At 38.5% G+C, this 144,179-nt stretch overlaps 1 protein-coding gene across 1 annotated transcript; it reads right to left on the bottom strand.

Moving 5' to 3' along the window:
- Window positions 1-63,548: 63,548 nt before the first annotated feature.
- Window positions 63,549-140,405, bottom strand: CAAP1 (caspase activity and apoptosis inhibitor 1). Its single transcript, XM_052645181.1, has 6 exons — window positions 140,098-140,405; window positions 136,384-136,584; window positions 134,921-135,005; window positions 133,683-133,758; window positions 113,249-113,322; window positions 63,549-64,750 (listed from the first exon to the last, which is right to left on the bottom strand). The coding sequence occupies exons 1-6, from the start codon at window positions 140,401-140,403 to the stop codon at window positions 64,404-64,406; spliced, it is 1,089 nt and encodes a 362-aa protein (XP_052501141.1). The 5' UTR covers window positions 140,404-140,405; the 3' UTR covers window positions 63,549-64,403.
- Window positions 140,406-144,179: the final 3,774 nt, after the last annotated feature.

Below are 144,179 nucleotides of genomic sequence, written 5' to 3'. Positions count from 1 at the left end.
TATAAAGTACCTAGCTTGTTATTTTACATTATCAGAAACTTTATTGTTGTTTTTCCCGGAGTTTGTTCAGTTCATCACCTCTTACATATAAAAGCCCCAATGTGTTGGGCTTAATAATGGCCCCTCATGGAAAGATCTCCATATACAGCAAAAAGAACTTTGCAGAGATGATTAAAACCTTGAGATGGGAGATTGTGCTGGATTATTCAGTTATATCTGTAATTACAAGGGTCCTTGCAGGACAACAAAGGAAGAGACTGGTGTGATGTGCTTTGAAAGTGAAGGAAGGATTTGCTTCACTTAGTGTGATAACCTCTAGGTCCATCCATGTTGCTGCAAATGGCATTGCTTCATTCTCTTGTGTGAAGCAGTAAAGAACCCACCTGCCAGTGCAGGAGACATAAGAGATGCAGATTTGATACCTGGGTCAGGAAGATCCCCTGGAGGGGGGCATGCCACCTACTCCAGTATTCTTGCCTAGAGAATCCCAGGGACAGAGGAGCCTGGCAGGCTACAGTCTATAGGATCATAAAGAGTTAGACATGACCAAAGCAACTTAGCACACATGCATGCAATGTTTCATTATATATATAGCAGACAAAGACAAATATCATATCACTTATATGTGGAATCTAAAAAAAAATGATAAATATGTCGTAATCACAGAGGTTGAAAACAAACATGATTACCAAAGGAAAAGGTGAGGGAAGGGATAAATTCGGAGTTTGGAATTAACATATACATTTCTCAGTGGCTCAAGAAGTAAAGAATCTGCCCGCAATGCAGGAGAAATAGGAGACACAAGTTCAATTACTGGTTCAGGAAGATTCCTGGAGACAAAGAAATGGCAACCCACTTCAGTATTCTTACCTGGAAAATCCCATGGACGGAGGAGCCTGGCAAGCTACAGTCCGTAGGGTCACAAAGAGTCAGACACAACTGAGCGACCGAGTATGCATGCGTATATAAAACAGATAATCAACAAGGACCACTGCGCAGCACAGGGAACTCTACTCAACGCTCTCTAATGACCTATGTGGGAAAAGAATCTGGAAAAGAATGGATATATGCATATGTATAACTGAAGCACTGTGCTGTACACCTGAAATTAATGCAATACTGTAAATCAACTATAATACAAATTAAAAATTAAATTAAAAAATAGAATAAGTAAAAAATAAAAATACTTTACTACTTTTAAAATAAGTGGAAGGAGGAGCCACAAAGCAAGGAATCTGGGCAGCACCAGAAGCTGAGAAAGGCAAAGAAACAAATTCCACCTTCACGGCCCTAAAAGAGCCAGCCTTGCCCACATCCCGATTTCAGACCTGTAAGATTCACTGCAGATTCCCGACCTCCAAGGCTGCCAGAGAATAAATTTGTGTTGTTTAAGCCACTAAGTATGCAGTAATTTGTTACAGGAGCAACTGGAAACCAGTACATACTACATCTGCTTTCCTTTCAAAAGAACAAGAGAGGGTAGATTTTAGGGAGCAGAGGAAAAGAAAATAGGGATCCAATAGATATTATTATAATCCCTGTGATCTTGAACAAAAGAAGATGTGCTTTTGTAAATCATAATTTTCCTATTGAAATATAATGGGTTGGGAGGGGAGTTTGAGAGAGAATGGATACATGTATATGTAGGGATAAGTCCCTTCAGCTGTTCACCTGAAACTATCACCACACTGCTTGTTAATCAGCTCTATTCCGATACAAAATAAAAAGTTAAAAAAGAATACTGATTTGTGACACAGGGAACTGTGTTCAACATTCTGTGATAAGTCATAATGAAAAAGTATATATATATACACACACACACATACGTGAATCACTTTTTATACAGAAGAAAATAACACATTGTAAATCAAATAAACTTGAACAAAATACATTTTAAAAAGATAAAATGTTTGCCTATATAGAAAGTTGAAAGCTTCAGCACAAAGAAAGAAAAATAAACAGCCATTCTGAACATTCTACTTTTTCCTCCTAGTCTCTTTTATACATTTATTTTCACATACTTGAGCTTATACTATCAGAGTATTGGAAATAATCATGGAAAACAGGTCTTTGTTGCCCGTTTTTGCAGATAAGGAAACTGAGGGCCTGGGACATGAAAGTCATTTTGCCCAGTCATTCTACTCATAGAGGACAGAGCCTGCATTCCAACCCAGACCTCTCTTAACAGCAAACAAAGTCCAGAGATGGAGATAAAACTATGGAGGGTAAGGTCCACCCATTTTGACGGAGGCTAAGTTCCACTCTTACTCAAGGAAGTCCCAACTTTCCTGAAAGTTTGAGAATGAGGTGCTGATGTGATTCTCCAGTAGCACTGTCTCCCTTTATCCTAAACTGACTCTCCTAACAGGCTAATGAGACCAGGAAGACGTTAGGTAGATGTAATTGATATTGAGAATGAGATGCATAAATTAAAATCCCCTTTCAAACCAGCATCTAAACTGCTCTATCCATAGAGCTGAAGGGAGATTTTTTAAAAAATTTTTGCATCTTGGAATCCTCCAGAAAAAAAAGGCTTTCACAACCATGGATTCTGTTCATTGTGCTATCAATAACTACACGACTCTATTTTCTTCCACTTATGTGTATTTGCTTTGTCTTTTCAAAGAAAACTTAGAAAAGGAGAAAGAAACTGAAGAAAGGGAGGGAAGCAGAGGAAGGAAGGGAGAGAGGGAGGAAGAGAGACAGACAAAGAAAGCCAAGCGCTTTGCAATGTGAAAAGCTGATTAACATGTTCTCACAATTTTACATTTTGGTTGCATCCATAGGCTCATTTTTAAAAATTATTATTCACTAAACATTTCTGTTTGTGTCAAACAATTGGGAATTGCTTGCATTGAACAGTTTAATGTCTCATGCAGTCAGTGATGTAGAGAAATTAATGTAAATGAAAATAAATTGGGTATTATGCCCAGTAGGAAAGCACCCCAGCCTGTATCCCTCATCTAATTCACTGCCTGAGCCAGAGTGCAGAACCTCTAAAGCAGTGTAATTTCCTCATTCGAAAGGTGCAAAATACAGCCTCCACTAATGGTCAGTTTGAAAGATGTTTCATCTGGGGAGAGTGTCCGCACCTCAGGAAGTACTGGGGAAGCTGCTGTCCTCTATATGGGTTCTGGCTGGGACATTCATCCTGAAGGCAATTTGAAGAAAGAGACAATAGGCAATAAAGCTAAATCATTCCAGAGACATCAGAGGGCTGTCCTCTGCGCCTGGGCGGTGGAGCTGGGCTGTAGCCCAGGCTTTTCTATCTACTCAGAGTACAATTCCCCCTCCTTCAAGGTCAGTACCCGTCATAAAAGGGAAAGGGAAACGGGGTTGGAACTGAGATGAGATCTCTGACCCCCTTTACAGAGAAAGTCTGCAGCCACTGTGCTGCTCACATTTCTCTCTATGCATCTACCTGTTCTTCCCAGACCCAGGGCCTGATTGCTCCCGGTCATCTGGCTACCTGGTTACTATGCATGAGGATTCACTGTTGCTTATGTTAGGACCCAAGAAGATGACGATGGTGGTGATGATGACATGATGACAAGGATAGAAGCCAGACTTGGTTTATCACTTACCATGCCCCATTTTAAAAGCCACATATATATATATATATATATATATATATATATACACACACACATTCTTATTTAATACTCCAATCAATCCTAGGAGGCAGGCACTATCGCCATCACCACCCTCTACATGAAGAAGCTGAGACAGAGAGGCTAAGGAACTTACCTGACAGCCGCAGCTGGTAAGCGGAGGAACTAGAAACCTAGCTGACTGTCTCCAGAGCCTTCAGCCACTACCTCTGGTGCCTCTTTCACATTTATAGTTGTTAACCCTCCCAGCAACCCCTAGGACAGATAACGTTATCTGTGGTTTATAGATGAGGAAACTTGGCTCCGCCCAACTCACTCAGCTTCTCACATTTATTTATAATTCCATAGGGCACTGGTTCACAAACATTTTTCTTCTGCTGAAGTCTTCCAAGAAGGGAAGATGTATGGGAGGCTCAAAGCCAAACAAAATGTTTCAGTTTGGAGTGAGCAGTCACTCCACATTCCCACTTGCAGCAGGGGAACAAAATCATCTTTGTTCCTTACATACTACTTACCATAATTCCCGATCATCTGATGGCATCGTCTGATACTTATTCATTGTCTATCCACATAACTAGTCTGTAAGTTCTATGAGGTCAGGAACTTAGCCTAGCTTACTCACCTTTGTGCGTCTGCTGCTGCTGCTGCTGCTGCTAAGTCACTTCAGTTGTGTCTGACTCTGTGCGACTCCATAGACGGCAGCCCACCAGGCTCCCTCATCCCTGGGATTCTCCAGGCAAGAATACTGGAGTGGGTTGCCATTTCCTTCTCCAATGCATGAAAGTGAAGAGTGAAAGTGAAGTCGTTCAGTCGTGTCCGACTCTTCGCGACCCCGTGGACTGCAGCCTACCAGGCTCCTGCGTCCATGGGATTTTCCAGGCAAGAGTACTGGAGTGGGGTGCCGTTGCCTTCTCCATTTGTATGTCTAGCACCTAGCAATGCTCCAGACATAAAGTAAGCTATTAGCAGCTATTTGTTGAAATGTGCAAGTTATGAATACTTTTCCCTCAATCCCATTATGTAGCAAATCAAGATAAAACAGAACTTTCAAAAACTAGAGAGTGGAGGGAAATGTTAAATGAGGTTCTCAATTGATTGAGATTTTCATTCACTTCTGTTGCTATAAATCACTTTGCAGGGCGTGATTGCCGCTGAGAGCTTCCTGGGTGGCTCAGATGGTAAAGGTAAAGAATCCAATGCAGGAGATATAGGTTCGATCACTGAGTCAGAAAGATTCCCCTGGAGAAGTAAATGGCCTTCCACTCCAGTATTCTTGCCTGGAGAATTCCATGGACAGGGAAGCCTGGTGGGGCTGCAGTCCATGGGGTCACAAAAATTCGGACATGACTGAGCACGCTTGCATGCATGCTGCCACTGTGGGGAAGGAATGGTGACTCAGGCCACAGACACGGGCTCCAGTCACTCAGCACGGTGGTGCAGGAGAAAGGAGGAGAGGATGAACCCAGCAAGCATCTTGGAAGGCAAGCAACCACACTGATGCACAGAGAGGCTATCTTCTTTAATTCTGAAAAGTGTTCCAGAGCATACTGGTAAATTCCCAAGAGAGACTGAAGTAGAATGTATGAAACATGCGATGTTTCCAAGGTTTCTATCAGGAAGGTCTGCTAAAAAAAATTAAAGAAATCATGAAAGTAATGTCAGTAAATTTGGCTGGATCAAGTAAATACATAAAGCAGTCATAAATAAAGTTAAAAGGACTTTAGAAAAGTCCTATTTTTAGCAAGTAGGACCAACACTATCAAAAGGTCACCCAAATTAACAGGAAAAACTCTCAGTAGACAATTCTGCAATGGGATTAAACACAGTTCTCTAGAAAATTCCAGTGAAACTAATTCTCCGTTAAATGACTAATAAATATAAAGCTGTTTAATTTCACTGGAAAGTAAAAGAATTGTGACTTAAAAAAAATCAGGCAATGCCAATTTTTAAAAGTTAGATTTACTGAAGTATAATTTACATATAGTAAAATTCATCATTTTCAAGATTATAGTTCAGTGAGTTTTGACAAATATACACAGTCATGAAACCATGATCAAAATCAAATGATAGAACATTTCCATCATCCCTAAAAAGTTCCCTTGGACCCCTTTCCCATCAATCCCTTCCCTTATCTTCAGACACTGATCTAATTTTTTCCCTGTAGTTGTTTTCATTTAATTTACATCATATAAATAGAATAATGAAGTTAAGTAGCCTTGAGAGCCTGGTTTAATGTCTTTTTTAGTCTATCAAATCCGTAAAGATGTAACAGGTAATATTAATGTTTGTGAGTGTGCTCCAACATAGCTAGTATGTGAATTAACTGCTATTAGCTTTCTCAGGTACAAGCTAGCAAGAGCTTGTACTAAGAGTACTAAGAGTCTAAAAATACTAATACACTTTGACCAATAATTCAATTTGTACCAATGCCTATACCAAAGTTATTGTCAAAGATGTGCACAGAAACTTATATATGCCCAAAGTTGTTCATTACAGTGTTTTTTACTATGGTAAAAAAAATTATAAACATCCTAAATTTTCAATATGAAAGGAATGTGTAAGTAAATTTATATACCAAATATATTTATCTATACATCTATTAAAACTAAATTTATGTTTGTGATGATACTGGAATAGTATAATATGATAATAATATTTATTATTAATTAATAATAACATGACACTGGAATAGTATAAAAGCAACATACAAAATTGTATATATATTATGATATCAGAGAAAAATGTACAAAGAGACAAGAAGGAAAATTATTGTCTCCAAGTGATATATGACTGTAAAAAGTATATATTCTTTTGTGTTATCCTAATTTTCTTCAACATACTTCTATTATTTTTATAATTAGACAAATACCTTATAAAGACCTCTTTTCTATCTAATCTGAATCACTTTTGCTCTACTCTAAACTCTTAGGAAGATTCAAATCAACTGGTCAATTACACCTTTCACCAAGATTTATTAAGCACCTTCCCAGGTAGCTCAGTGGTAGAGAACCCGTCTGCCAGTGCAGGAGTCGCAAGAGACATGGGTTTGTTCCCTGGGTCAGGAAGAGGCCCTGGAGGAGGAAATGGCAACCCACTCCAATATTCTTGCCTGGAAAATCCCATGGACAGAGGAGCCTGATGGGCTACAGTCATGGGGTCACAAAAAGCTGGACACGCCTGGGTGACTGAGCACACACACAGGCCCCAAGTAGTCTGTTAGGTGCTCAGACTACAAACAAGTACACTCTCCCCTTATCTCAAAGGAACACTAGGTCAGTATGCAAACACGTAATATTGATTAATTCTAATAATTTATTTTGCATGTTTTTTTATGCTAGATACGAACCACTTTTCATACATTACCTCATTTCTCCATCTGTAACATGGAGATGATACTCAGGTGGTTATGAAGAGTCACCATTAAAGCGCATAGCCAATTCCTGACATAAAGTAAGTCAACAGATGTTTGTTCTCCTCTAAAAGGTGTTATGACAGAGGCAAGAACCAAATAAACTAAGAGCCAATAATATACTAGGAGCACAATTCGACAGAGGAAAGAGTGGTCAAAGATACTTGTGCTTTGCTTGACAATGATCGGGATTTTGCAGGTGGTCAAGCAAAGGAAGGGTCATTCTAGGCAGAGAGGCCAGTGTAAATCCTCATCTCTTTGAAGATGACTTTTCTAGCACTTCTGTAAGAAAACAGTTTCCTGTGTGATATATTCACAGGAGTCCCTTAAAAGAAGTCTTGTATGCTTGCATGAGACTGCCACCGATGTTATGATACCCCTGATAAATCTCAAGATTCCTTTTACAACTCAATTCTATAAGAAAGAGAGAGAACTTCATCCCATGCATTGGAACCTGCCCTTTTATCAGCCTTTCTACACAGAGCAGAACCTTGATAGAAGCTCACCAGGAAGCCCACAAGCTACTAGGTAAATGGAACCATCACACAAACAGCAGCAAAACAGTCATGTCAATTTTGCCAACAAGGAGGAGTTTTCTCACTATCTTTTCTTCTTTAACTCTTTCCCTTGTCCTTCGCACTATCTACGAGGAGCTCTGCAAGTGCACAAACTACACATAACTTGTAGCCATCTCACCGATCTTCTGAAACAGGACAAAAACAGGGAGAAATTTTTCTTTTAGGTAAAATTGTCCTTGTTTTGCTTTACAAAGATTAGTCATTAGTTGCGTGGTGAGACTGAGTACATTGCTGGCTTGAGCAGCATAAACTGAACACATAAGTTTAATGTAGACAGGTAGCAAATATCCATGTTAGTTATCAACCACACCAAAGAGAGAGCTGAAAAGAAATGCCATGTCAGGGAAAAACAGGCACAGTGCACGTCACCATCACGCAGTTAGAAACTAGGCCCATGTCACTGCTTTTGGCGGGATGTGGAAATTTCAATACATGTATTCAATATTAGGTAACCCTCAAGGTTTCTGAACTTTCCCTCAAGAATCCCAGTTATTTCAGCAATAATTTCCAAACACAACTGCTTCTGCTAACACTTTGGCCCCAATTTAAGGAAACACTCCTGTTTGGCTTAGATCCTAACTCCTGCTCATCTTAACATTTTTCTCTACTTGCTTATTTAAAACCTGTATGTTGTCACCCTGCTTATGTAACTTATATGCAGAGTACATCATGCAAAACGCTGGGCTGGATGAAACACAAGCTGGAATCAAGATTGCCAGGAGAAATATCAATAACCTCAGATATACAGATGACACCACCCTTATGGCAGAAAGCGAAGAAAAACTAAAGAGCCTCTTGATGAAAGTGAAAGAGGAGAGTGAAAAAGTTGACTTAAAGCTCAACATTCAGAAAACCAAGATCATGGCGTCTGGTCCCATCACTTCATGGGAAATAGATGGAGAACCAATGGAAAGAGTGAGAGACTTTATTTTGGGGGCTCCAAAATCACTGCAGATGGTGACTGAAGCCATGAAACTAAAAGACACTTGCTCCTTGGATGGAAAGCTGTGATCAACCTAGACAGCATATTAAAAAGCAGAGACATTACTTTGCCAACAAAAGTCCATCTAGTCAAAGCTGTTGTTTTTCCAGCGGTCATGTATGGATGTGAGAGTTGGACTATAAAGAAAGATGAGTGCCCAAGAATTGATGCTTTTGAACTGTGGTGTTGGAGAAGATTCTTGAGACTCTTGAGACTCTTGCACTACAAGAAGATCCAATCAGTCTATCCAAAGGAAATCAGTTCTGAATATTCACTGGAAGGAAGCTGAAACTCCAATACTTTGGCCACCTGATGTGAAGAACTGACTCACTAGAAAAGCCCCTGATGCTGGGAAAGATTGAAGGCGGGAGGAGAAGGGGATGACAGAGGATGAGATGGTTGGATGGCATCACTGACTCAATGGACATGAGTTTGAGTAAGCTCCAGGAGTTGGTGATGGACAGGGAAGCCTGGCATGCTGCAGTCCATGGTGTTACAAAGAGCTGGACATGACTGAGCAGCTGAACTGATCTGAACTGACAGAAATTTAAAGGAATGAAACAGAAACTCAAGGTCAAGGAGTGCTTTCAAGGCAGACCATGCATGGTCACTAAGATCTTTTTCCAAGATGCCTCCACAGAATGATATTCACTATCTTGAAAGTGGACCATGGCTCCTAGTAAGACAGTGACAAAAAGTAAATTTTGTCAGGATCCTGAGAATGAATCCATATATTAAACAAGCTTAAGAAACTACTGTGTAAAACCAGAATACAAGTGTATTTTTTCATAAAGAGAAATTAGTATCAAAGGGAATACACAGAGTCTGTTTAACTGTTGTCTGATTCTGTTCACAGATCTCTATGAGAAGCCATTAGAATGTACTTAAAAACAAGCAATAGAAATCCATCTCAAATTGGGTTAAACAATGAAGAGAATTTATTCACTCATATAAACCAAAAGGTCTGAGGTTGGAATTATTTCAGGTAAGGCTTGATCCAACAAGGTTATCACCAAGAATTAAACTTTTTTCAATATATAGGCTCTATTTCCAATCATATTGGCACCTTCCTAGGACTTCTCCTTCCCATGGCTCTCAGCAGCATTAAGATGATATACATTTTTCTAGTCAACTTCAGTAAAAGAATGATGGCGTCATTTTGCCCAACCATCAAATAAAGGTCCTAAACTTTACTTCGATTTGAATAAATTGGACAAGTACCTGTCCATGAACTAGTCACCATAGGTAGAGCATTGGTTTAGGCCTAGATCAGTTTTTGTCCCCAAGTCAATTGCTATGGCAAAGAATGTGGCTTTATGAAAATAGGTTTACAGTCAACCTCTAGAGCTAAGAGATGGCCAATCTACAGTTCAGTCTACACAGTGTTAACAGGGTGGGCTAAATGTTTGGGAGACAGCTTCATGACACCACTGTAGAAAGACATATTCCAATCAGATGGTTGTTTTGTAAACCTGGGGTCAGAAGAAATTCAGCTATACACATGCTTAATCAGTTCAGTTCAGCCACTCAGTTGTGTCTGACTCTTTGTGACCGCATGGACTGCAGCATGCCAGGCTTCCCTGTCCATCAGCAACTCCGGGAGGTTGCTCAAACTCATGTCCATTGAGTTGGTGATGCCATCCAACCATCTCATCCTCTGTTCTTTTTCAAGGAGTCAGTCCTTTGTATCAGATGGCCAAAGTATTGGAGTTTCAGCTTCAGAATCAGTCCTTCCAATGGATATTTAGAACTGATTTCCTTTGGATAGACTGATTGGATCTTCTTGCAGTCCAAGGGACTCTCAAGAGTCTTCTCCAACACCACAGTTCAGAAGCATTAATTCTTTGGCACTCAGCTTTCTTTATAGTCCAACTCTCACAACCATACATGACTACTGGAAAAACCATAGCCTTGACTAGATGGACCTTAGTCGGCAAAGTAACGTGTCTGCTTTTGACACATGTTCTCTAGGTTGGTCATAACTTTTCTTCCAATGAGTAAGCATCTTTTAGTTTCATGGCTGCAGTCACCATCTGCAGTGATTTTGGAGCCCCCAAAATAAAGTCTCTCACTCTTTCCATTGGTTCTCCATCTCTTTGCCATGAAGTGATGGGACCGGATGCCATGATCTTCATTTTCTGAATGTTGAGCTTTAAGCCAACTTTTACACTCTCCTCTTTCACTTTCATCAAGAGGCTTTTTAGTTCCTCTTCGCTTTCTGCCATAAGGGTGGTGTCATCTGCATATCTGAGGTTATTGATATTTCTCCTGGCAATCTTGATTCCAGCTTGTGCTTCATCCAGCCAAGCATTTTGCATGATGTACTCTGCATATAAGTTACATAAGCAGGCTGACAATATACAACCTTGACGTACTCCTTTCCCTATTTGGAACCAGTTTGTTGTTCTATGTCCAGTTCCAACTATTGCTTCTTGATCTGCATACAGATTTCTCAGGAGGCAGATAAGGTGGTCTGGTAGTCCCATCTCTTGAAGAATTTTCAGTCTGTTGTGATCCACACAGTCAAAAGCTTTGGTGTAGTCAATAAAGCAGAAGTAGATGTTTTTCTGGAACTCCCTTGGTTTTCGATGATCCAGCGGATGTTGGCAATTTGATCTCTAGTTCCTCTGCCTTTTCTAAACCCAGCTTGAACATCCAGAAGTTCAGGATTCACGTACTGTTGAAGCCTGGCTTGGAGAATTTTGAGCATTACTTAGCTAGCGTGTGAGATGAGTGTAATTGTGTGGTAGTTTTAACATTTTTTGGCATTGCCTTTCTTTGGGATTGCTTAATATCATTAAGATATACAATGGGATTTACCCAGTCCCAAGAATTTCCTTGCCAAAGGTTCTAGATAGTGACTGGGTAACCTCTATGAAAGCACCTTCAGAATGAACAAGGGAAAAGGCCAAATACCATGTGATTTCACTTGTATGAGGTGCCTAGAGTTAGTCAAATTCAAAGATACACAAAGTAGAATCAGGGGCTGCAAGTGTGGTGTGGGTCATGTGGAATTACTATTTAAAGGGTAAAGAATTTCAGTTTTGCATGATGAAGAGAATTCTGGAGATGGATGATGGTAATGGTTGTACAGTATGAATATACTTAATACCCTGGAACCGCACACTCAAAAATAGTAAAAATGTAAAGTTTTACGTTCTGTGTATTTTACCATAATTTTTAAAAGGGAATAAAATGATTAAATAGGTGAGTTATGGTCATATCTTACAGGCCTCGGAGTTGAATTTCAGTATCTTCTCTTTTGAGTGTTACATGCTTGTGTTTAAATCAACTTATTTTAAAAAAAAGTATTATTATTCTGTTGCAAAAGATCTAGGGTCAAACACTACGGTGACATACAGAGGAAACTGTCAGCATTTGGGTTCAAGAAGCTAGTGTCCCACCATCACATGGCTTAAGCTGTCTCTCCTGTGTAAGTGGACACAACTGGAGATGATTTAAACTGCACTCCCGGAGAGACAGAAAACCCCTGGTACCCAGCCACCTCATACATTTACAGCTGGGAGGTGACAAAGATCACCCAGCCTTGTTGCTCTGAACACGAGGCACAGCCTTGCCAGTGTGAGAAAACATTCTTTTCTCTATGTCCATCCTCTGGGAAGTTTGCAATTCAGCACTGGCGCTAACCAGTACAACTTCTGGCTCTCTCTGCCAGGCCAGCTCATTACTGGACAACCTGAGAGAAAGTTGCTGGAGGCATCCAGAGAGAAACTGGCTTGTCTCTCCTCATCATCTTACATCCAAGTGCTTAGAGGAAGCTTCACGGTAGTCCCCAAGTACTAACTGAAAACATCGATTGTATTTAAAAAAAAAAAAAAAAATCAGTAGGACAGAGGAAAGCACTTCATTGGTAGCTAAAGTAGCATGTCCAGGGGCTGGAAAAAGCACTGGTGGAGTTAGGGCTAGTAAAGGATGAAGGAACGAGTGTGCATGCCTGATAAAGTTTTTAAGCCACACAGAACTGAAGCTGGGCTTTGGTTATCTTAGCATGGGTAACAGTGTGGCATACAGCTCTTGATTACATTTTCTTTGATTTCTTTATGCCATGTGACCCCTGTATATCTTATAATTGAACTCTAAAAACTCCACGCAGACACTCTGCCTAGTATCCAAGAGCAGCCATAGATAAGCCCTCCAAAAACTCTGTCTAACACTGATGACTAAGAGAAAAGTATTTCACTGACTTCTTAAGAATCCTCATAGAATTAAGGCTCCTTATAGAATTAATGTAATCATCTGGTGGTGGATTAGCATTTTCTAAATAAAGGAGCAAGTCCCTGCAGGGATGCAAGACGTGAGGTAGTGCTGAATTAGTGTTTCATTTGGGCTTTGCAGTGAGTGAGAAGCTTAACACACCTGTTCTTAGTGTGCTTGTGCGTTATTATTGTGATACGGTAACAGTGTTTTGAGAATTATTAATTGCAGGATATTGTGGGAACCTATGTATACCAGCTCCTCTAATCCTTAAAACATCATCAGGTCCGTATCATTCCTAGTTCATAAATGAAGAAATCAAACTCAACATGTTTAATAAATTGTCCAGGATCACATTGTTAAGAAATACCAGATCTGTGACTCAAACTCACATTTCTCTGACCCAGAAAACTCAGTGTTAATCATCATGGTTCAGCAAGCCTATGTCTTTGTTGGATTGATGAAGTTTTGATGGGCATGCCATTCTTTGACTACTTCTCTCAAGAGGCGTGTAGACAAAGCTGGATGTTGGGAATGTGTAAATTTTATCCTTCAGGCAGAACAGATGCCCAAACTTGACGTTCCATAACATCCGCTGACCACAACAGGCTGTCTCATCAGGAGAAGAAATGGAAACTTGGTAAGAAGTGAGTTCCCCCGTTTCCAACCTTGACTTTTGAAGTCTTCTTCAAAGGACTATTGTTTGAATTGCATCAGCTTTAAGCAGGGATTAGCATATCTGGGTTCAAATTCTAATTCCACCACTGGTTAACTTGGTCAAGTTGCATAATTCCCTGAGTCTCGGTTTTCTTATCTACAAAATGGATATCACACTAATGTAAAAGTTAAGCTCCTTTCTAACATTTGCCATTTAAATAAGCATGTCTGTATGGTTTCAGTTTTTATTTCTCTAACCACTAATTTCTCCAAGAACTATATCTTCTTTGGCAAATCGTCTGTCAAAAATTTTTACACATTTTTTAAAAACTTGGGTTGTTGGTTGTCTTAGCATTAATTCTTGAGAATTTTCTTTAAAATAAATTCTGGACCAAGAGTAGGTGAGAACACAAAATATCTGGAACTCTCATGCATTGCTGGTAAGAATGCAAAATGGTAGAACCACTTTGGAAAATTGCTGGGCAATTTCTAGAAAAGTTAAATATGCACCTACCATATGACCCAGCCTTTCCACAAAGAGGGTTTTACCCAAGAGAAATGAAAACCTGTGTCTAATGATTTCTGTGTGAATTTTCATAGCACCCTTATCGGTAACAGGCCAAAACTAAGAACAACCCAAATGTCCATAAGCAAGTAAATGGATAAACAAACTGTGGCATAGCCATACGATGGAACATTGTCAAAAAGGAAAGAAGTACTGATACTGGCTTACGATACGCCAAAGCTCAAAATAATTATGCTGAGTGAAAGAAATCAGACAAGAAAGAATGTGTGTTGTATGATCCTGGGCACGCTAAGTCACTTCAGTCATGTCCAACTCTGCAACCCTAAGGACCATAGCCCGCCAGGCTCCTCTGTCCATGTGATTCTCCAGGCAAGAATACTGGAGTGTGTTGCCATTTCCTTCTCCAGGGGATCTTCCCGACCTGTGCTTCTTATGTATCCTGTATTAGCAGCATGTTCTTGACCACTAGCACCACCTGGGAAGCCCTGTATGATCCCACATACAGGACTTACATATTGCATTTCTACAAAGTGCAAATTAATCTGTAGTGACAGAGGCAAACAAGTGATTGCCTTGGGCCAGGGAGAAAGCCTTGGGGGGAGAATGGAGGGGAGGAACACAAAGAAAAAAGGAAATGTTCCAGGATGATGGACATATTCATTATTTTCCTCATGGTGATCATTTCCTTGATAGAGAAAATGTATCAATTTGGGCACTCTAAATATGTGTAGTTTACTAGTCCCTAACCCTGAGAATTGCCCCCGCTACAGAGGAGGAGCCCCTTGTAGTCATGCCTGGACCACGTAACTCTGCCTTCCTGGCTAGAGTTGGTCCATCCGATGGCAGGTCACTAAAGACAAGAATTACAGACATCAGTATGCTAGAAAAAAGATCCATAATTTCCTGCTTCTTAGGTCACTGACATTGCCTGGCTCCAACCCATCCCAAGATAGCTTGTCTTAACTTCAGATTTCAGAACCTGAGTGTCCTGTCAATAAATTCCTTCTATGGTAACAGGTGTATGTTATCTTCCACCCTCGGAAAGAAATGAATTTGACATTTAACTCATTGCACTGATATTTCTTGGACTTCCCTGGTGGCTCAGATGGTAAAGAATCTGCCTGCAATGCAGGAGATCCAGGTTCAATTCTGGCCACAAAGATCCCCTGGAGAAGGGAATGGCTACCGACTCCAGAATTCTTGCCTGGAGACTTCCATGGACAGAGGAGCCTAGCAGGCTTAAAGTCCTTGGGATCACAAAGAGTCGGACATGACTGAGTGACTAACACTTCCACTAATATTTCTTACGCTTTCTATCACAAATGGCCACATCCCTATTTTAAAAACAGGGCATTCAGCTGGCTCTGTGAATGCTTCATCCATCCCTTCATTTAACACACTTTGGCACAAGTGATGGCATGCTGTAGGCCAGGCACTGTGCCAGAGATTTTCACATCTGAATCAAATCCTACAACTGCCTGTGCAGCCATCTGATGCTTGCAGCTGAGAAAGCTCAGGTTCAGAGTAGTTCACTTACTTGCTTAAAGCAGGAGTCCCTAATAGGGGTTGAGTCCTACCTACTAGGATTTGAGCCCAGTCCTGACTAGCTTCACTTTTTCCATTATCCATGCTCTGTTCCCTGGCAGTAGTAAGACCCAATATGAACTGAGCTCCAAGTGACTAGCCAAGCCACTGTAGCTGGTGGCTTCAGGAGCCGGGGGTCCCAAAATGTTTCCTGGATGCTCTCAAGGCCAAAACAGCCATCTCAGGAGTTTGTCCCTACAAGACTTAGTGTCCTGGGAAGAGATAAATTTTCTGTTCCTGAGGGCAAGGACAACCAGAGGATCTTTTCCCCCAATGTTGATGTCTGTTGCTTTGTAATGAATCTGACTCCTCAGTGACAAAAAAGTAGCAAAATCCTAAAATTAAAAACAGTTAACCGTAAGAACAGGAAATGCCCAACCAATGCCACTCTTGGCCACAAATCAAAGATAATGGGGCTGTAATAGTCTTCCTGTGAACTCACTGGAACCCTGACCACTTATGAAAAGCTGAGGATTGAAGCTGCATTTTTACGTGGTTTCTGGAAATACCGCTAATAATTTCAGTGACATGGGCTTGGGTTAAAGCCAGAGACCTCGTGATACTTTCTTTTCCTCAGGGAAGTAAGTCTACTAGAGCAGAGGGGGATTTCATCTTCAACTCAGAGATTTCAGTTCTTGAATTTAAAAACATAATAAAAGGGGAAATTCCACAGATTTTCACTTTATATATTCTTCCTCATAATCAGCCTGCAGAAATATAAAAACTGCCTAGAACTCAAGTGCACTGGAAATCATCACAGTGTCATTTGTAAGAGGAAAAGTGGAAGCAAGCATTTGATCATCTGGTAGTGATATAATGTTACATCCCAACTTTCTTCTATTTAAAAAAATTTAAATAATTTGGTAATGTTAACAAACTATACCCATATAATTGGTTTCTTAGGTGGTCCTAGTGGTAAAGAATCTGCATGCCAATGCAGGACACGGGAGACACGGGTTTGATCCCTGGGTCAGAAAGATCCCCTGGAGTAGGAAGTGACAACCCACTCTACTATTTTTTCCTGCAGAATCCCATGGACAGAGGAGCCTGGTGGGCACTGTCCATGGGGCCTCAAAGAGTGGGACACAACTAAGCAATTGTGTACACATTCATGTGATAAAAACTATGTACACATCAAACATATTTCAAATACTAATTTAATAAAATAGACTAATCTTTATGATTTGTTAAATGGTAAAAACAGGGTACAAAAATAGGTGTGCAACCTGATCCTAAAATGGATGTGGTGTGTGTTTATGCAGGCATGTCAGGAAAAGGATATATCAAAATATTAACAGCAGTGATATCTGAATATGGGTAAAATACTTTCCCTCTTGCTTTTATATCTTACCCATTATTAAAATACATTATGCTAAATGAAATATGGTATCTCAGCAGATTGGATCCTGGAACATAAAAGGGATACAAATGGAAAAAACATGGAATCTGAATAAAGTCCTTTGTTTACTTCATAAATAGTAAGATATCAAAAGTGGTCCCAATTAAAAAATCACATTGTTGTATCTTGATTACTTGTGAGAGGTATAGCAAGTCATTCACCATTATTTTTTTTAAAACTCCAGAATTATCACTGATTTATCGTTTGCTCCTTAACAACTTTAGAGCAGATTCAAGATAATCCTTCTAATAGCCTTATATTCACACTCAGTCACTCCCAATGTGGTTTCTCAAGTGGAGAAGAAAGACATGCATGAACAGTTGGGGCTCTGGAAACGACACACAACTGGGTGTGTCCACATCACATGTGTCAACAGCAACAGCCTGTGCACAGCTGCACACAGAGGGAAGGTGACAACCTCTGACCGAAAGACTCAGCAGCTGGTGTGTGCTGTGCTGTGCTCGATCGTGTCCAAGTCTTCGTGGCTGCACGGACTGTAGCCCACCAGGATCCTCTGTCCATAGGATTGTTCCGGCAAGAATACTGGAGTCGGTTGCAAGTCCCTTCTCCAGGGGAATCTTCCCCACCCAGGGATAGAACCAGAGTCTCTCGAGTCTCCTGCATTGTCAGGTGGGTTCTTTACCACTGAGCCACCTGGGAAGCCCTAGCAAGAGCTTATGTGTTCTGAATTCAGAGCCCAAGAATCTGTTTAAATATTTAACCAGTTGGTGATGGACCGGGAGGCCTGGAGTGCTGCGATTCATGGGGTCGTGAAGAGTCGGACACGACTGAGCAACTGAACTGAACTGAACTGAACTGAGGGAGGCCTGGCGTGCTGCGATTCATGGGGTCACAAAGAGTCGGACGTGACTGAGAGACTGAACTGAACTGAAGATGTTGACTTGAAAGGTATATGCAACTTGACATCTGTAAAGCTATCTCTTGGGCTTATGGTCACAATCATTCAAAACAATGCTTTTCAAACTATCTTTTTAAAATCATGAAATGCTTTTTTATAAGCAACCTTATATTTGTACAAATATTATTCCTGAGTGCCTGCTGTGTGCCAGGAAGCACTGTACCACTGTAATTAATAAAATAGATGAGGTCCCTACACACAAGAAATTAACTGTGGAGACAAACAAAAAGTCAGGCAAACACTAAATAAAGAATTATAAAGGGTACAAAGTATCATGAAATAAATGAACAGGCCCAAGATGAATGGGAACTCACTTTGGTAGAAAGATCAGGAAAGATTCTCTGAGGCAGTTACATTGAAGGTGAGACCTTAAGAATTGGAAGCAGACAGCCATACAAAGAACATAGTCACTAAATCATATTCAACTCGTAGCAACTCCATGTAGCTAAGCCCACCAGGCTCCTCTATTATTGGGATTTCACAGACAAGAATACTGGAGTGGGTTGCCATTTTCTTTCCCAGGGAATCTTCCCAACCCAGGGATCAAACCCACTTCTCCTGCATCGGCAGGCAGATTCTTTACCACTAAGCCAACAGGGAAGTCCAAACAAAGAGATGGTGCATGAGAAAAACAAATGTTGGGAAATAAAAATGTGTACTTGAGCCAATTTGCCAACCCATGTGATTTCTCTCTAGCGATGCTTAATAGCCCAGATATAGGATACAGAAGACATCTTTTGAATTGTCACAGAATTGGGAATTGCCAGTGAGAGTCATAAAAGGTCTAAAAGGTGACAGAAACGGAGGAGAAATATGCAAATCTTAACATTCTGTAAGCAATCAGACAGATTCAATATTTACCTATGCAGAATCTTTTTTAACGCTGCTGTGCCATCCTTCTCAGAGATCTGAATGTTTCTGATTCATCATAGAGACACAGAGGCATTCAGAACTGTCGAGCAGATTTCACTAAAACCTGGAGGTGTCTAGAATAAAAGTGAAAGTTCACGGCGTCAAGTTTATATCATTTCTTAGAAGACAGCCATCTTCTATATATCAACAGACGGAGCCCAAGGCAGCACTTTCTTCACGACTTTTCTGTGATTCCATCCCCCGACTACAGGAATATTGCAAAGTCTGTGATAACTTGGCATGTCTTGAATATGATCCACCATTAACATAAATCAAGGTTTCGTGTTGGTAATTTATGTTTCAGCACTTAGAGAATACCTTGCTAGTTATTTTAAATAGATAAATCAAATCAAAATTTTGTTAATAAAATATTAGAAATGTCATAAGACCTCTGATTTATTTAAAGATGTCTAACATTTCTTGATCTCCATTTATTTCAAGTTTTAGGAAGAAAAATGGTTAGCTGGATCATCCTGCTCTTATTTTTATTCCTTCATTTAGGAGATTACATCTCAGCTCCAAAACCATTTTTAATAATAAGATATGCAATTTTTAACTGTTGATATTTTTTAAAGAATAAACACGGTTAAGATTAATTCATGCTGTCTCAGATATACTCAAATAATGGATTAGTCTGTACAGCATATTTGATTCATGTCTGATAGTTAAGATTCTTTTCATTTTAGCTTCATCCATATATATAGACATTTACTCCTTAATTTGCTTAAAAGTCAGAACTACTTATGCAATAGAAGGAAATGAATGTAGAGCCATCATTGCTAGGTAACACATACATGCCTAGGATACGGCAAATTAACACTAGAAAACAGAAAGCAAATGGTGTCCATGGATTGCAGAAAGATCCTTTTCAAATGTAGTGTCAGGAGATAAGAATTAAATATATCTTTAAAAAGGCAAAGAGAGCAGCAGAAAATTTTTGGAGGTGATGGTAGGTTTAAAGCACAGATCATAGTGATGGTTTCACACGTATATACTCATTTCCAGACTCATCAAGTTATATACATTAAATGTGTGTAGCTTCTTGTATGTCAATACCTCAATAGTGGTTTGAAAAACAAACAAAAGAATTAAATAAATGGAAGACACTTAAAGGAAAAGACAAAATTCAGATAACTGCAGAGAGGAGGAATGGAAGGAATACTTTCCTTTGCTAGCAAAGAATTAAATTCACACCAGGTCTCACGTCAGAAACTGACTCTCCATTTTAGGTGCGGCCTTATTTACATTTTCCCTCTGGGAGCTTCAGGGGTGAAAGATTGGTCATTGACTTTGGAAATGATTAACAACATTCTTAATTTGCTACTTGACTCATTTTTGTCCTCCCTCCATTGGTGAACATATATATTTTAGACGCTTATGAACACTCAGGGAAAACAGCATGATGGAGTTAGTCACTGATTTTACAGTTTTAGAGTGGTCACATAAGGATTCGTAGTTGGCATCGTAATTTGTCCAGTATTTCCCAAAGAATAATAAGTTACAATGTTGAACATCAAAGTAACATTTAGTGTAAAAATGAGAAATAATTCATAATAGAAAGGCTTAAAAAATGCAAAAGAAAGGTAATAGTTCTTAAGGTCATTCCTACTCCAGTGTTGACTAAACAAAGCATCACAATTGCGGGAAAAACTTAACTAGGTTCACAACTAAGTAACCAGGTGATCCAAGAAAAACTCAAGAGCTTCAGTTACAAGGGAAGAGAATGAAACAGTAGGATTTCTTAGGTTCTCCTTTAGCTATAAAGTTCTAAGGTTGATCCTTAGCCATGATACTGTTGCCTTCCACTCAGTGCAGAATCTCATACATTAGTTCCTGACTTCTGAGTATGCTGAACTAATTACTGGCTGCTGTTGTTCAATCACTCAGTCATGTCCGACTCTTTGTGACCCCATGGACTGCAGCACACTAGACTCCTCTGTCCATGGGATTATCCAGGCAAGAATACTGGAGTAGGTTGCATTCCCTTCTCCAGAGGATCTTCCTGATCCAGGGATCAAACCTGGGTCTCCCGCATTGCAGGCAGATTTTTTATCAGCTGAGCCACCAGGGAAGCCCAATTACTGGCTAACCTTGTAAAATACAACACCTACTAGTTTAGGTCTTACTACTCTTAGAAATACTAGGTCATAATATTGACAGAAACCTTTCTTAAGATTTTTTTTAATGTGGACCATTTTAAAGTCTTTATTGAATTTGTTACAATATTGTTTCTGTGTTATGTTTCGGTTTTTTGGTCATGAGGCCTGTGGGATCTTAGCTCTCCTGCATTGGAAGGCGAAGTCTTAACCACTGGACCGCCAGGGAAGTCCCTGAAAGAGATCTTTTAAATTAGTTATTTGTATAAACGACAGCCTGAAGCAACATCCTCCTTTCAATTTCATTTCTATTCCTTACACGACTTATTCAAAACCAAAAGAAGTCAGACACTGATCTTTCGTCTCATTTATGGGAGTTCAATATTCAATTGCATACACATTACTCATATTCACACAATGTCCTGCACATATATTACCTGTATACTTGCTGCACACACAGTATAGGATTATCAAAAGAGTAATGAGTCATATGATCAAAGAACAAATGAGGCAAATAGTTCAGTTTGCCCCAGGGGCAATTTAAAAGCCTCTAAATATCAGAAGGTTTAAATAAGAAAAAGAAAAAACTGCTTACTGTGGCCAAAGATGCATCAGTTCAGTTCAGTTCAGTCATTCAGTCCTGTCTGACTCTTTGTGACCCCATGAATTGCAGCACGCCAGGCCTCCCTGTCCATCACCGTCTCCCGGAGTTCACTCAGACTCGCGTCCATCGAGTCAGTGATGCCATTCAGCATCTCATCCTCTGTCGTCCCCTTCTCCTCCTGCCCCCAATTCCTCCCAGCATCAGAGTCTTCTCCAATGAGTCAACTCTTCCCATGAGGTGGCCAAAGTATTGGAGTTTCAGCTTCAGCATCAGTCCTTCCAATGAACACCCAGGACTGATCTCCTTCAGAATGGACTGGTTGGATCTCCTTGCAGTCCAAGGGACTCTCAGGAGTCTTCTCCAACACCACAGTTCCAAAGCATCAATTCTTCGGCACTCAGCCTTCTTCACAGCATGACCACAGGAAAAACCATAGCCTTGACTAGATGGCCGCATACATGGGGACAATTATGAAAAAAAAAAGCAAAACAGAAGAGTAACGAGGCTTCTCAGTAACACACACCAAAACCATTTCTTAAGATATATAAAGAGGAAAAATGTTTAACACTTTAAGTTTAAACTGGGAAAAGACCAAGTTGCTGAATATAATTTTAAACAGAGATATATAGGATGAAACACTCTAATGTTGAGTCTTTTTTAATTTTTTCTCCATTTTCAGAGTTGCAATTTCTGACTCCTTCCAGTGAGGTTGCCAATACCACCCAATGGTAATAAAGAAAACAAATGAGCACCTAGAAGCTGAAAGAATGAGGAAAGTTATAGTTCAAAGTTAAAATACCAAGTCACCATTCCGTAACCTGTCCTGTAAGATTAAAAAAATTCAGATACTTGAATTTAGTCCCCAAAGAAAAGTCACCCTGTTAAATAAAATGCTTCACAGTCCTCCTCTCGCTGAAGCTATTGTCATGAGCTTTTCCACCCGTGTTCCCATTAACACAAGAGCATAACTGCCTCTGGCACACGTGTGAAAAATGTAATGGCACCGGAACCTCGCCTTTTCAGTTGTGGGTGATCCAGCAGAGAAGGCCGCAGTGGGAACGCGTGTCTTCTTGCCCAGGAACGCTGGGTTTCACCTAGGGTGTGTGAGTGTGCAGAGTGTGGAGAGGAAGTGGGTTGGAGCAGCCAGGAAAACCGGGGTGTGGGAGATCTGACTTTGCCCCGCGACCTGAAGGGAAAGCCGCATGCGTGCTGCGGGTTGCTGGGACCAGAGAGGAAGGAGAATTGCTTTTCTTCTCCCAATTCCTGGACGTCCCTTTTCTCTCTTTGGTGGGACAGTAGGTATCACGTGGCCCTGAGGCGCTGCCTCAAAGCCCAGATCTAAACTGCTATTGCGAGACAGGGGCGTGCCGCACTCCGCCGCTCTAGCCATGGCGGCCTCATTGCACCCAGGGATTCAGGATACCGGAACTAGACTCGGAAGAACTTACTATTTTATGATGACATTCAACAGTCACACTCTAAAGGAAAGAAAATTCGTTTAAACCACCTAAGCTCAGAGCATAGAAGCAGAAAAACAGGTGTGTGTCTAAGGCCTTGTCTAACCTGCAAAGGCATCATTACGATGGCCTTGCCCAATCTCCTTGAACTTAACCTGTGAATGGAACATTCGTTGTCAAACACTGAACCATCCTTCGTCATTTCTTAATTGGACAGGTGCGTGCCCAGTCGTGTCTGACTCTTTGTGACCCCATGGACTGTAGCCCACCAGGCTTGTCTGTCCATGGGATTTCCCAGGCCAGAAGCCTGGAACAGGTGGCCATTGCCTTCTCCAGGGGATCTTCACAAGCCAGGGATCAAACTTGTGTCTCTTGCACTGCAGGCAGATTCTTCACCACTGAGCCATCTCTCAACTACTCCTCTTTCAAATCCAGGTTTTTCTTCGGCTTCTAACAACTTTCAAAACTATTTCACGTAACTCCTAGTTTTCTACCAAGGTTGAAGGGGCTAAAATGAAATTGGTTAATGCTAACACTGGATCCAATACCCAGGGCAGAATAAGCTAAGATTAGCAGGGCTCTAGTTCCCTGCAGGTGATATAAAAGGTGCATTTCACTTCAACAAACTGCCTGTACAAGAGGCTTTCTAACACAAGATAGAAAAGAAGCTTATGATCCAACAAAATGTTCTGAGAAGTATGCTAAGTTTGACCTCAAATTGAAAAGGACCTTATTTGCAAAGTAGTCTTTCTTAAAGATTGAGTCAGTCTTATTAGGCTCTCAACATCTAAATACCAGTTCAAAACAGTATACTGTCGGCCCTCCAAATCTGCACGCTCCCCATCTGTGGATTTTAGCAATTGCTGATGGAAAAACATTTTTTCCAGGTAATTCCAAGAAATAAAACCAAAATTTTCCATGGCTGGAAACTATTTATATAGCATTGACATTGTATTAGGTATGACAAGTAACCTAGAGAAAACTTAAAGTGTATGAGAGGGTATGCATAGGTTATATGCAAATATTATGCCTTTTTATATAAGGGACTAGAACATTCATGGGTGCTGATATCTGTGTGGAGGGCTGGAACCAATAACTTTTGGATACCAAGAGACTTCGGTAGTAGATACAGAAACAAATTAAACGAACCATAAGAACATCTCAACCTCAGAATGTGTGACATTCTATAGGACTTCTCACATGGTTTCTCAAATAAATTGATACCAGTAAAAAATATGTGTATACTATTTAGAATGAATAAAAACTGTAAAGATGCAATAACCAGTTGCAACTTGTAGACCATATTTGGCTCCTAATTTACACAAACCAAATATTAAAATTCACTTGTGATAACCAGGGAAGTTTAAACTAGACTGAGTATTAGATGACATTAGGGAAAAGTCTATATCGGTTATAAATCTATCCTGAAGTATTTACAAGTGGTAAGCTTACACATGAAATTTTCTTTAATGTTCTCAAGAAAAAGTAGGGGAGTAGATTAAACAAGATGGGCAAAATGTTGATTACTGCTGAAGCTAGTGGTTGGTAGATGTAGGTCCTTTCTGGTCTCTTTTGAATATTTCACAGTTTTTCATGACAAAAAAAGGTTTTAAAAGTCAATGCATTATCACTGATCAAAAAAGTACTTAAGTATCATTACAACATAGTTCAGTGCAGTACAAAATAGGAATAATCTAAATGTTCTATCGGAGGAAAAAAAAAGTTTAATCTATGATAAACCAATCTGATGAAAATTAGGCAGCCATTAGGATGACAATACAGAAGCGAGCAACAAAGAAAATGGTTATGGAATTATTATTTTTAGAATAAGGACTACATCCACATTACAATCACAACTCTTTCAAATATGTGTGAATATAAACAAAGAATAGACAAGTGTAAAAGAAAAACAAAATATCAAGTTGATATGTCATAAAGTGATGAAATGTTTTTCTTTTCGGTGATATAATATTGTTTCTGAAACAAAAAACTGACATGAACCAAAGAACAAAAAAACGGACATGGAGCTGCATATGCTGAAATGGAACCTGCTGCAGCGGAGACAGCACTGGCTTTGGAGTTAGACAATATGGACAGTTCGGATTATCTGAGAATCAGTTTTCTCATCGCTGAAACTGATATGGAATAACTGCCCTTTACTAAATCCCAGGTGGCGCGAGTGATAATGAATCCGCCTGCCAAGGCAGGAGAAACAGATGTGGGTTCAATCCCTGGGTCAGGAAGGTCCTCTGGAGAAGGGTGTCGCAACCCACTCCAGTATTCTTGCCTGGAGAATCCCATGGACAGAGGAGCCTGGCAGGGGATATAGCCCAGGAGGTTGCAAAGAGGTGGACATGACTGAGCACACACACACACACGCGCGCACGCACACGCACACATGCACACACACACACACCCTTCCCTTTAGGGATGCTACAAGGATTAGAGATGCAAGCAAGTATCTACCATAATACCTGGCACATAGTAAACATGCTATAAACAATATTTACTACTGTTGTTTAGAAAACATTCTGTAAATAATGCTTACTACTACTGTCATAATAAAATCATGCCAGAGTTTTTGACATTTGGAGGAGAGGTCTGTAAACAAACAGGAGAAAGGGAAGGGGGCTGAGGATGCATGGCCACAGATTTTCATGGTGGTGTGGCTTTTACACAAAAAATGAAGACAGGGACTCGCCTGGAAGCACAGTGATGAACACTCGGCACCTCCACTGCCAGGGGTGCGGCTTCAAGCCCTTGTTGGAGAACCAAGAACCTGCATGACGAGGTATGACAAAAAAAGTCATTAAAACAAATTTCTTTTTAATGAAGGTAGGGCAAAATTCAAGGAGGTTTTAAAATTTTATCTGGACCAGTTGGAGGTAAGGGTGAGCTGGAGGGGGGCCAAAGCTTGTCTGAGGGGCTAGTATAATGAGGCAAAGGAGGCCATGAGAGGTAAGAAAGTCTACCTACAGGAACAACAGGAGAAACATGTAACAGCACATTCAGACTACCCTGCAGCTTCCAGGCCAACCTGTAGTTCTAGAGGAAGGAGAAGGAAAGGAGGGAATAAAGAAAAAGTACCTAGAGGACCCCAAGTCTGAATAAGGTGCAAGAAATGTTTAACTGCCTCTATATGGGGCTAGAGAGATGGGACTTCCTGGCACTAACAAGCAATCCCTAACTGTGATTATGATGATAGATTACAGAGTTTCAGAGCTTAAATGACCTGGAATTCTTAGAAAATTGCCTCATCCTATCTCTCCACTATACAAGATGAGAAAACTACGTCCAGGAAAGGGAAGCCTCGGGAGACAATGGCAAGATTCTCTGGCAAAGCTATGGCTAGGATGCTGGCTTATGAACCCGAGACCAGTGCCCTTGTTGTACCTCATCAGGCCAGTCTCCAGGATGGTTTGTACCATAACCTCACCAAGTCAATCTTCTTTCCCATATTTATTAAACATACATAGCTTTCCATGTCTTCAACAAACAATAAAATACAAGCACTTATTCTCTTCATTAATATCCTACATGTCAAAAACTTCCTGCTAACTTCAGATTATTTTGTTGCATGAAACCAAAGAGACTGTATTGAATGTTTGTTCAGCAAAATTTCCATCAGCACCTACTAGGTAGCAGGCATATAAGAATGAATGGCACAGACCTTGTCACCAAGGAGCTGACAGTCCAGTGAAGAAGGCAAGCATGCATGCATAGAAGCATAATCCTGCAGGGCCAGGTTGTAATGCTCACTGTGCTGTGGAAACAAGGAAAGCAGAGGTCATTAGACCTGAGAAGGGAGAGAAGGAAGAGAAAACTTCATTGCAGGTGTTGCTGGAGGAGGCCCTGAGCATGAATGAATGAAGTCAAAAGGCAGGGACAAGGGATTTCCCTGGTGGTCCAGTAGCTAAGACTCTGAATTCCAAGTGCAGGGGGCTTGGGTTTGATCCCTGGTCAGAGAACTAGATTCCACATGCCTCAACTAAAGATCATACATGCCACAGCTAAGACCCAGAGCTGCCAAATAATTTTTTTTAAAAAGGCAAGGACAAAGAAGGTGGCCTGGCACAGTAACTTAGTGAAAGGAGATAAGGACCAAAACTGTGAAAATGACCAGAAAATACAGTAAGCATATGTAGGAGTCAGAGTTGGGTAGTGAGAAAAATCAGTCAGGCAAACTGGCAGCAGAATCAGGACCAAAGTAAAAGCCAACCTCTTTTTAAGTTGTAAGGAAATATAAAAGAAAGGGAGAGAGAAGAACGCATTTCTTGTCTCTGAGCCGTAAGTATAATCAGGTGATTCAAAGTGAGTCATGGCCAGCTGAAGTATAAGAAGACTCCAAAAACAGATTTAATTCTGGTCTTGGACAGATTTCAGCAGCTGCCACCAAACCTATATCTCGGGGTGTGAGTCCTTGGGTGCACAGACAGATTTTGGCTTCCTGGCAAAAACTTCTCTATTCTCTTTTTTTTCTGGAATCTGGCCCCTTTTCTTCTGGCTTCCCTCCACCCTCACCTTTACTCTCCCCTTTGAGATCCATTGCAGTATTTAGAATAGAAATTCCAACTGAGAAATATTTGGTTTCTCCTTTGTGGACTTGTACGACTTTCAACGAATGATGCTTCAAAACCATCCAGTGTTGATAACCCTCAATAGGTAGACCCTCCTTCTCTAAAGAACGACATCAATGGGCATCAAATTATGCAGACATATGATTACAAGGGGGAACTTTCAATATAGCCTATAATCCAAAGTCTGCTCCAAGGAAAATTTTATGAGAGTTGCAAAATACAATGCAGGCCACACAGGAAGGTGAAGCGAAAGTTCCTGGGGAAATGGACCACTTAGAAGCAAAAAAGAGCAGAAAACCAACACTGCGAAATGTGTGCTTCCTTTGTGCTGGGCACCACCATGGGTACTTTACACTTATTATTCAATAACTTATTTTAAAATATACTTATTAAGGAGGAAGGAAAGAAAAGATACTTCTTGTTTCATTCAATTTTATTCTTTCAAGTATCTCTCAATAGTTTATCACATTTTATCATTTCTACTAAAGATGAATTTGGAGATGATGAGAACAAGGAGATTTCTAGTGCTAGAATCAGAGAAAACCTATTTCTTCAAACCTTTGTATGTATATTCTTTGTAAGAGTTCACCGAGTTTACAGATGACAGAGCATGTAAGGATGCATACTGACATGATCAGTATTTCTTAAAATACATTGTGGGCAAAAGGATTGCTAAATATTCTGCGGGTTTTGCCTTGTACTAACACATCCTTCTGTTCAAAATGAGCACATTTTCTGAAACCAGGTCCTGAGATGAGAATGAACCTAGAGAGAAGTCAAGAAAGCTTTATGAGGACTTAGCTCTCCTACCTGGCAGACTCTCGAGGTTGCCCGGCAACCCTGACCACAGATTTGCATTCTTCTCTGCTTTGTCTGGACCTATTAGGCTATTAAAATATTAATAGGGTCTTGGTATCTGTCATTATTAATTTTAGAGAGTAACAAGGACATGCTGAGCCACAGTATTGATAGATTTGTAGAATATGTTAATCAGAACACTCATTACTCAGCTGTTACCATTTTTTTCAGATGGTTTTTCTCCACTAGTCATTTTCGATATTTAACAATTTGTCATATCCAACTATCCACACTTGTTCCTTATAAATCTATTTATATATGTGTTTTGTAATGTCTTGATAGCAACAATTTATTAAACAATTTTTGTGCCCCCATCATAGAAGGAAAGAAAGTCTTCTGAAAAATACCTGCAGAATTTAGCTAAGAAATGAGTCGATTATGAAATGTGGCATAAAAATAATATGTTTCTGCTCTTGAAATGAGAAAGCTGAAGCATAAAGCTAAATGAGTTCCTAGAATTAACAAGCATGAAGATCTAATCTTTTCTATTCAGTAACTGTTGAAATGTACCAAGCTTAGATTTGGGATGTGCACTTAAAAAAGAGAAACTCAAGTGTCTCTCCTGGTCAGAGTAGACAACTCAAATATAATTGAAAACCTAAATAAGAAGTCATTTTTCGTTACCTACAGTACAAATTATCTCTGCAAGTAATGATTCTTCTCCTTTTTTCGTGGGTGAATGCCACCATAACCATGTCTCTCCAGTCTTTTTATTCTCCTCAACCTATTCCCACCATCACTTCTAAAAGATTAGTCCTTTATCTGCCTCCAAAAGGGATGGTGGTAGCAAAATGTATAAGCCACAGTCTTAGTCAGAAAGATTCCTGCTTTATTCTCAATTACATATAGCACAACAACATCAAAACACCCAGGATGGATCCAAGCTCATACCATACTTCAGACAACTATGTTACTTATTGCAGTAACCTGGCTCTCCAGGACCATGGCTCTGATGAAAGGGTGAGGAACACAGTTGGAACCAGAGAAGAATTTGCCTGGTTGCAATATCACCATCACTATTTACAAAATATCCCTTAATATGGCTGCAAGCAGAAACAGAAAGGTTTTCGATTCAGAGGATGAAATAGCCTCAGCTGGGCTTTGTCTAAGGTTGTCTCTATCACAAATCAGGTAGTGGTATGTCTCTTTTTTGACATGGCCGTGGCTCTTCATGGTCCAGACTCATTAAATGACAAGTTAAAAGAACAACAGAATGCTTTGCTTGTCCGCTCGAGCCACAACTAAAATACAAAACAACCAACCAACTGTTGAAGGAGGTGTTTTCCATCTTCAATACTGTACAGTTCATGTTTAAATTGACAACCCAGGTCTCTTCTCATCACCCTGAAGAAGCTCACAGTTTTTCAATCGTAAAATGTAAATCTCAGCCCACCTCCCCAAAGCACTGAATAATGAATTATGAGAAAGAAAACATTATATAGACTTGGATGTTCTGAAAATAGGGTGTTAAAATCAACCCATGATTCTTCACAAACTCCTTTTTCCTTTCTACTCCTGTCATTAGACATCTGAAAAATTAGTTCTTGCTCCATCCTCCACATGCAGAATGTAACTGAACACTCTCGGGTGAGTGAGGCTCCTGAATGGGTTCATTTATCATTCTGAAATCAGTGATCAGTCCATATTACTGCAAGGGTAAAAAGTGTGATGGACAAGGCAAGAGAATGTTGGCACCATAAATATCCTGAAGCTGTGGCTTTCCCATTTCATTCCTGACACGTGCACTTTCTCTTTCACCAGAGTCAAAAGTGGGTGTGGCAGGAATGAGTGAGTGTGGGCATGGGTGTATGTGAAAGAACAGATAAAGAATACTGTCATCAAGGGCCCCACTTCATTGACATTTTGCTCCATCGAGGACTGAACTGCTCACACCCTTCATGCCAGCCTTGTTGGCCACACAATGGCTCTCTATGTCTCAACCTTAGTGAATTTGCCACAGCGATACAATTGGATGATGCTATGATCTGGGGTACACCAGGTTCATGTGTGGATGCCCTAACCCCTAAAGATGGGTCCTTTGAGAAGGAAACAGGTTTAGACGAAGTCATGAGGGTAGGGCCCTCAGGACGGGATTAGTGTCATCATAAAAAGAGACATTGGAGAGCCCACGCTTTCTCTCCCTGTGGGTGTTTAGAGAAGAGGTCGAGTGAGCACACGTGAAGAGGGCCACGGTGTGCAAGCCAAGAAGGGAGCCCTCACCAGAAGTCAACCATGCCAACAGCCTTATCAGACTCACGGCCTCTGGAGCTGTACAAGAATCCATTTCTGTGCCCATGTTATCACAGCCCAAGCTGACTAAACCAGGTAAAGAGACAGAGACATTTTGGAAAGAGTGATTTCCATAAAAAATGGTTGTTCTAAATGCAACAATGATTTCATCTCCTTTGTACTCATATTTTATGAAATTTCATTGCAATAGACATCTCTTGGCCCAGTGCCCAGGGCTCTCACTCTGAGAACAACAATCAAAAGCATAAGAACTGAGGAACAAGAGGCTGAATTCAGCCCTTCTCAAATGATGGGGCAGTTGATGCCATTTCCTACATTCAACATCTAGTCAAATTGCAGCAGGCATGACCAAACACAGGCTCCCCAGGTAGCGCTAGTGGTAAGGAATCCACCTCTCAATGCAGGAGACCTAAGAGATACGGGTTCAATTCTTGGGGAAAATTCCCTGGAGGAAAGCATGTCAACCCACTTCAGTATATTTGCCTGGAGAATCCCGTGGACAGAGGAGCCTGCCAGTCTACAGTCCACGGGGTTGCAAACAGTCATACATGACTGAAGCGACTTAGCATGCGTGCACACATGACCAAAGGCGCTTCCTGATCCTCCCACTAGAGAGCCACCCCTCAGGCTAACGTAGGCTAAAGAGCCCTCTCTTTACAGCAGTAACTAACACAGGTTGCAAGTCAGCTAAGCTATGTCTGACTCTTTGCAACCCTATGAACTGTAGCATTCCAGGCTCCCCTGTCCTTCACTATCTCCCTATACTTCATTTAAAAAACATTTTTTTTTAAAGGAGAAGTAAACTGCTAAATTCTCCTATACCAACCAGGTTTGTTCAGCTTTCTGACTTCTACAAATCTGAAGCTTTCTATTTGACTCCTTATGGCTCCGTTACATTAAGACTCCTGCAAGGTCAAAAGAGACTTTGGTTTACTAGGTCTAGGGCTAGGTTTACTAGCTGCCAAGGATCAAAACTGCAGAAGTTCTCAGAGACAAGTAAGTTTCTAATAAACTAAGTTTTCACTTGCTTAAAAAAAAAATGAATAAAATGTCAACACCGTGCAGGCAAGTACAGAGATGGAAATAAAAGCTTTGCCTATCACCGCAAGCTTTATTTTTTTTTAATAAAACCGATTTGGATCAATTTGAGATAACTGCTGGGAGATGCCAGGTTTTATTTTAGCTACATCGTTTGTTTTTGTTTCTGATCTGGCTTCTGAGAGGAATGCTGCCAGTGTTTTTCCAGTAGCACAATACAGTTCTAGAAGAGTTAAAATAAGAAACCCTACCTGCTTAATCTGCCAGAAAACACAGGAGAGGAGCAATCAGCCCTGGGAAGAGGTGCTCTGAATGAGGTATGCCTGGCTGCTTTAGGCCATGCTGTCTGTCAGTCTTTCAAAATTCAAGTCATTACCAGATGCTGATCGACTATAATATTGTGATATTTTATCTGATTACACTTACCTGATTGTGCCTTATCTGCTATTTGCCTTCCCATTCTTCCATGTATATTAAATGCAGGTGCTTTTATTATTCTGAGAGCTAGAAAGTGTTGACTGCTCTGAATATAAATGGGGATATTATATCATTAACTTGCTCCAAAAGCAGGGCCATTCACTGTGTAAATCACATGCAAGGCACCTAGTGGAGACACAATAAACCATAATGTCTTGAGAAAGAAAGCCAGGGAATGGATAAGGAGATAAAAATTTAAGGCATTGTTAAAGAAGGGTAATCTTCGAAATCCTATTTGATTCTTTCAAACTAGCATTTGTTGATAATACAACCTTTACATTAGAAACTTTTTTAACTTCATAAAAAAAGCTTTGGGGGAGGCAGCATCATATGGAATGCTATCACTAATAGGATTGCATAGAAACACAATCTCTAACCTTCTATGGCTTGTCTAGGTTAGAAGAGCGTTTCAGAAGGGCTAATCTTTCAGCAATGTCTATTCTATTTGCTTTGGCAGATACAGTCTTACCCAACCCGGGTGTACAGCTTAAACAAGATGAACAAATGACCAAATGCGCTCAGCATTTCCAGATGTTGAAAGGTGAATAGTTCAGAATCTGGTTGCAAATTTCAAAGGAAGTAATCAGCAGCAAATTAAGGCAGAACTGTGACCACATGTGGCTGCCCAACCATCTGGGGTTACATGCTCGCTTAGTTCCCACTAGGTTGGCCTCACTGAAAGTTAATCCACAGCTATTTAAGAAAAATCTATTTTCAGAGCAAACGTTATGTGAGAGTTTCAGTGAGCCACTGCCCTCTGTTGGAAAGAATATCCGATGGCCTGTTCATTTATCAGAGTGTCAGATTCCTCCACCATGTAACAGCTGGGAGCCAGGCCTTGTAAAGGAACACGGGTGACACACTGCCTGAAGCAGGGTGGCCAGAGTCATCACCTGACTCTCAGGGATGAGTGTGTGAGACAGAAAAGAGCCTGTCGTGAGGACAGCTGAGAACAGAAGGAGTAAGCTCCTCTCTGCTGTGTCATCAAGGAGGATGTGCTTTCTGCTCCCACTTTCCTCCCAAATTCCGTGTGAGCCAACAAAGCCTAGAGTGTGAGTGCTATTTCTATCTCCCCCTACCCTCAACCTTCCCCCACATGTCCCCAGCTGTTACTTATAAACGCATGCCTGCATGCAGGCTAAGTCACTTGAGTCGTGTCCAACTCTGTGCGACCCTATGGATTGTAACCCACCAGGTTCCTCTTTCCATGGGATTTTCCAGGCAAGAGTACTGGAATGGGTTGTCATGGCCTCCTCCAGGGAATCTTCTCCACCCGTGGATCAAAGCCTGGCTCTGGAGAATGTCACTGAGTCTCCTGCAGCTCCTGTATTGTGGGCAAATTACTGCTGAGCGCCTGGGAAAGCCCTTATAAATGCGTAAACAGTCTGTTTTCTCTTAACTGAACAATCATATGTTTAAAACACCTCTATTGTTTTTTACTTTCATACCTGATTTCATTATTCAAAAAATGAAACAATAACCAAATCACTATAATAATCTTTACAAATAAACTTTTTCAAGCCCCTCCATAATGGACCACCTACCTCAGCCATCATTTTTTTGATTATTATTTTTTATTGGAATATAATTGCTTTAGAAACTAGCATAACATTGTAAAATACCTCTTTAGGTCTAGGTTGCTCTTTACTTAGAGAATCCTCTATTCTTCTTAAATGATAATGCTTGAAAGCAAAGCACATATATGGAGGATAGTCTGATCTTTTCAATGATCCCATATTTACATGTTTTCTCTAGAAAGACATTGTAATAGGTTTCTTGGAACATGATGGTGGGGCTGAGGGTGGGCCACCCCAAAATATGCTACAATGGCATATTAATTATTTTGAATTGAAGCTGCTTGAGAAGCAGTGAACCCAAGAAGAAAATTCTGACCCTCTTCTATCTCCTTGAAAAGCAGGAAATAAATCTCTCATGTGAAAAGTGCACTCCCAGGGACTTCCCTGGTGGCCTGGTGGTTAAGAATCCACCTTCTGATGCAGGGGACGTGGGTTCAATCCCTGCTCGGGGAACTAAGATCCCATGTGCCACATGGCAACTAAGCCTGCATGCTACAACTAGGGAGCTTGCATGCCGCAATGAAAATCCAGCACAGCCCGAAAAAGTGCATTTCCTGCATCCAAAAGTAAGACAGCCTTACAGTGGAGACAGAGAATTACAGCCGAGAAGTCTCCTGTTACTTTTTTTACTACCCCAAACCCAAACTCTGTTTAGATTCTTTACAAATTACACATACCAAATCTAATTTTCTTTATCCTGTCAATTCCTCATTAATTGTTTCTTTGACAGCTCATACAACTCAATGTCAAAAAAAAATCAAAAAGTGGGCAGAAGAACTAAATAGACATTTGTACAAAGAAGACATACAGATGGCCAACAGACACCTGCAAGGTGCTTACCATCAGGAATTATTAGAGAAATGCAAACCAAAACAATAATGAAACATCACCTCACATGGGTCAGAATGGCCATCATCAAAAATCTACAAGTAATAAATGCTAGAGAGGGTGTGAAGAAAAGAGAACCCTCCTGTTCTGATGAAGGGAATGTAAATTGGAGCTGCTACTATGGAAAACAGTACAGAGGTTCCTTAAAAACATTGAAAATAGACTTGTCATATGATCCAGTGATCCCACTCCTGGGCACTAATTCAAAAAGATACATGCACCTCAAGCAGCACTACATACAATAACCAAGACATGGAAGCAACCTAAGTGTCCATCAATCAATGAAAGGATAAAGAAGATGAGGTATATTTGTAAAATGTAATATTACTCAGCCATACAAAAGAATGAAATATTGTCACTGGCAGTAACATGGATGGACCTGGAGAATGTCATACCAAGTGAAGTAAATCAGACAGAAAAACGCAACTATTATACAGCATCACTTATATATGAAATATAAAGAGATAATACAAATGAATTTATTTATAAAACAGAATAGACTCACAGACATAGAAAACAAACTTAAAGTTACCAAAAGGGAAAGGGAGTGGGGAAGGATAAATGAGAAGTGTGGATTAAAAGATACACACTATTATACATAAAACAGATAAGCAACAAAGATTTACCATGTAGCACAGGGACGTATATGCAATATCTTGTAATAACCTATGATAGAAACTAATCTGACAAAATATATGTAACTAAATCACTTTGCTGTGTGCCTGAAACTAACACAACATTATAAATCAACTATATGTCAATTAAAAATATATTTTTTTTTCTTTGTTGTCAGTTCTTAGGTCCATTTCTATAAGATCTCTGTGGGCATGAGTCAAAATTTATTCCTCCTACGAATCTGTCTTGTGTCATTTTTATTATTAGTCCAGCCAGAAGAACTCAAGGGGCAGAAGAGCAAATTTCCCCTTCCTTGACACTGAATAAATTTCATTTATTTGTTTATATATAAAAGAAAGTTTAACTGGATATTATTTTAGACAGTTTAGGAGGTCCATTCTTAAAAATTGTGAAAATTAGTGAAAAGGTGAAATAAAGACCCTAAAACATAAGAGCTAAAATTATAAAGCTTTTACAAAAGAGTATTGGAGAATATGTTCATGACTCATGAGTCAAGATTTCTTAGTTCATACAAAGCAATAACTGTAAAAGAAGACAAAAACAGACTTCATCAAAATGAAAAACTTTTGCTCATCAAAAGACACCATTAAGAAAATGAACATGCAGTCCATGGACTTGGAGGAAACACTGGCAAAACGTATACCTGACAAAGGATTATTATCCAGGGTATGCAAAGAACTATGGCACTTCAACAGTAGAAGACAACCAATTAAAAATGGGCAAAAGATTTGAAGAATCAAAAGTATATATGCCTGAATGGCCAATAAGCACAATGAGAGAAATGCTCAACATCACTTGTTATCCAAAAATGCAAATTAAAACCACAAGGAGACAAAACTACACACCCACCGGAGTGGCTATAGTCAAAGAAACTGACCCCAGCCATCAATGGAAGTGGGGATGGGGCACCTGAAACAACGCTGTCCATGGAAGGGTAACTGACGCAACTGCGCTGGGAACCAGTCGGGCAGTTTCTTCTAAAACGAAGCATATGTGCACCCTATGACCAGCACTTCCACTGAGGTATTTATCCAATATAAATGAAAATATTGACACGTTCACAAAAAATACTTGTGAAGTTTACAGTGGCTTTACTCATATAGCCAACAACTAGAAAGGTTCACAGTGCCCATCAACAGAAAAACAGATGCTTACATGGTGGTAAGCAATGAAATTAGCAACACAAAAGAACAAATGACTGATACATGAAAGAATATGGATAACTCTCACAAATACTGTGCACAGTGAAAGAAGTCTAGTACACCAAAGAGCATACATCACATGATCTCATTGACATGATGCCATAATATACAAAACTAATCTACAGTGGAAAAAATTCAGAACAGGGGTTACCACTGGGCCTTGGAGGAGAGATTCACTAAGAATAGGAGTGATAGAACTTTCTGTGTTTTGTATCTTGATAGCTTATACGTGTATATATGTTTGTCAAAATGCATGAACATACTCTTAATATGGTACATTTCCTTGCAGATTTTAAATGCCAATATTAATAATATGTCTCTAAAGTATTTAGGGGAAGTATACTGATGTCTTTGATTTACTTTGAAGTAATCACAAATAATAAGATGGGTTAATGCCTTGATAACTATGTAATAAAGCAAGTCCAGTAATGCTAATAGTAGAATCTAGGAGCTGGGTATGTGGGTGTCCCACAGCAAAATTCTTACAGTGTTGCTACTTGCTTGAAAATTTTCACATCAAAATGCTAGAAAACATGAAAAAATAAATATGAACTACAATACACACAACAGTAACTTATTTGGTCATTTATTATGTTTCAAATTATAATTATAGAAAAAGGCTTATTTGTTCAGGTCTTAAAGACACATGCTGGCAAAGTAATGCTCAAAATTCTACAAGTAAGGCTTCTACAGTACGTGAACCATGAACTTTCAGATGTTCAAGCTGGATTTAGAAAAGGAAAAGGAACCAGAGATCAAATTACCAACATCCGTTGGATCATTGAAAAAGCAGGAAAGTTTCAGAAAAACATCTACTTCTGTTTTATTGACTACACCAAAGCTTTTGACTGTGTGAATCACAACAAACTATGAAAAATTCTTCAAGAGATGGGAATACCAGACCACCTGACCTCTCTCCTGAGAAATCTGTATTCAGGTCAAGAAGCAACAGTTAGAACTGGACATGGAACAACATACTGGTTCCAAATCGGGAAAGGAGTACATCAAAGCTGTATATTGTCACCCTGCTTATTTAACTTATATGCAGAGTACATCATGAGAAACGCTGGGCTGGAAGAAACACAAGCTGGAATCAAGATTGCCGGGAAAAATATCAATAACCTCAGATATGCAGATGACACCACCCTTATGACAGAAAGTGAAGAAGAACTAAAGGGTCTCTTGATGAAAATGAAAGAGGAGAGTGAAAAAGTTGCTTAAAACTCAACATTCAGAAAACTAAGATCATGGCATCCGGTCCCATCACTTCATGGCAAATTGATGGGGAACAATGGAAACTGTGAGAGATTTTATTTTCTTGGGCTCCAAAATCACTGCAGATGGTGACTGCAGCCATGAAATTAAAGGATGCTTGCTCCTTGGAAAAAAAGCTATGACCAACCTAGACAGCATATTAAGGAGCAGAGACATTACTTTGCCTACAAGTTTCATCTAGCCGAAGTTATGATTTTTCCAGTAGTCATGTATGGATGTGAGTTGGACTATAAAGAAAGCTGAGCACCAAAGAATTGATGACTTTGAACTGTGGTGTTGGAGAAGACTCTTGAGAGTTCCTTGAAGTGCATGGAGATCCAGTCAGTCAATCCGAAAGGAAATCAGTCCTGAATATTCATTGGAAGGACTGATGCTGAAGCTGAAACTTCAATACTTTGGCCACCTGATGCGAAGAAGTGACTCCTTGGAAAAGACCCTGATGCTGAGAAAGATTGAAGGCAGGAGAAGAAGGGGACAACAGAAGATGAGATGGTTGGATGGCATTACTGACTCAATGGACATGATTCTGAGCAAACTCTGGGAGTTGGTGATGGACAGGGAAGCCTGGCTTGCTGCAGTCCATGGGTCGCAAGGAGTAGGACACGACTGAGCAACTGAACTGAATTAAAGGCACACACAAACAAGCTTAACTTTATTAAGCTCCACAAAGCAGGGCACTTTGCCTGTTTAACTATTAGAAGTACCTAGTCTGGCTGGCATATGAAAGAAAGAGTTAGTGGCTTAGTTGTGTCCAACTCTTTGCAACTCCATGGACTGTAGCCCACCAGGCTCCTCTGTCCATCAGATTCTCCAGGCAAGAATACTGGAGTGGGGATCCATTTCCTTTCCAGGTGATCTTCCCAACCCAGGGATCAAACCCTGGTCTCCTATATTGCAGGCGGATTCTTTACCATCAGAGCCACCAGGGAAGTCCTCAGTCTAACATATAGCAGGTGCTAAATAAATATTTGTGGATGGACTTTTTCACATATAATTCTTTTTTTAAAAAAATTACTTATTTGGCTGAACTGGCTCTTACTTATGGCATGTGATTCTTCGATCTTGGCTGCAGCATGTGGGATCTAGTTCCCTGACTAGGGATCGAACCTGGGCCCCCATGCATTGGGAGCATGGAGTCTTAGCTACTGGATCACCAGGGAAGTCCCTCACATATAATTCCTAACCAGACAAGCAATTCAAGTGTCTTCTAAAATGCAGCCCATGATCAGAAGTATTCCTAAACTCAGTTTAGACAGTTCTAACACTGGTTAATATTAGTTGCCTAATTAAATTGATTTTTAAATGATTATGGGAGGGAATAAAATACAAATATTTTCAAGAGTTCATGTAGTTCATCGATCTAAAGCTGAATTTGGCATCAGAATTACCTGAGAGTTTTAGAAAAATTATAGTTTTCTAGGCTACATTCAGAAAACAAAGATCTGGTCCCATCACTTCATGGGAAATAGATGGGGGAACACTGGAAACAGTGTCAGATTTTATCTTTTTGGGCTCCAAAATCACCGCAGATGGTGACTGCAGCCATGAAATTAAAAGTCGCTTACTCCTTGGAAGAAAAGTTATGACCAACCTAGACAGCATATTCAAAAGCAGAGACATTACTTTGCTGACAAAGGTCCGTCTAGTCAAGGCTATGGTTTTTCCTGTGGTCATGTATGGATGTGAGAGTTGGACTGTGAAGAAGGCTGAGCGCCAAAGAATTGATGCTTTGGAACTGTGGTGTTGGAGAAGACTCTTGAGAGTCCCTTGGACTGCAAGGAGATCCAACCAGTCCATTCTGAAGCAGATCAGCACTGGGATTTCTCTGGAGGGACTGATGCTGAAGCTGAAGCTCCAGTACTTTGGCCACCTCATGTGAAGAGTTGACTCATTGGAAAAGACTCTGATGCTGGGAGGGGTTGGGGGCAGGAGGAGAAGGGGACAACAGAGGATGAGATGGCTGGATGGCATCACTGACTTGATGGACACCAGTCTGAGTGAACTCCGGGAGTTGGTGATGGACAGGGAGGCCTGGCGTGCTGCGATTCATGGGGTCGCAAAGAGCTGGACACGACTGAGCGACTGAACTGAACTGAGGCTACAATTTGGAGATTCAGATTCAATGTTAAGTAGTTTTTTTAAGTCCTCATGTAATTTTAGAGCATATGTAGGCTTGCCAATCAATTATCTTGTTCATTTCAACTACTTCAAATATATCTTCCAAAATGATGGCAAGAGAAGTAACTTTTATTTGGCTGCTTCCACATCAGCTAGTAAAGAATCTGCTTTCAACACAGGAGACCCTGATTTGATTTCTGGGTTGGGAGGATCCCCTGGAGAAGGGAACGGCTACCCACTGCAGTATTCTGGCCTGGAGAATTCCATGGACTGCATAGTCCATGGGGGCACAAAGATCTGGACACGACTGAATGATTTTCACTTTCATTTTCTTACATACTAGTCACTGTGTTCTGTTATCTCATTTTGATCACATAGCAACCCCTCCAGGTGAGTATTATTAACTCCACTTTACAGTTTGGAAAATTGAGACTAGGCGAAGATCCGTCTCAGGGTCATTGGAAAAGATGCTGATGCTGGGAAAGATTGATGGCAAAAGGAGAAAAGGGTGGCAGAGGATGAGATAGTTGGGTGGTATCACCAACTTAATGAACATGAATCTGAGCAAACTCCAGGAGATTGTAAAGGACAGTGAAGCCCGGCATGCTGAACCCCTTGGGGTTGCAAAGAGTCAGACATGACTTAGCAACTGAAAAACAATAACAACAATGTTAAGTAACTTTGTCTTAGTTCGTTATAGCTAACCATAGAGGAGACTTCCTTGGTGGCTCCACAGTAAACAATCTCCCACCAATGCAGGAAACAACATTTGATCCCTGGGTCAGGAAGATCTGCTGGAAAAGGAAATGACAACCCACTCCTGGAAAATCCCAGGGACAGAGGAGCCTGGCGGGCTAGAGTCCATGGGGTTGTAAAAGAGTCAGACACAACGTGGTGACTAATCAACAACAAACTATAGAGGACACAGGATTTGAAGCCAGATGTGTCTACAAAGCTGTCACACTAGAGCAAGTTTTTCATAACAGATGAGAAAAGTTAAAGTTAAAATTTCTCATCTGGCATTAGTAACTGCGATGCTATGCAGCAAATTCTTAATTTATTACTTAAATGCCCATTGGTATAATCTTGGCCTCTGTCTCGTTTCAGTATCAATGGAAAAGAGCAGCCGATGTGATCCCTTATATACAGCTTCCAGAAGATCTTTGGAGGGAGTGAGAGTGAGTTCTAGATTTGTATTCTTCACTTCTTTCTAAACCTAGATTGCTCCACATCAGATCCTCAGTGTTCTCCAAGTAATGTCCCAAATTAAATACTGCGTTTTCCTCTGTCTCATGCACAAAAACAATAGCCTTTAGCTCTTCACCATTTGAACATATCCTAGGCAAACTCTCATCTACCTTACTGCTAGAATAAGAAATTCTTGGCCAAGGTCTAAAGTAAATTGCTATTAATATCTCCCTCTTGGGTTGTTGAAGTGACGGTTTGGGCTTTAGCTCTCTCTCTCTGATGCTGTTTCTAGGTTCTAAAAAAATTTATATATATTAACTAATTTAAACTAACAATTCTTTGAGGTTAATACTATTATTTTGCCCCCATCTTATCGATGAGGACAACTGAAGCCCAGAGAAATTTGAGGCCAGAGGTGCCACAACCAGGATTAGAACCAAGAAGGCTGACACCAGAGCAGAATGTTTAGTTTTATTCTGAGAAAACTACCCAATACTTGAGGGTCTTTTTTGGAATATATTTTATTGCTCTAAGAAGAGGTGGTAAACTCATGACTCACTACACATTCCTGAGTCTTTGACAGACTTCATTGGTAGATGGTGGCCTCCAGGTGGGTTCTCAGAACCCTTTGTACTGTAGAACTCAGAGCAGACCTTACTGTCATTTGGAGTTGATATGTGAGAAACATACTACCCCTCAAACATAAAATAGTTGCGCATGCATGTTCAGTTGCTCAGTCATATCCGACACTTTGCGACACCATGGACTGCAGCTCACCAGGCTCCTCTGTCCATGGGATTTCCCAGGGAAGAATACTGGAGTGGGTTGCCATTTTCTCCTCCAGGGGATCTTCCCAACCCAGGGATTGAGCCTACATCTCCTGCATTGACAGGAGGATTCTTTACCCCTAAGCCACCTGGCAAGTCCCACATAAAATAGACCACTGACTAAAAATAGAGATGTATCTACAGCTACCAATTGTCTGCCCTTACTTTTCCCATTAAATGAAAATGCCCATTTGGCACTCTCTTCATGCACCATCTATAATCAGTCACTTCTATGCTGTTGGAACATAGCTTGAAAATGTAAAATGCCTCTATCAATGATTAATGACGCTCTTACCCATTGCGTGCAACTACTCAAGTGAGGAGATGCTGCTTCGCCTGACATTCAGAGAAGGGCACCAGCGGCATTTAGGAACAAACAGGGGCAAAGTAGTTGATGGTTCGTGGGTACTGCAATTTCCCAGGATGGTATCCGATAATCAGACAAAACCTCCTGTCACCATCAAGGCACTTTATTTATTTTCTTGGCTTCTAGCTCCCTCATACGTTTTAATCTATTCAGATCCTTGGAGCCACAAAAACACTTGTATGGTGTGTGAAAGAGTCTCTGGTTCCGGAATTAACTTTGTCTCTCCATAACTTGAGGTAGTTAAGATCCCTATCCTAAAATGATGTCCCACTGGGATGTGCAAAAGTCCAGTTATCACCCATTCATAGTGGAAAACCATAGGACAAAGAAAAGAGTCTGGCTTTGGCATCAGAAAAACGAAACTTGGTTCTATCTTCCTGGGTTGTTGTGGGCATGGTATCTAAGAAGTGGGGAGAACTATCACTCCCCACTGTTTTCATGATGGAAGACAATGTATATAAAGTACTTTGCACAGTGTCTGACACACAGGTAACTCATTATTATCACCATTACATTTATTGCTAGAATTGCCATTTCCCTGGGTTCTCTCGTCATATATTACCCACACTCAGAGCATTGACATTTGAAGTCCACACTGTCTTTGTTTGATGGGATTTCTTTCCTCTTTGGGGCCCAGGCAGCAATGATGGCATGAATCCCTTCAGCAGGAAGGACACTTCAAAAGAGGGAGTGGGTTGGCAGAAAGGCACCTGGCCTGTTTCACAGCTGTGTCTAAGGCCATCCATCCCAAAGAGTTAACATTCCCCATACAGCAAATTTGTCCTTGCCAATTGCCATATTGAAACAAAAATCTTAAAAAAAAAAGTCTGTCCAAATGTAAAAAGGCAGTAAGAAGCAATGCAATGAGGCAAACGCTGTATATGAAGGTTATTTAAAATGTGACATAATTTTTTACACTCTGTTTCAAACTTCTAACCACCCTGCCTGCTTATACCTGCCAAAAGCCTGAGATAATAGCTGATGGCAACTTAGGGACCACTTCCAGGCCTCCCCTGCCTTCTTGTTCCTCATTTACAGAGATGTATAAAGGATTACATGGGCCCACATCTCACTTGAAAGTTCAAATCATATTCACTTGCTTTTAGATCATCCCTTTGTTCATTTATAGAGCCAGGGAATGTTTCCAGGTTCCAAACAGGGAAACAGGGGCTATTAGGCAACATACCTATCAAATAACTACAGCTTTATAGTCCCTGCAGCATAGTTACTAGAGACGCACAGCAAGGGCAGCAAATGTCTTTAGCTATCAAGGTTATACTTTCATACAAGGTAATTGACATACAGATAAATAGATAATCTCTAAGAGCCTGCATAACCCAGCCTCATAAAATACACCAAAAATGAAACCACCAGGCCACACAAATATTTTATTAGCAGGTTTTCACAGCTCTGATGAGGTTTTCACTGATGACATCTATACTTTCTCAGCTCAAGACACCAGAGACAAATTCAACAATCATGGCAGATTTCCATGATAGCAAGTTAACGAGCAGAGTTTCTAGAAGCAGCACAGGGTGTCTCCCACTGAAATTACAAAATACCTCCACACACCAATGCTCAATTGCCAACCTGTTAGTCTTTGTTAGTCTGTAAAAGTCTCTGGGACTCACTGAAATCCAAGGGTCTGAATTAGAAAACCCATAGAGCATTCTTAAAAGTCAAGAGAAGTTGAGTAGCTATTTGCTTACAGCCTAACTCATCCATCTAGAGATTGATCTCTGCCAAATTCTCCTTGATTCTGTTACTCTGTTATTTATGAGGAACGTGGCATCATGTTTCAGGAATTACCAACCAGTCAGCACTGATGGGTATGTATTTTTCTTGCTCACTCAGTGGCAAAACACATATATAATGAATTCTTGGCAACTTTATCTCTTTCAGGGAAAGTCAAAATAACTGCTGACTCAGTGATCTGCCACACAACATATTCCTGGATGAAAGGGAGGATCCCCCCCACACACCATTTTTTACTGAAGTATTTCAAAACTTCAGCATTTCCAACAAGAACAGAGAAGTACCAAAGACTAGTAAAACAAAGTATGTTCCATGACTGAGAAATTGTTTATGAATATTTTTATACCATTTTAAATTTGTTCTCAATGGAAAGAAAGCAACAGATTAATTGCCCACATGTCCATTTGATAAAAAAAAATTTTTTAACCAAACTTATTTTACTTTTATGGTTGCAGATAGGAGTTATTAACCATCTGCCTTTGCATTATTTAAACATTATACAAGTAAACCTTTTTTTACAACCAGAAAACAGTTGTTCATAGAATTGTACATTTATTCCCCAATAATTCTTCTTTGCCACTTTAATAAGGGCTTAAAGTTACCATCATGTCAACTCTTTTTAAAAATCATTACCTATAATACTAAGAAAAACAGATGACAATACAATTATTTCATTGCAAATAAAGAAGGCTTAAAAGAGATTGTTTTAAAAAATTTATTAGCAGTACAGGGAATTCCCTGGCAGTCCAGTGATTAGGACTCTGTGCTTTTACTACCAAGGTCCCGGGTTCAATCCTTGGTCAGGGAACTAAGACCCCATAAGTTGTGCAGCACACACACACACACACACAAGAAAAAAACCCACTAGCAGTATCAATTATCTCCTCTTGAGAAAACAGTTAAGAAGGGGAAATGACAATCTAAATTATAACTCACACTGTCAAAGGAAACGAGGGTGTCCAGTTGACAGGTGCACTAATAGTCTTACACAGGCAAGTATCCTACTGCATACTAACAAAATATGGCTAAACAAATTAACATTTTACTTCTCTGCTTCTACGAAACACAGAAATGAGTCCGCCTGCAGAATCAGACAATACGTCCTATGGAAAGACAATTCTTTGAGCTCAGACTTTTAGTTTCAGAATTCTGAGAAAATACATTTCTGTTGTTTAAGCTACCCAATCTGTGGTATTTTGTTATGGCTGCCGTATAGCAAACTATTACAGAAAAGCTACTAATATCTTCGTGGTATGTACTGAAATGGCATTAATAATCATTTTAATAATTTTATTAAAATTTATTCCAGATGTTTAAAAAAAACCCAGTTCTTTGCTATACAAGGCAAGGAAATAGAGGAAAATAGAGGTAAACAGAGGTCGAGAGATAAGGCTTAAGATCTCCTGAAGGGAATATGATAAATCCAGATTTATTAAGATTACAGAAACACTCTGTGGCTTCCCTGGTGGTCCAGCGGCTAAGACTACACGCTGTCGAAACCTGGCCAGGGAACTGTATTCCACCTGCCACAACTAGAAGATACCATGGGCCACAACTTAAAAAAAAAAAAGAACCCATGTGCTTCAGCGAAGACCCAGAACATCCAAAAAAAAAAAGTATTTATATATATGTATATATATTTATTTAAATATCACTTTTTTAACAAAAAGAGGAAACACCCTAAGGAATGGAAGTCAGAATAAACTAGCCAAAGACAAATTACACTGAAGGCGAACTCTGAACGAGAGACGAGAAAGCGACACAGAAGCTCTGTAGAAGCGCAAAAGCGAAGTCGCTCAGTCGTGCCCGACTCTTTGCGACCCCGTGGACAGTAGCCTGCACCAGGCTCCTCCGTCCATGGGATTTTCCAGGCAAGAGTACTGGAGTGGAGTGCCATTTCCTTCTCCAGGGAATCGTCCCGACCCAGGGATCGAACCCAGACCACCCTCATTGTAGACAGACGCTTTACCGTCTGAGCCACCAGGGAAGTCTCAAGGCCTCCCCAGTCACTGCGCTGAGACTGAACAGAGAATGCAGGTAAGGGAACTGCCCAGGCCAAGAGAAAAACCACCAGCAGCACATGAGGTAACGGCGCTCAGCACTGCCATGAAGCTAAGAGCAGTGCTTGTGCACAAAAGCCAGACTGGAAAACCTCATGACCCACAGGGCACTTGACTAAGTACACAGAGAGGGCTTTTCTTCAGCAAGGGGGACTGATTACACCTACAATAAGCATGTTCCAGTCGGGCTTAACAAATCTTAAAAGCAAAAATGGAAAGGATCAAACTGTTTACAATAACTTAACTATGTCCCAGGAAAAAGGCTCAAGACCATTTTACATGAATGAAAATATCCAGCGCCCAACAAAGTAAAAGTCATATTGTCTGGTATTCGATGAAAAAATTGTCAAGCCTGTACAGAAACTAGAAAATGTGACCCATCATTAGGAGAAAATTTTATCAATTGAAACTAACCAAGAACTGACACCGAAAAAGGAGACAAGTGCTTTTAAAAAGTCATTGTGACTATTTTCTGTATGTTCAAAATAATAAGCAAAGATATGAAAAATATTTAAAAGATGGAAATTAAATTTAAATTAAATTTAAATTTAAAATTACAATGTAAAATATGAGAAATATGTTAGATGGGATTAACAGCAAGTAAGAAACTACAGAAAAAAGATTGGTGAATTTGAAAGACAGAAAAGAGAATTTTAAAAAATGAATGGAGCAGCAGTGAGCTATGATAAAAAATTTAAACTATACCACATATGTGTAAAGGAAGCCCCCAAAAGAAAAAGAGGGAGATAAAAAAATTATTTGATGTAATAATGGTAATAATTATTATTATTTTGAAAAATAAATAATAATTGTTTGAAGTAATAATGGTTGAAACTTTTCCAGATGTGATGAAAATAAAATAATAAAACTCACAAATCCAAGAACAACAATGACTCTAAGCACAAGAAACAAGAAGAAAACTACACAAAACCACATTGTAATCAAATTTCTCAAAATTAGCAATAAAGAAAACAGTACAATGCACTCAGAAAAAGACATGTTACACAGAGGGATAATAAGGACAGAGATATCTCACTGGAAACAAGCAAATGAGACCACAATGAAGCAACATCTTTCACATACTAAAAAGGACAGACAATAACAAGTATTGAAGGAAAATGAAACCCTGATATATTGCTGGTAGGAAAGTCAAATGGTCTAGCCATTTGGAAAAAATTTGTGAATTCCTTGAAAAGTTAAACACAGAGTTACTATATGATATAGTAATTCTACTCTTAGGTATATAGCCAAGAAAAATGAAATGATAACATTTGTCCACACAAAAACTTGTACATGAATATTCATAGAGGCATTATTCACACTAGCCAAAAAATTAGAAATAACCCAATAATGAACCAACTAATGAACAAATAAACAAAATGTGATATACTAACACAATGGGAAACTATTTAGCCATAAAAACCAAACAAGTATGGCATCTGCTACAATATGAATGGATCTTGAAAACAAGTCAGATAGAAAAAGTCACCTATTATAAGATTCTATTGAGAGAAAATGTCCAGAATAGGCAAATTCTACACAGAAGAGTTTATTAGTGTTTGCCAGGGGCTTGGAGAAGGTGGGCACGGAGAGACTGCTAATAGGTAAAAAGTTTCTTCAGAAGGGGTGATGAAAATATTCTAGAATTACATAGTGTCGATAAATGGGCTTCCTTGGGGGCTCAACAGTAAAGAATCCACCTGCCAAAATAAGAGATACAGGTTCAATCCCTGGGTTGGGAGGATCCCCTGGAGAAGGAAGTGACAACCCACTCCAATATTCTTGCCTGAGAAATATCATGGACAGAGGAGCCTGGTGGGCTACAGTCCATGGGGTTACAAAAGATTTGAACACAGCTTAACAACTAAATTAAAACAATAACATGAATGCATAGCTCTGTAAAAACCTCTAAACTGTACATTTAAAAAAATAGTAAACTTTATGGTATGTGAATTATATACCAACAAAACCATCAAAATAAAAGAAATGATAGAAATATAGAAGATCTATAAAAGCTGAGAGATAGGGTTACATATGGTATGCTATGTACAAATACTATTCATAAAAAATAAACTATGAGGAAATTTCAAAAAATAAATAAAAGGCAGAGATTGAAACATTGGATAAAAAATTAAGGCCCAACCATATGCAGCCTACAAGAAGCACAATTTAAAGACAGAAGGAGGCTAAAAGGTAGGATAAGATACTCCATGGGCTTCCCTGGGAGCCCAGCTGGTAAAGAATCCACCTGCAATGAGGAGATACAAGGGACATGGGTTTGATTCCTGGGTTGGGAAAAACCTCTAGAGTGGGAAATGGAAACCCACTCCAGTATTCTTGACACTTTATTACTATACATTAACATTAAGCCCAATTTGTGGTCATTTGTTATGTGGAAATATAAAACTAATATGTCCTCTCCTGATAAGTAAAAAATACACACAAAAAATCAGTAAGAACATGGAAGATTTGAACAACACTATTAACCAACCTGATCTAGTTGACACTTACATAACACCCCACCAGACAACAGCAAAATATGCATTCTTTTTCAGTGATCAAGGAATACTTGCCAACGTAGACCCTATTTTAGGCCATATTACAAATCTCAATAAATTTAAAGGGAGACAAGTCATACAAAATATGTCCTATGACCAAGTAGAATTAAGCTAAAAATCAGTAACAGAAAGATTTCAAAAATCTCCTAATATTAGGATCCTAAGTAACGTTCGAGCTTCCCCGGTACCTCAGCGGTAAAGAATCCACCTGATACGCAGGAGATGCCAGAGATTCGGGTTCTGTCTCTGAATAGGCAAGATCCCCTGGAGAAGGGCATGGCAACCTACTCCAGTATTCTTGCCTGGAGAATCCCTTGGATGGAGGAGCCTGGTGGGCTACAGTCCATGGGGTCACACAGAGTCAGACACGGCTGAAGTGACTTAGCACACACACATGCAAGAAACATATCTATTAATTAGTAATCCATGAGTCAAAGGAAAAAAATGAGAGGAAATGATCCTATAGAAATATTACAAATTTCCATAAAGACTGAGCGATTAGAGCGTTACAGTTTTAGGTAAATGGACAACCAAATGTAGACTTAATTATCGTATTTAAATAGTTTAACATGCAACTTCTATAGAAGATAATGAGCTTCTACCACAGGTGTAGAAACAGGATTGTTATACTAGCAAGTATTTTTCCTATAGGCTGACAAAAAGAAGCTGTCTCTTAGCCTGATGGCAATGAAAGACAGAAGATAAATCATTGCTTGTGCAAACCAATTTATTTAGTCACTTTGGACTGCTGTTATTTATGACTTGTCAGCACATGCTGTTAGTTCAATTAAATACAAAAATCTTAAATTCTCTTTTTTTCCCCATTCCCATCTCTTTTTTTAAAAAGACACAAAATTAAAACATTAAAAGAACACTTTAAATGTATTGTGTTTCTATTATTTTCCTTTGTTGGAAAGGAACAGACTTATTCTGCAACAAAGGAAAGACTTATTCATTGCTTTGACTAGTTAAATTTAAATGTTTACAGGGTCTGGATATGGAAACATAATTTGGAAGCTCTCCTTTGAGGATAATACAAAAACAAAAATTTAAAACAAGGCTCTCAGAGAAAGTGTACATTGCAACATGCACTGAATTGCCAGGAAGCTAGATATAGCAAACTCACAGCTATTAAAAAGCTGGAATTCTTGACTTGATATATTTCAGATAGATTATAATATTCATACTTGTTACATACAAAGTATACGATATTTCACTTTGACCATACCACAGAGTTCTCATCATTTAACTACAATCAAACTCTTTTTAAAAATCTTACTTATATCAAATACATGGGGGACACGCATTGTCATGGAAAAGCACAATGTTTGGAGAATCTATCAAGAGAGTAATATCAAGCACTGTATATTAAATGTATGCGCCACCGACCCCGGCCACGCATAAAAGCCTGTTATCCCTAATTACGCTCCTCACTGAGTTTATACCCTTAAAGAAAAAAAACACAGGCCATAGTTCTGGGGCTAATTTCAGTGTTCAGTGAAACCATGTCTCAAGCTCCAAACGACATTATGGGGCCATCCACCAAGGAATACACAAGTCCATTTTCTTTATTCTGTTGTTTCAGTGAACAGAAATTATATATATTCTGACAAACTTAGAGAGTTTGACAGAAACTAGGGCTCAAAGCAGATCTGAGATAACATAACAGGGTGTTTTCAAATAATCGCCTAAAGACAATGCCTCATTTATCCAGTAAATCAAGAAAAGATAGCATCACCTATTCAATGGACAATAATTTGAGCAAACTCCGGAAGATAGTGAAGGACAGGGGAGCCTGGCTGCCCAATATATATGAAGCTGTCCAATACATAAACATATATTCTTTTTACACACAAACATCTGCTTTTTACACATTTTTACAAAAAAATTTGTGAACACCACCACATGAAGTTCACTTCTTACAGACGCAGATTCATCATTAGAAACATCCGTTTTCATACCATAGTGTGATACTAAGGGCAAACAGAACCTCCTGAGACTACTTGCCCTGCGCTAAATGGTCTCCAAGGACCACATAACCAGAGCACAACCACTCCTTTCATTGTGAGCTGTCATTTCTCCTACTGGACGTGCTTTCTCCATACATTCCCCAGCGCTCCCTCCCTCCCCTCCAATATTCTCTGAGCTTTAGGAATCACCAACCACACTTTACATACAATTCTACGATGCTGACACTTTATAATTTCTCGATTATATGTACTACATCTTTTTTCTTTTTTTACTGAGGAATTGTTGCTAAGTTGTGTCCAACTCTTTGACCCCACGGGCTGCAGCATGCCAGGCACCCCTGTCCTTGACTATCTTCTGGAGTTTGTGCAAATTCATGTCCATTGAGTCGGTGATGCCATCTAACCATCTCATCCTCTGCTGCCCACTTCTCCTTTTGCCTTCAATCTTTCTTCAGCATCAGGGTCTTTCCCAATGAGTCAGCTCTTTGTACTAGGTGGCCAAAATATTGGCGCTTCAGCTTCCGCATCAGTCCTTCCAGTGAATATTCAGGATTGATTTATTTCTTGAAGTATAGTTGCTTTACAATGTTGTGCTAGTCTCTGCTGTACAACGAAGTGAATCAGCTCTATGTGTACATATATCCCCTCCCTCTTGGACCTCCCTCTCACCCCAACCCCCACCGCACTCCTGTAGGTCATCACAGAGCACCAAGCTGAGCTCCCCGAGACATACAGGAGCTTCCCACTAGCTGTTTTACACATGGTAGTGTATATATATCAATCCCTATCTCCCGATTTATCCCATCCCCACACATGTCCATAGGCCTGTCCTCTACGTCTGCGTCTCTATCCCTGCCCTGCAAATAGGTTCATCTGTATCATTCTTCTAGATTCCACATATATATTCTAATATATATTTGCTTTTCTCTGACTTCATTTTGTATGATAATCTATAGGTCCATCCACATCTCTACAAGTGACCCAATTTCATTCCTTTTAATGACTGAGTAATATTCCATTGAATATACATATTGATACCACATCTTCTTTATCCATTCCTCTGTTAATGGACATTTAGGTTGCTTCCAGTCCTGGCTATTGTAAATAGCGCTGCAATGAACACTGAGGTGCACGTTTTCTCAAATTATGGTTTTCTCAGGCTATATACCCCTTAGAGGGACTGCTAGGTCATTTAGTTTTTTAAGGAACTTCCTTACTGTTCTTGGTATCAATTTACATTCCCACCCACGGTACAAGAAGGTTCTCTTTCTTAAGGATATCAACTCTGTGGCTTCCATTTATACAAATGCTCTTTTTCCTCCAGACTGCTTGCCTTTTATCCTTTTACTCCTGATGCAAATTATTCCCAAACTATGACGGTTTGACTTTGGATTTTTCAACTTTTATGATGATGTAAAAGCAATCTATGCATTCGGTAGTAACTATACTTTGAATTTTGATCTTCCAGGATAGTGGTGTGTGGGATGACACTCTTGCATGATGCTGGGCAGCGGTGGAGAGCTACAGCTCCCAGTCAGTAACATGATCATAAGGGTAAACTACCAATACCTTTACAACCATTTCGTACCCAGCCAGCCATTCTGTTTTCCACTCTCAGTACAGTATTCAGGATTCCAGAAGATATTCAACACTTGGTTGTAAAATAGGCTTTATGTGAAATTGATGTTGCCCAACTGTAAGCCAGTCTAATTGTTCCAAGCATGTTTAAGTAGGTGAGGTTAAACTCTGATGTTCAGTAGGTTAGGTATATTATTAATAAGTGAACTTTCAGCTTATAATATATTCAGATTATAATGGGTTTATTAGGATGTAACCTCATCGTAAGTCAAGGAAACTCTGTACTCTTCACAATACTGAGTATCTTGTGTGTGTATTTATTATTAATTTGATCAACAAACAATGATTTTGAATGATGGAGAACAAGGCAAAACACCCACTAGACTACATCTAGTCTGTGAGATTCCTCTCTGTACTTTTCTCTTTTGTTCAATTTATCTGCAATAAAGTTCTAATGCTGCAGATGAGAAATTAGGAAACAGAGCTTAAAAAAAAAATAAACCTTCGAACTTAAAAGCATCCAGTGTTCATATCCTTTTGATAATTTAAACTGAAAATGTGGGAAAGGACAGGAGGAAAATAATTAATATTTAAGTGACATACGTACTGAAATGATTGTGGGGAATGGGCTCAAATACTTTAATCTTTTCTTATAATGGAAAAACATTAATCCAAAAGTGTAATTTTTGAAAATCATATTTTAAAAAAAAGGCATTGAATTTGTTGCTATTTTGAATTAGATCTTCAATATCCCATCAAGTCTGATTCTCTATGATGATAAAATTCTCAATTACCTAAAGGAAATCAGGTTTCTAAACATAGGTTTTTTTCTTTTCTTTTTAAAATTTTTGTTAATATGGTGCATAGGATCTTTTTCCCCCTACTAGTGATCGAACCCACCCTGCTACAATGGAAGCTCAGAGTCTTAACTGCTGGACTGCCAGAGAAGTCCCTAAACAAAGTTTTGACATGAATTTTCTTTTAACACATAGGTTGAGAATACAACAAAGGATTTTTAAAACTGTCTGAAATGATCATCAGTAAAGGAAGAAAATGTGGAAGAGGAAAATGACAAAAAAGCAAAGGAAAGAGTTAATATTAATAGGAAGGTGGAAGAAAAAGAAGAGAGAACAGAAAGATATACTAAAACGTTGGTCAGGAGGAGCTGATAGAAAACAAACCCACCAACCAAGCTACTGTGGGTAGCTGCAGCCCATGGTCTCCTAACCATCTTTTAGATCCATAAATTCTAAATATAAAGTTCCTTTTCTTACCAAAACTATTTCCTGATAATAGCAAATAAGGACAAATAATTTCAAAGTAATTCACAATAAAATGTGTTTAAGATCGACAACTCATGATATTTATGTACTTTGAGGAAAAGGTACAATTTAAAAGTTTCTAAATTCCATATCAATGCATCTAATAATATTTCATTTTGGAGATTAAAAAAGAAAAACTACCAGTGAATTACTTATCCTTCACTGAAGACTAGCAGGCTTTTTATGTTTTAAAAAATCAATTAATATATAAGTGGAAATATGAAAACAAAGTTCTAACAGTTGTCACATGTTGGTGTAAACATGTTCCATACTGGGAGAGACTGATTTCATTTACTCAACACAGAAAACAAGTATTTATATAAGACTGACTTTTATCAGAGGTTAAAATTCACACCAAGTTCTGACAAAAGAGTCTAAAGATTAGGTAGAAAAAAAGATATGTGAAGGTATATTTAAAAGAGAATAGTGAATTGTATGAACATAATTTTTTTAAAAAGGAATACTATTTGTCCTAGTTTCATAAATGTATGGCATTAACAGTTATCATCTTCGGTTCTTTCTCATGTAACAACAGCAGCCGTTTGATTAGCCAGTGTGCAGCAAAAATCCTTCTGCAGGCTTCAGAATGAATAAGAATTCCATTCATGTACTTAAATGTTAATAAAAAAGAACTATAAGACATGAAACTTGATAAAAATGCAGTATTTTAAACTTTAAATCTGTTTGTAAATAAGATAAACATAAACTTTTTCTCTTTTTTATATTGCATATTTGATGCAGGCATGTATCTGAAGAGTTACATAATTGTGAATAGTGTAGACAATTAGATTTTAATTTGATATTTTAAGTGTTCTCTTCTTCCATGTTTACTAATAGGAAAATTCCACAAGTAAGCTATTACACAGATATTTCATACCAAAACAGTTGTGTTATAGCAATCAACCACATCAAGCTATCTTTTAAACTAAAAGAGAGAAAAATTTTATATAGTAAAAGTAATGGATACTTTCTGAGTCTCTTTTTAGGCTGAGTTATTTTGGTTTTTGTGATGTTATAATAGATTGGTTGATAAACATATACAATACCACCAATTTTCCATTTATATTGTGATTTTAAATATCATACTAAAAATAGAATCTTATTTAAAAACCTATACCAAATGTATTTAGAGGGGGAAAAAAATCAGTTGCCAAAACTTGTAGGTCTCTTGGACTCTGAGAAAATACGTGCCAGGCAGAGATGCTATACAGAAGAGTAATGAATAAATATTAATTATTCAGAGAATGAAAAAAATTATCTTTTAGAAGTGACACAGTGACTTCAATTCTCTTCCCCCCAAATTTCACATTCGAATATTGGTTCTCTAATTTATACTGTCATATCTTTATTTTTATACAAATGATTTTCAATCTTGAGTAAAAAAATCTTTCAACTGACAATTACTACTATAAGAATATATCTAGTAAAGCTAATTCCCTTGCTATTAAGGGGTAGTACAATACGTTTTACATTCTAGCTAACAACTGCTTCTACCAAACAAGATAACAAACAAGCTGTGCTTTTAAAATTAAAAATAACTTTGTCAAAATTAACAAGATAATTTTAAGAATACTTTGAAAGAAATCAGTAAGATATTTTACATATATATCAGCTCTCCTTGATATACAGTACTTTGTCATTTGTATTTGTATATAATGAAGACTGCCTACATAACTTAAAACAAAAACACAGGAGCATCCTGGGAAGATAATGGTGACAAAAGCAAAAGTTTTTGCATCTCTACATAAAACCAGGTAGAACAATGAACAGAAAAAACCAAAACCCATGGACAACATTTAAAACAAGACTAAGCAGAGGTATGACACAACCTCAAAATATAAGCAAGAAGAACAAACCACTAACAAGTCTTAGGACCTTCATAATATCAGCACTTCAGAAGGAGAAAATAAAGGGAAGCCAGGAGACGCCCCAAATAAGGTGACGTCAGGTGAGACAACTTGAGACAGCAAGTGAAGGTGGGAGGGGTTTTGCCTCTAATAACAGCAGGTGAGTTCGAGGACAATAATGTCTCAAAGGAGCAGTCAGATCCTAAGCACTCCAAAAAGGAACCAGCCAGGGCTCCCTTCTAGGAGCCTGTGTGTTCAGCCGCTTATTCATATCAGATTCTGTGACCCTATGGACTATGACCCTATGGACTGTAGCCCACCAGGCTCCTCTGTCCATGGGGGTTCCCAGGCACAAATACTGGAGTGGATTACCATTTCCTCTTCCAGGGGATATTCCCCACCCAGGGATCAAACCCGTGTCTCCTGCGTCTCCTGCAGTGGCAGGCAGATTTTTTTTTTTTTTTTAAACCACTGAGCCACCTGGGAAGCCCCCCTTCTAGGAGAGAGGTCCACTCAAAAGAATCACTTGGTTGTAGAATCAAAAGTGATCAGGACAGAGAAAATCAACAGATGGAAAGAGAAGTTCAAGAAAATGTGTAAGAGAGGGGAACAGATCCAGGAACTCTCTGAAAGCAAGGCACCATAATTTTGAACATCATTAGAGAACAAAAAATAGACAACAGAATATGAAGATAGCAAAGCTAATCTGAACTAGGTTTCTTGTGAAAGTTCAGAAAAATAAGTCTCACTATGACAAATATATCAAGGTCAAATCTATGCTATAATGTTATAAATAAAACAGAGAGATAAAGAATAAGGAACAGAATAACCCCTCCAGACAATAAAAGTATACCAGAAAGACCCACGGAACATATCAAAACTATTACCTTGTATTGTAAACTGAGATTATAGTCATTAAGAAAAGTACATTAATACAAGCCATAAAAGAAAATACGAATCAGAATTAGGTATGAGGGGATAGAATTCAGGGAAGAATTAAAAGGAAAAATATCACTCCAGAAATGAAAATGAAAATAGAATAAATATAGGCGTGAATAAACAGATAATGCCTAAGAGAAATAGGTGAAAAGGGAAAATTTTTTAATTCAAAATGAGGATAAAAAAAAGTCAGGTAGTGACATATATTGAAGATAAAGACACATGACAAATAACAGGAAATCCAGAAGAAAACCAAAAGCAAGGGCAAGAGAACAAATACAATAATTCAAGCAAATATTTGTAAAATTAAAAGAATGTGAAATTACATGACAAAAGAATACACAGCATATTTGAAACTATCAGCATAATAACTAACACCAACACATACTCTACCAAAAATTACTGGAGTGAAAGAAGGAAGAAAAACACACGATGATTGACATAAGCCAGCCTCAGGTATCACTTGGAGAAGGCGACAGCACCCCACTCCAGTGTTCTTGCCCGGAGAATCCCAGGGACGGGGGAGCCTGGTGGGCTGCCATCTATGGAGTCGCACAGAGTCGAGCATGACTGAAGCAACTTAGCAGCAGCAGCAGCAGGTATCACTGATTATAAACTGCCCTCACCTTTGTCTACTTTCCTTCACACTTTTCCACTTGTAATCAATTAACCTAAATTTGCACTTAGCAAAAACAAAAAAAAAGACTTAAGAGTTGAAAAAAAGCAAAGACAAGTTAAAAATGCAAGTAATATCTGCTTAAAAGGACACTAAACACCACATTTGCCATTGCTCTCTCATGAAAGTCCCCCAAAATGACAAGGAAATTTTAAAAGCTGAAGCACAAATAAGTGAGTGGAATTGACTTTGTGGATGAAGAAGGTTGCAACCTAAAGGCCTGTAGAAAACTAAGAAGCAACTTGATTCTAAGCAGAAGCCCAAGTAGTGCTTGGTAATGACGATCCCAGTTTCCTCCGAATAGAGTGCAGAGGGGAAAACATGAGAGCTGGTCTCACAAATATGCAACCATTCACTCACCAGTGCCACAGAGGACTGGCAAAGCTCAAGCATGAGACTCCACACCCAGGCATACCAAGCAGAGTGAAGGGCAGGCTGAGCCTACTGAAACAGGAGGGTTCATGGAAAAGCCGAATCCCACCAATTAACGAGCCTCCTTCATAAAAAGGGCTTCCAATCAGTTTTTTAGTGTCTAACTTATGAAAGCAGTTAAACATCAGCACAGGTTTTAGAGAATTTGAAAAACCATCAGATAGAGAGCAAAATAAACAAGAAAAATGTTTAAACTGAAGGAACTAGAAGGCAAAAAGCAGAAGAAAACTTGAAAACAACAGTTAAAATTAACATCCTCAGAGAGGTAAAATGTTACATCCATGAAGCCATCAAGCACAAGGCTAAGACATGGGCCAAGCAAGACTAGACAGATTTAGCCGTTAAAGAAAAACAGTAAAGTCTCTTTAGACTCAGGCAGCTTATTACTTACCCAGTGAAAACCTGTAGCCAAAGGTGCCAAGCCGCCATGGCCCTTGGGTAGGCTAAAAGTGATAGTCGCTTAGTCGTGTCCGACTCTGTGACCCCGTGGCTGTACCCTACCAGGCTCCTCTGTCCAAGGAATTCTCCAGGCAAGAATACTGGAGTGGGTTGCCACTCCCTTCCCCAGGTAGGCGAACACCAAAGTAAAAGAAACAAAACTGGCAGGACTCTCTGTAGCTGAGGCACTAACGTCAGGCTGTCCCTACGCAATTTTAAAGCCTACAGCTGTGCCCTAAGCGGGGCAGGATGGCCTCAGGTCTCTAAGAAACCAGGGAGGCAGATGGGGAAACTGCCTTAAGACATCCGTCCACAAAATAGAGGGCTTCCCTCAAGAAGAGGCAGATAAGGAAATGTTCTTGTGATGGCTCCCCACAAGACGGTCTGACCACACTCCAGGAGGATCACACACACACCACTGCACCAAGACTTAGGCCACGAGGTTCAAGCTCTGACTGCACAGCCCACCAGGGTACAGGCAAGTTCACCAGCACACCAGGGTGGAACCGTGGCTCCACAGACACAACATACCACTACTCTTAAAAAGGAATATTCAGAGAATCCCCAAAAAAATCTTTCAGATGTTAAAAATGATAGGAGAAAAAAATTAATCAATGGAAGAACTGGAAGAGAATATTGAGAAAATATATGAGAAAGCAGAAGATGGAAAAGAGACAGTGAGAAATAAGAATTTAAAAATTAGGCCTAGATAGCCACATCTTAGGAGCTTCCTCAGGGGCTCAGCAGTACAGAATCTGCCAGCAATAGAGAAGACTTGCAGGAGACATGGGTTCCATCCCTGGGCTGAGAAGATCCCCTGGAGGAGGGAATGGCAACTCACTCCAGTGTTCTTGCCGGGAAAATCCCATGGATAGAGGAGCCTGGTGGGCTAAGGCTCACGGGGTTACAAAGAGCTGGACGTGACTGAAACGACTGAGCACATAGGCACGTCTTAACAAAAGGAGTTCTAGAAAGAGAGATTTAAAAAGTTAGAGGGAAGGCACTTCTCCAAGTAGTATTAAAAATCTTCCCAGAACTGAATGATATGAACTTCCCCTCTAAAGAGTCTATCAATGATCAACTTGAGAATGAAAAATGATCCATCCCATAATACATTATCAAGAAATTTCAGAATATTGGGAATAAAGAAAAGACCCTAAGAGCTTTCAAATCAAGCAGGACACACATTAAGTATCAAGAATCAAAATTACAAATGACTTCTCAATAGCTCAGATGGTAAAGAATCTGCCTGTGATGCAGGAGACGCTGGGTTCAATCCCTGGGTGGGGAAGATTCCCTGGAGAAGGCTAACCACTCCAGTATTCTTGCCTGGGAAATCCCACGGACAGAGGAACCTGGTGTGCTACAGTCCATGGGGTTGCAGAGTCGGACACGACTGACGCTTCACTTTCTCGACAGTTTTCAGTGGAAGCTAAAAGAGGACTTCTCTGATGGCTCAGCAGTGAAGAATCTGCCTGCAATGTAAGAGATGTGGGTTCTATCCCTGGGTCAGAAAGATCTCTTGGAGAAGAAAATGACAACCCACTCCAATATTTTCGCCTGGAAAATTCTGTGAACTGAGGAGCCTGGCAGGCTACAGTCCATGGGTTGAAGTTAAAAGGCACCACGCAATGCTGTAAAACTGAAAGGGACAATGATTTCCAGCCTAATGCCAATACTCACTGTTTCATTTGAGGATATGGATAGAATTGAGACATGCTGAGTCACACCAACGAATCAGAACAATTGATCATTTAAGAAGTTTTTCACAGGAAGCAGTTGGAAGAGGTACATCACCAAAATGGGGGAATAAACTAAACAAGAAAGACAAGATTCAGGAAATGGGATACTTAGCATGAGAGAGGTGAAGACCAACTGATCCAGAGTAGCGTAGGACAGGGAGTCCCAGGAGGAATGTCTTTAAAGGAGGAAAAAAAAAAATCATATGATATGTTTGAACCTACCAACAAAGTTAAGCTCCTGGAGGGTAGTCAGGGTATAATTGAAAAGCTACTGTAGAGAACACTGAGCAAACGAAAGAATAAGGTCATTATAAAAGAATTCCAAAAAGCCAAAACCAAAAATTGGAATAAAAAAAGGAAATCTAATGACAGGTACCATACAACCCAGCTGTGAATAATATTTACAGAGTCTTAATAGTATAAATACTGAATGCTAATTTAACCAAAACCATCATGTATTGGGTTGGCCAAAAAGTTTGTTGGGGATTTTCCATGTACAGAAACCCAATAACTAACTAACCCAATAACTGCACTTTATTGTGAGGATGAGAGAGGAAGCTACATTTTCAGGGAAGAGAGAGAAGGAATATAGCTTAATTTTCATATTCCAAAATAGATCAATAAATAAAACCTAAGACTGCAATATTAAGGAATGGCAAAAAATTATTTTACTTAGAAATACAAAGATAATCTGTAAGAAGGCTAAAAGATTTGAGTGGTTACCTCTCAGTAGCAAGAGTTGGAACAAAAAAATAGGGGAGTACTGTTTTTTGTTATAAGCCTTGGGAAAAAAATTTTTTTTATTTAAAACTATCTACATATTATTTTGAAATACAATAAAGCAGTAAGTTAAAGATAGCAACCTAAGTTTATAAGCCAAAGTGAAAAATTCTAGACAGTATACTTACCAAGTGACCCTGACAATAAAGCCTAGGTAAAAGGAAAAAACACTTGATTATTGTTCCTATCTAGCAACTATATGGGACAGTTTAGATTGCTTCATTTTGAAAAGGGGAAAGGGGAAGGGAAGCCCTAAGAAATACTTGAACTCAAAATACTTGGTGCTGTGATGTGCTAAGTCACTTCAGTCGTGTCCAACTCTTTGCGACGCTATGGACCATAGCCTGCCAGGCTTCTCTGTCCACAGAATTCTCCAGACAAGAACACTGGAGTGGGTTGCCGTGCCCTCCTCCACGGGATCTTCCTGATCAAGGGATTGAACCTATGTCTCCAAAGTCTCCTGCATTGGCAGGCAAGCGCTTTACCACTAGAGCCACCTGGAAAGCAAAAATACTTGGTAACTTTCACAAACTTTATGGCATTTTCTATTGTAATCAGGATGTTACAGCACAAAGGAAAGTGAAATTGCTGTCATGTCCAACTCTTTGTGACCCCATAGACTGCAGCCTAACCAGGCTCCTCCATCCATGGGATTTTCCAGGCAAGGGTACTGTAGTGGGTTGCCATTTCCTTCTCCAGGGGAATCTTCCCAACCCAGGGATCAAACCCGGGTCTCCCACATTGCAGGCAGACGCTTTATCATCTGAGCCACCTGAAGCCCAGTTATAGCAGAAAGGAATCTTACATATCAGTGAATGATTCATCTCTCCTGTTAATAGATACTTATCCCAAGTTACACAGCTGGTTGGGGCAGATTCAGAACCCTCTGTTTTTAACTCTCATACCCTTTTCATTTTATCACAAATAAATGATAAAATGACTAAATATAATTTTAAAATAATTAAATATCAAGGAAACTGAGTCTCTCAGCATTTTCTGGATTTTTTTTTCCAAGGGAGTCTACTTGAAGATAAAAATATATAAAAATATCTATTGTTTTAAGGTAAAGCATGTTGGTCTTTTAAACAATTAAGCAGATACAACAAAAGGAAAGTATCTATAACCAAACTCTTTTCCTACTTTTTATGACATAAAACTGATAGTTTTTAAAACCTTCAAGCTGCCATCTATATTTTGCCTAAATTGTGGGTTAACTCCTGTTTTATCTATCTTGAAATGGCATTGAAAAATGTATTTTATTGCAATTTGTATTACTGTCCAAATGATTCTTTTATTCAGATAGCTAATCATGCCCTAGGATCTAATGATTTGCTGAAAGTAGGTTTTGGCAACAAGATTTATAAGGAAAACATATACTGCCCTATAGTTTCAAGGAATTTATGGTGTTCAACAAAAAGATTTGGGAGGCTTAGGTGATTTTTCAAAATTAGTATATTACACTGGTCATCCAGTGATAGGTTATCAGGATATATCTTGAGCATGAGGATTAGTAGGAACATCAAAAAGTGGGCCAAGGCTTACTGCAAAGGACCCATTATACCAGATACCATCAATCACTCAAGATTTAGGTAAAGTTCCTAGTCAAATATCAGTATTACCTGACTTTGGATGAAAAATTCGACTGCCATTTTTTTCCTCTTAGTCACTAATTAAACATGAACTAAATTTTTTTTTTTTACATTGGCAAAATGGAAGATTAGGCATAAAATGAAACAGCACTCATATGTTTATTAATCAGTCTATTCTGTGCTAAAATCTACACCATAACATTCCTACACCATAACAGTTTAAGATTCTGAACAAGACTAAACACCTTAGAGGTGGTCAATAAATACCTGTGAGCTGATGATTAAATGACAGCATCAGATCAATATATGGTATTTTCTCATCACTTAGGCATTTCTAAAATAACCTTATTCCTATTCTCTAAAGCCACTCATTTGCAAAAACCTCTCATGTCTTTTAACATTACAAAAAAAAAAAAGTTGATTTTCCAAGGTAGTAATCTAAGTAGCCTAATGTGTTCAACTCATTCTTCCTCACATATACCCAACTCTAGTCAAATGTACTCTAAAGCATTCTGCACAGTGAATACAGCAGGCACACAATGCTTCATGAAGGTGGTGACTTGAATCAGCTACAAGGCACTCAGACCTCTTTCTCCTCCTCTGTGTTCAATCGCACACAAGTCATCTCCTGCATCTCATAATTAGTAAGTAGCAATAAAGTTTATTCTGCACTACTTTGATATCATTTTAACTTTTAGTGTAAGTAGAAATAGAAACTGATTTTCTTCATCTTGAAGCAGTAACTAAGAGAACTATTTAAATCACACCCGTGTTTATCAGCCTAAGAGAAGCATTTCAAATGATACAGGCCTCTGTGCCTTATTATAAAAATTCAGCAAGAAAAAAGAAATGACAGGATTATTTAAAGGCATGTTCAGGAACAACAAAAATGAATTTGTAACTGCTACTCCAGTGTTTCATATATATTATTTCCATAAGTGAAAAAGAAAGTGAAAGTCACTCAGTCGTGTCTGCCTGTGACCCCATACAATCCATGGAATCCTCTGGGCCAGAATACCGGAACGGGTAGCCTTTCCCTACTCTAGCGGATCTTCCCAACCCAGGGACTGAACCCAGGTTTTTCACACTGCAGGCAGATTCTTTAGCAGCTGAATCACAACGGAAGCCCAAGAATACTGGAGTGGGTAGCCTATCCCTTCTCCAGCGGATCTTCCCAACCCAGGAATCGAACTGGGGTCTCCTGCATTGTAGGCAGATTACCAACTGAGCTATCAGGGAAGCCCAAGTACTATTTCCATAAGAGATTCTCTAAAATTTATATATAATTAAGCCAGCTAAAAAGACACAATCCCTCTAGGTTCTTTTGTGTGTAAGGAAAATCCTTCCACAACACTAACAGAACATGCCTTATAAATATATTTGTTAGCAAATATAAAAACAACAGTTTCAGATTTATATTTTACAAAAAAAAAATTTATTTTAAGTTAAGAGTCTCTACCTAAATTTATTTTGGTATCAAACAACTACAATTAGTGATGGGACAAAAAGCATTCATAATTGTGGCAGCATGTTAATCTATTTACAAAAACTATACAAAATTAGATTAATTATTACATCCACTTATCAAAACTTCCTGAAATTAAATTCATTTTTGGAAATCTATCAAAAGTCCTCAGATCCAGAATGACAGTCTTAATGATTTTTAATTCATGGAATTATAGCACGTAAGATTTTCAAGCAAAAACATCAGATGAAAGCCTGTACAATAAAATAGTCTCCTTCTCCTAACTGCCTGGAATGTAAATGAAAATGTGTGCCCTTTTTATTGAAGGAAAAAAACTGAACTAAGAGTTCGACAGTATCAAATACCTGTTAGAATGGTTTGTCTGCTGGAATTAAAGTTGGACAATTAATTCGACATTGTTAAAAAATGCTTTAAACTAAGTCCTTTTTTTTCCTTTTTTATAAAAAAGCTTTGCTCAGCCATTTTGAATCTCTGCCTTGTAACAAAAATGTTGTTCAGTTTTTAGTAAGTCCATACCCATAAAAGCCATCTTCAAAATGGTACATATTTTAAAAGTGCATATAAATATAACTCAACTTAAATTGTTAATATACCTAGGAGCAGTCATTTAATATTCTATTGCAAAATATAGATACCCTGAAGGCAACATGCTTGGTCAATCTTTCATAAACTATTTGGTTTGATGCCAAAATATTTCAAAATAAAGGAAAAAATATCATGACTTTTTAGCTAATGGGTTTTCAGATATTAATTTGCAGAAATACTAAATACTCATCTAACAAAGTATCTAGAGTACCCAATGATATGTGTCATGAATTCAAAAAACAACTACATAATACAAAAGTAACAACAACAATAACATGTATTTTAGACCTAAGATGACTTTATCTAGTAAGAGTTATATGAGAAATATCAGGTAAGACCCCCAAAAAAACATTAGATACAAAATGATACAGTGTGGCATTGTTCAAACACATCCAATATTCAGACACAACTTAAATAAACTAGGCTGGCTTTTTTATATCACCAGCTTTCATCAGGGCTTTAATAGCTCTGGCCCTCATTTCAAGTTCGAGCAGCTCCAGCTGCTGTGCGGAAGGCTGAACATCTTCCGGCGGAGGAACAGTCAGGGTGGTGGCTTTGGGCTCCTTTGGACTGGACTCTGCAAGTCCCAGAATCTCGTTCACACTTTTCTCAATGTCTTTCTCCAGGTCATCTATCTGACCAGCTTCACTCTGGACTGTATTTTCTGGGACTTCAGGAGCAGCTGCTTCTTCATTACAGGGGCCTTCTATGTCGCTGTCATAAGCGTCTGCATTTATACTGAGTACATCGCTATCTTCCCCTTTGCCTGTAACACACACACAAAAAGGGAAAGAATCATGTGACCTAGAGGTTCTGATCAAAATTTCCCTTCTATTTATAAAGTAAGGGCTGCTTTGACCTCCCCCATCTCCCACATTTCATAAGCCTCATCCCAAACCCTTTTCCCCTGACTCCTCAACCTTTTTTTTTTTTTTACCTGAAGAATCTTAATTTTCTGACCAGGGATCAAATTCAGGCCCTGGCAGTGAAACCACTGAGTCCTAACCTCTGGACTGCCAGGGAATTCCCCCATCAACTTTGAAAACACCTAATTTAATGTAAATCTTAATGTATTTTTCATCCCAATTTAGTAGAACATGGAAGCATTGGGAAATGTATACCATCATATGGATGTCCCTGACCAACTTTCCAAATTAAAATGTACCACTTTAGACCACAATGAAGCCTTGACATTACAAAATGCTGACACCCTCTGGACAGAATACTGCTTATTACCGAAGTAAAATTCCACTCAAAAAGAAGTTTAAAGTACTCTGCCTTATAAACTGTAAAAACAGAAAAATATCACCAGTAAGCTGGACACCATGTGACTGCCAAAGCTTTTCATATGCTTTTTCAAACGCTTTGTTCTAAATCAATAAATTAAAGGAGAATGCCTAAGGCTACTTTATAAGATAAAATAACTTTCATCAATAGGATTTTAATTAATGAAGTTAGTAAGCCATAATTTTTTAAAAATGCATTTGTTATAAGGCTTCTGTAACTGATGCTAGGAACGTGCATATAAACACAGATTGTAGCCCTCAACCACTATGGTCTTGGACCATTACTAAAGTCCACAAGTTAGTTACAACTTTGAGGGCCCCTCTACACCTCCAATCTATTTATATTTTAAATTCCTGATATGTCTTTTAAAAAGAAAGTAATGATCCCCCAATTGTTAGCTTTCCCTGTGGTAGGGAAAACATTTACAAAACATAGACTGACAGATGGAAAATTCTGATAATATAACGTATAAAAATTCTACTCCACGGATTTTAAAGTAAATTATTTACTGACCTTAACTGATTCTCCTACATCCTAATTATTCAAAAACTACTCCCACTCCAAAATTAAAGTAGAAAATGAGCTAACAAATTATGTGTCCACAAAGAGAACTTGTAAAAAGTTCCAATTTTAATCATTTAATGCCAAAGAATATTTTATATATCTCTCTATAATATTTCCAAATAGCTACAGAAAAAAATGAATATAGCCTTTTGTATAAATAAATAATGCTTTACATCTAAGTATTCTAATGTGAGACAAAACAAATTTAAGAAAAAAAGTGCTGCTAAGTTGTTCATAGTCTAAAAGTTGTTTTTCATGCCTAACAGCCTTTACTCCAGAATTCTAAACCTGTAGTCACTGATTCTGAGTGAAAATATGCGCCTGTTTAAAAGATTTTAAAATACAAGCTTTCAGAAAAATGTGATTGTTTTTTCAGGCTAGAAGTTGTTGCCTGATAATGAATGAAGAGCAGAATGTAATGGATGACTGGGGAGAAAAGGAGAGTCTCAAAGTTGGAATACCTGAATTCTAACCCTTACTCTGCTTTTAATCATATAATTTGGGGAAAATCCCTTACTTTCTCAGAAGTTCTCTCCTGTAAAAATTAAGGTAGATTGTCTTAGGATGTCCCATAAGCCTAATTTTACACAGTAAGCTGTATATACAAAAATATATAAAATGGCAATATTTTAAACTGTTTTCCTTTTTTCTCCCCATAAGATTCAGGTATCACTTATATTTCACTTAATATATTTGTCAGCTAGATAATAATCCAAAAGAATTTCCTACAAGCCAATGAAAGTAGCTAATGAAAAATAAGAAACAAGTCAGTAAATCCTGCTCTACTAAAAATTTTTGACCAAAAACTCTTTATTGGCAACAGCTTTCTAGTGAAAAGAAGTACAAAGCTCAGGCATTATAACTGAAGTTCACATATTACCTTAGGGATCAATGTATAATTAATCAACAACTATGGAATCTCTTTTTTTTTTTTTGTACCTAACATGAACTACAAGCTCCACTAAATGTTTGTGATAATGGCAACTGAATCAGAAATATTTGTAGCATATCCACAGAAACCCTTAGAGGATTATACGTTAAATCACAAATGTTGAAGCAGCTGCATTTTTATGAAATCAGTTTGCTTTGACTCTAAATAAATGAATGAGTGAAACTTAGATATTTTCATTAAATAAGTGGAGAATCTATTTTAGTAGATCCTGTAGACGTTTACATGGCAAATCATCAGCCTATATTTGCTCTCAACAGAGATTACAGAGATATATGTGAGTATGTAAAAATATTTCTAAGTGAAGGTCTATTATGTTCATCCTTTTTTCCCCCTCTTTCAAACACTTCTGAAATGGCTAAGATCTACTAAGCTATATACTCTCACTTAATTCAGATCACTCTTTAAGCCTATTTATATAAGCTACTCAAAAAGCAGCCACAGCTAAAGAGCTCCTCTGCCATAAACTTAAGATCCCCAAAAGGAGGAAATGGCAACCCACTCCAGTCTTCTCGCCTGGGAAATCCCATGGACAGAGGAGCCTTAGCGGGCTATAGTTCATGGGGTCACAAAAGAGACACGACTTAATGGACTAAACAACAAGTTCATAAAGTTATCAGCACTAGAGATTCAGGATCAAAATGTTTATACACACGCTCCCAATGTTTCAAAGGAGAAAAATCTTGATGAAAAACTTTTTTCATTTATATTTTCTATGGGTTTGTTTCAAATGTTTTTAGAGAGCAGAGGCGGAGCTTGCTTTACTTTTTTTTTTTTAATCAGAAACAGTAGTATACATAGTACTTGAAGAAGAAACAGTCCTCTATGAATTTGCTGTTCTCTGGTTTACATGTAAAATTATCAAAATCCAAGTGATTGAGTTCTCTGCAGCACAGTATAGGTAAAAGCATTCATTAAGTCCTATCTGCCCATTACACCTGCACTGTAGAGGCCAAAGCTTTGTAGAATCTGTACTTGAAATAATTCAGCAAAAGTACTTCACTTCACAAATGTGACAAGATAAGTGACTTGTACAATGTAACCTGACAAACTATTTAAAGGTGTAAGATCATACTGTTGTTGTTTCACTAGTTCTTAAGTTTCTTCATTCTACTGACTCATTTTTAAGATATAGTCTGCAAACATAAGAATACATTTTCAAAGATAATTTACTCTCATCCTCAGTATCAGAAAACTATACGGTCTTTTGTTACCAATTATGATCCTCCAACCAGAAGGGGAAAACTTGTACACTCTAAAACAGTAACCTTAACCTGCTGCTACTGCTGCTAAGTCACTTCAGTCATGTCCGACTCTGTGCAACCCCACAGACAGCAGCCCACCAGGGTCCCCTGTCCCTGGGATTCTCCAGGCAAGAACACTGTGGGTTGCCATTTCCTTCTCCAATGCATGAAAGTGAAAAGTGAAAGTGAAGTCGCTCAATCGTGTCCGACTCTTAGCGACCTCATGGACTGCAGCCCACCAGGCTCCTCTGTCCATGGGATTTTCCAGGCAACAGTACTGGAGTGGGCTGCCATTGCCTTCTCCAAACCTTAACCTAATATGCCTTATTCTAAGTCCTCAAAATATCAGTGCAGTCATGGTTCTGTCCTTCTGCACCCCCACTCTGCATCTGTGAAAGTAAGTGTGTGAGTGTGCATGCACATACATGCACATCTGTGCACAAGTGTGTTCAGGGGAGTGAGTACCCATTTAAATTTTAAGAGAATTCTACAAAGGAGCATTTTCAAGCTTTTATACACACTTAGGAGTCTGAGAGTAACAAAACAATCTCAGGGAAATTATTTGTACTCCTCTAAGAGAAATAAAAATAGTTTCTATGTATTCATGATGCTAAAGTAAGGTCATTGAAATCCACCAAGAAAAATAAAAGACATAGGGGTTTGAGATAAAATAATACAAATCTAATTTAAAATATTAAGAATTCATACTATTGCTGTTAAAAACATTACTACAAAAAATGGCTGGGGGAAGAGAGCAAGCATAAAATTAGACCAATTACTGAAGTCATAAAGCAGCAAAATAACTAACTTAGGCATGGTACATATATACAACGTAATACTGCTCAGCCATAACAAAGAATGAAACAACATTATTTGCAGCAACATGGATAACACCAAAAAAAGATGTCCTTTTCATTACAGGGGGCTGGAATGCAAAAGTAGGAACTCAAGAAATACCAGGAGTAACAAGCAAATCTGGCCTTGGAGTACAATATGAAGAAGGGAAAAGGCTTATATGAATTTTGCCAAGAGAATGCACTGGTCATAGCAAACACCCTCTTCCAACAACACAAGAGAAGACTCTATACATGGACATCACCAGATGGTCAATACCAAAATCAGACTGATTATATTCTTTGCAGCCAAAGATGGAGAAGCTCTATACAGTCAGCAAAAACAAGACCAGGAGCTGACTGTGGCTCAGATCATGAACTCCTTATTGCCAAATTCAGACTTAAATTGAAGAAAGTAGGGAAAACCATTAGACCATTCAGGCACGACCTAAATCAAATCCCTTACAATTATACAGTGGAAGTGACAAATAGATTCAACAGATTATATCTGATAGACACAGTGCCTGAAGAACTATGGACAAAGGTTCATGACAGTGTACAGGAGGCAGGGATCAAGACCATCCCCAAGGAAAAGAAATGCAAAAAGGCAAAATGGCTGTCTGAGGAGGCCTTACAAATAGCTGTGAATAGAACAGAAGCAAAAGGCAAAGGAGAAAAGAAAAGATATAAGCATCTGAATGCAGAGTTCCAAAGAATAGCAAGAAGAGATAAGAAAGCCTTCCTCAGTGATCAGTGCAAAGAAATAGAGGAAAACAACAGAATGGAAAAGTCTAGAGATCTCTCCAACAAAATTAAAGATACCAAGGGAACATTTCATACGAAGATGGGTACAATAAAGGACAGAAATAGTACAGACCTAACAGAAGCAGAAGATATTAAGAAGAGGTGGTAAGAATACACAGAAGAACTATACAAAAAAGAATTTCACGACCTAGATAATCATGAAGGTGTGATCATCAACCTAGAGCCAGACATCCTGGAATGTGAAGTCAAGTGGGCCTTAGAAAGCATCACTATGAACAAAGCTAGTGGAGGTGATGGAATTCCAGTTGAGCTATTTCAAGTCCTGAAAGATGATGCTGTGAAAGTGCTGCACTCATTATGCCAGCAAATTTGGAAAATTCAGCAGTGGCCACAGGACTGGAAAAGGTCAGTTTTCATTCCAATTCCAAAGAAAGGCAATGCCAAAGAATGCTCAAACTACCACACAATTGCACTCATCTCACACGCTAGTAAAGTAATGCTCAAAATTCTCCAAGCCAGGTTTCAACAGTACATGAACCATGAACTTCCAGATGTTCATGCTGGATTTAGAAAAGGCAGAGGAACCAGAGATCAAATTGCCAGCATCTGTTGGATCATCAAAAAAGCAAGAGAGTTTCAGAAAAACATCTACTTCTGCTTTACTGACTACACCAAAGCCTTTGACTGTGTGAACCACAACAAACTCTAGAAAATTCTTCAAAAGACGGGAATACCAGACCACCTGACCTGCCTCTTGAGAAATCTGTATGCCGGTCAGGAAGCAACAGTTAGAACTGGACATGGAACAACAGACTGGTTCCAAATCGCAAAGGAGTACATCAAGGCTGTATATTGTCACCCTGCTTATTTAACTTATATGAAGAATTCATCATGAGAAAAGCTGGGCTGGAGGAAGCACAAGCTGGAATCAAGATTGCCAGGAGAAATATCAATAACTTCAGATATGCAGATGATACCACCCTTATGGCAGAAAGTGAGAAAGAACTAAAGAGCCTCTTGATGAAAGTGAAAGAAGAGAGTTAAAAAGTTGGCTTAAAACTCAACATTCAGAAAACTAAGATCATGGCATCTGGTCCCATCACTTCATGGCAAACAGATGGGGAAACAGTGACAGATTTTATTTTGGGGGGCTCCAAAGTCATTGCACATGGTGACTGCAGCCATGAAATTAAAAGATGCTCCTTGGAAGAAAAGTTATGACCAACCTAGATAGCATACTAAAAAGCAGAGACATTACTTTGTCAACAAAGGTCCATCTAGTCAAAGTATGGTTTTCCAGTAGTCATATATGGATGGACTATAAAGAAAGTTGAACTATAGCTGGACTATAAAGAAAGCTGCATGCCAAAGAATTGATGCTTTTGAACTGTGGTGCTGGAGAAGACTCTTGAGAGTCCCTTGGACTGCAAGGAGATCCAACCAGTCCATCCTAAAGGAAATCAGTCCTGAATATTCACTGACGCTTAAGCTCCTTCTTTGGCCACCTGATGCGAAGAACTGAATCATTTGAAAAGACCCTGATGCTGGGAAAGACTGAAGGCAGAAGGAGAAGGGGACGAAAGAGGATGAGATGGTTGGATGGCATCACAGACTAATGGACATGAATTTGAGTAAACTCCAGGAGTTGGGGATAGACAGGGAGGCCTGATGTGCTGTAGTCCGTGGGGTCGCAGAGTCAGACACGACTGAACAAATGAACTGAACTGACTGGATGGACCTAGAGATTATCATACTAAGTGAAGTAAGTCAGAGAGAGAAAGATAAATATCATACAGTATCACTCATGTGTGGAATCTAATTCTTAAAAAAAGATACAAATGAACTGACTTACAACACAGAAAAAGACTTACATACATCAAAACAAGCAGATGGTTACCAAAGGGAAAACTTGGAGGGGAGAGATAAATGAGGAGCTTGGAATGAACATACATACACTACCATATATAAGACCAACAAGGACCTACTGTATAGCAGAGGAAACTCTACTCAACATTCTGTGATAACCTAAATGAAAAAGAATCTAAAAAGGAATGAACATATGTAAATACATATATGCGTAACTGAGTCCATTTGCTGTACGCCTGAAACTAAAACAACTATAAATCCACTACACTCCAATAAAATTAAAAATTTTTTAAATAAAACAAAGTAACTTTAAAATATACACAAAGAGGGACTTCCCTGGTGGTCCAGTGGCTAAAACCCCTCATTCTCAATGCAGGGAACTAGGTTCGATCCCTGCTCAGGGAACTAGATCCTGCGTTCTGCAACTTAGACACAGCATGGTCAAATAAGAAACAATAAGATTTGGTGCAGCCAAATAAATAAAAATACTTTAAAATATATATATATATATATAAAATAAAAATACTTTTAAATATATAAAAATTAAAATACTTTAAATAAGTATATATAAAGAAACAAGAGACATTACAGAATTAACTACATTAATTCTGCTCCTTTATATAATCTAGTAACATAGGTGGGCACTAAAATACTAAATATCATTTAGAGAATTTTAGAGAAAAGCAATATAATTGAAGGAATGAACCAAATAACCTCAGGGAAAAGACAAACGAGTTTAAGAACTTGGCTAAGCAAAAGTTATAGGAAGACAAAGAGTTAAAATATTAATAATTTTCAAGGAAAAAGCAATAAAGAGTTCAAGGACTTATTGAGCATTCATCTCTTATGGTTAATCCCCTAGCCAACTACTCACAAATATAAATTCTATTCCATTTTCTTCCGATCTATGTTCAACTTTTCTTTTGTTTTCCTGCTATCTTCTTTGCTACCAACTTGATTCATACTCTAGTCAAACTCTGGACCAACTCTTTTTGACCCCATGAACTATACAGTCCATGGAATTCTCCAGGCCAGGAAACTGGAGTGGGTAGCCTTTCCCTTCTCCAGGGGATCTTCCCAACCCAGGGATTGCACCCAGGTCTCCCACATTGCAGGTGGATTCTTTACTAACTGAGCTATCAGGGACGGCCTCAATGGACATGAGTTTAAGCAAACTCTGGGAGATAGTGAAGGATGGGGAAGCCCGGCGTGCCGCAGTCCATAGGGTCACAAAAAGTCAGGCAGGACTTTGCAATTGAATAACAACAACAACACAAACATGGGATAAAACCATAAAGGGAAAAATATTTGGCAACTAAATAAAACACCTACCACTCTAAATATTTTACTGACAAGAAGAAAAATTACAACTATGAAAGACCCATCCATTTAAAATGTCAGTATTTTAAAAAGGGAACATACTACATAATAAAAAAATCTAAAATACAATACTTTTATTTTTATTATCATCTGTGACAATTCTCAATACTTGAGCGCTACAGAGATGCCCTAAGCTAGATAAAGGAAAATATTTCATGTTTTAGATTTGCTTTCTATTATAATAAAAGTTTTAATTACCCAATGAAAGTAAACAAACATAGAAGAGTTTTTAAACATTTTGAGTAATAAAAATTAAAAAACACTTTTAAGTTATGCTGCTGCTAAGTCACTTCAGTCGTGTCCGACTCTGTGCAACCCCACAGATGGCAGCCCACCAGGCTCCCCCATCCCTGGGATTCTCCTGGCAAGAACACTGGAGTGGGTTGCCATTTCCTTCTCCAATGCATGAAAGTGAAAAGTGAAAGTGAAGTTACTCAGTCGTGTCAGACTCTTAGCGACCCCATGGACTGCAGCCTACCAGGCTCCTCCGTCCATGGGATTTTCCAGGCAAGAGTACTGGACTGGGGTACCACTGCCTTCTCCATTAAGTTATGCTAGCATGTTTACACCTTGATCAGTTCAGTTCAGTCGCTCAGTCGTGTCTATTTGCGACCCCATGAATCACAGCACGCCAGGCCTCCCTGTCCATCACCAACTCCCGGAGTTCACTCAGACTCGCATCCATCGAGTCAGTGATGCCATCCAGCCATCTCATCCTCTGTGGTCCCCTTCTCCTCCTGTCCCTAATCCCTCCCAGCATCAGAGTCTTTTCCAATGAGTCAACTCTTCGCATGAAATGGCCAAAGTACTGGAGTTTCAGCTTTAGCATCATTCCTATCAAAGAAATCGCAGGGCTGATCTCCTATAGAATGGACTGGTTGGATCTCCTTGCAGTCCAAGGGACTCTCAAGAGTCTTCTCCAATACCACAGTTCAAAGGCATCAATTCTTCAGCACTCAGCTTTCTTCACAGTCCATCTCTCACATCCATACATGACCACTGGGAAAACCATAGCCTTGACTAGACGGATCTTTGTTGGCAAAGTAATGTCTCTGCTTTTCAATATGCTATCTAGGTTGGTCTTAAGTTTCCTTCCAAGGAATAAGCATCTTTTAATTTCATGGGTGCAGTCACCATCTGCAGTGATTCTGGAGCCCCCAAAAATAAAGTCTGACACTGTTTCTACTGTTTCCCCATCTATTTCCCATGAAGTGATGGGACCAGATCCCATGATCTTCATTTTCTGAATGTTGAGCTTTAAGCCAACTTTTTCACTCTCCTCTTTCACTTTCATCAAGAGGCTTTTTAGTTCCTCTTCACTTCCTGCCATAAAGATGGTGTCATCTGCATATCTGAGGTTATTGATATTTCTCCCAGCAATCCTGATTCCAGCTTGTGCTTCTTCCAGCCCTGCCTTTCTCATGATGTACTCTGCATAGAAGTTAAATAAGCAGGGTGACAATATACAGCCTTGACGTACTCCTTTTCCTATTTGGAACCAGTCTGTTGTTCCATGTCCAGTTCTAACTGTTGCTTCCTGACTTGTATACAGGTTTCTCAAGAAGCAGGTCAGGTGGTCTGGTATTCCCACCTCTTGAAGAATTTTCCACAGTTTATTGTGATCCACACAGTCAAAGGCTTTGGCATAGTCAATAAAGCAGAAATATATGTTTTTCTGGATCTCTCTTGCTTTTTCCATGATCCAGTGGATGTAGGCAATTTGATCCCTGGTTCCTCTGCCTTTTCCAAAACCGGCTTGAACATCTGGAAGTTCACAGTTCACATATTGCTGAAGCCTGGCTTGGAGAATTTTGAGCATTACTTTACTAGCGTGTGAGATGACTGCAATTGTGCTGTAGTTTGAGCATTCTTTGGCATTGCCTTTCTTTGGGATTGGAATGAAAACTGATCTTTTCCAGTCCTGTGGCCAATGCTGAGTTTTCCAAATTTGCTGGCATATTGAGTGCAGCACTTTCACAGCATCATCTTGTAGGATTTGAAATAGCTCAACTGGAATCCCATCACCTCCACTAGCTTTGTTCGTAGTGATACTTTCTAAGGCCCACCTGACTTCACGTTCTAGGATGTCTGGCTCTCGGTAAGTGATCACACCATCGTGATTATCTTGGTCTTCAAGATCATTTTTTGTACAGTTCTTCCGTGTATTCTTGCCACCTCTTCTTAATAGCTTCTGCTTCTGTTAGCTCCATACCATTTCTGTCCTTTATCAATCCCATCTTTGTGTGAAATGTTCCCTTGGTATCTCTAATTTTCTTGAAGAGATCTCTAGTCTTTCCCATTCTGTTGTTTTCCTCTATTTCTTTGCACTGATCGCTGAGGAAGGCTTTCTTATCTCTTATCTCTTCTTATTTCTATTTCTTCTTTTCCTTTTCTGCATCTCTTCATTCAGATGCTTTTATCTCTCCTTTTCTCCTTTGCTTTACATCTTGATAGGGCCTGTAATATTCCATGTGCAAATAATTCAACTTACCAGAATACTTTTAATGCATAAAATGAAACTGTATCTAATGTTATGAGTGACTACATGCCTGTGAAACTTTTTGATAATGAGTTATTAAATTAAGCCAAGAGACAAACCCTAGTACATGGAATAATTAAATATCTGTCTGAATTTCTGCTAAAGATGGCAAATTGAGCACACATATCTAATCCCCTTCCCTATCAAGAATCCACTGAAGTGACAGAAGAGAGGATATTTAAAAATAATAGCTAAAAAATGTAAATTAACTGAGGGTGAAACTAACAAACATCAGTCCTTCCTAAGTAAAGCACAAGACAGAGATTCCACAAAGGGAAAAAAATGTGAGAAAATGTGAGACCTCTGAGAAAGAAAATATAGACTACAGACAAAGTTATAAGACAGGGCAAACTTATAAGAAAATATTAGCAAAATGCATTTTTTAAGAAAACAAATGTAAGAATTTATATAATGTATGGGTATTGTTAGAAACAAGTTAAAACGCAAGTAAAGGATAGAAACGGGTCTAGCATTTCACACAGTATGAAATACAAAAGTGCAGTAAATATATGAAAATACTCAACATAATTTCTAATCAGGGAAATACAAATTAAAACATTAAGATATTTCTTTTTACTCATTAGATTTTAAAAAAGGACTTTCACCCATCTGCAGAAAAAATAATACATTGGCAAGGTGCAAAAATGATCAAGACATACTGTTAAGTCAAGAAAGTAACTTAAAGAGTTGTTAATAATGGCTTCCTTCCAGAGAGGGGAATACAAGTAGAAGAGGAAGAGAAGAAAATGAGTTTTCCAATTCCCCTCTATGAACATAATGTATTTCTTCAACCAAGAAATTATAATATTAGATAACAAGAAAGGGTATCATCTAGAAAGAAATTTTGCTGAATTTTTATAAAACGTAAGTAAGTGGTATGAAAATGACACAAAAATAAAAGCAAAGCAAAACCACAGCCAAAGACATACAGGGAGGTGTAATTCTTTCTTAGAGTCTTGGAAGCAAGGAAGAGATGGCTTTGGAACAAAGAGTGAGAAAATTAAACTCACTCTGAATAGCTGAGCCAAATGAACCTTTCTTTCTTATCCTCCCCTTCCTTGCCACAGGCCCAAGCACTCTACATTGGGAGGCCTACCCCATGCACTTACATTAGAGAGATCTGGTAGCGAAATATAACTAAACAGTTACTGAAGAAGCCCAAACCAGCTACCAGAAAAACTAAAATAAATGAAGGACCAAGATGAACAAAGGAAGACAAAGAAAATGTGGAGATCAGAAGATACTCTACTGGAGGAGAATGAGGGGTTGGGAAGTCTAGTTAGTATCCTTATGGAGCCTGACGTAGATCTGCAACTATAAAACAAGTACAGGATGCAATGAAAAAGGGCCAGAGAAAAGAAATACTAAAATTTAAAATTACAATTATCAACAGCAAACATTCAATGATTACTGGAAGATAATGTTTAAAAAAAAAAAAAACTTTCAGGGACTTCCCTGGTCGTCCAGTAATTGGGACTTCACCTTCCAACGCAGAGGGTGTGGCTTCAATCCTGGGTCAGGGAGCTAAGATCCCACATGCTTCCTGCCCCCTTCCCCGAAAAAAAACACATAAAACAGAAACAACATTGTAACAAAATCAATATAGACTTAAAAAACCTTTCAAGATGTAGAAAAGAAATAAAAAATTTATTAAAAAATGCAATAGAAGTCAAGAAATGGGGATGACTCAGAAGTCCAACAACCTAATCTTTTCAACAACTACTGAGCACCTACTATGTATAAGACATTGTTTTAAACACTGAGAAAACAGCAGTGAATTTTAAAAAGTCCCTGCCTTACCATCAAGTCATTGGAAAGACATTATAAATCAACATCAGGTGCTATGGAAAGAATAAAGCTGCATATGCAGCTCGATATCTCACACACACACTCAATCAGAAAACAGGCAGAGGAGCTAAATGGACATTTCTCCAAAGAAGACAAGGATGGCCAAAGAGGCACATGAACAGATGCTCAACATCACTAATTATTAAAGAAATGCAAATCAAAACAGCCACTATAAAGAAGAGTATGGTAGCTCCTTTTAAAACTAAATATAGAACTACATACAATCCGGCAATCTTATTATTGGGCATATACCCTGAGAAAACCGTAATTCAAAAAGACACACACACCGCAATATTCATTGCAGCACACTCTACAACAGCTAGGACATGGAAGCAACCTAAATGTCCATCGACAGATGACTGGATAAAGACGACGTGGTACATATATACAATGGAATATTACTCAGCCATGAAAAGGAACGAAACTGAGTCATTTGTAGGGATATGGAAGGACCTAGAGCCTGTCATACAAAGGGAACTAAGGCATACAGAGAGACGTAAATATCGTTATTAACGCATATGCGGAATCTAAAAAAACAGTTCAGATGAATCTACTTGCAGGGCAGGAACAGAGACACAGACATAGAGAATGGATGTGTGCACAGAGCAGATAAGGGGAGGGTAGGCAAATCAGATCAGAACTCATATACATACAGACCACGTGTACCTAGTGAGAGCCTGCTGTATAGCACAGGGGCCTCAGTTCAGTGCTCTCTGCTGACCTAGAGGGGTGGGACAAGGGTGGGAGTAGGAGTGAAAGGCAGGTCAGGAGGGAGGGGATATATGTATACTTATAACTGATTCATTTCATTGTACAGCAGAAACTAACACAACACTGTAAAGCAATTATACTCCAACTAAAAAATAAAGACAGTAGCAGAATGCTTTCATACAGTCAGTATTTTGATTTGGTACAGTAACAGCTGAGCAGAGACTCAGAGCAACAGAACAAGTCAGAAAGCAAGAAGAGAGGGAATGAAGAAGGAAAATGAAGAAATAAGAGAAGAAAATTGCTATGAAATGAAAAAGGCTTTCCCACTGAAAGGGTCTCCCAGGAGCGTAACACCTGAGACACATCCTGTAAAATATCAGAAGTCAAGGGTTAAAAAAAAATCTTAAAAATTCCCAGAGGCAGGAAAGAAATAGATTTCCAATAAAAGATAGGTTCAAGAAATCAAGCACATTCTTAACAGCCATTGTGGACAACAGATTCCCAAGGCTACAATATGCTCACAAAAAATGGAAGAACTATATACTGTGTGCCTTAAGGATACAACATTGCTTCTAAATATTGCTGTTAAAAAAACTGAACATGAATCTGATTCAAGACTCTAATTACCTATTTACAGAAAAACAATGTTAGAAGAAACACTGAGATGCAATCAGCAAATTCAAATGGAGAAACTCTAACAATCCTGATTCTTCAAGAAATAAACTGCAGAGAGAGGGAGTAAAGGGGGAGCATACAGATTAAAAAGAGGCTGAATATTATCCAATTGCAATGTAGAGACCTTATTTGGATACTGATTCTTACATAGTTTATGTACCTATGGCTGATTCATGTTGATGTTTGGCAGAAACCAACAAAATTCTGTAAAGCAATTAACCTTCAATTAAAAAATAAATAAATTTTAAAAAGTATAAGGATAAAATAAAGACAACTTCAAATTATTAAAAAAATAAATTTAAAATTTAAAATACTATAAGACAATTAGAGAATTTAAAAAAGAATAAGGATAAAATAAAGATAACTTCAAATTATTAAAAAATACATTTAAAATTAAAAATACTATAAGACAATTAGAGAAATTTGAACATTGGCTCTCTCAAGGTTAAAATTACATTATTACTGTTCTGTAACCCCTAATGAAATAATGGAAAAAGACAATACTAAATAGCTACTAAAACCATTAATGGAGCTTTCCTCGTAGCTCAGCTGGTTAAGAACCTGCCTGCAACGCAGGAGACCTCGGTTCAATTCCCGGGCTGGGAAGACCCCTGGAGGAGGGCATGGCAATTCACTCCAGTATTCTTGCTTGGAGAATCCCCATGGACAGAGGAGCCTGGCGGGCTACAGTCCAAGGAGTTGCAAAGAGTCAGACACGACTGAGTGAGTAAGCACAGCACAAAACCATTAACGCAAGGCTGATACCACCTGACCCAACAGGTCAATCTTAATATCACAATATCCACCAATGAACAACTAGGTTAAATTTGTATACTTTCTGAATATCATCTGATATTTAAGAAATGCTACTTTTTAAGGTATTCTGATTATGTTTAAAAACTGAGCTCTTATCTTTAAGAGATACACTGTTACTAAAATATTTACAAATGAACTGAAAAAATATAGGATTTGCTTTAAAATAATATAGCAGGTAGGAAGCAGGTAGGACTATGGATGAAAAAAGATTAGACACTGCAGATAATTCCTGAAGATGCAGCTGAGTATATGGAAGTTAAAATTCCTACTTTATTTTCTATTTATGCTTGAAAATTTCTAAAAAAGGTTTTTAAGTTAATTCTAATTTAGGAACCAAACATCAGGTTTAAAATATGTTTATTTTTTTTTCAGTCACAAAGTCCTGTGTGTGTGTATATATATATATATATCAGAGAATAAAATGAGAGTATTGAAATCCAATATTCCTATCAAGCAAACAGAGTTGGTTATTAGAAGGGTTAAACTATTTTACTTTGTTTTGTCTTTTAATAAATTTTTCTCATCTAAGTTTAAGTTATTCATGTTTAGTGGTTATGCCATTTAGAACAACGCATTTTACAAGCCTTCCCTCTAGAATCTTAACTCTCCAAGGCCTCTGGCATTATCAATCTGCTGGAATCTCATTAGTAACAAAGCCAATGATATATTGGACAGCAGTGCTGTGCCTCCATGGATTTTCTTCTTTTCTTAGACTACAGATAACTTTGGTTTTAAAACATTTTAAGTTATAAAGAACACATTTTTAATATATTCTAAATGTAGAAAGTCAGCTTGATAACTTTTAACATTTTTAGTGAGCTTCAGCCTTTTCAAGAAGCCAAAATGTTTCTTTCCGAAAAAGAAACAAAACTGTTCTTTTAATATGTAAGAATAATCTTTTCAGAGAAGCTTTCAATCCTTCTCTTAGCAAAACCAACAAACTTTCACGCAGTGTTTTAAACTACTGAATTAAGTTTAACTGTATCATGTTAACCATGATATTTAAAATTAATCAATAATTTTCATAAAAAATAAAATGCAAACAATTTAGTACAGAAAAACTGGCTAGTATTCTACCAAACCCCTTGAACCGTCCATTGAACTTCTGGATAAGTGACTGTCTAATAGCCTGGAAACCTAACTTTTAAGAAGCACAAATCCAGTCTTGAAGAAAGAAAGGACATACGTATACTTACAGTTGATTCACCCTGTTGTACAGCAAATACCAGCATTGTAAAGCAATTATCCTCCAACTAAAAATAAGTTAAAAAGATAACAGAACCACAAATCCAGAGATTACTCCAAGAGTCAATAAACATCCATTCAGTACCTATCACATATGAGCTGTAAAGGCCACAGAAGCAGGCTTTACAAAATGCCACAGGTAGTGTGTGTGTGGCAGGATTTAAGACACAAGTTTTGCCTTCATGGTGCTTGTATATGCTTAAAATATGAATATCACACTTTAAAGTGATAAACTGTGCAAAATGAAGTATAACAGAATTTCAGAGTATATAAGGCAATGGGGAAAAGTCAGGGAGATCTTACAGACATGTATTATGAAGTAGGTCTTAAAACCTAACAAGTGATATGGACAGGGGAGGAACTCCAAGTGTGAGGGACAGGGTGGACAAAGATATAAAGTATTAGATCTAAACTCAGTACATGCTGAGTCTAACAGAATAAAATGCACATATGAGAATACACAAAAGGGTAGTATTCAAAATTATTGCCTCTGAAGACATCACCAATCCAGGACAAAATGCACAATAGGACCTCCTGCCAGCCTTTTACAACGGATCAGGTAGTGGTTATTTCGGGGGTTGCACTGGAGTACAATAACAGGCTAATGGAAGAGATGCCTATCTTTCCTCTAGTTATCTAAAGGAGGTAGGAAGAATATATTTTTAAATATGATTCATCATTTCTCCTACCATTTGATTAAATAGACTTGAACTAAAAGTCTATTGAATAAAAAGTTTGATCTCAAAATCTAGGAAATTATGAAAACATACAAAAGGGTTAAAAATGAAGACAGAATAGCATATTTCCAAGCACTGATGCTTAAAATCAGGCAACTGTTCACCCCCAAAATTCGTTGGAACTTACTAATTTAAAAGGGCATCACACTCCAATATTCTCTGCTAGTAACAAACATCTCAATGCTTTACAAGCTGCCTATCTAAGGAAGGTATGCTCAAACGCATCATCTATTCATCTGCTGTTTCCACAGCACTGCTTCAGTATGTTTAAATTGTTTAGTTTGTTAAAGTTTAGAAAGAGATACTAAAAACTTGATTCTAATTTTAGATAACATAAAGTTATCTTTTATACGTGCTTCCCTGGTGGCTCATCTGGTAAAGAATCTGCCTGCAATGCTGGGAGACCTGGATTCAATGCCTGGGTTGGGAAGATCCCCTGGAGAAGGGAACAGCTAGTGTTCCGGCCTGGAGAATTCCATGGACTGTATAGTCCATGGGGCCTCAAAGAGTTAGACACAACTAAGCAAATTATTGATTCTAATTTTAGATAATGTAAAGGCATCTATTATATATACAGTCATGTAGAAAGCAGCCAATCATTATCAGTATGGCAAAAAAAGTGGTAGTGTATTACATAAAAAAAAAAAAAGAAGAAAGAAATCCTACCCTAAAACTGAAAACACTTTCATTAAAGAAGTACAAAAAATAACAAACCTGTCAGTTTTGTTATTTTTCTTATTCTTTCCATAAAGTAAGTAGTGAGAGTCTCTGGGAAAATAACTCTGGTACCGAAGGTGGAAAATGTAGTAAAAAGTGCCCTGTATGTTTTCAGAATGGTTGGAGAAAAAGTATAATCTCATGGGGAAGGATAGTTAAAGAGTTTAAAAGATGCTAAAAAATAAACCTTATCCAAACATTAATTATCCAAATGAGGAAATATCAAAAGCAATACAAGCTACAGAAGAATTCCCACTGTTCTCATTGCCTGAAAAAGTTTCCTACAGGAGGCTCAGAAAAGCAGGGGAAAGTAGAGCTGAGGTTTCTGCAGAGAAGGAACTCTTTAAAATATGGGATTCCAGCCCACATTTAAAAATTTTTAAGGGAAACAAGACGGAGGAGGAGTAGGTGGACATGGAGCACATCTCTCTCCATGGATACATCAGGAATACACCTTTAGACACAGAAGTGCATGCAGAACGCCAGCTGAGAGCCGACAGGAGGACCTGACCAGTAGAAAAGAATATATAGAACCACACAAAACTCAGTAGGACAAAGGAGCCAGAGGGAAAAACAGGAGTGTCAGTAGGACTGGACCTGCCCTCGGCAGGTGGGGGAACTGAAGCAGGGGTCCAATCCCACACTGGGGCAACTGTCTGAGTTAGAGGAGAAACATTTAAGGCTGAGACTGAAACAGCTGATCTGTAGCAGCCTAAATGGAATGAGAATCAGACAGTCTATGCCGCAGACATACATACCCCGGACAGGGACACAGGTCCCCTGGAAGGCGCAGCAGCTGGCTGGAGTTTAGAGACTGTGGAGCAATCCCAGGGCAAGGGCTGCTGCTGACTGTTTAGAGACGGATAGAGGGGATATGAGGGAGGAGGCTGTGGTGGGAAATGACTGTGGAGGACAGTCAGGCAGCCATGGAAGCAAAGTGATACTGCAGAGTCACACGTAGGGGGTGGAGCCATCACCAAAGGCTCTCCCTCCCCACACTCCAGCATCGGCAGCTGAAGGAGAGAAAGGCTGGCCCATCAAACACCTGAGGCACTGAACTATAGAGTAGGACCCCACCTAGGGTGCCCCCTAAAGGGGTGTCTGACACGCCGTTCTACAGAGCAGGACCTCAGCCAGGGGGGTCCCTCCATGTGCCTGACATACCAAACAACAGAGAAGGACTCCAGGCAAGGGAGACCTCTAAGTGCCTGAATGGGTGGAGCAATGGGAAAAGACTGGCCAAACAGGCCTTCTGATCACCAGCTACAAAAGGCTTGGAAAAAGACTCTGATAGGGCCGTAACTCCTGCGGTGGATGCAGTCCATGTCCCTGCACACTTGGCGCGGCCAGGGTCCCCACAAGCCAAGCAGCTGCGCCACCTTCACGCTCAACTCTCACTGAGACAGAGCTGCCACAGGCAAAAGAAAGTCTTGCATCTAGGTGCACAAGGTCGCTTCGGTCATGTCCAACACTTTGCGACCCTGTCGACTGCGGCCTGCCAGGCTTCTCTGTCGGGGGTTCTCCAGGCAAGAATACTGGAGTGTACTGGCCAATACTGGTTGCCATACCCTTCAAGAGCACTGTATTTTCTGCTGCCCTAGTCGACAACTCCCCTGAGTACCTGCTGCTGCCAGGACCCCTGTGAGCCAAGCAGCTGAATCACTTCCACACCTGGCCCTCAAAGGAGCAAACCCAAGTCCTCCAGGGCAGCCTCAGGAGCAAACCCCAGTGGACAACCCACATGCAGAGATGGAAATAAAACCACAATTGAAACCCAGGGGCAGTGTGTCTAAGGAAGAAGACCCAAAACCTTCCCACCAACTGTATAAGCTGCAGATTAAATCCACATGATCAACTAGGCAGACTCTCTCTGAAACATATAAAAGGACATTGAGAACTCCCACAACAGAAAATGCACTAGTTCTGAAAGCTGTGGACACTGGAGGCAAGAACACACAGGAATAGGACCAGATTAGAATCTGAGCTGCCCCCACAGCAGGTCCAGACATAGCATAGTGTTGGAGGGCATCCTAGGGGGGTGAGGTGGACTGTGACTCCCAGCGAGGGAAAAGACTCTGACAGCAGTGACCCAAGAAAAACATTTACTATTCTTATGTTTTGACTTGTTCTGTAGATTCTTCTGGATTTTTTTCTTTTATTTTTTTCCCCTCTGTTGCAGCTGTTGATTTTATCGGCACTATGAAATCTAATTAAGCTTTTTGATCTTTTTTTCCTCTCACACTTTTTATAGTTCTAATAAACCTCTTCCTCTATGTTGGGCTTTTGCAGTTCTGTAGAGGTTTTTTGTTTTCTTTTTCTTTTCTCTGTTTTTTAATTTTAATTTTTTAAACCTATTTTTTTCTACATTTATTTCTTTGTTTGCTTTTCCTACTGTTCTTTTTCCCTTGCAGTTAATCTTTAATGGATATAAATCTTCTTTATCTACCTCTATTTAATTCTGCATATCTATTCCTTCTTTCCTTCCTTTCCTCACCACGTATTTGTTAGTTTCATTTTCATTGCTCTATTCTCCAATTAGCACCTTGCTTTGATTTCCAATTTCTGTTTTAGTTTTTGTTCTTTTTATTTATTTATTTTAATTGGAGGCTAATTACTTTACAATAGTGGTTTTTGCTGGAGAAGGAAATGGCAACCCACTTCAGTACTCTTGCCTGGAGAAACCCAGGGAGGGGGGAGCCTGATGGGCTGCCGTCTCTGGGGTTGCACAGAGTCGGACACGACTGAAGCAACTTAGCAGCAGCAGCAGCAGCAGCGGTTTTTGCCATACACTGACATGAATCAGCCATGGGTATACATGTGCCCCCATCCTGAGTGCCCTGTCTCATGCATTGAACCTGGACTGGTGATCTATTTCACATATGGTAATATACATGTTTCAATGCTATTCTCTCAAATCACCCCACCCTCGCCTTCTCCCACAGAGTCCAAAAGTCTGTTCCTTATATCTGTGTCTCTTTTGCTGTCTTGCATATAGGGTCATCATTACCATCTTTGTAAATTCCATATATATGCGTTAATATACTGTATTGGTGGTTTTCTTTCTGACTTACCTCACTCCATTTAATAGACTCCAGTTTCATCTACCTCATTAGAACGGACTCAAAGGCATTCTTTTTAATAGCTGAGTAATATTCCACTGTGCATATGTACCACAGCTTTGTTATCCATTTGTCTGCCGATGGACATCTAGTTTGCTTCCATGTCCTAGCTATTGTAAACAGTGCCACAGTGAATACTGGGGTACACGTCTCTTTCAGTTCTGGTTTTCTCAGTGTGTATGCCCAGCAGTGGGATTGCTGGGTCATATGGCAGTTCTATCTCCAGTTTTATAAGGAATCTCTATGCTGTACTCCATAGTGGTTGTACTAGTTTGCATTCCCATCAACAGTGTAAGAGGGTTCCCTTTTATCCACACCCTCTCCAGCATGTACTATTTATAGACTTTTTGATAGCAGCCATTCTGACCGGCGTGAGACGGTACCTCATTGTGGTTCTGACTTGCATTTCTCTGATAATGAGTGATGTTGAGCATCTTTTCATGTGTTTGTTAACCATCTGTATGTCCTCTTTGGAGAAATGTCTGTTTAATTCTTTGGCCCATTTTTTGATTGGGCCGTTTATTTTTCTGGCATTGAGCTGTGTGAGCTGAGATCAATTCTTTGTCAGTTGCTTCTTTTACTATTATTTTCTCCCATTCTGAAGGCTGTCTTTTCACCTTGCTTTTAGTTTCCTTTGTTGTGCAGAAGCTTTTAGGTTTAATTAGGTCCCATTTGTTTATTTTTGCTTTTATTTCCATTACTCTGGGAGGTGGGTCAAAGAGGATCCTCCTGTGATTTATGTCAGAGAGTGTTTTGCCTATAAAACATAAAACTCCTAAAACTCCTTTAGGAGTTTTAGTTTCTGGTCTTACGTTTAGATCTTTAACCCATTTTGAGTTTATTTTTGTGTATGGTTAGAAAGTGTTCTAGTTTCATTCTTTTACAAGTGGTTGACCAGATGACCATTAAATCTACTACTGCAGGCAGGAATCCCTCAGAAAAAATCAAGTAGCCATCACGGTCAACAAAGGGTTCGAAATGCAGTACTTGGATGCAATCTCAAAAACGACAGAATGATCTCTGTTCATCTCCAAGGCAAACTATTGAATATCACAGTTATCAAAGTCTAGGCTCCAACCAGTAACGCTGAAGAAACTGTAGTTGAACGGTTTTCTGAAGACCTACAAGACCTTTTAGAACTAACACCCAAAAAAGATGTCCTTTTCATTATAGGGGACTGGAATGCAAAAGGAGGAAGTCAAGAAACACCTGGAGTCACAGGCAAATTTGGCCTTGGAATGCAGAATGAAGCAGGGCAAAGACTAATAGAGTCTTGCAAAGAAAATGCACTGGTCATAGCAAACACCCTCTTCCAACAACACAAGAGAAGACTCTACACATGGACATCACCAGATGGTCAACACCAAATCAGATTGATTATATTCTTTGCAGCCAAAGATGGAGAAGCTCTATACAGTCAACAGAAACAAGACCAGGAGCTGACTGTGGCTCAGATCATGAACTCCTTATTACCAAATTCAGACTCAAATTGAAGAAAGTAGGGAAAACCGCTAGACCATTCAGGTATGACCTAAATCAAATCCCTTATGATTATACAGTGGAAGTGACAAATAGATTTAAGGGCCTAGATCTGATAGATAGAGTGCCTGATGAACTATGGACTGAGGTTCGTGACATTGTACAGGAGACAGGGATCAACAACATCTCCATGGAAAAGAAATGCAAAAAAGCAAAATGACTGTCTGGGGAGGTCTTACAAATAGCTGTGTAAAGAAGAGAGGCAAAAAGCAAAGGAGAAAAGGAAAGATATAAGCATCTGAATGCAGAGTTCCAAAGAAAAGCAAGAAGAGATAAGGAAGCATTCTTCAGTGATCAATGCAAAGAAACAGAGGAAAAGAACAGAATGGGGAAGACTAGAGATCTCTTCAAGAAAATTAGAGATACCAAGGGAACATTTCATGCAAAGATGGGATCAATAAAGGACAGAAATGTATGGACCTAACAGAAGCAGAAGATATTAAGAAGAGGTGACAAGAATACATGGAAGAACTGTACCAAAAAGATCTTCACGACCCAGATAATCATGATGATGTGATCACTAATCTAGAGCCAGACATCTTGGAATGTGAAGTCAAGTGGGCCTTAGAAAGCATCACTATGAACAAACCCAGTGGAGGAGATGGAATTCCAGTTGAGCTGTTTCAAATCCTGAAAGATGATGCTGTGAAAGTGCTGCACTCAATATGCCAGCAAATTTAGAAAACTCAGCAGTGGCCACAGGACTGGAAAAGGTCAGTTTTCATTCCAATTCCAAAGAAAGGCAATGCCAAAGAATGCTCAAACTACCACACAATTGCACTCATCTCACATGCTAGTAAAGTAATGCTCAAAATTCTCCAAGCCAGGCTTCAGCAATATGTGAACCGTGAACTCCCTGATGTTCAAGCTGGTTTTAGAAAAGGCAGAGGAACCAGAGATCAAATTGCCAACATCCGCTGGATCATGGAAAAAGCAAAAGAGTTCCAGAAAAACATCTATTTCTGCCTTATTGACTATGCCAAAGCCTTTGACTGTGTGGATCACAATAAATTGTGGAAAATTCTGAAAGAGATGGGAATACCAGACCACCTAACCTGCCTCTTGAGGGATCTGTATGCAGGCCAGGAAGCAACAGTTAGAACTTGACATGGAACAACAGACTGGTTCCCAATAGGAAAAGGAGTACATCAAGGCTGTATATTGTCACCCTGCTTATTTACTTACATGCAGAGTACATGATGAGAAACGCTGGACTGGAAGAAACACAAGCTGGAATCAAGACTGCCGGGAGAAATATCAATAACCTCAGATATGCAGATGACACCACCCTTATGGCAGAAAGTGAAGAGGAGCTAAAAAACCTCTTGATGAAAGTGAAAGAGGAGACTGAAAAAGTTGGCTTAAAGCTCAACATTCAGAAAATGAAGATCATGGGATCTGGTCCCATCACTTCATGGGAAATAGATGGGGAAACAGTGGAAACAGTGTCAGACTTTATTTTGGGGGGCTCCAAAATCACTGCAGATGGTGACTGCAGCCATGAAATTAAAAGACGCTTACTCCTTGGAAGGAAAGTTATGACCAACCTAGGTAGCATATTCAAAAGCAGAGACATTACTTTGCCAACAAAGGTCCGTCTAGTCAAGGCTATGGTTTTCCCAGTGGTCACGTACTGATGTGAGAGTTGGACTGTGAAGAAGGCTGAGTGCCGAAGAATTGATGCTTTTGAACTGTGGTGTTGGAGAAGACTCTTGAGAGTCCCTTGGACTGCAAGGATATCCAACCAGTCCACTCTGAAGGAGATCAGCCCTGGGATTTCTTTGGAAGGAATGATGCTAAAGGTGAAACTCCAGTACTTTGGCCACCTCATGCGAAGAGTTGACTCATTGGAAAAGACTCTGATGCTGGGAGGGATTGGGGGCAGGAGGAGAAAGGGACGACTGAGGATGAGATGGCTGGATTGCGTCACGGACTCGATGGACGTGAGTCTGAGTGAACTCCGGGAGATGGTGATGGACAGGGAGGCCTGGCGTGCTGCGATTCATGGGGTCACAAGGTGTCAGACACAACTGAGCAACTGAGCTGACCCGTTTTCCCAGCACCACTTGTTAAAGAGATTGTTTTTTCTCCTTTGTATATTCTTACCTCCTTTGTCAAAGATAAGGTGTCCATAGGTGCAAAGATTTACCTCTGGGCTTTTTATTTTGTTCCATTGTTCTATATTTCTGTCTTTGTGCCAGTACCATACTATCTTGATGACTGTAGCTTTGTAGTATAGCCTGAAGTCAGGCAGGTTGTTTCCTCTAGTTCCATTCTTCTTTCTCAAGACTGCTTTGGCTATTCCAGGTTTTTGTATTTCCATACAAATTGTGAAATTTATTTCTTCTAGTTCTCTGAAAAAATCACATTGGTAGCTTGATAGGGATTGCATCGAATCTATAGATCGCTTTGGGTAGTATACTCATTTTCACTATATTGATTCTACCGCTCCATGAACACTGTATTTCTCCATCTATTTGTGTCATCTTTGATTTCTTTCATCAGTGTTTTATAGTTTTCTATATATAGGTCTTTTGTTTCTTTGGTAGATGTATTCCTAAGTATTTTATTCTTTTCACTGCAATGGTGAATGGAATTGTTTCCTTAATTTCTCTTTGTTTTCTCATTGTTAGTGCATAGGAATGCAAGGAACTTCTGTGTGTTAATTTTATATCCTGCAACTTTACTATATTCATTGATTAGCTCTAGTATTTTTCTGGTGGTGTCTTTAGGGTTTTCTATGTATAGGATCATGTCATCTGCAAACAGGGAGAGTTTTACTTCTTTTCAATCTGGCTATCTTTTATTTTTCTTCTCTGATTGCTATGGCTAAAACTTCCAAAACTATGCTGAACAGTAGGGGTTAGAGTGGGCACCCTTGTCTTCTTCCTGACTTTAGGGGAAAGGCTTTCAATTTTTCACCATTAAGGATAATGTTTGCTGGGGGTTTATCATATATGGCTTTTATTATGTTGAGGTACATCCCTTCTATGCCTGCTTTCTGGGGGGTTTTATCATAAATGGATGTTGAATTTTGTCAAAGGCTTTCTCTGCATCTATTGAGATAACCATATGGTTTTTATCTTTCAATTTGTTCATGTGGTGAACACATTGATTGACTGGCAAATACTAAAGAATTCTTGCATCCCTGGGATAAAGCCCACTTGGTCATGATGTATGATCTTTTTAATATGTTGCTAGATTCTGTTTGCTAGAATTTTGTTGAGGATTTTGGTATCTATGTTCATCAGTGATACTGGCCTATAGTTTTTTTCTGTGGCATCTTTGTCTGGTTCTGGTATTAGGGTGATGTTGGCCTCATAGAATGAGTTTGGCAGTTTACTTTCGTCTACAATTTTCTGGAAGAGTTTGAGTAGGATAGGTGTTAGCTCTTCTCTAAATTTTTAGTAGAATTCACCTGTGAAGCCATCTGGTCCTGGGCTTTTGTTTGTTGGAAGATTTTTGATAACAGTTTTGATTTCTGTGCTTGTGATGGGTCTGTTTACATTTTCTATTTCTTCTTCAGTTTTGGAAGGTTATACTTTTCTAAGAATTTGTCCATTTCTTCCAAGTTGTCCATTTAACTGTCATACAGTTGCTGATAGTAGTCTCTTATGATCCTTTGTATTTCTGTGTTGTCTGTTGTGATCTCTCCGTTTTCATTTCTAATTTCGTTGATTCTTCTCCCTTTTTTTCTTGATGAGTCTGGCTAAAGGTTTGTCAATTTTATTTATCTTCTCAAAGAAACAGCTTTTAGTTTTGTTGATTTTTGCTATAGTCTCCTTTGTTTTTATTTCTGCCCTAATTTTTATGATTTCTTTCTTTCTACTAACCCTGAGTTTCTTCATTTGTTCTTTCTCTGGTTACTTTAGGTTTAAAGTTAGGTTGTTTATTTGATTTTTCTCTTGTTTCTTGAGGTAAGCTTATATTGCTATGAACCGTCCCCCTAGCACTGCTTTTTACTGAATCCCATAGGTTTGGGGTTGTAGTGTCTTTATTTTGTTTCTATGCATATTTTGATTTCTTTTTTTATTTCTTCTGTGATTTGCTGGTTATTCAGAAGTGTGCTGTTTAGACTCTTGTTTGTATTTTTAATACTTTTCTTCCTGTAGTTGGCATCTAGTCTTACCAGATTTTGATCAGAAAAGATGCTTAAAATGATTTCAATTTTTTTGAATTTACCAAGGCTAGATTTATGGCCATGGATGGGATCTATCCTGGAGAATGTCCGTGTACACTTGAGAAAATGGTGAAATTCATTGTTTTGGGGTGAAATGTCCTATAGATATCAATTATGTCTAACTTGTCCATTGTATCAATTAAAGTTTGTATTTCCTTGCAGTTTTCCATTTAGTCAATCTATCCATATGTGTGAGTGGAGTATTAAAGTCTCTCAATATTACTGCGTTACTGTTAATTTCCCTTTTCATACTTGTTAGGACTTGCCTTACATATTGTGGTGCTATGTTGGGTGCATATATATTTATAATTGCTATATCTTCTTCTTGGATTGATCCTTTGATCATTATGTAGTGTCCTTCCTTGTCTCTTTTCACGGTCTTTATTTCAAAGTCTGTCTTATCTGATATGAGTATTGCTACTTCTTTTGGTCTCCGTTTGCATGAAATATCTTTTCCAGCCCTTCACTTTCAGTCTGTATGTGTCCCTTGTTTTGAGAGGGGTCTCTTCTAGACAGTATAATAGGGGTCTTTCTTGTTTTTGTATCCACTCAGCCAGTCTTTTCTTTTGGTTGGGGCACTCAACTCATTTACATTTAAGGTAACTATTGATAAGTATGATCCCATTGCCATTTACTTTGTTGTTTTGGGCTCAAGTTTATAAACCTTTCATGCGTTTCCTGTCTAGAGAAGATCCTTTAGCATTTGTTGAAGAGCTGGTTTGGTGGTGCTGTATTCTCTCAGGTTTTATTTGTCTATAAAGCTTTTGATTTCTCCTTCATATCTGAATGAGATCCTTGCTGCGTACAGTAATCTGGGTTGTAGGTTTTTCTCTTTCCTCCTGCCATTTCCTTCTGGTCCGAAGAGTTTCTATTGAAAGATCAGCTGTTATCCTTATGGGGATCCCCTTGTGTGTTATTTGTTCATTTTCCCTTGCTGCTTTTAATATTTGCTCTGTTTGACCTTCATTAATTTGATTAATATGTGTCTTGGGGTGTTTCACCTTGGGTTTATGCTGTTTGGGACTCTCTGGGTTTCTTGGACTTGGGTGGCTATTTCCTTCCCCATTTTAGGAAGTTTTCAACTGTTATACCCTCAAGTATTTTCTCATGCTCTTTCTGTCTTCTTCTTGTGGGACTCCTATGATTCAAATGTTGAGGTGTTTAACATTGTCCCAGAGGTCTCTGAGGTTGTCCTCATTTAATTCTCTTTTCTTTTTCCCTCTCTGCTTCATTTCTTTACAGCGTTCTATCTTCCACCTCACTTATCCTGTCTTCTGCCTCAGTTATTCTACTGTTGGTTCCCTTCAGAGTGCTTTTGATCTCAGTTATTGCATTACTCATTATTGACTGACTCTTCTTTATTTCTTCTAGGTCCTTGTTAAACATTTCTTGCATCTTCTCAATCCTTGTCTCTAGTCTATTTATCTGTAACTCCATTTTGTTTTCAAGATTTTGGGTCATCCTTACTATCATTATTCTGAATTCTTTTCCAGGTAGACTCCCTATCTCCTCCTCTTGTTTGGTTTGCTGGGCATTTATCATGTTCCTTTACCTGCTGAATATTTCTCTGCCTTTTCATTTTGTTTAGATTGCTGTGTTTGGGGGTGACCTTTCTGTAGGCTGGAAATTTGTGGTTCCTCTTTATTGTGGAGGTTGTTCCTTCCGGGTGGGGTTGGACAAGTGGCTTGTCAAAGTTTCCTGGTTCGGGAAGCTTGTGTCTGTGTTCTGGTGGGTGGAGCTGGATCTCTTCTCTCTGCGGTGCAATGAAGTGTCCAGTAGTGAGTTTTGGGGTGTCTATGGGTTTGGCATGGCTTTGGGAAGCCTGTATTTTAATGCTCAGGGCTGTGTTCCTGCGTTGCTGGAGAATTAGCATGGTATGTCTTGCTGTGGAACTTATTGGCTCTTGGGTGGAGCTTGGTTTCAGTGTAGGTATGGAGGCTTTTGGATGAGCTCTTGTCGATTAATGTTCCCTGGTATCAGGAGTTTTCTGGTGTTCTCTAGTTTTGGATTTAAGCCTCCTGCCTCTGGCTTTCAGTCTTATTCTTACAGTAGCCTCAAGAGGTCTCCATCTATACAGCAGAGATGATAAAACATCTAAGTCAATGGTGAAAAGATTCTCCACAGTGAGGGACACCTAGAGAGGTTCACAGAGTTACATGGAGAAAAGAAGAGGGAAGAGGGAGATAGAGGTGACCAGGAGGACAAGAGGGAATCAAAAGGGGAGAGAGCAATCTAGCCAGTTATCAGCTCCCTAAGTGTCCTCCACAGCCCAGAAAACCCACAGAGATTCACAGAGTTAAGCAGAGAAGGGGGAAGGAGGAGACAGAGGTAACCTGAGGGAGAAAAGGGAGAGTCAAAAGGGGAGAGAGCAATCAAGCCAGTCATTACACCCCTAAGCAAAAATGGGAACTGAAGACTAGATTCTTGAAGGTACAAAACTGATAATACCAAAAAGCAAAGATTGAAAATCTAGAGTAAAGGTTAGACTCTCAAAAATACAATATTAAAAATATAAAACAAAATAAATAACAAAAATTATAAAATATATATATATATGAAATTTCCTTTAAAAACAGGGTTTTTTTTTTCAAGGTAAATAGTAGGTTATAAAAATGAAAGTTAAAGGAGTAATAAAGAACTTAAAAATTTTTTAAATTAAAAGGTGATGATACTAAAAATATATCTAGTAATTTCTCTGGAGCTGTTGAGGGCAGTGTGGGGTCAGTTCACTTTCAGATAGTTCCTTGTTCCAGCTTATACTTCTTCTCAAGGTCTACAGGCCCCTTCCAATGCTTACTCAACGCTAACTACAGGATTTTAATCTGTTGCACCTGTCACTTCCAGAGCAGTTCCCCCTTGTCTATTTGGGCTTCCCGTTTGCTAGTCTCTTCAGTGTCTAATTTCTGCCCTGACACAAGGGGGCAAAGGTGGTAACTTATTTAGGCTAACTTGTTCAGTTGTGTTGTGGGGAGGAAGGAACACTGCAAACAAATATCACTGGCGTGTGTGGGGAGTGCTCACAGTGTATGGACCACGTGGTTTGCCCTAGCTCACAGCGGTGTATGCTTTCCTGGTCTACACTGCTCAGGTTCCAGGTTGCTCTACAGTGGTACTGTCCAAAGTGGGCCCTGTGTTTTGAGTACTTCCCAGGTCTAAGATGCTCAGGTTCAGGTTCTTGGGTACTCCACAAGGGCACAGACTCAGTTGGGCATGCATTTTGTGCCCTTCCCAGGTCCGAGCAGCTCAGGCGGTCAGGTGCTTGGCGAGCACACTGTCCCAGGTGGGCTGTGCATCTTAATCACCTCCCTGATCCCAGCCGCTCAGTTTCCCGGGTGGACTGCAAGAGCACCATCTCAGATATGCCATGTGTGTCCTCCTCTTGGGAGCTGATCTCTGGCTGTGACCCTCCTGGCAGATGTCAACCATCCAGGATCCCAGGAAGACTTGGCTAGCAACTGGGAGCCTGCTCACAGTTTGGTGGAGGAAGCCCATCTCTGGGGCTGAGATTAGCCCTTGCCTTCCGGCTCTGGCTATCGCACACCTGCCTCTCTGCCTCCAGCAGGGGGAGGGGCTTATCCTCAGCAGGCTAGCTCTCCTTTGGTATTCACTCAATCCTTTGTTCTGTGAGCAGGCCAGGCTGGGCCTTAGAGCTTTTCACAGGAAAGTTCGGTTTGTTCGTTTGTTTTTTCCTCTCTCTGGCTATCCCACAGTCTGGGTTGCTATCCCATGTTAGCTCCCTCAGATTGTCCTCAGAGGATTCAGGCCCAGTCCTTACCCTAAGCATGCAATCCATGCCTCCCTGTCCGGCCCCCACTTGCTGGTGGTGGACGCAAGTGTCTGGGCTACTTTGCTGGGAGTTGTGATTAGGCATGTATTCTGTGGGGTTTTTTCTTTTTTTCCTCCAGGTTATGTTGCCCTCTGAGATTCTAAAACTCCCCACGTACCCGCTAGTGAGAGGGTTTCCTAATGTTTGGAAACTTCTCCTTCACGACTCCCTCCCATGGACAGGTATCTATCCTTAATTCTTGTCTCGCTTTTTGTCTTTTATATTTTGTCGTACCTCATTTTGAAGAGAATGGGCTGCCTTGCTGGGTGCCTAGTGTCCTCTGCCAGCAATCAGAAGTTGTTTTGTGGAAGTTTCTCAGCATTCAAATGATTTTTTGATGAATTTGTAGGGGAGAAAGTGGTCTCCCCATCCTATTCCTCAGCCATCTTAGGACCACCCGTTAGTTTTATTCTTAACTGGTAGATATAATTTTTGGTTTCCTTTGTTTGCCAGGTGAATCTACTATACTTTATTTTTGTTGGATTATTTTGATTTTGCTTATGAGTATGTATATATATATTCAGTTACACTTTTTATTGTTGTTATAAACCTCTGCCTCTAGGTTGGGCTTTTATAGTTCTGTGGAGTTTTCCCTTTTTTTTTTCCTCTTCTCTTTTTTATAATTTTAACTTTTAATTTTTTAATGCTATTATATTTCTTCTACACTTTTTCCTTTGTTTGCCTTTCCTATTGTTCTTTTCCCCTTGCAGTTAATCTTTAATGTACATAAATCTTCCTTATCTACCTTTATTTAACTTTGCTTATCTATTCTTTCTTTCTCTTCTTTCCTCTCAACATATTTGTTAGTTTTGCTTTCATTGCTTTACTCTCCCCTTGGCACCTTGCTTCAGTTTTGTTTTCCAGTTTGTGCTTTAGTTAGTTTTGTTCTTCACTGGTAAATATAATTTTTGATTTCCTTTGTTCACTGGGTCAATCTATTGTACTTTATTTTGTTGGACTGTTTTGACTTTGCTTATGGGTATATATGTATACGTGTATATCCCATTATTTTAATTACTGTTTGCCTGATTTTGTAACTGCCATTTGTCTGGGGGGTCATCTTTGGTTTCTTGTTCCTGGGTATTTGTTTCAATCTCACTTAAAGCCATAACAAATCACTTGCGTAATCTTCGTTCCTGACCAGAGATCAAGCTCTGAGCCTTTGGAGTGACAGCACTGACTCCAAGACCCTATACTACCAGAGAACTAAACCTAGGGAGTATCAAATAGTGAAAATTCACACAACGGAAACCACCTGAATACAAGATCCAACCACCCAACCACCAGCAGCACCCTGCAGGACACCTCATTTAAACAATAAACAAAACAAAAGTAAAAAACCCAATCATCAGCAGACAGGATTACCACTTGACTCAGCCTGGCCCATCAGAGGAAAAACAAACAAACAAAAAACTCAGCAAAAATCTCAGGCTATACAAAGCTTACACAAACCATTGGACCAACCACAGTAGGGCAGAAGCCAAAAAGAAGAAAGAATTCAACCTTCAAGCCTGGGAAAAGGAGACCTCAAACACAATTAAGTTAAAAAAAAATAATGAAAAGGCAGAGAAATACTACCCAAATGAAGGAACAAACTAGAAACACAGAAATTCAAACAAATGAAGAGAAAATAGGCAAACCAACTGAAAAAGAATTCAGAATAATGCTGGTAAAGATGATCAAACACCTTGAAAACAAAATAGAGAAAATGTAAGAATCAATTAACAAAGACCTAGAATAATTAAAGAATAAACATACAAACAATACAATTACTTAAATTAAAAATACTCTAAAAGGAATCAATAGCAGAATATCTGAAGAAGAAGAATGAATCAGTGAGCTGGCAGATAAAATGGTGTAAATAACTTCTGAAGAGCAGAATAAAGTACAGGAATGAAAAGAATTGAGGATAGTCTCAGAGACCTAAGGACAATATCAAACGCACCAACATTCTAATTCTAGGGGTCCCAGAAGAAGAGAAAAAGAAAGGGTATGAGAAAATTTTTGAAGAGGTTATAGTTGAAAATTTCCCCAACATGGAAATGGAAATAGTCAATCAGGTCCAAGAGGCACAAAGAGCCCCATACAGGATAAACCCAAGGAGAAACACACTAAGACACATACTAATCAAACTAGCAAAGACTAAACACAAAGAAAGAATATTAAAAGTAGCAAGGGAAAAGCAACAAGTAATATACAAGGGAAATCCCATATGTTTAACAGCTGATCTTTCAGCAGAAACTCTGCCTGCCAGAAAGGAATGGCAGCATATAATTAAAGTACTGAAAGTGAAAAATCTACAACCAAGATTACTATACCCAGCCAAGAATCTCATTCAAAATTGATGGAGAACTAAAAAGCTTTTCAGACAAGCAAAAGTTAAGAAAATTCAGTACTACCAAACCAGCTTTACAACAAATGTTAAAGGGACTTATATACTCAAGAAATACAAGAGAAAAAAAACATCTACAAAATCAACCCCCCAAAATTAAGAAAATGGCAATAGGAACATATATATCAATAATTACTTTAAATGTGAATGGATTAAATGCTCCAACCAAAAGACACAGACTGGCTGAATGGATACAAAAACAAGACCCATATACATGCTGTCTATAAAAAACAAACTTCAGACCTAAAGACACATACAGAATTAAAGTGAGAGGATGGAAAAATATACTCCACGCAAATGGGAAGCAAAAGAAAGCTGACAAAATGGACAGCTTTTGTCCTCATATCAGGCAAAATAGACCTTAAAATGAAGAAGATTACAAGAGATAAGGAAGGACACTACATAATGATCAAGAGCTCAATCCAAGAGGAAGACATAACAATTGTAAATATCTATACACCCAACATAGGAGCACCTCAATATTTAAAACAATTACTAATAGACATAAAAGGAGAAATTGACAGTAACACAATATTAGGAGACTTTAACACCCTACTCACACCAATGGACAGATCATCAAAACAGAAAATAAGGAAACAAAAGTCTTAAATAATACATTAGATGAGATGGATCTCATTCATAATTTCAGGATATTCCATCCAAATGCAGAAGAATACACCTTCTTCTCAAGTGCACATGGAACATTCTCCCGGATAGACCACATCTTGGATCACAAATCAAAACCTCAGTAAATTTAAGAATATTGAAATCGTATCAAGCATCCTCTCCAACCACAATACTATGAGACTAGATATCAATTACAAGAAAAAAGCTGTAAAAAACACAAACACATGGAGATTAAACAATACCTTTCTAAATAACCAACACGTGACTGAAGAAATCAAAAGAGAAATCAAAAATTATCTAGAAACAAACAACAATGAAAACATGACAACTCAAAACCTGTGGGATGCAGCAAAAGCAGTCCTAAGAGGGAAGTTTATAGCAATACAATCCTACCTCAAGAAACAAAAGAAACACATCAAATAAACAACCTAACTTTACACCTAAAACAACTTGGAAAAGAAAAACAAAACAAACAAAAACCCAAAATTAATAGAAGGAAAGAAATCATAAAGATCTGAGCAGAAATAAATGAAAAAGAAATGAAAGAAACAATAGTAAAGATTAATAAAACAAAAAGCTGGTTCTTTGAGAAGAAAACAAAATTGATAAACCTTTAGCCAGATTCATCAAGAAAAAAAGAGAGAAGAATCAAATCAGCAAAATAAGAAATGAAAAAGGAGAGGTTACAACAGACAGTGCAGAAATACAAAGGATTATAAGAGACTATTATGAACAACTATATGGCAATAAAATGGATAACCTGGAAGAAATGGACAGATTCTTAGAAAAGTTTAATCTTCCAAGACCGAAACAAGAAGAAACAGAAATTATGAGCAACCCAATCACAAGCACTGAAATGGAAGCTGTGATCAAAAATCTCCTAAAACACAAAAGCCCAGGACGAGATGGCTTCACAGATGAATTTTTTCAAACATTTAGATAAGAGCTAATGTCTATCATCCTAAAACTCTTTCCAAAAACCGCAGAGGAAAGAACACTTCCAAACTCATTCTACAAGGCCACCATCACCCTGATACCAAAACCAGACAGAAACAATACAAAAAAAAGAACACTAAAGGCCAATATCACTGATGAACATAGATGCAAAAATCCTCAACAAAATTTTAGTGAACAGAATCCAGCAACACATCAAAAAGCTCATACCCCATGACCAAGTTGGGTTTATTCCAGGGATGCCCAGATTCTTCAATATATACAAATCAATCAATGTGATACATCATATTAACAAATTGAAAGGTAAAAACCACATGACCATCTCAACAGATGCAGAAAAAGCCTTTGACAAAATTCAGCACCCATTCATGATTAAAACTCTTCAAAAAATGGGCATAGAAGGAACCTACCTCAACACAGCAAAGACCATAGATGATAAGCCTACAGCAAACATTATTCTCAATGGTGAAAAACTGAAAGCATCCCCCCTAAGATCAGGAACAAGACAAGGGTGTCCACTTTCACCCCTGTTATTCAACATAGTTTTGGAAGTCCTAGCTACAGCAATCAGAGAAGAAAAAGAAATACAAGGAATCCAGATCAGAAAAGAAGTAGTAAAGCTCTCATTGTTTGCAGGTGACAAGATACTGTACACAGAAAACCCTAAAGACAGTACCACAAAATTACTAGAGCTAATCAGTGAATTTAGCAAAGTCACAGGACACAAAATCAACACACAGAAACCGCTTGCATTTCTATATACTAACAATGAAAAAAGCAGAAAGAAATTAAGAAATCAATCCCATTCACCACTGCAACAAAAAGAATTAAATATCTAGGAATATACTTACCTAAGGAGACGAAAGAACTGTATACAGATTACTATAAGACACTAAGGAAAGAAATCAAAGACGACATAAACAGATGGAGAGATATTCTGTGTTTCTGGGTAGGAAGAATCAATATTGTGAAAATGACTATATTACCAAACACAATCTACAGATTCAATGCAATCCCTATCAAATTACTGATGGCATTTTTCACAGAACTAGAATAAAAAATTTTACAATTCATATGGAAAACACAAAAGACCCTGAATAGACAAATCAGTCTTGAGAAAGAATGGAGCTGGAAGAATCAACCTTGCTGACTTCAGATCATACTACAAAGATATAGTCATCAAGAGAGTATGATACTGGCACTAAAACAGAAATAGAGACCAATGGAACAAGATAGGAAGCCCAGAAATAAACCCATGCACCTATGGGTACCTTATTTTTGACCAAGAAGGCAAGAATATACATTGGGGCAAAGACAGCCTCTTCAAAAGTGGTGCTGGGAAAACTGGACAGCTACATGTAAAAGAATGAAGTTTCCTAACAGCATATACAAAGATAAACTCAAAATGGATTAAAGACCTAAATGTAAGACCAGAAACTATAAAACTCTTAGAGGAAAACATAGGTAGAATACTCAGTGACATAAATCAAAGCAAGATCCTCTATGACCCACCCAATGGAAATAAAAACAAAAGTAAGCAACTGGGACCTTAAAAGCTTCTGCACAGCAAAGGAAACTATAAGCAAGATGAAAAGACAACCCTTAGAATGAGAGACAATAATAGCAAATGAAGCAACTCACAAAGGATTAATTTCCAAAATATACAAGCAGCTCATACAACTCAATAGTAGAAAAACAAACAACCCTATCAAATACTGGGAAAAAGACCTAAACACACATTTCTGCAAAGAAGACATACAGGTGGCTAACAAACACATGAAAAGATGCTCAGCATTGCTCATTATTAAAGAAATGCAAATCAAAACTACAATGAGATATCACCACACACCAGTCAGAATGGCCATCATCAAAAAGTCTACAAACAATAAATGCTGGAGAAGGTGTGGAGAAAAGGAAACACTCTTGCACTGTTGGTGGGACTGTAAATTGATACAGCCAAATGGAAGAAGGTATGGATATTCCTCAAAAACCTAGAAATAAAATGACCATATGACCCAGCAATCCCACTCCTAGGCATATACCCTGAGGAAACCAAAACTGAAAAAGACACATGTATCCCAATGTTCACTGAAGCACTATTTACAATAGCTAGAACGTGGAAGCAACCTAGATGTCCATTGACGGATGGATAAGGAAGTTGTGGTACAATATACACAATGGAATATTACTCAGCCATTAAAAGGAAGGCATTTGAGTCAGTTCTAATGAGGTGGATGAACCTAGAACCTATTATAGAGTGAAGGAAGTCAGAAAGAGAAAGAAAAATACCATATACTGTGGAAAATTCTGAAAGAGATGGGAATACCAGACCACCTGACCTGCCTCTTGAGAAACCAATATGCAGGTCAGGAACCAACAGTTAGAACTGGACATGGAACAACAGACTGGTTCCAAATAGGAAAAAGAGTATGTCAAGGCTGTATATTGTCACCCTGCTTATTTAACTTTTATGCAGAGTACATCATAAGAAACGCTGGGCTGGAAGAAGCACAAGCTGGAATCAAGATTGCCAGGAGAAATATCAATAACCTCAAATATGCAGATGATGCCACCCTCATGGCAGAAAGTGAAGAGGAACTAAAAAGCCTCTTGATGAAAGTGAAAGAGGAAAGTGAAAAAGTTGGCTTAAAGCTCAACATTCAGAAAACGAAGATCATGGCATCTGGTCCCATCACTTCATGGCAAATAGATGGGGAAACAGTGGAAATAGTGTCAGACTTTATTTTGGGGGGTTCCAAAAATCACTGCAAATGGTGACTGCAGCCATGAAATTAAAAGATGCTTACTCCTTGGAAGAAAAGTTATGACCAACCTAGATAGCATATTCAAAAGCAGAGACATTTTACTTTGCCAACAAAGGTCCATCTAGTCAAGTCTATATTTGTCCAGTGTTTATGTATGGATGCGAGAGTTGGACTGTGAAGAAAGCTGAGCACTGAAAAATTGATGCTTTTGAACTGTGGTGTTGGAGAAGACTCTTGAGAGTCCATTGGACTACAAGGAGATCCAACTAGTCAATTCTAAAGGAGATCAGCCCTGGGTGTTCTTTGGAAGAAATGATGCTAAAGCTGAAACTCCAGTACTTTAGACACCTCATGTGAAGAGTTGACTCATTGGAAAAAGACTCTGATGCTGGGAGGGATTGTGGGCAGGAGGAAAAGGGGACGACAGAGGATGAGATGGCTGGATGGCATCACCGACTCGATAGACGTCTGAGTTTGAGTGAACTCCGAGAGATGGTGATGGACATGGAGGCCTGGCGTGCTGTGATTCATGGGGTCACAAAGAGTCGGACATGACTGAGCAATTGAACTGAACTGAATGCATATATACGGAATCTGGAAAAATGGTGCTGAAGAATTTATTTCCAGGGCAGCAATGGAGAAACAGACATAGAGAACAGATTTGTGCACGTGGGGCGAGGGGAGGAGAAGGTGAGACGTATGGAGACAGCAACATGAAAACTTACATTACCATATGTAAAATAGACAGCCAACGGGAATTTGCTGTATGGCTCAGGAAACTCAAGTAGGGACTCTGCATCAACCTAGAGGGGTGGGATGGGAAGAGAGATGGGAGGGAGGTTCAAAGGGGAGGGGATATATGTATACCTATGGCTGATTCATGTTGAGGTTTGACAGAAAAGAACAAAATTCTGTAAAGCAATTATCCTTCAATAAACTAAATTAATTAATTTTTAAAAACACAGGTAAGCCAATTAAAAAAAATGGACAAAAAAGAAAAAAAAGAAGAACCTCTATGAGGACCACATATTTTAAAAAGGGTACATGATCAATGCTTAATATAAAAGACTGATATGAGTCTATACAAGTAATATAAACAAATCTAAAGGCTAAGGGAAATGAACCAAAATTTAACCCAGTTTTGTTAAGACCAGAAAGAAAAACACGCTTATAAGCAACTCACTCTTTGTGGTAGGTGGTAGAATATTAAAGGACAAATATAACTAATATTCTATTTTACTTCTATCTTATTTTTAAGAACTTGTACACACTGGACAGGGTAGAAGAGAAAGAAGGAATTCTTTTAGTCAGCTATCCATTCACTTATTCAAAAGAATATGAGTATCCACTATACACAATCAGTGAAAGAATTCTAAGATATAATCCTTTACCTTGCTGCTGCTGCTAAGTCGCTTCAGTCGTGTCCAACTCTGTGCAACCCCATAGACGGCAGCCCACCAGGCTCCCCCGTCCCTAGGACTCTCCAGGCAAGAGTACTGGCGTGGGTTGCCACTCCCTTCTCCGAATCCTTTACCTTATAGTATCTACATTTAGGTATCCATAAATGTTTATTGAATTAAAAACAATTACTGATTATTGGGCAGTGCTATAACAGAAGTAAATAAAATAGGCAGTAGTGGTATCAATGAGGTGATAATCAATTCTACAGTAAGGGGAATGAGGAAAAAAAGTGAGGTAAGCGTAAATAGGTTAAGAAAGGCCTCACCAATCTGGAGATGTCTGAGCTTAAAGAGAGCCTGGTGGCTCAGTGGTAAATAATCTGCCTGCAATGCAGGAGATGCAGGTTTGATCCCAGGGTCAGCAAGATTCCCTGGAGAAGAAAATGGCAACCCACTCCAGTATTCTTATCTGGGAAATCTTATGGACAGAGGAGCCTGGTAGCCTAGTCAACGAGGTTGCAAGAGTCAGACACAAGTTAGCAACTAAACAACAATCTTAAAGTACAAGCAGTTTGACCTAAATAAGAGCACACCACTGGTGTGAACAAGCATAAATCTCAGGTTTCAACAAACTGCAAGACAGATATTAAAACTTCTAGTCACTTCTAGTGATAAATTTCCATTCATACTGTGAGATATGCTGTGAACTAGACACATGACACAGCAACAGAGTTCTGGCTTTCAAACGGTGACTTCTCTAAGACTACAGTACAGTAAGTCTGACTTCAATTCCCAGTAAATCTCTAGATTAAGAGATTTATGAACTATGAAAAAGGTAGTGCTAATTAGTTCAGACAGACCAGGTAGCATCTGATCAGGGATCTAAACGCTCTGTGGAGACCGACATGGTTCTCTTGGGGAGGAGCACACAGCTATAAGGAATAGCAAAAGCAAGTCCTTGACTTAAGAGCGCTTAGAGTGGACAGGAAAACCAAGATGAAGGAAGAAGAGGGAGTTAGGGGGAAGGTGACAGGTCACATCACGTGGCCCTGTCCCTACCACACCATACCATATGGCGCCAGCCACCAGAGAGAAGGAAGGACTCCAGATTTTGTTTTGAGATGGAAAGATTTTGGAAGACTTTGAGAAGAGTGACATGACCATTCTTACAGTTTAAAACAATCATGCAGACCGCTGTGTGGAAAAGAATGCATAGACAGCAAGAGAGGGATCAGGATACTCTAAGAATCAGTACCAGAATAATGGCTAAGAAGAGGTGTTTGGATTGGCTGGATTCTGAATATTCTGAAAGCAAAGTTGACAAGTTTTGCTGATGGAGAAAGAAGGACTCATCAAGAATGAGTTCAGGATTTTCCTAGTGGTCCAGGGTTTAGAACTCTGAGCTATATTAAAAAAAGAACTCTGAGCTTCCACTGCAGGGGACATGGGTTCTATTCCTGGTTGAGCTTCAGGCCACGTGATGCAGCCACAAAAAAATATGAGTTCAACGTTTGTGTTTTATTTGTTTGCTGCTCTGCAAGCAAACAAGAAGTGGAGGGTTAGGAAAGGATCTAGAATTTATTATGGGACATATTAATGTTTAAGATGCATATTCAACATCGAGTAAGTAAGCTGGATATACAGATGTTGGAAAGAGTTCTGATTGAAGAAATAAATTTGTAGATGCCAGTACTAAAACTAAAACTAGCTGGGACTGTAGAAAAAAAGTACCAAGACACTCAGCCTTTAGAAGTCAAGTAGAGAGGAGTATAATGCCAAGGGACTAAGAACAAAGACAGTGTCAGGGAATGAGAAATAATCAAAGGTATCACACACGGCTGGTAGGTCAAGATGAGGACTCTGCAGTGACCAGAGAAATAGCTGCTGGCAAGGATTCACTAGAGGGTAGGACCCTGATAAAAGAGAGTTAACAACTACAAGTCCCAGAAGGGAATGTGGCCACTATACAAAAAGAGGGGCTAATTCCAGCAACATAAAGAGTTCAAGCACTTTAATGGGAAGAAAGCGGAATATATAAGTTCAGGTACAAATAGATATGAAAATTTAATTTACACATCTGTTTTCCTTGACTAGATAAGTTCTTGTGCAGCCAGGCCACACTGTATTTATCTTTCTATCCCTGGTTCCCAGCACAAAACAAAAATCTGTTTGTGGGAAGAAGGGATCAGCCTTAAAATTTGAAGAGATGCCATTCAGGGAGATACTGAATTCAATGACTATAACCCAAAGGACACAGAAGGACCAAGAGGACAGAAGCTACATAAAGGCAGACTGTGATCCAACACAGTGACACTTTTACCCGTTAGAGACAGCCAGGATGATACCGAGGGGATGCAGCAGAAAACATTAACGACGATAATAATGGTAAAAATTTTATAACGGGCTGATATTTATGGAGCAGTTACTTTGTACAAAGCGTTTTATTTCTCTAAAGAACTTCATAAGTATTAGTCATTTCATCCTTATGCCAAAGTAGTGGAACAGGCATTCATTTATTATCTCCATTTCACCAATGAGGAAACTAAGGAAAAGAGAATTTAAGTAACTTTCCTCAGTTTATGCAACTTAAGTGGCAGAACCAACATTCAAACCCACATATATTTTGAAAATCTATGCCTTTAAACCTTTCGTATTGCCTCTCAGATCTTAACAAAGTCACAATGACCACAAAACCTTCACAGATTAGAATGCTGGTTCAGGCAAACGTATCTTCTAGGTCCCTAAAACCCACCTAAATAAATATAATATGAGGGAGACAAAGACCCAAAAAGTATTTATTAAATGTGGATAGAAATTCAGAGAATAAAAAACAAGCCATAGACTGTGAGAAAATATTTGCAAAACACATTTGATAAAAGACTGGTATTCAAAATATATAAAGAATTCTTAAAAGTCAACTATCAAAGAACAAAGGACCAAATTTTTGAATGGGCAAAAGATCTGAAGAGACAAGTTACCAAAGAAGAGATACAGATGGCAAAGCAGCACGTGAAAAGATGCTCAACATCACAGACCATTACAGTGAGCACTGCAAAGTAAAACTAGACACCCATTAGAAAGGCCAAATCCAAAACACTGGCAGGCACCAAATGCTAGCAACGATGTGAAACATCAGGAGCTCTCATTCATGGGAATGTGAAATGGTACAGAGCTTTGAAAGACAGTTTGGCTGTTTCTCACAAAACTAAATTTGGCATTTACCCGGAGTTGAATACTTATGTCCACACAAAAACCTGCATACAAATGATTATAACAGCGTTAGTCACAACTGCCAAATTTGGAAGCAAGATGTCCTTCAGTAGGTGAAAGGATAAGCAAACTGCAGTACATTCATACAATGGAAGATTATTCAGCAGTAAAAGAAATGAGTTATCAAATCATAAAAAGACATAGACGAATCTCAAATGTATACTGCTAAGTGAAAAAAGCCAATTTGCAAAAACTACTTATTATATGAGCTCAACTGAATGACATTACAGAAAAGACAAAACTACAGAGACAGTGAAAAGGTGGGTGGTTGCCAGGAGTCTAGGGGGGAGGGAGAAAAAAGGAATGAATAGGTGAAACTATACTGTATGATACTATCATGATACTATCATGGGGGATACCTTATTGTAAGTTACCAAAACTCATAGCAGGTAGAGCACAAAGAATGAGCCTAATGTAAACTATGGACTTTAGTTAGTGATAATGTATTAATATTGCTGCATCAATTGTAACAAATTTACCACACTAACGCAAGATAATATGGGAAACTGGAAGAACTGGTCAGTGGGTATACAGGAACTCTGTAGTTTCCACTCAATTTTTTTGTGTATCTAAAGACATTCAAAAATTTTTTTAAGTATTACTTTTCAAAAGTAAAGTTTGTTAACTACAAGCTTATTATGTATCAACTATATGATATAGCAACCAAAACTGCTAATTATATCATAGGCTATGGATGCTAGGTACATAAAAAGTTCAGAACCTGCTGACAAAATCTGATTTCAAGCCTAGTATTTACTATCTTCCCTTTGGGAGGAGAGCTTTTACATAAGGAGTTACTTTTTCCAATAAACTGGATGAGAACATAATGATTGAAAAGCACAGAGGATCCAAAGGGGATTCAAACATCTGAGGAGGTTTGGCATATGTGAACTCCAAAGCAGCTGGAGAGACACACTTTTTCACAGTGTGTCTAGGATACTATCAAATGCATCACAAGATATAATGCTTAAAATGAGATATAATGCTTTACAATTTAAAGAAACATGGAAACAAACATTTCTCTCAAAATACTGAATCCAAGTCTTCATAATTTCATTCTCAATAAAACACACACAAAGCATTACACATCCCCAAACCTTGTCAGTTTACTTAAAAAAAAAAAGAAAAGAAAAGAAATACAGAAAAGTCTCACATTTAAATTTAACAGGGGGCCTTCAAAAGGTACAGGAAGAGTATGGGCTAATTTGCCATATAAAATGTAATTTTCACCCTTTCATTTAACTACTACTCACAGAAAGAGACAAATTGAAAAGCAGGGAGGATCATGTTTGGTGTCACTGCTGGTAATAACTTGTGAAAAAGCTCAAAGGAATGAGAAGAGATGTAAATTCTTAAGCCACACTGATGGTTATACCACAATCTCTTCTTACTTCACCAATCACTGAATTGGATATCATTTCCCCAGAACAAAATTTTTTTTTAATCTTTAAAGAAGTTACCTTGTGTTGAGAAGCCGCATTCTGTGAATACTTATTTGTTAGAGCCAGTCAAAGAGATAATCAAGGGCTAGGAGGAAAGGAATTAGACTCCAACTTTGAAAACAAACCAGCAGTCCAAGTGTACACATGCTTTCTGCTTTCAGCTCCACAATAGGCTTGTAACACTTTTCCTTTCAGTCTCCCCTCAGCTCTCTAACACGCCTGCCTGCAACTGTGGTCTTCAAATGAAGAGGCTGTGCAGAGTTCATTTGCCAAACCAGGGATTTCTTCACATAAAGCTTCTGGCCTATAAATGCTACTTAATTAACTGATGATCTCCCTTCTCTCTTCCTTTACTGAGCAATAAAAGTCTGATCACACTTTTTTCATTGTCTTTTCAGTTTTTTATAACTTGTACTTATTCCTCCACCGTTGTAAAGTTCTTTTCAGCAAAAATCAACCCCTTTGTAAGTGCAAATTCATTTCTTCATTCTTTTTCATTCTAGTTCCCTTCCATACCTACCTTCGCTTACCCTAGAGCAGTATTACCTCAGAACAATAACAACAAAAGCAGTAAGAACAAAAATTAGCTGAGTTTTTCTATCTACTCTCACCTTAAGGATTCAAAGTCTCATACAGTTTTTTTGTTTACTATCTTTGCTAAACAATGGAAAAATCTTATATCACATTTAATTTTTTAGAAGTAATAAATGAACACTTATGGTCACCATCAGTCCTTAATAACAGTCTGAAAGAGTCATCTCTCAACTTCATTGTTTACATAAACCTATCACTGAAAACATTTTAAGTACCTGTCCCACTACACACACACAAAATTTATTTTTACTTATAAATTAATACATAATTAATATGATATAATTACTATATTTGAAATTTTTTAAGGAAGAAATTTAAATATATTAATAAAAATACATAAAAACTACATAATAGTTTTAATGTATTTACTCACTTTAAAATTTCTAGTATTTTCATTTTATATTCTCAGGGAGTGTGCAATAATTATACTGTGTTGACCAGCAGTCTGAAAGGCTGAAAGTATCTAAATTTCATCACATGGGTTAACCACTGCAAACAATTTTTCCCTATTAAATTCTACTTTTCAAATTCTTGAAGCTCTCAACAAGGTAAATTCTTAAAGCTATCATTCACTAACTCCTGAATTAGAAGGCCAAAATATAATTGCGTGAGGCAACATTAATTAAAAAAAAAAAAGGGACAAGACTTGCGTCTAACCATAATAAAAGTCCGTGTGCATTTTTTTGTGTTTGCATGTCTTTCTCCAATAGATAAGAGGAATAATTTGCACATGAGAAAGCTGGTGTAAAAGATGCAGAGGAAAATGCAGTCAATGTCTTATTAATTTTGATCATTTTATATGCCATGTGGTTACATTACCTATTTTTATTACTGTATTCAAATGAATGTATTTGGAAACCATCATAGAGCTTTTTTAAAAGACTAAAAATCAAGCATCTTTTTCTCTAACAGAAAAATGGAGAGAGGGAAAAGATTGCATATCTCATTATTCTTACAGCAAACAATTTAATAAAACAGTTATTAACACTCTTCACAAGTGCCAACACTGCACTAGGCACTGGTCTTTAGAAAATCTGATGGGAGGAACTTCAAGATTAAGGTCAAACATCCAAATGTTTAAACACGACTTGAATCTTCTCTACAGCAGCACCACCAAGTGGCCGTTTGTGTAACTTGTGTGAAAACACCTTCAGCAACATGGATGTATCAGCAAGCAGAATGCATTTTCTGATACATCTGACTATCTGAAATAAACAAACTGAACCAACCATATCTAAGAACAACCTTATTTACTAGCTCTACTTTTATCCTCTATTAGAACAAACCTAATCAATCAGTCTTCTACATAGCAGCCCTTCAAATATTTTAAAGGTACTACTATAAACCTCAACTCTTCTCTTCATCCTAAATATACAATTTTAACTTAGCTATTTAATCATGTAGAGTTAAAAAAAAAATCTCATAACAACTTCCAATAAGGAACACAAACGTAAGAGCTTAATTCTTGAAGTTACAAAGGAGAATAATTTGCAAAATTACACACACTCCAGTTATAAACTTTAAAGAAAATTTAAATTGCTTTAATATTACTGAATGTCTTAAATGCATTTATTTATAGATAAATATATGAGAGTTCATTAGTATTAGCAAAGATTTGTTTTATATTTTAAAAATATTTTCAATGTATTAAACAACTCTGACCCGAGAACAGACTCGTGGACACAGCAGGAAAAGGCGAGGACGGGATGGTGAGAGAGTAGCGCTGAACCACGCACACTGCCGTATGTAAAACACGGAGCTAGTGGGAAGTTGCTGCGTAACACCGGAGCTCACCTGGTGCTCAGTGACAGCCCGGGCCGGGGGAGGTTCAAGAGTCAAGACGGAGGGGATATATGTATACTCGTGCCTGATTCATGCTGTTATATGGCAGAAACCAACACAACACTGTAAAGCAATTATCCCCCAATTTTAAAAAAGGCAAAAAAAGAAACTATAAAGCACATAAACTGAAAAATAAATATCTTTGACAAATAGCAGTTGCACTTTTTTTAACTGTAGCACAAATGACCAACTTAGAAAATTTATATAAACCACTCTTCTACCCTTTCGCTAAAAATGATTTACAACACTAATCCTAATGCTATTTTACCACAGTATCAATCAACCGGATTATATTTACATTTAAATGTTTTCTCAGTGAAGGCAGAAGTTAGTGTACAGTCTGATACTCATCTTCAGCACAGCTAGTTTCATAAGTGAATCTCCTATCAACAAGATAAATAATACCAGTATTCGACAAAGAAATGCCAATTTCAATTTACCTAATACATAGTTACTATTTCTCAATATTGAGTATTTCAGAAGCTGAAAAAACTGAAAAAGATAATTTAAATAACTTGCCAATATCATATACTATTAATAGGGCATAATAATAAGATTTATTTTATGCTGAAAGAGCAAAGAGAAAATTCAATGCTGCTTTATATTTTGGTCTACTGAACAGTTACTTTAATACTAACTAAGCTTCAGTGAATTTTCTTAAATGGTCAAGCCATTAAATAAAATGACAATGCATTCACAAGGAGAATTACGTTCTGTTTTTATTAACCAACTGTGAGCAAAAATAGAAAGTTAGAGATAACAATAAATCAATTTTAAAATCTGCATATTAAAAATAGACTAAAAATAGTTTAGTCCATTTAGAAAAAAGGCAATCTTTACTGAGCCTACCAGCATTTCTGTTTCCTGGGGTACCTCAACTTCTTGGATAACTCCCAGCAAGTTACTTACTCTCTGGTTCGGATTTCAGTGTTACTAACATTCGTCTGTAAGGTGTTTCACATAATTGAATCTTCTAAATAATTTATAATATACCCCATTATGCAGCAAAATTTAAAATTTTAACCATTTCATAGGCATTTGTCTAAACAGGAAAAGTTTCCTGTTTTCCAAAAGGAGCTGAAAAGTAACCATTTTTTATAAATCCAGTCACAGTATGCACATGAACAGTACTGCACAGTGGTACTGCTGTGCTTGGATCTCCTGTTTCCTCACCCCTGCTGGCTGTCACTTACTGATGACTGTGTTCCTGACGTTTCTGATGCTGAAGTGAGAACCTAAGAGTGTCTATCAAGGCTCCTGAGCATTAAAAACTGGGCTTTGCGGTATCTGGCTACTGAGTTATTTTTCTCTCCTTCTTTGCCTCCATCGCTAATTTTCAAAGGACTGAAGTTACCATTAAAAAAAAAAAAGTCACAGCAAAACAGGCTGTTGGCACCAGGAAGGAAATTCTGAAGAGAGCTCCAGGTGCCGGAACAAGGGAGCAGAAAAACCCCTCCCCTTAGAGTGCGGCACTAGCTAATTTGTACAATGGGGTCTCCATTCCTTTCTCCCTGGGAACGAGAATCAACCTGCCCATTCTGAACTTTTCCATCCCTTATATGGCATTCTTCTCTCCACAGATAATCTAGTAACTGTCTCTACACCACCTGCTGATTAAATGCAAAAACAGAAACAAAGGCAGAAACAACAGCAGTGTTGTCAAAATACACACAGGGTACAAGAGATAAATGATTATGACTACATTATATGAAAATGATGTATGCTTAGCATGTATTTATATATGACAATAATAAATAAATCTATGAATCTGAGTTTATGCCTGTGGGGATGCTAAAAAGAAGCAAGAATATACTGAGAAGAAGTAAGAATACAAAGATATAATTTTGTCTGGCTATTGAAGAAGTTAATACAACAGGACTTCTGAAAAGCACTGGAATTCTCAAAATCATCAGAAATATATATAAACGCCAGAGAACACAAATTAGAATTATAGAAAACTTAGATTTTGTTCTCTCTACATACGAACTGAAAGAATCACAAATTAACCAACTTTTTTTCCCCTTTCTTAATTAAGTGCTGGTAATACGGGCCGCAGCTTAAAAGAAGAAATTCTGCCTGAATAAACTGATGACCTGTATCTCTCTACCAAGGAAGTTCTTATGACTCAAAGTTTTAGAGAAACTATTCTAAGCCATCAAAGATTAGCTGCCTATGAAATAGACAAGATAACCCTTTTGGCCACAACAGACTCTCATGGCTCTGAAGTAATTTTATCAGGAAAATGGAAAAATGTGAGGCAGTCTTTGAGGAACTAATAAAAACTTATTTTTACATTCAATTTTCCCTACAAGGCATGATGAAAAAGCAAACAAACAGAGACATCTAATAGATTAGTCCTACTGAGCTACCTGGCTTGAATAAATAACGAAAACCACTTTACTTGTGTTACAAAAGTTACTGATTTGTAGAAAACAATACATAAGGAAGAAAGTAAATGAGGACAAAACATCAAGCAAAAAAAAAAAATAGAGAAAAATAACCCTATAAAACTTTTTTCCTCCACATAAAACCCACAGTTGTCCAGTCAAAGTCTCTACAGTATCCTGCAGCTGCTGCTGCTGCCGCTGAGTCGCTCCAGTCGTGTCGGACTCTGTGCGGCCCCACAGACGCCAGCCCACCAGGCTCCGCCGTCCCTGGGCTTCTCCAGGCAAGAACACTGGAGTGGGTTGCCATTTCCTTCTCCAATGCACGAACGTGAAAAGTGAAAGTGAGGTCGCTCAGTCGTGTCCGACTCTTAGCGACTCCATGGTCTGCAGCCCACCAGGCTCCTCTGTCCATGGGATATTCCAGGCAAGAGTACTGGAGTGGGGTGCCATTGCCTTCTCTGATCCTGCAGCTAAGAGTATATAATAGATTACTGAATTAAAACTTTTCAAAATGATACCTTGGTGGTGGCATTTGTAACCATATATTACTAAGGCAGAACCACTCCAATACCTGAAGGAGTCATGAAATAAAGGATGTATTCCTGACTCTTGACCTCAGACCAAATAAATTATCTTCTTTCCCTATTTATAAAACGAGGGAAAACTAGAAGACTATGAAAATTTTTTATTGGTAAAATGCTTATAATTTTCAGGCAAATGTTTCAGAAAAAGTCAAGTATGTGATCCATACCTTGTTTTAATTCCAAACCTTCAGGTTGCTTGTTCTCTCTCAGGGATGAAGTAGAATCTACACAGCTGTCTTGTCTGAGGAATGAAAGTAAATAAAAACAACTTTTTAAACAATATTCAAGGTCCTAGAATTAAGTTATACACTTTAAAAGACACAATGAATCCTTCTCAGTCCCCAGGGTACCATTCAGTACACTCTGGAGATAGAAACATGTATACAGGTGTCAGAAGTAGCAGCTACAAACTACTACAATTTAAGTAGTTTACTTCTTTGTAAAATCAAAGAGCAAACCTGGAAAGAATACCAAGGTAATTTTCTCTCCTTTCCTATACTCTGCAGGGTAGCTAATGGGAGAAATCCTAACTCACAGAAGAATCCAGTAATTTTTCAAGTTCAACTGTTAAATTTAATGGGCGTTTTGGCATTCAAATCATTTTACAGTCATCTAATTTCATACCTCAAATGCTTTGATGTTTACAGTACGTGGGAAATACATGTTTTATTTGTAATACGCATATGTAATCAAAGAAATGGATTATGTTTAAGATGCCACTAAAAAGTTCTTGATCCACTATGTTCTGCAAAAGAGCTCACTATTTCTTTTTCTTAGAGAGCACTGTACCATCTTTATACTGATGTTACAAATACTTTTCAGAAAGTCAAGAAATTAACTATTATGAATACTCAAAATGACTATTTTCTTTAAAATATGTGTCTATCACCTTCTGAGAATTTTTATACACACTCTAAGACTAACAAACTAAAAATATTTAGGAAAGTTATCTATTCACAAAACTTTATATTCACTTAATAATAAATTCCTCAAATAACTAAAGGATAAAGATGTGATTATTTCTTTGAGAAGTTTACAATTTTCTTTCCAGCCAACACATTTGGAACTTTTAAGTTTGTTTTGTATTGAAATTTTACTAAAACAAGCACAAACTCAAATAGAGATTATAAAAATATTTTAATCTGGTGTTAATTGTGACATGTTAGAGATTTAATATTGAGATATCTCAATTTTTTTTTATTTCTTTTGGTCTAATGTCAATTTTATTCTTCCACCAGAATGACTAGCAGATCCCAAAGAGCATATCAACAAGACTCCCTGGCAGTTTAGGGACAGATTAAATGCCAATACACTACATTAAAAGCTTTGCAAAAATAAAGTTAAAATATGTCACCTTAAGTCTTAAGTCAAATTAGATTTTATCTATTGGTGAAGAAAGCTGAGTGCCGAAGAACTGATGCTTTTGAATTGTGGTGTTGGAGAAGACTCTTGAGCATCCCTTGGACTGCAAGGAGATCCAACCAGTCCATTCTGAAGGAGACCAGTCCTGGGTGTTCACTGAAGGACTGATGCCAAAACTGAAACTCCACTACTTTGGCCACCTCATGTGAAGAGCTGACTCACTGGAAAAGACCCTGATGCTGGGAGGGATTGGGGGCAGGAGGAGAAGGGGATGACAGAGGATGAGGTGGCTGGATGGCATCACTGACTTGATGGACATGAGTTTGAGTGAACTCCAGGAGTTGGTGATGGACAGGGAGGCTTAGAGTGCTGCGATTGATGGAGTCGCAAAGAGTCGGACACGACTGAGCGACTGAACTGAACTGGGAACCTTATTTCTAAGTATATTCCTTTAGAGAAAATGTTTGTTTGCTCTTAAACTTGAATGGAATTTATTTCTCTTCTAAACACATACACCCAATTTTTTTCAAATGACTTGAACAAAAACATAAAGGAACATCACCATTAAAAGGACCCTAGGTATACACAAGACCCTAATAGACAGAACACGACTCATGTAGAGAGAGGAGCTACCCTACGCCCGAGGTCAGGGGCAGTGGCCTAGAGGAGCAACCCCAAGTCCAAGAAGTGGCGGCTGCGCGGGTGCAGGAGGGTCGAGAGAAGCTACTCCACATTCAAGGTTGGGGGGGCAGCCAGTGAGGAGATAGCCCTCGTCCAAGGACAGGAGCAGCGGCTGCGCTCTGCTGGAGGAGCCGTGAAGAGATACCCCACGCCCAAGGTAAGAGAAACCCAAGTAAGATGGTAGGTGTTGCAAGAGGGCATCAGAGGGCAGACACACTGAAACTATAATCACAGAAAACTAGCCAATCTGATCACACCAACCACAGCCTTGTCTAACTCAACGAAACTAAGCCACACCTGCAGGGCAACCCAAGACGGGCGGGTCATGGTGGAGAGGTCTGACAGAATGTGGTCCACTGGAGAAGGGAATGGCAAACCACTTCAGTATTCTTGCCTTCAGAACCCTATGAACAGTTCAAGGCAAAATGATAGGATACTGAAAGAGGAACTCCCCAGGTCAGTAGGTGCCCAATATGCTACTGGAGATCAGTGGAGAAATAACTTCAGAAAGAATGAAGGGATGGAGCCAAAGCAAAAACAATACCCAGTTGTGGATGTGACTGGTGATAGAAGCAAGTCCGATGCTGTAAAGAGCAATATTGCATAGGAACCTGGAATGTCAGGTCCATGAATCGAGGCAAATTGGAAGCGGTCAAAATTACAGTTGAGAATGTATAATCTGTATCATGAGGAATCATCAGACAAAGCCAAAGTGAGAATGAGTAATATTCTATTAAAAGTGGAGAGGGAAGTTAAATTCAATGTTATAAAATACAAAGAGGCTGTGGAAACATTCCAGGTTAAAGGAAGCTAAAGAGTAGTGACAATTAAATGTTACAACTGATGTGAGGCTCCTCAACTAAAGTGGAAAAACATTACAAAGCATATTATTGAGTCAAGAGACAAATGGAAATACTGATGGCAGATTCGACAGAACTATTTTATCAATGTTAAATTTACTAAAGCTGAATTTACTGAACTTAACAATGTATTGTGGTTATATGAAAAAGAATATCACTATTCTTAGGAAAAAATGCAATGTAGTATTTAGAGGTAAAATGTCATGATGTATGTTACTCAGCTTTAAATGTTTCAGAAGGAAATCCACAAGTATATAAACAGAGTATGTGCAACGGGATAAAATATTAAAAACAGATAAATCTAGGTAAAGCATACATGTATACTTCTTATATTATTATTCTTACTCCTGCCACATTTTAATAACTTAAATTTTTCCAAGTAAAAATTAATAAAGCAATGAAATATTTTATGAATTATTTTAATTTCATTTTTTATTTTCTCTGTGAAAGCTCCTTGAATCACCTTCAGATTAAACTAGACCCCTCTATAAAGACTATCTGCTGTCATAAACAATCTCTTTTACTGCCTGAAGTGAACTTTTATAATGTTCTTCTTTTCTTAAGTTGGATTTGACCTGGTTGTTGGAGAAAGTCACCAAAAAAAAAAAAAAACAAACAAAACTGCAGACAATAGAGGCAGTACACCGCCTTGTGGCTGAAAAGTGAAAAGCTAGATGCTTTTACATCAGTATCATCTGAAGCTGAAAAAAATTCCACTCACAGATTTACAACTAAAGCTACCATATACATTCAGAGTTCTGTAATACAATTTAAAGATTTTCACTAAAGAATATAAAAGGAAGGCAAGATAGAAACAAAATAGGAAATGTCTTAAAATATAAGAAAATTATGTGTACATACATCTTATTTCCAGCTTTAGGAAAATAAAAAATGTCATCCCCAGATGATAAAACATACTAAGTGTCAGAGGTAGGAAAACTAGAGGAATTCCAATTTATATCTATCAAACACTTTAAAACTATGTCAGAATTTTATAACAACTGGAGAGAGAAGAGGTAAAGGAGGGAGGGGAGGAAGGAACACATGGTTAGCGTGAGTTTAAGAATCTCACAATGCTTCTTGTACTCTTTTCCATTAAGAAAAAAGAAAGGCAGTTTTAATTTTCCCAATTCTCTTCTATCATCTGCAGTGCTCCTTAAAACAGCTTAATTTACAGTCTTGGCTCTGAATTATAAAAGAGCCCTATGTCTATCCTTAGGATTTAAGTTCTCAAACCAACATCAGTCCACCTTTCTTTCTTTTACCTCCAATACAGTTCTAGGCCGGATTCTTTCTTGTAACTCGAATAAGTTTGCTTTTAAATCAGAGTAATATACTGGGGAGATCTGCATGACTTAACCAAAAAGAACCACACGTGTGAATTACTAAGGTTCATATTTCTAAAAGAAAAAAAATCAATTTCCTGTCCAAAAGAAAAATACTGGGAAAAGACCTCAACAAAAGGATAAAGAAAGAGAACCGCATCAGGATTCTTCCCATTCTGGCAAAAATTAGCTATCAATCAGGCAAACCAGCCTAGCAATAGGTATAACCCTTGGTTCTTTGCACTATCCTAGGAGTAAAACAGAGGCTGAAAGAAGCCAGTCTACCAACTTGTGAGTTTTGTACTATTAAAAATGAGACACAGGCAGAAACTAGAGTATCCAAAGCAATTCTGAAAAAGAGTAAGAAAGGTTAAGGGTGCGCACTATCACACTCAAGACTAAAAAGCTACAGTAATTAGGACAGTGACGGTATTAGAGAAAGGATAAACATCCAGATTAGCAAAACAGAAGAGAGTCCAGAAACAGATCTAACACATATATATATGGTCAATAGTTGAAAATAACATAAATGTATAGCACAGCTCTGTGGGTCAGAAGTCTGGGCGGGGTCTCACTGCACTAAAATCAAAGTCCCTACACACTCCCTTTGTTTCTGGAGGCTCTAGGGGAGAATTCATTCCCTGATCATTTTGGCTGTCAGTTCCCTGATATGCTAGGACCAAAGTCCTTGCTGCCTTGCTGGTTGCCAGCTCCCAGTCAAGGTCCTCTCATGGCACACCTCTTTGACCTACTCTTCTTTCCCTTTAAATTACTCAGTGTGAAGAGAACTGGGATAACCTGCATAATTCAGAATAATCTCCCCATCTCAAAGTCCTTAACCTTAACCAAATCTGCAAAATCCCTTTTGTCAGTATACAAAAGTAAGACATTCTCAGGTTCTAGAGACCCCAGAGTCATTTTTCCGCCTACTAAATGGCCTCAACTGGAAAAAGGATAACAAACTATGGTGCATCCACACAGTGGAACACCAACTACTCATCCAGGAAAAGGAAGGAACTACTGATACACACAGCAACATAAACAAATATCAACTGCATTATGCTGAGTAAAAGAAGCCAGGCTCAAAAGGCTATATACTGTACTGATCTATATGACATTCTGGAAAAAGAAATAGTATAAGGACAAAAATCAGATCAGTGGTTGTCAAGGGCTGGAGACAGGAGAATGAGTGGACTACAAAGAGCCATGGGGGAAATTCTGAGTGTGACGGAAGGGGTCTTATTGTGGTAGATAAATTTATCCAAACTCACATAACTATATAATTTTTTTTAATGAATTTTGTTCTAAATTACACTTTTAATATTTTTCAAATAGGTTACTGCCAAGTCTTAGAACAAGTTCACAAAAATGAAATCACATAGTACTCAAATGTAACCCTCGAACACCATGGAATGGAGCAAAACTGTTTTTCTCAAAGGGCTTTTTCCAAACAGCAAATTAATCCATACCTCTAACGTTTCCCTCAGCAAGTTCATTACTCAAGATAGCAAAATTCAACCCTTGTTTCCATTTCCATTCCCCAAATAATGTAATTCTAAAAATGAGTTACCATACTCCAATTTCTCTGATCCATGATTCTCTAAGAATCTGTTCTATAAATTGCCTCTCTACAATTATAAGTTTTTGTAAATAAGGCAATTCTCTAAATGGGGGGCTCTAGCCTATAGAAAAATGACTAAAGGAAACAGAGGTTCTCCTCTTTCTTCTATCCCGATACTCCTGCTTTCAAGTCTTTCCAGTTTTAAGTTGTATGAGATCACTTTGTAAGTGCCTTATTTAAAGGGGTACAAGTAGGATATGCAAACATTCTACTAACGTTAAACCTGGAGTCCTATCCAAGTTTTAAGCTGCAATATTGTCAATGATTAGTAGCATTTTCTGTGAAGGTTTTCTGAAAAATTTACCCTATTATTTTGATAGTCTGCCTAAGGATCACAGCCTAATAGCAACTTAAAAGGACATAAGGACATAAGTAGGGTACAGGTAATCAATGCTCTTTAGAATACATACTGAGTTTAAAGTAACTGAGCATAATGATGGGTGTAAAGAAAACAAAGACCTGGACTGCACAAATAAATAAATAACTGAGCATAGAGTAATGGCAATTTAAGAAATTGATCGCATTTGTTGGGAAAAAAAATCCTTCTATGCTTTAAAATATGTATACAATAGTTTTCTCTTAAACTATATTTTTAATAAATGAAAAAGTTAGGAACTTGTTAAGTAATAAATTGTTTTTTAAAAAGGCAGTAACAGTAAAAAATAATAATTAAAAATAACGATGAGTTATTTTGCTTTCTTTAGGGTTTCATAAAAAGAATCTGGGGAGAGGAATCCCCAATACTCATCAATGTAAAGTGGAATTTTAAGAATAGTGATTGTTACAAATTCAAAGTTAAAAATTCTACAGCAAATGCAGCAACATTTTTCACTGCTTCTCAACAAGTACTATTCTAAGCACTTTACAGTTTTTTTCTGATTTAATCATCATCACAATCATATGAGTAGGTGCTGATATTACATCTATTGTCCAAACAAAGTAATTCAGGCCCAGAAAGGTTAAGTAACTTGCCAAAAGTCAGAGAGATAGTAAGCTGTGGAGGTCTGCTGTTAAAAATGCAGGTTTAGTTTAACTCGAGAACCTTCGTTTTTCACATTTATGCGGACTTTCTCCTGCGTAAAGATATTAGTTCTCCAAGTGGTAATACTAAAAATTGTAAGTAGTCAGTATCTATATCTCAAAGTATCAAGTCAGTTTTCATTCAAAATTGACCCCAAGCCTCACAGGAAAATACTTATTTCAACTGGCAAAACTAAGATATGCTATTAAACCAAGATGGAATTATTATTTTACAGTGGAAATTTTCAATGAAAAGACACACAGGAGCAATAACAACTGGTAACCAAGAATAAATCCCAAATGAATCAAAAATTTCAATATTTTAAAAAACCATAAAGTACCAGAAGGGAGTATGAAAAATACTTTTTATAATTTCAGAACGGAGAAGGCCTTTTCTAAATATAAAACCCGAAAACCATAAAAGTTTGATAAAATCAGACTATATAAACCTGAAATATGTATACATGTGCAAAAATAAATAAATAAATAAAGCTATAAGTAAAGTTAAGCGACAGCAAAAAAAAAAATTGCAACCCATATCACAAACAATGGACTATTAAAAAGACCAAAACCCTCTACCCACATACACACAAAAGGTAAAAAAATGACAAAGAGCTCAGAGGAAAAGGAAGTTGAAACAGCTCTGTAACATACAGAAAGACAGTCAATTTCACTCACAGTAAGAGATAGCTTAGTTGGTAAAGAATCTGTCTGTAATGCAGGAGACCTGGGTTCGATTCCTGGGTCAGGAAGATCCCCTGGAGAAGGGACAGGCTACCCACTCCAGCATTCTTGGGTTTCCCTTGTGGCTCAGCTGGTAAAGAATCTGCCTGCAATGCAGGACACCAGGGTTCGATCCCTGGGTTGGGAAAATCCCCTGGAGAAGGGAAAGGCTACCCACTCCAGTATTCTGGCCTGGAGAATTCCATGGACTGTATAGTCCATGGGGCCGTTAAGAGTCGGACACAAGTGAGTGACTTTCACTTCACTTCATGAGATTGTAGATTAAAACCCCAGTGCAGTGTTGGTATTGGTGAGAATTTTACCTAACAGAGGAACAACCATCAACATGTCAGACAACATATTAGCTAAAGTATATGAAAACACATACTCCATATTTGTGGGGACAGGTATAAATCAGTTTAAACTCTGTGAAAGTCAATTATGGCAGTTACCTTTTAAAGTTTCAAATGCCCAAGCATCTAATCCAACAATTAATTTACAGGTATTTATATAATCACTGAAAAACATGATTACTTACATACAGATATATTCATACCATATGCAGTAACAAAAGATAGTAAACACTTAAATGTCCATTGACAAACTTTTGCTATATCCAATAATGGAATAGTACACAGATGCATGTGTGTATACATATATACATGTATGTATGTATATGTATGTATATGTATGTATATATGTATATATATGTATGTATACACACACAGACACACACACATACAGTAAGCCTTATATGCACTAAGTAAAACAAAATAAAAGAAAAGGCATACTATTAAATGGAAAAGACTTAATGAAAAAAGGTACGGAACAATTTGCATAGTATGCTACAATTTATGTGAGAAGAAAAAATATATATACACTTATACATTTGTAAATGTACAGAATATCTTGGGGAAGATATACAAGAAACTGGTTTATTGTGGCTGCCTATAGGAAGGCATTCAGAATAGGAAAGAAAAAAAAGAGTGAGACTAATTCTCACTGTATACTTTTAAAAATTATACTATGTACAAGTGCATGTATTTACCATTCAAATAAACAAGCTGTTAAATAACAGACACAAGACACATGGCTATGTGGGAAAATGTCCTTATTCTCTGAAATTTCAAACATAAACATTTAGAATCAACCTACTTTACAGTACTTCAAGAAAACAGATGAAACAAATATGAAGAGTGGTAATAACTGTTACGTCTAGGAAATAGTTATTTGGGGGTTTCATTATACTAGTCTCTCTACTTTTCTAGATAGATGACACTTTTCATAATAAAAGAGTAAAAACAATCTAATACAGTGAAATCACTTTTTTCTAACTCAGACAGGTGGTATCACTTTACTGGAAAAGAAAAAATTTACACAGGGAAACGCTTAAAAGTTACATATATAATTTAAGCATCTTAGGTTAACATAAAACAGGAATGCATCTTCATTCACCAATCTTTGGATAAGAATCCACAGAAAAGAGTTCAGGCTCATCCTACTCACATAAGCCATTGTCTACATCTCTGCTTTTGGCTTATTTAAAACAGAAAACTCTGAGTGCAGAAAAAGATAACCCTTTGTGTATATATATATACACAATGCCACCCAAACTTTTACTGCTGTTATCCCACAGCTAACTGTACTTTGAGTTTTTCCAAAGCAATCAATGTGATCAACTGATCTTTTCATACTGCTATTTCATCAGTTTTTATATTTAACTATATTATAAAATTACAGTAATTGTATTGGAAATAAATATGAGTGACTCTTGGTAAAGTAAAACCTTCAAATGGTGGGAAAAGTGCACTGGCATAAAGAATAGGCATTAACAAACCAGTTTAGTGCACTGAACATCAGTAGATTTATTTTTCAAGTGAAATGGACAAGACAATTAATACAAAGATTTAGGTAAGTGATTAAGAAAATCTTAAATTTTTTTAAAAAGTTGACAATTAAAGAGCAGAGAATAGGAAAACTACTTGCTTACATCTAATCCAGTGCTTGAACAGCAAGACGAGGCACTAAAATGACTGATGAAAAAATAACAGATATAGTTTAAAACTTAGGTTTCTATAACACAAAGAATACAATTCTTTTGTGTGTAGACACTTACAAAATCAGAAATGCTTCTGAAGACCCTCAAAATTCCCCAGCGGAAAACAGTTACAATTCAAGCCTATCCAGGACCTCTGAGAAGCTCAGGCCTTCCCATTCCAAGGAATATATACAAAGATTTCAGAGAGGTGGCCATCTGCTAAATATTTTAAAAGAACTGGATCAAGATTTGCTTCAAAGTTATCAAGTTGGCAGAAGTTGAAGGAGGAGGTTTCCAATAATATGGCAGGGAACATACTGAATAATAGGTATTCAAGGTAGAGTTAAATAAACAAATAAATAGTCAAATAACTGTTACAAAACAACTTCATACATTCCAGAGCAGTTTATGTGAGTCTGATGAATCACAGGTCAATTTCTGAAGGTATTATTCCTAATAAGGCTTGGTCTTGGGTTTACTTGATGCCTTTTTTGTATCCACTGATAAAAATGCTCACTTAATCATGTACTGTAGATTCATGCTGCCCATTAATTCAATGCTCCAAAGCACCATGGGCTTCCTTGGTGGCTCAGACAGTAAAGAATCTGCCTGCAATGTGGGAGATCTGGGTTGGGAAGATCCCCTGCAGAAAGGAAAGGCTACCCACTCCAGTATTCTGGCCTGGAGAATTCCAGTCCATGGGGTCGCAAGAGTCAGACACGACTGAGCAACTTTCACTTTCACTTTCAGAGCACTATAAACTTTATTCAAATACTTTATCCCATTGAAGCTTAATAATAGCAGTTAATGAAGCAATAGTCTTTTATTCCCAATAAGTTCAGTTTTATTGACACTTATTGAGAGCTCAGCATTTGGCTGAGTATTCCTGCCCCTTGGAAAGTTACTTATACATACATATTCAAGGAATATAAGTGACCTGAATTGGAACAAATTGAACCCTGAGTACTCTAAGGACAGTGAGCTGAACCCACAAAATAGCTATACTTCATCAAAAAGGGCATGGATGCTTTCCCCTTACCAAAAACAGAAGAAAAATTAATTTTTTTTTTATTCAACCAACAAACAGCATCAGAGTTCTACCACATATCACTACAGGTCCACAATACAAGAGTGGTCATAAACACAATTCTAGTTGTTAAATTATATGTATAATGGAAAATCTCCTATCCTAAGACCTGTTTAGGAGTATCTTACTTTTTCAAAAAGTTAAGTATCCAGAACTAGAATTCAGCAACTGAAGTTTAGAACATGCCCATCCTCTGCTAAGGAGCAGTGACTAGAGTTCCAGAACACTCCTAGCAAATCTACTCTGCAGTATACCTTAAGTTTGAGAAGCTGGGTTTTTAAACTTCTCTGCCTTCCAGAACTGGGATAGTATCTCAACATTGCTTACTATCCATAGAGAGATACAGCTTCATTTCCACTGACATTTCCCTCAATATCATTCATTGAAAGTGTATTAATTTAAAATTCATAAAAGTATTTATGAGAACAATACTAAAACATTGCTAAGATTTCCCTAAAGTGCTTGTATTTTTATTTTTATGTGAAACCACAATCCTGATTATTTTATTGCACTATTCAAGGCTTAAATTTCATTACAAACATACTCTTTAGTGCAATCATCTCACAGTATATGCCAAGTTAATACCTGTTCTCATTTTTAGTGCTACTTGAGCTACAATAAAGCTTCTTTTCCAAATGAAGATAGCACTCTGCATGCAGGCATATTATCTTATTTATTTAAAACAGATGTTCTTGGTAAGCAACTTGCAATTGGTAGCATTGCAACTCTTGTGACAATATCTAAGTTTTAAAACACTTCAAAATGATACATGCTAAGGTTTTACACCATCTCAATATAACATAAAACTGCTCACTTATTCACCTAAGGTGAACAAAAGTGACAATCTCAACCCTCACCTTTCTAAAAATGAAGGTATTTAGAAACTATAAATGTCCTATCTTCATAGTTAATACATCTCATTTCTATTAAAATTGTTATAACATTCACTAATTTCAAGTTTTAAAGTAGTACACTGTCAAAATTTTCTTATAACTACTATTTTTTGTTACTTTTGAAAGTAAAAAAGAACTATCGTAAAAAAAAAAGAAAGAAAGAAAGAAAGAGAACTATTGTAAATTAAGTATGAGTAAGCAATCAAAATTTCAAAAAGCAGCAGAAATCAAGAGTTTGGGGGGAAAAAAATGTATTTGAAAGCTGACCTTAGACTAAAACATATAAAGCTGTTTGTTTTATAAACATATGAATCATATAAAACTGAAAATCTCATTTTAAATTTTTTTAAATTGTGCATAAACATCTGTGTGTACTGTATTTTCAAACTTTAATGGTTTATGAGAAAATTCACATAAAGCATATTAAATACCATATACATAAATACCTCCATTGAAAGTTGTCATTTTATAGCTTCTTAGGCAATCCTAAGAATCCTTAATACTATCTCCTTTGCCATAAGCACTATAACAAAAGCACATAAGTTCCTCATTAAAAGAAAATATCAAAATTTCCGTGTGCTTTTAATAATAAAGACTGCTTTATCCAGATCTATTTAAAGTTCTTTGCGTTCATCAAAACAGGGATAAAGAGGTAAAGGTATGTGTCCCAGTTGATAAGACCCTGAAAAACTGATAGAACTGGTTCCAAGGCAAACCTTTGGCCTTTATGTATTTTCCCTTGAACCAGAGCTTCCTTTTCTAGACATTCTGTACTTTAAACATACAGGCAAATGTAGTACTATGTGGCACAGTGAAACATACACATGCCACACAAAAAGAGAGTACCTACATTCAGCTCTAATTTTTCTTTTTTTTTTTTGCTCCCCTCAGGAAAAGCTGATCTGATTTTTAAGCAATTCAAAAATCCAAATTTTGGTGAACTATCACCTGAATTTTAAACGCTGGAAACCATCTGAAACTTTAAATATTTAAATTTTGAGCAAAATATCTCTATGGCTATAGGCAACAATCTGTAACTCTGGCTTTATGTCAAGTACCCTGCATTAGTTTTCTATTGCCTCTGTTACAAATTACAGAGGCAATAGTGGCTTAACACAACATACCTTACACTACCTTATAGTTCTGGAGGTCAGAAATCCCAAGTGAGTCTTGGGACACTAGAATCAAGGTAGTTCCAGGGTAGTTCCAGGTTCCAGGGGAGAATTTATCTCCTTGTCTTTTCCAGCTTAAGATTACCTGCATTCCTTAGCTTTTGGCTCCTTTCTCCATCTTCAAAGTATATCACTCCAATCTCTGGGCCTCCATCATCTCATCTTTTTAGCTGCCTTTGACCAGTTAATTACTTTCTACCACTCATGTTGCGTGTGTGTGGCTTTTTGCTTTTTTCTAGTCTAACTGCATTTGCTTGAACCTTCAAGAAATGTTGAAAACGAATGGTCTTGTCTGATTCCTCGTTTTAGTTCACCAAGTGAGTGGTTAAGTCTGATCAAATGGTCATTACTGTATCTGAATAGTTTTCTATATCTTTTTTACCTATAGCTTATATTAGAAATGACTGCTGGGTATTATCAAAGGCATTTTTAGCATCTACTTATCTGAACTTTTCTCCTTTACTTTACTGAAATGAATTACACTAAAAGACTTTCTAATTAAGTCTTCTATAAATCCCTAGAGTAAATCGTACTTGGTCAGTAGTATAATTATTCACTAATATACTGCTGGATTCTATATGCTAATGTTGTACTTATAATTGTTGCATCTATATTCACAAGTGAGAAGGCCTATAATCCGCCCACCTTTTTTTTGACACTATGTATGAAATTTGCGATATTAAAACTATGGAGAAGTCATAAAGTGAAGATCTTTTCATCTTTTTCTAGGGCTCAGACTAATGTAAATAGCATAGGTGTAATCTATTTGAAATTAATAACAGATAACATCATTGGACATTTTATTAGCTATAAACACATTACAAGTATTGAGTCTTGTAAATAATGCTGTGGATTCACCTTGTCTTTTTCAACAGATCTCTATTCACCTTTCTAATTTCTTGCTTGTTAATCTCTTCAGGTATTCCATTTTAGGGAGAAGTTAATTTGGTTAATGTGTATTTTGATAGAATATCCATTTGCTAGCTTCAAATTTGTTTATACAATGCTGCATGCGGTTTCTATTCTTTCAAACTCATAAAATGCATGACTCTCTTCTTTCTCCCTAATCTCGATTTTAATTGCTCTTATTTCCTTAATCAGACCTAAGAAGAATTCATCTTATTTTCTTGTCTTTACAAAATCAAATTTATAAATTTATTTATCCTTTTATTTTCTATGTCTTTAGTTTTAATGTTTACCTCTGTTAATTCTTTCTACTTTCTTTTGGTTTGTTATTTTTTAAGTTCCTTTAAGATGTGAACTAAGTTCCGGGACTATTCATTAAGCTTTTATCTATCTATATCTTCTCTTTAAACTCAGCCTTCAGACTTCCCTGCTGGTCCACTGATTTAAGAATCCACCTTGCAATGCAGGGGGTGTAGATTCAATCCCTGATCTGAGAACTAAAATCCCACATGTCACAGGGCAACTAAGCAGGTGCACCACAACCAGAGTAGCCCATGCACCTGCAACTGCTGAGCCCACATGCTCTAGAGCCCGTGTGCCACAAGAGCAGTCTGTGTGCCACAATTAGAGAAAGCCCACATGATGCAACAAAGACTCAGCACAGTCAAAATTAAAACAAAACAACAACAAACCCAAAGATAAACAAAAAGAAAACTTAACTTTGTAATACTAACAATCAAACATCACACATGAATTCCACTGGATTCTAGATCAGAATCAACCAGGTAATTAATTAAAATAAATAAATATGCTATAAATTTATTTTAGTAATTGGGCAAATTTTATATGAACAATGTAATAAATGATACTATTTGAAATACTGATTATTTCTGAAGAGTGATGATTGGCCTTATTTTTAAGAAGTGCACACTGAATTGTTTAGGCATGGAATGTTATGACATCTGCAACTTAGTTTTTAATAGGTTATGAACTGAACTATTTCCTCACAAAAAATTCGTGTGTGAAACCCTAACTCTAGTACCCGAGAATGTGACCATTTTAGGAATAGGGCCTTTACACTTGATCTTAGCCAAAAGGCCAAGAAGCGATAAAATAGGGCCTTTAAAAAGCTAATTTAAGTTAAAGTAAGTCCAGTAACCTTAGATATGCAGATACCACCACCCTTATGGCAGAAAGCAAAGAAAAACTTAACAGCCTCTTGAAGGAAGTGAAAGAGGAGAGTGAAAAAGCTGGCTTAAAACTCAACATTCAAAAAATGAAGATCGTGGCATTTGGTCTCATCACTTCATTGCAAATAGATGGGGAAACAATGGAAACAGTGACAGACTTTATTTTCTTGGGCTCCAAAATCACTGCAGATGGTGACTGCAGCCATGAAATTAAAAGACACTTGCTCCTTGGAAGAAGAAACGTTATGACAAACCTAGACTGCATATTAAAAAGCAGAGACATCATTTTGCCAACAAAGGTCCGTCTACTGAAAGCTGTGGTTGTTCCAGTAGTCATGCATGCATATAAGAGTTGGACCATAAAGAAAGCTGAGCACTGAAGAATTGATGCTTTTGAACTATGGTGTTAGAGAAGACTCTTGAGAGTCCCTGGGACTGCAACGAGATCGAACCAGTCAATCCTAAAGGAAACAGTCCTGAATATTCACTGGAAGGACTGAAGCTAAAGCTGACATTCCAATACTTTAGCCACCTGATGCAAAGAACTGACTGCTTGGAAAAGACCCTGACGCTGGGAAAGACTGAAGGCAGGAGACGGGGATGACAGAGAAGAGATGGTTGGATGACATTACCAACTTGATGGACATGAGTTTGAGCAAGCTCCAGGAGTTGGTGATGGACAGGAAAGCCTGGTGTGTTGCAGTCCACAGGGTCGCAAAGAGTCGGACACGACTGAGGGATTGAACTGAATGGACTGAAGGCCATGATGGTGGGCCCTAACCCAGTATGACTGGTGACCTTATAAGGGGAGAACAGCACACAGGGAGAGACAACAGGGAAACACACAAGGGAAGTCAACCAAGTGAAAAGGCAGCAAGAGGGCGGCCATATGCAAGTCAAGGGGAGAAGCTTCAAAGAAAAGAACCCTGTCAGTTCCCTGATCTTGGACTTTCATCCTCCAGAACGGTGAGAAAATAAGTTTCTGCTGTTTAAGCCAGCCAGTCTCTGGTACTCTGTTCTGGCAGCTCTAGCAACCTAATACAAATGGTTCCTGGGGAAAAAGGATAAATATAAGGAGAGAGAGAAAGTAAAACTGGCAAGACCTTACTGTTGCTGAATCTAAGTAGAAAGTATACGGATGTCCATCATATCATTCTTTCAATTTTACGTAAGTTTAAACTTCTCCAAAATAGAAGTTTGAAGTTTTCCAAAATAAAAAGTTCAGGGGAAAAATTTCACCAGGAAATTCACACACGTACACACATATATTTATAAGTTTGTATTTGTCTGCTAGAGCTGTCATAACAAAATACCAAGACTGGCTGGGCTTAAGCAATAAAAATATATTCTCACAGTTCTGCAAGGTGGAAGCTGAAGATCAAGGTGTCTGCAGGTTCGGTCTCCTCTGAGGCCTCTCCTTGACTTGCAGACAGCTTTCACATGGCTCTGCTCTGTGTGTGCCCAGCCCTGCTGTCTCTCAGTACACTCAAATTTCCTTTTCTTGTAAGGACACGAATCAGACTGGACTGACTTAATCACCTCTTTGGGCTTCCCAGGTGGCTCAGTGGTAAAGAATTTGCCTGCCAAGCAGAACACACAGGTTCAGTCCTTGGCTGGGGAAGATCCCCCAGAGAAGGAAATGGAAACCCATTCCCTTATTCTTGTCTGGAGAATCTCATGGACAGAGGAACCTGGCGAGCTATATAGTCCATGGGGTCAGAAAAGAATGAGAGATGACTCAGAGACTAAACAACAAACAAATCATCTCTTTAAAGACCGTATCTCCAAATGAGATTATGTTCTGAAGTGCTAAGGGTTAGGGACTTCCATGTATGAATTTTGGAGGGACACAATTCAGCTCATAACCAGATTGTTATCCTTGTCCTTACAGTCTTATGTCTTTAAACAAAGAATGTTAAGTCTATGATTTCTTTAATTCTTTTCTAGCTATTTGTTTCTCTTTCAGGATTTCTAGTATCTTCAAGATAGGTCTAAAACTGTCTTCCAGGTAACCATGAGTTATACGTAAGGATTTACACTTTCTGTGTGTGGTTTCTCTCTACTATTCTGTATTTATTTATTCAATTTAATTTCTTAGCACAATGATGTAGCCTCCAGTCATGGCTAATCTCTTTATCAATTTGTCTCCTAAATTTAGGCATTCAGAATTGTTTTAGTTTCTGAAACTACATTTGTGTTCTAACTCTACTTCTTTGAGAGTTATCATTACTTTGCTAAAGTTTCCTTTCCTACTGCCTATTAATCCTGTGTTCCACAGAAGCTACCTGTTCAATGTACTCAGCCTTATTTTCCTTTCCCAAATCGCTGAATTCCTTGAAAGTTCTTCCCTACTCATAACTGTTCCCTCAGCATCCAGATAGGTCAGACTACTGTTATCTATTAGAGGAAAAAAACAGCAGGTAATAAAAAACATGAAAATTTTCAGCACCAAGTACCAAACATGTTAACTAACTTAACCCTCTGCTGAAGCACTGGAATTAAGTTTATATGAGCGTGCCCACCAGGTTCAGTTCAACTCAACAGAAATTAACAGGACTGCACTGACCTCTGAGCACAAAGCAAGCAGCAAATTGTCAAGTCAGCAATGTGGGCTAAGGTCAACATTTTCCCACATTATTTCCCTGTCCTACCTTCACTACTTCACAGTGCAGTGTATCTCCCTATTCATAACTACGATTAGTAACAAAACAGTAAAGATTTCTTAAAAATAACAAGTCACATTAGTGTTGCCAGCCATGTCTGACTCTTTGTGACCATATGGATCATGGCCTGCCAGGCTCCTCTGTTCATGGAATTCTCCAGGCAAGAATACTTCAGACTGCTTCAGTATTGCTTTCCTACTCTAGGGGACCTTCCTGACCCAGGGATTAAACCTGCATCTCCTGCACTGGTAGGTGGATTCTTTACCACTCCACTACCATTTATCCCAATAATCCTATTGGGGCCAAGTATTACCCATATTTTACAAAGGTACAAGGTGATTTTAGAGAAAGTTAAGTGTTTTAAAGCCAGGTCTATTTACATAAACACTTATAGTCTCTTCATAACTAACATTCCTTCTACTTCCACATTCATTTGTGTGATCTCAGGCACATAAATCTTTCTAGGCCTTATCTGTCCATCTGTAAAATGATGATACTAATACCACCTAACTCACAAGGCTAGTATACAAACCCAGTGAGTGAATGAAGGCAAGTAAAGTGGTTAGAACAGTGTCTGGCATACAATGCTCCTAATATTATTATTTATTTGGCATCCTGTAGCTTACAAATATGATTTTTTTAAAGCCTATATACTCAAATAACTCTAAAGAATCTCAATGATCTGACACTTATCAGGTCCACAAGTGGCTATAATGACAATTTTGGGTAATATTTCTGATTGCTTAACCTACTCACTGCAGCATTTAAAAGCTAACATGACCCATCTTATGGTAACATTGTAAAACTCAGTTCTCCACAATAGTCACTTTGAATCTAATCACCTTTTTTCTTCATTAGAAAAGTTCAGAAGTCAAATTCTGTACTTTGTTGTAATTTTTTTAAAAGAAACAAATTTCTAATCTAATTAGATATCCATTAAACAGATTCTTGGAGAAGGCAATAGCACCCCACTCTAGTACTCTTGCCTGGAAAATGCCATGGACGGAGGAGCCTGGTGGGCTGCAGTCCATGGGGTCGCTGAGAGTCGGGCACGACTAAGCGACTTCACTTTCATTTTTATGCGTTGGAGAAGGAAATGGCAACCCACTCCAGTGTTCTTGCCTGAAGAATCCCAGGGACAGGAGAGCCTGGTGGGCTGCCGTCTATGGGGTCGCTCAGAGTCGGACACGACTGAAGTGACTTAGCAGTAAACAGCTTCTAACATAGAAAAGTAGCAGTAGTGTTCGGGTGTGAACAAAAAAGGACTTAACCTTGAAAATACCTCAAAAATTGGAAAAATAAACACATTTAAACAAAGGCAAAACAAAAGTAATCAAGCAAAAGTTGATGCTCTGTAAAAAGCATCAAGAAACAAGATGATTAATTTAGATTATTTAAGAAACTAAAAGTAAAAAGTGACAGGCTTAAACTATCTAAACTAGACTAGCATATATATAAGCAATTTAAAGCTACATATTTTGAAGAAAGGAGGAGGCAGTGGCACCCCACTCCAGTACTCCTGCCTGGAAAATCTCATGGATGGAGGAGTCTGGTAGGCTACAGTCCATGGGGTCGCAAAGAGGCGGACACGACTGAGCGACTTCACTTTCACCCTGGCTGAGATCTTCCTTGTAGCTCAGATGGTAAAGAATCTGTGTGCAGTGCAGGAGACCTGAGTTCGATCCCTGGATCAGGAAGATCATCTGGAGAAGGGACTGGCAATCCACTCCAGTATTCTTGCCTGGAGAATCCCACAGATAGAGGAGCCTGAGGGGCTACAGTTCGTGGGGTCACAAAGAGTCGGACACGACTAAGCGACTAACCCACCCACCAACATTTTGAAGAAAAGTCAATAACAAGACTGTAGAAATGTGTACGTTTTATAGTCTGTGGGTAAGTATAAATCATCCTATGACATTCCGAGGCAAGATGAATGTGATGACCAAAAATCTACTAATTATGAGGCAGCCAAGATACAATGGTTTCTTCAGTGCTTCAGTATAAGTAGATTAGCTGATGCTCTCTATAGTTATAATATGAAATTAAATTGTCATTTTCCAGTGATATTTACCCAATAGCACTGTATTAGAAATGAGAATATAATCAGGTTTCAGGTTAAATATGTGCTACTGATTTATGTCACTCTCTCTGGTTATGTTTTTATTTGGGCTACTGCCTATAGCCAAACTTTGCAAACAGAGATGCAAGTCAGTCTTTGGTGATGACCAAAAAAAAACCATTTTACTCAAAAATCAGAACACGTGATAAAATTAGTGGGTGAAAGTTTAATGAGCCCATGGCAGAGCAGAATAGCCTAGAAAATTAGCATGTCACTTCTTCATTAGCTGGCATTCCAAAACTTCAGCTATTCTCCATCATCACAATAATCAAATTAAATGTACCTATATTAAACCAAGAACTGACTCATTGGGAAAGACCCTGTTGCTGGGCAAGATTGAAGGCAAGAGAAGGGGAGGACAGAGGATGAGATGGTTGGATGGCATCACCGACTGGATAGACATAAGTTTGAGCAAGCTTCGGGAGTTGGTGATGGACAGGGAAACCTGGCGTGCTGCAGTCCATGGGGTCACAAAGAGTTGAACACCACTGAGTGACTGAACTGACATCAAATGAACCAGCTTATTATCTGATCCATGAAAAGAAGCTATTATCACCAAACATTAAGAGGTATGTAGAAGAATTCAGTGAGATAAAGTCTTCTAAACTACTAACATGTTTGTTACAGTAAGTACTTAATAAACAGTGGGTATCAGTAGTAGTATATATATTCAAATTCCAAATGAGAGATGTGATTCTGCTTCAGTGTTGGCACTGCTATTTCTGAGTAGTAATTTAATAAACTCATCTTAATCCTGAAAGCAATTAATTCCATCCTCACAAATGAAAAGGACCAATCACTACAAGTAAAAAAAAATCAATCCAACATTGTTGAATCTCTTTATATAACTATAACATAGAAAAACAATCACATCCTTGAGGTAAGAAATTACCAGAGATAACAAAGCAATTCTGAAATTACAATGAATGCTTTTAACTTACTGATTAACTAAATCAGATACCGTCTTAGAGCCATCATCTGCTTCTTCTTCCATTTCAGAGTCCATACCATTGTCACCTTGTGAATGACATTAAAAAAAAAAATTGAAAACACGCTTTTAAGACAAAAAGTCAGAGCAACATATCATTATACAGAAAGTTTATCTATAAAGTGAAAGATTAAGAAACTTGACACTTGTTGAAAGATGACAGTTTTAATTCTTATATTTAAAATGCCTTTTTGGGTATCTGTCCTATTGTCTATTCTATAAATGCATAAAATGTATATAAATGAGAATGTGTATATATATATATATGTATATATATACTTACAGACTATACACACATGTACACATCTTTTACCAATTACAGATTCCATTAAACCATTTTACATTTTAAAGAGGTGTTATCTCTAGAAATTGAAAGTCTCCATTTTTTTGTTCCTTCTCTTGTAATGCTAATACTAAAATCCTTATAGAGTCAAAAAAAAGCAGCTTAAAAATCCAAAATTCTACAGGTAATGTATGGCAAAGAAGAGTCTTACTTTAGGCAGTTAGACAAATGTCAGAATTTGCAAGAAATTATTCTAACTCTGCATTTGGCTCTTATTAGAGTAGGCAATGGCAACCCACTCCAGTACTCTTGCCTGGAAAATCCTATGGACAGAGGAGCCTGGTAGGCTGCAGTCCATGAGGTCGCTAGGAGTCGGACACGACTGAGCAACTTCACTTTCATTTTTCACTTTCATACATTGGAGAAGGAAATGGCAACCCACTCCAGTGTTCTTGCCTGGAGAATCCCAGGGACGGGGGAGCCTGGTGGGCTGCCATCTATGGGGTCGCACAGAGTCAGACACAACTGAAGTGACTTAGCAGCAGAGCAGAAATGGTACTCAATGGATAATTAGAAGCAGTGAGAAAGCAAAAAACTAAAAAATATCTTAAGAGAAGTCTTTGCCTTCTTAATAATTTTTTATAGAATTTTGGATAAACTTTTTTCACACAAACTTCAATGTTCTTACCTACATAACTGATTTGGAAAAACCACACATACATCAGAAAGTCCATTCCTGAGATGCTATTCTACGATATAAACTATAATTTTCTATAAAGAGAAGTAAAAATATTAATTAATGACTAAGAATAAAGCTGAAGTCAAGTAAAAATACCTCATGATTTATGCTAAATATAGTATTAACTATCTATACTAAGTTACCAGAAGGTAGAAATATGCATTCTTACCCTCAAGAATCTTCAAAATTTTTTTTTCAGACAGGAGCTCTAGCTGTTCCTGGCAAAGTCTTTTAATTTCTTCTATTGAACAGTTCTAAAGAAAATGATATTTTAAAAAATGCATTTATATACTACAGCACCAAAGTAAACTAGAAAACAGCAAGCATTAAAAAAAAGTCTTGCTTAGCAAAGTTGTGCAGTCAAACCAATGAAAAGTCACATAAATCTTTTTTATGGGATAAAATCTGAAGACCTGCCAGTTAACATGCAAACATTATAATTTATAGTTTTAATTGGAACATATAAAGTAATGTTAACTATGAAAGAACAAACTAAAGAGTGAGTCAGGTGCCCAGATATTGTTAATAGTAGCCTATTTCAGTTCAGTTCAGTCACTCAGTCGTGTCCGACTCTTTGCGACCCCATAAACGACAGCACGCCAGGCCTCCCTGTCCATCACCAACTCCCGGAGTTCACCTAAACCCACGTCCGTTGAGTCGGTGATGCCATCCAACCATCTCATCCTCTGTCGTCCCCTTCTCCTCAATCTTTCCTAGCATCAGGGTCTTTTTAAATGAGTCAGCTCTTCACATCAGGTGGCCAAAGTATTGGAGTTTCAGCTTCAGCATCAGTCCTTCCAATGAATATTCAGGACTGATGTCCTTTAGGATGGACTGGTTGGATCTCCTTGCAGTCCAAGGGACTCTCAAGAGTCTTCTCCTATTTATGTTAGGCGAATACCACTAAAGGCTTAAATATTCTAGCCCTGGCTCCGTTCATCTTAGATATATATGCTGTTGGGTTTAACTTGCCTAAGTCTTTTTTCCATATCAGTAAAATTACAACACCACATATGTTTCTGAGTAATTTTCAGAAATAAACATACAAAAACATTTAAGACTTTAATGAAATACAGGCTATTACCAACTATCATTGCATACTGTGGTCTTCCCTGGTGACTCAGTTGGTAGAGTCTGCCTGCGACGTGGAAGACCCGGGGTTCAATCCCTGGATCGGTAAGGGCCCCTGGAGAAGGAAATGGCAACCCACTCCACTATTCTTGCTGGGAGAATTCCATGGAGAGAGCAGCCACAAAGAATCTGACATGAGAGTGACTAACACTTTCACTTTCTTTCTTTTATTACACACTGTTACACAGCAGTATACTACTTCTTAAAGCAAAAGAATCAGTGTATATCTAATCTAGTTACTTTAATTGCCAATATTTAATAGAATTATTCCCAGAAGGTCAAAAAATTCCTTACCTAAATACAGTTAAGTATCCCATTTCTTTCTGGCAAATTTTTCAAGACACAAAGCCATTACGGTTCTACAAAATCCCTGTATCTTTTTGAAGTAGCTTAGTTGAAAATATACAATTATAATTTCCATTAAGTAAAATGACTGCTACAAAGAAAGTTTTTGTATATTTCTATATAGTGGGGAACCTGCTAATGTATGTCATGAAGTACCTTTAACACATCAGGAAGCATCTTCTGTAACTTCTTCTCTCCTATGATACAGAAACACTGTCGAAGCATTTCTTTTTTGTCTGATATATAGAAACTAACTGGTTTTAACGCCACAGTCAGGTCTAATCCACCTTCTTCAAGGTCACTGTGCTCTGCCAAGAATAACTCTTTTTCCAGAGGTGGCAAAAGATATTTGGCCTCCTAAAATTAAAAGACATAAAGAACCATTAAACAATAAAAATATGTCTATAACATCATACATCATTTAATAAAATCTTTATTAAACATTTTCAAATTCTTTGGTTGTATAAATCAGTTATTTAAAACCACAAAAAAGACTATTTAATTGCTCAGTATTCTTGGACATTACTCTCCAGGCTGTAATCATCAGCAAATTGATAAAAAGTGAAGAAATAATAATATCTTACAACATGCAAATGAAAATATACTCAATATTGAATAATTTTCTACAATTTCAGACTTCTGAAGAATACGATACTCCTCCAGTAGACCATTCACCCAAGAATTTTATGTATGTGTGGTCATTCTTAATTCTTAAAAGAAATAGGATAGCAGCAAAATGTTACAAATCACATATATAATAAAGTACCACTGCTTACCAGAAGCTACTGTCATTTTTAAAACTGTTAAATATCCAATCATATTCAAAGCCAGCAAGTAATTTAAGACAATTCAATCAGCTTTGCCTCCTATTTTCCAAATCTATCCAGTCTCTCAAGTCTACTGCCAGAATGCTGATCCAAGGCAACATCCTCTTTGCCTAGATTACCTTCAGGTGGCATGAGTTTTTAAAAAACCTGCCTGCCAAGAGACGCAGGTTCGATCCCCAGATGGAGAAGATTCCCCTGGAGTAGGAAATGGCAAGCCACTCCCGTATTCTTGCCTGCAGAAATCCATGCACAGAGGAGCCTGGTGGACTACAGTCCCTGGCCACAAAGAGTCAGACAGGACTGAGTGACTGAGTTCACACACACTGGACTCCCTATATCTAATCAAAGGTTTCGCCAATCTGTTTTGTATACTGTCACCAAAATGGATTTTATAAAATGCACACATAATCATCCTCCCTATTTGTAAGACTTCCCAGTGAAGTACTTCTCATAAAAATACAGTTTAGTTCTGTATGCAAATGCTTACACAATCCTTATTACTGGTCTTTTCATAATAACAGAGTACCAAAAATATGCAAACTATTTAAGATAAGAATGGTGATATCCAAGAATGAAATCAGACGATGCCTGCTCCTTGGAAGAAAAGCTATGACAAACCTAGACAGCATATTAAAAAGCAGCGACATTACTTTGCTAACAAAGGTCCATCTAGTCAAGGCTATGGTTTTTCCAGTAGTCATGTATGCATGTGAGAGTTGGACCCTAAAAAAAGCTGAGCGCCGAAGAACTGATGCTTTTGAACTGTGGTGCTGGAGAAGACTCTTGAGAGTCCCTTGGATTACAAGGAGATCCAACCAGTCAATCCTGAAGGAAATCAGTCCCAAATATTCATTGGAAGGACTGATGTTGAAGCTGAAACTCCAATACTTTGGCCACTTGAAGTGAAGAACTGATTCACTGGAAAAGACCCTGACACTGGGAAAAATTGAAGGCAGGAGAAGGGGATGACAGAGGATGAGACAGTTGGATGGCATCACCAACTAGGTGGACATGAGTTTGAGCAAGCTCTGGGAGTTGGTGATGGAAAGGGAAGCCTGGCATGCTGCAGTCCATGGGGTCACAAAGAGTCGGACACAACTGAGTGACTGAACTGAACTGATCCAAAACTAAATCTAGAAGGAATAGAAAAACTGAATATATCTATAACCATCAAAGAAAGTGGGGGAGAAAAAAAGGTGAGAGGCATTAAGGAAAAATACACTACCCCTAGAAAAATCCCCCAGACCCAAACAGCTGTATGGTCCAACAGTCAAGTACACCCTTGAAAGAAAGGTATAAACTACTCTGGAATACGTGGGAAAAAAAAAAAAAATGTTAAGTTTTCCCAACTCAATCCATAGCCTAATACTAAAACCAAACAGGGTAACTACAAAAATAAAAACCATAATCTGATTTAACTTAACATAAACACAAACGTATTTAATAAAAATACGGAATTACAGTCGAGTAGAACAACCAAATCAACAAATCAAATAGGATTTATCTCAAAAAGCAAGGACAATTTATCAATAAAATTACATTATCAGATTAAAGAAAGAAAACTGTATGACCCCTCAACAGAATGCCCCAAAGGTAACTGATAAGACTCCACAAAATCTCAGAAAAGCCAGAATTAAAAATTTCCTTAATTTGATCAGCTATCTTTCAGAACCTATGACAAATAGATTTACTGATATAAAAGTTAAAAACTGTTTCTACTACAAAAAGGAATGGGAAAAGAATGCCTGCTATGAATGCCTGTGTTCAACACTACACTAAACGATTGAAAAAAAAAAAGAAAAGAAAAAAGCCTTAGATAATGCAAAATAACAAAAAAATAAGAAATATCAAGGCTGACGAGTCAATGAAGGGGCTGCGTATCAAACAATTAATGAGGAAGCATAAAGAAAGCCTTCCATTTCCCATCATGTGTGTTGTATATATTTAAAGCATGCAGTCCTGCAACTGGTTTTTTTATGTGTTTTTATTTTTTTCCTGCATCTGTTTTATAATGTGAGCAAACTTTTTTTTTTTTTAAACAGCATTATTTTGCCAGGTTGAAGGCACATAAAGAGGGGTGTTATTTCGTTTTGTTTTTTAACTTATTTTAATTGGAGGCTAATTACTTCACAATATTGTGGTGGTTTTTGCCATACATTCACATGAATCAGCCATGGGTGTACATGTGTTCCCCATCCTGATTCTCCCTCCCACCTCCCTCCCCATCCCATCCCTCAGGGTCATCCCAGTGCAGCAGCCCTGAACACCCTGCCTCATGCATGGAACCTGGACTGGCAATCTATTTCACATATGATAATATACATGTTTCAATGCTATTCTCTCAAATCATCCCACCCTCGCCTTCTCCCACAGAGTCTTTACATCTGTGTCTCTTTTGCTGTCTCACATATAGGGTCATCGTTACCATCTTTCCAAATTCCATATATATATATATGTGTTAATATACTCTATTGGTGTTCTCTTTCTGACTTACTTCGCTCTGTACAATAGGTTCCAGTTTCATCCACTTCATTAGAACTGATTCAAATGTATTCCTTTTAATAGCTGAGTAATATTCCGTCTGTACATGTACCACAGTAAAGAGGGCTTTTATAATCAGATATTGGATTCCAATGTAGGTGTTATTAACAAATTGGTAACTACCAGTAAACTTCCTTAATCTCTTTGCTCCTCAATTTTCTCAACTTGTATAAAGTAGATGAGAAGTAAAGCGGGGCTTGCAAGGGCACTGAAGGCTAGTTCCTGACCCAGACTTTTCAGGGAGACTAAGGCGACCACAGGAGTGGAAGGAGCTAAAGGCAATCATCAGACGATCAGCAAACCCAGAAATTTTAAGTTCAAGTCGTGGGAGTGTGGGGTTCAAGGGAACTTAGGAACGTGAACTTCAGACACTGGATCCCGTAAGACCGCAGCCTTAACAGGAGCGACAGCAGGCTCCGCATCCCGCAGTCACATTCTGCTCTTCGCCCGCCTTCTGAAACCGCGGCCGCTTCGAGAAGCGACGAGAAAGACGCGCACGCACCTGCTGCAGGGAGCCGGAGACGCTGGAAGATGAGTCAGTGCTTCTCCGCTTCCGACGCTCACCGCGCTCCACGCTGCTGCCACCCCAGCAGCTGCCGCCGCTCCCACCGCCGGTGACACTTCCACTCACGCTAGTGTTCCCACAGCAGGTGACGCTTCCGCAACCGCTTGCGCTCCCGCAGCCGCTGGTGCTTCCACTGCCACTGCTGCCTACGGCGGGGACCAGGTCCGGCGCTGCGAGGGCCGCCGCCGCCTCCTGACCGCTTCGTTTGCGCCGCTTCTCCCTGGAAGACTTCTTCCCCGTCATGATCCCACTCCAGCAACCATCCGGTGAAAGAACCCGTCTCCTGACAGACCAAAAGCCTCCCGCAGCGGCGAGCTGCAGGAGCTGGCGTCGCAGCTTGACGTCACTTCCGGTCGCGCCGCAAACGTCTAGAGTCGTTTCTGAAGGCGGGGTGGGGGCCAATCAAGCTGCCTCCGCCTACTGCGGAGGTTGGCTGTAGAGTTTGAGCGCGGTTGAGCGGTGTGTGAGGACTTTTGTTGTATGTTTCCATATACAAAGCACCATAGATGGAGCGTTACAATAGCTTTTTGCCTTGTTGATACTGTTTTTCAATCTTTGTCAGTATACAATACACAGTAAGCTGAAGGTATATTGTTTGATCTTCCGATTTCCTTTGTCTTTCAATTTTTGTTTGACTCAACAACAATGAGGCAAATTTAGGAGAAACTCATTATCATCATCACATGGACAGTTTTTAATGTGTTTTAAGAATTTGTACACGGAGAAGGCATTAGCACCCCACTCCAGTACTCTTGCCTGGAGAATCCCAGGGACGGCAGAGCCTGGTGGGCTGCCGTCTATGGGGTCGCACAGAGTCGGACACGACTGAAGCGACTTAGCAGCAGCAGCAAGAAGTTGTACAAGAGCAGTTTCTTGCTTCTTTGTTTTTACCCATTAACACTACTTTCTAGGCATGATTCCTTTTCACTTCTGAAGGCACTTGGCGCTTTTATTTATCCTTTCTCAATTTATTTAATAGTCAAATACTGGCGTCTTGGTAATTGACCTTCTGGCACATGTCAGAAAAATACCGCTGTAAATAACAAGAAAAAAATTACATTATTTTGTACCCCCAAAAAGAAATTGATCAAAAGTTATTGGCACGTTATTTTTCTTGTTTTATGTAATCGAGTTTGTTTGAAAAAGAAAGGCTGAGGCAATTTAAAATGTCACCTGAAATCTTTTTAAATGTAAGTTCTAACATGATAAGATTAGTTTTAACTTGGATTCTTGGCTTACAATGTTGAATACTGTTCCACTGATTAGAACGCTATTTCCTCATGATCGATACTCTGATGTACCATTTATCTACGAAAATAAGTATATTGATCTTTTAAATGTAAATTAGTTCTTTCTGTTGAGGAACGGGGAGCAGGAGTAAAATACTATTGGCATATCAGTGTTCCTACCTTTTCTCTCTCCCTTCTTTCCTCATAAACTGCTGTTTCATACTAGTTCTTGGTTTTTTGAAAGGGAGGAAAGCAAGAAGAGTTTAGGAGTGAAGGTGACCAGTAAAAGAATCCAAGGCCATTTTTAAAAGGGATTTGAGGCAAGAAGTGCAAAAGAAAAAGAGAAGTGTATGAGGGCAGCGGTGGAAGAGCAAATTTGGGGCGTACCTCTGGAGATTATGTATTTCTTGCATAGAGTGCGTGAGGGACAAGAAAGGGACAAGTGAGTTTGTGAAAATAGATTATGGATCATAGTTTTGTCACTGTTAACTTTGCAGGCTGCCCTGTAGTATTTTGGATCTAAACACAAACCTCGTTTTAAAATCAGAGATCAAGGGCTTCCGTGGTGGCACAATGAATAAAAATCTGCCTGACACTGCAGAGGAAACGGATTCGATCCCTGCTCCGGATACGTGCCACAGAGCAACTAAGACATAACTCTGAAGCCTGAGCATCCTAGAGTCTGCTCGCTACAGGTACTGAGCCTGCGTGCCCTGGAGCCTGTGCTCCGCAACAAGAGAAGTCACCACAGTGAGAATCCTGTGCCTAAGTGAAGAGTAGCCCTCTCTCATGGCAACCAGAGAAAGTCCAAGCAAAGCAGTGAAAACCTAGCATAACCAAAGATGAATAAATAAAATATTACTCCATGAGCTATCACCTCACATCAGCCAGAATGATCATCATCAGAAAATCCACAAACAATAAATGGTGAAGAGGATGTGAAGAGAAGGGACCCCTCCTACATTAATGGTGGGAATGTAAACTGTTACAGCTTCTGCAGAGAACAGGATGGAGGTTATTTACAACACTAAAATTAGAGCTACCACATGACCCTACAATCCCACTCCTTATCTGGAGAAAAACATGATCCAAAAGAATACATGCACCCTAGTGTTCACTGTAGCACTGTTTAGAATAACCAAGACATGGAAGCAACCTAAATATCCATCAACAGAGGAATGGATAAAGATGTGGTACACATATACAATGGAATATTACTCGACCATTAAAAAGAATGAAATAATGCCATTTGCAACAAAATGGACCTAGAAATTGTCCTACTGAGTGAAGTAACTCAGACAGAGAAGGAGAAATATCATAGGGCATCCTTTATATGTGGAACCTAAAAAGAAATGATACAAGTGAACTTACTTACAAAACAGAAACAGACTCACAGAGAACAAGCTTATGGTTGCCAGAAGGAAGGATAGGGGGACAGGATAGTTAGGGAGTTTGGGATGGACATTGCACACTGCTGTATTTAAAATGGATAACTGACAAAGACCTACAACCCATGAAACTCTGCTCAATGTTATGTGACATCCTGGGAGTTTGGGGGAAAATGGATATCTGTACGGGCTTCTCCGGTTAAAGAATCTGCCTGCAATGCAGGAAATATAGCAGATGTGGGTTCAATCCCTGGGTCAGGAAGATCCCCTAGAGGAAGCGTGGCAATCCATTCCAGTGTTCTTACCTGGAGAACCCCATGAACTGAGGAGCCTGCCAGGCTACAGTCCATGAAGTCACAAAAAGTCAGACACAACTGAAGCAGCTGAGCACACACACCCACATGGATAGATGTGTATGTATGGCTGAGTCTCTTTGCTGTTCACCTGAAACTATCACAACATTGTTAATGGGCTATGGTAGACTTGCTATCACCTGTTCTTGGGTGTTGTCCCTCCTTTCTGACCCCCAGGGAGACTTTCTTACATGTGTGAAGTCCCCCTTGCCCCAAAGGTGGGAAATGTTATGATCTCTTGATCTTTTACTCAAACAGGATTTAGCCCTTCTCTGTTCCTGCCTTGACTGTTATCTTAAAATGTCTTCAAGAGGCAAAATCTGGCTATTCACCCTGTTTCTGTTGTTATTTCTACTTCGAAGTGCAAGCAGGAGGCTCATTATAAATATCTAACCTGGAGCTCACCTGCCCCCCTTCCTCAGGAAATGTAAACAGGAAGCTAGTTGAGAATGTCTACCCTGGAGCCCATCTATCTCCTGCCTCACAATGGAATTGCCTATGCTGTAGGTCAAAACTGATTGTATGTTGGCAGTTTCATATGGTTCAACCCAATATTAAAGAAGTTAAGAGGCCCAGCACTGAATAATATTATGAACTTAAAGCTCTGTGAGCAAACAGGACTGTTTTTCTGCCCGAAGACAAATACATGGTAGGGTGGACAGAGAGTGGGATTTACATGCGTTTTTGTAACTACTCTTCAGCAACTCAGTAAGCATGAATCACAGTGGTTGTCTAGGGATAGGATGTATTAGTGCTGGAGGCAATCAGTACTTCTCTGGAATTTTATAAAGATTCTCTAGGTGAGAAATTTGCTCTGTCTTATGTGTGCTTAGTTGCTCAGTTGTGTCTGACTCCCTGCGGCCCCACAGACTGTAGCCCACCAAGCTCCTCTGTCCGTGAAATTTTCCAGGCAAGAATACTGGAGAGCAGGTTTCCATTTCCTCCTCCAGGGAATCGTCCCTATCCAGTGATCAAACCCACTTCTTTTGCATCTCCTGAATTGGCAGGCAGGTTCCTTACCATTAGCATCACCTGGGAAGCCTGTCTTT

Source organism: Budorcas taxicolor, chromosome 8 (genome assembly GCF_023091745.1).
Source record: "Budorcas taxicolor isolate Tak-1 chromosome 8, Takin1.1, whole genome shotgun sequence".
NCBI lineage: Eukaryota > Metazoa > Chordata > Mammalia > Artiodactyla > Bovidae > Budorcas > Budorcas taxicolor.
Note: the sequence above shows the minus strand (reverse complement) of the source record. Positions and strands in the feature narration are given on the sequence as shown.

Bases quoted from the DNA above. Each gene is read 5' to 3' on its own strand.
- CAAP1 (XM_052645181.1), bottom strand. From the start codon at position 140,403: ATGACGGGGAAGAAGTCTTCCAGGGAGAAGCGGCGCAAACGAAGCGGT. The intron at 136,585-140,097 runs GTGCGTGCGCGT...TTTTAATTTTAG, and splicing joins TCTCCGGCTCCCTGCAGCAG to GAGGCCAAATATCTTTTGCC. The intron at 113,323-133,682 runs GTAAGTTAAAAG...TTCATTCCTCAG, and splicing joins GTATCTGATTTAGTTAATCA to ACAAGACAGCTGTGTAGATT.